This window comes from Dermacentor silvarum, chromosome 6, assembly GCF_013339745.2.
Source record: "Dermacentor silvarum isolate Dsil-2018 chromosome 6, BIME_Dsil_1.4, whole genome shotgun sequence".
NCBI lineage: Eukaryota > Metazoa > Arthropoda > Arachnida > Ixodida > Ixodidae > Dermacentor > Dermacentor silvarum.
In genome coordinates, this window is record NC_051159.1 from 177,563,926 (window position 1) to 177,708,104 (window position 144,179).

Here is a 144,179-nt window from a genome sequence, read left to right on the forward strand (position 1 = left end):
GGATATCTCTTGCTGCGAATCGACGGGCAGCGGGAGAGGCTTTGTGCACTGGTTCCACCGGCTGGCACCAGAAGTGGGCATCATGACGCAGAGTCAGTGAAGGTGCAGCTTAGTCCCGAGCGCTTGCAATCACTTGTAGCTCTCTTATATGAGACGCTTCACTTAAATTATGGCGCAAATGTTTTACCATAGCTGTACCCTACACGTCTACAAAATTTGTCCTAACCATTTCAGGAATCCTTTAATTAGTAAACACTATGCGTAACGCAGATGTGGGTTTGGATCTTATTTGTGGCAAGTTTTTTTTTTTTGTACACTTTCATTTTCCTGTTCATTTCTAAATTTCAATTGAACTTAATTATCTTCTACGATTTCCTTGGCTACAATGGCCATTTTCTTCAAATGGTTGTACAAAATCTTGAGCCCCTCGGATCCCCTTTTATTTAATTGCAGAAGCCCAAGTTCGACTCGGGCTTCTCTTTACCGTCATGTTTACCTCTCTGTGTGTGGTGCCAGAGAGGTAAACATGTATGAGGCACGTATGTTCAAATGGGATGTTTGTGGTAGTGAACAACGCAAACTGGAACAATGTGAATAAAGTGGGCCAAAACATTTGAAGTGCTGTACCCATACTTTAGTGAGACACAGGACAAGGGAGCTCTTCCTTAGTGTATTTATTTACCAAAGCAAATTCATTATATCAACAACCCCAGACACTTTCTCCAATAATGAGTCATCCACACGGTAATGAGAAAGAAAAAAAAAAAAAAAACCACCACAGAAGTGCTTGCTCACTCAAGTCCCAGAATAAGAGTTCAAAAATAGCCAACAAAAAACAGTGGTAAATAAAAACTAAGCTTCCTCTGGGCGATGGAATCTCTCTTCGTCAGCTGCGCAAACAGTAGTGAATGCCACAGGAAAAAAATGGAGAGAGAACAGGTGCTTGCCCCTGTTGCACCCGTAGCGGATGAACGAAAGCTGAACTTGCACTCCGATGCGCACACACACAACACACTGGATGGAGGCACCCACGGTTGTCCGTAGCAAGTAAAAAATAACAAAGAAAAAAAAAAAAGAAATATCTTCGTCTTCACATGATGACTATGCGCAAGTCCACGTGCATTGGGGACAGCATTTACAACTTCTTTTCCTTGCAAAGAAATTTGATTTGATAGTCCTACATGTTTCTCGCTGACCTCTTTCCTTTGACTACATTGGGCCTGTTTTTGATGAATCCCTTCTTCTTGCGGGAGCTCTGGAAAACAAGACAAGAATAAGCATGATACAGCAACACTTATTTACTGCAAGTGCACTGTTCACCTGGAGTTGTTTGGGGCATTTCGGAAAAGGTGTTTTTGTTTTTTAGGACAGGCTCAGCTATTAGACTTCCAGAACATGTGTACAGTATCTGCTGGTACCACAGCACTGTTGCTCCTTATTATACATCTTGCGCTTCTGTACTGATGCTTGAACTGGAGTACTGCATTTTAGCAGTTGCTTTTACTGGTGTTCTTGTGCATGGGCTATCAAACCTTTTGACAAGTTTATTTCTTTTGTAATGGTGGTCAGACAAGCAAAACAAGAAGACATCAGCGACGCCATTGTTCAGCATTCCATCTACAAATGACCAACCAGTGATAGCCAACATGGCACCTTTTCACTTAAGAGATATCTTAACAATGCCTTGAGTGTTTGCAACACAAGGATTTTGATGTCGAGTCCAACAGGCACATGTGCAACTCTTAATTGTGCATAATTTAGAAAGAGAGGGGGTTACTATTTAGTTGCACCCTGCTAAAAGTGCACGCATGAACTCAATTTTTGCAGTAATAAATAATCGATGTTGCTGAAATGATCCAGTGCAGCACCAAATGCCCATCAGCATGCGCACACTCAATCCGTCTGTCTAATAAGGAATTGAACTTTTTGAGCATGGCGTATGTTTATTCTGAGACTCTGGCAGAGGCACAGCATCTTTCACTTTGCTATTTGATTATGCAGATTGTGTACATATTTTCTCTTTCTTGCATTTTTGTTGTTCATAAACCATGTGAACGCTATCATACTAAGAGGACTAACCAAATGAAAGTCAGCAGTGGAAGCACAGCCCCCATACCCATACCAAAGATCCCAGCCGGACTATAGAACAAGCTGTACATGTAAATATAAGATGCTTCACTCAATTTATGCTGCAGGGCAAACTGCTGAATTAAAAAACATAGAAAGTCGCAACTATGCCAGCCTGATCATGCGGTTAGTTGTAACCATGGCGTTCTAACTAGCCTCAACTCACAATTTACTCAGCAAGGCCTAATTCCTCAAGCAACATAACAGATCGCATTCAATCCCATGCCCCTTAGCAGTGTCCAACTCAAGGGCAACAGAAATGACCATTTCATACAATTGCTTCAGTAGATTATTTATGCAAGTGTGTGAAGATTGGTTAGTACTTGGTCAGGCAAGCAGTGTGGCAATGTTAGGTAGTCCATTACAACATGGCTCTCAGCAGAAAGAAGAGTACCTTGCAGTTAGCAGTTTCATCAAAAGATGCTGACGGTAATAGGAAGATGCCTGCACATCGCAACGATCATAACTTGCCCGTAGTTTGCAGCGGAAGAGATAAACGTGAAGCTCGTCAGTCATCATATGACCCGTTATGGCTGAGGCAGATCAAACATTCAGCAACAAACTTGCCTTGCACATGCACCGAGTGTATTCTCAATTTCAATCCTAATGCTGTTTTTTGAAGTTTTCATTCTTGTTGTACATGCATTTTTATCAACACTAAAGGCAAAATGATTAACTCAGTCATAACTGTTATGGCACTTTTGCAAAGAACAAACTTCAGCAAGAGTTAATTTTTCAGATATACATCAGCTATGTTACTTTTTTGTATTGATAAACTGAGATAAACCTCGTTTCTTCAAGTTGTGTTTCAGTTATGAGCATTTATTTGCCTATTGCCAGACATTAGGTACAGTACTTTAATCTCACAAAGTTTAGCAAGATTCACCACAGAAATATGTTAACTAGCTCATTCTTTTTACTTTTCCATTTCCCTCTAAGTTATAGTACTTACACAGATCAACATTTATATAACTGACAATGCGACATGGGAGCATTATAGTAAGCAGTTTATTTTACCATAGAACACATACAAAAGTTGATTGAGCATCGGCTGCTCATTGTTATATCTGATATAGTGTTAAAACTGGTATCATAAGTGGGTTTGACTGTATATTTGTAGCATTTCGAAGTATAGTAGCCTTAGCTATGCTAACATTGCTCCATCAGTTCAACTTGACCTAAAGGATCGCTAAAGTGACAGATTAGTGCTCCAAAGTGTCCAAAAGACTTGGTTTTAGCAAGTTTATTGCACTTCATTTCATCATGAAAGAAACTACAGCTTGGCTAATTTCATAGGGTTTTCCGACAGGGTTAATCGACATTAGCACTGAGCGAGTGCTTGATCAAAAGCAGGCAACAGTGCCCCAAAAAAGCATCGCTGGCAGTCCTATGTATGAGCCCCTGCTTGTAATGGGAAACTTGAATTGATCAAAAACGGTGTTGCCCCTTCAGTCACAAATTTGTGCACAAATAAGCAATCTCCTCGCATAAAACAGATGTTGCGAGGTACCTACAAGGGAAATCCAGCATGATCTAGATAGGTTCAATGTTTACCTTCAGTGTTCCTTCACTGCCCTGCTCTGGCGTCCTTCGGAAGATACAGTCAAACCTTGTTATACCAAAGTCCCATCTGGCACAAAACACTGCTGTTATATCTGATATTTGTTATAAGTGTGTACTATATTCATTACATGCTGACATTGGCAACAAACATTTTCGGTTTTCTTCGTTACAGCCGCGCTTGTCATATCAACGTAATAAGACTGCACCATACTGTTATCTTTCTCCAAAGTGGTTCCCAGTTTCATCCAAACTTGCAGACAGGGTTCAGCACACAAACTGCAGCAGTCTCTACTGAAGCAAGCCACGCCACACACAGTGACACAACTGCAGTGCAACTCTTAGCGCGCACACTGTGGCCAGACACGCAGGCAGTCTGATGGATGCAGCAGGCAGAGACAGGCATGGCACGTGCCGTGTGCGTGTGTGAAAGCTGAGAGCCGTCCTCACCTAAGGCGGCCTGCTCTGCCCGCTGCCGCTGTTGTGGGATGGGGAAGAGGCCCCTGCCTGTGGCTTTACCTTTTTGGAGACAAAGGTGCTCCGAGCCTTGATCTGGCGCTGGACGTAGGGGATGCGTGGACGGTTGGCCTCCTTTTTCACCTTGAAGATGCGCACCAGCCAGTGCTCGGTCGTGTATGCCTCCTCGAGGTGCTCGAGGGTGAAGTGCTTGTTGCCTATCTCCATGTTGCGCGTGCGGTCAAAGCCGGGTGGCGACCGGTAGTCGAGCTGAAGGGCAGAGGGATTCAGTGTTAGAGGGTTGTAAGCATTGCAATTTTACACAATACTATGAGGAATAGAGTTGCTTGCAAAAATTACTAGAGGAATATCTGGCACTAGCATCTACGGGTGCTGCAAGTACGAGAGTCAGCCAGCATCGTAAGTAATGATGGGTGTAGCATATGATTTGCTTCAACTTCACCCTCCCCGCTTCAAACAGCTATGTGAGTGCAAATTGATCATTTTCAACATAATGTTGCATTATAAGCCTAACAATTATGCATGTATGCAGAAACTTACTGGCTTGATGTGTTTAGAAGGCTACAATTGCTTAAAAATTTCGAAAAATAAAGCGCATAATAAATGACTCCGCAAGAACGTCTGAAGCCACAAGCAACGATATTAGACAATTTCATGCACATCCAGAATTCTTGTGGTAACTTAACAGTCACAGAGCCAAAATTCACCAGAAGTTTTGTAGGAAACTGATACTAGATGTGCAATTACGAATAATGAGTCGCAACATGGTCAGTGTGCCATATAATTAACTATTAAGCTGTTTCACCATAAGACTCTAGATTGCAAAACTCAAAGCTAGTTATATCAGCAGTAACCTGACATCACAAGTGCACTGGATGCAAAAATGCATCGCCAATCATCCACAACAGCATGAAAGCTTGCATTGGCCAATGTGCAGCTAATTCTTAAAGGAATTTTTTCGAGTGGGCCTCGTACAATTGAAGTCATCGGTAATCAAATGCTGCTGGCAACCTCGTGGCCTTTCCCTCCTTTATGTTAATGCGACGAAGTGGCACAGTTGTGTGCCACATCCTCAAAGTAGAGTACCCATCATAGTTTGCCCGTCATCACACCAAGCATCAACGTGTTAAATTTACATGACTCTGAATCTTATGATCAAGCCAACATTAGGTGGACAATTTCAGTACAGTAAATATTGCATTACTGTACAGCATATTAATGTTCACACTAATATGCATACATAAGCTGAAAACTATTAAACAGGCCATCTCACCTGGACTTCACCAAAGCGGTAATAGCTCATCTTGTACATCAGGCAGTTGAGCAGTGTTTGGGATCCATACTCGTCTACTCTGAACTCTCCTTTGTCATTGAAGTAATCAGTTTCCTGTCAAGATTAAAAGATACAAATATATTATTTTGCACAGTAGAGTCACCCAGGGACACAAAAGCTCTGGTTGCATCAACATACAGTCATTGTTTACCTTTATATCCTTGGGGTGTTCACCTTCTGCAATTCTGACCATCCAAAGGAATTTGTTAATGTCATCACCAGAGTAGCCAATCACACCACCAAAGATGACAAGGACATAGTCCACATCCAGTGCTTTCATGATCTCATATGCTGCAGTTTCATTTGATGACATGGCCTTTCCTACCTGCAAATCATAAAAACCTTAACACAAAGAGCAAATTCAAGCCGCAGCACTGTTGCACATCTTATGATGCACTGTCAAAATGTACAAAAACTGCAAGGTACTGACCAGTGCGATGTGACTGTTGTTCCATGTATTGTTGTCTACCAGAGTTGTACGGTTGGCCATGCCTGCTATCTGATACCCGTAGTCCCACCATGACATCACACGTGCATTTTCATGGGTGTTCTGAGAAAGCCAGTAGTAAGCCTCCCGGAAGTCGTCCAAAATGGCCCTTGATCTAAATGGAAAATGGTGCCAACATTAATGCAAGTACTATAGTTGTGCCAGCATCAGCATCATGAAAGGGAGCATGCAGCTAATGTCATCCAGTGCCAACATCAAAACTGAGGATGATATTGGAAGCAAACAGGACAGGGGTGTTGCTCCATTGGCTGCTTTCCATAAACATTTTCGGTTAGATTGGCTTCTTTGCTAAATCAATGAAGGCATTGTCATTATTGTTCTGTATGCTGTGCATGTCCTGGCCTACATGAAGGTACATCTGTTTGCTGCAGTTTTTGGGACATGGAAACATCAAAAATCTTATTTTACTAGGAGCCTCAGCATGCAGCCATAAATTGAGAAGCAGATACTGTGCTTATCTTTTTAACTCCAAGTGGCACGTACAGACAGAAATTTTTCTTTTTAGTGTTTTTTGAAAAATCTGTCGCCCTGAGCTTCCCTCCCGACTAGGCTAAGAATAACCTTTAGAAACTAGAGAACTAGGTAGCAGCGTCAGTCCAGTGTTGGTGTTTCAACAATATTATTTGTATCTGTCTAGGCAAACACAAGTCCCTCTGTATGCCGCAATGCTAGTCTGGAACACGTTGTCTGCCTTGACAGGTGATCATGTTTAAGTTGTTCTGGTCTATCTTTGAATAAACCTTCAGTTGTCTCAACATTTTAAGTTGTCAGAGTTGAAGTTTGCCGAAGATTACTCACCCATCCGAGCTGTAGGAAGCAAGCACAATGCTGGGACTAGAATATGCATTGCTGGTAACCCAAGTGCAGTGGACAGCAAACATCATGAGGATCATCATCAGCACAACAACCACTATGCTCCGCACGTTGGTGCCTAGGCCCACATTCTCACGACCTTGGTCAGACTTGATCTTGCGAAGCTTGCCTGCCTGCAGAACAGACGCAAGTGCTGTGAACTTTCTCATTTTGCTTGAATATGAAAGTGTGCTTTACGCAGTAAAACCCCATAGATGCGTTTAAAAGGTCCCTCACCTTGCCCAATCAGAAACTTTGGCTAGACACAGGAAGTTGTAAAGGTCGTCTAAAGAGCGTTCCAACGCAACAATTTTTAGAATTTATTCATTAATATAGAGGAGATAGGATAAACTGAAATGTGTTGCCATGCTGCCAGTAGGCGAGCTTCACTGCCAACATAGACGCACAATCCGTATGCCTCAACTAGTGTGAAGTGAAATTTCCTCTCTGCCTTCTATATCGAAGCAGCAGGACTGAGTCATGTTTACGTCACAAGCCTCGCCTTTTATTTAAACATTTTTTTTCTTGCACTTCCAGTGGTGGCTTTGCGTATTCTGCATTAGATGAGCCATAATGAATGATGTTGCAGGCATGACGTAGACATGCCTTTGGAGTGACGTTTCTCTGCCAGGAAGTGAGGATGCATCAAAAGTAAGGGTGTGCAGGCTTTCACGGCATACATCAGTGTAATACCTTGCAGGCACAATTTTCAGTGCATGATATATGCACCATGCTTGTCTGTTTGCAATGCCCTAAACTGGTGGGGAGCCTTTTAAGAAAAAGAAAGACATAGAATGTAAGAAAAAAAAAAAAAAAAACGCTGCTATATAAAAAAGAACACCGGTGTGCCCTCACCTTGTCGTAGAGCTTCTTCTTCTCGCGGCCATCGTCACTGTCGTCGCTGTCGCCCTGGCTGCTGCTGCTGGCCTGGCCACCCTGGTGGTTGCTGCTGGCCTGCTGTCCAGCCTTGGGCTCCTCCTCTTGCAGGTACAGCTTCAGGGTGCTCGAGAAGGCAATGGCACTCAGCACGCACACCACAGGCGTCAGCGTCAGCATCAGCCGAACCATCACGCCAGCAAAGTACACCGATGTCACAGCATACAGCACAACTGCGTGCAGAGGAACCCAGAAGCAATGCAAAACAGCGTATCGGTACTTGTTTGGCACACTAGTCCTTATGCAAGGAAAATTACATGGACATGCAAGGAATTAACACATGTACTGGCTTAAGGCTGACATCTACAATGCAAAATGCACTGCATTGTACAAAGAACAATTTAGTGAAAGGCTCACACATACTAATTATGGCCACATAAGGTTCCTTAGCCAGAACCATAAACCTCAGTACATGTACACTTTAGACACAAAAAAGCATTCCTTGACTAGTTCTTCCAGTAACTTAGTTAAGATATATCATATTTTTGGGGTACATCTTATTAATCTCAACCACTTAACTCGCTACACTCAATTTACTTCCTGTTATCCTGAAAATGCAAACCAGGCAGATAGCGTCTACACTTTCCTATTCGATTCTGGAATTTTTCAAACACTCGTCTGAATTTCACCACCATTGCAGTGCGGCTGCCACAGTTCGTCCATGACCTTGAGCCCATGACGTTACATCCAATGTCTTAACACCACACCCACCAAGCATGTACTGGCACAGGGTGCCCAAACAAAAGAATGGTGGAGCATGTTATTGGTTAGCATTATTCAGCCCCAGTGGCCAACGTGACAGGGAGGGCTCAAAGAAACACTCACTGAACACCCGCTCATCATTGATGTTCTTGACGCAGTACCAGAGGCCAACTGGAAATGTAGCCACCAGGGCGTGCAGGTCAAAGAAGAAGGAGAACCACGTGGTCGGCTGGTGCTCGGATACTGAGGCAATGATTGGAATGTGGATCTTGGCATAGCCCGTGTCCCAAAGGGAGTAGAAGCGACCACTCCACGGAGCAATGTAGCCTGCAAGTTTGGAAAGCCAGAAAGCAACAGGGTGAGAATGACCCTTAGTGATCTGCAGTTGATAAACCTTTCGGGTACCACAATGACTTTCTAAGGACATAATAAACCTTTAATATTCAAAGCTTCTATGGCTGGGCACTGATACCAGAAGCACATGAATCTATGACTCAAATGCACGAATCAATCTATGCTTTTTGTCTTGTACCTACAATCGAACCCGGATACGTCAAACCCACATATAATGAACAGCAGTAAAATTCCCTTGAAAATTTTTGTATCAAATTCTTATTTTATGTATCGAATTACCTGTATATCGAACTTTTTTGTGATGCCCTTCTGATTTGATATATCCGGGTTCGGCTGTGCTTGTATTTCAACAATTGGTTGAGTGACTGCCCTTTGGAGCGATCTTATAAAAACAATTTCTACACTAAGGCTACCAACTGGGCTGGTCATAACTGGCCAATATTAAGAAAAGTTACAAAACTTGCAATCTGGAATGACATGAGATACTGAAGCTCCACTCTGGTACCTTAAAAATGTTAAAGGGTTAAACCAATGTAGGCCAATGGAGGATTACTGTAAATTTTCCAAATTTGTTTTTAGAGCTCATATTGTGCACTAACACGACAGAACAGCGTAAAAAAAAAAAAAAAAAAAAAAAAAAAAAACATTCTGCTGCTACTTTAATATTCTCCAAGACCCCTTGTACAATACATTGCACATTGCCCTTCTCCATGTTTTATAAATTCATTCGGAAGTGATATACTCATACTCTTGTCATCCGCTTTCGAGGAATTTGACACTCAAGTGATCTAGACCTCTGTGTCATCCGAGATGGCTGAAAACAACCTTGAGGTGTGTTTCAAAATCATTGAGACTGCGTGAAAATACCGAACGCACCAGCAACATGGCAATGTACTACACGTACTTCCACCTTCATCTCTGCGTTTAAGCAATGAAATGCAGGTTTTACCATAGCAAACATGAGGAGATGTTCACATACATGGAGATGCAGTTTTTGGCATCTAACAGCAGTATTAAAAATTTTGAAATTGTTTTTCAAGTTGAAGACATAACAGTAGACAATAAAAACCACCTTGAAGAGCAATTATATCACATAGTTGTGTTCAGGTCTTAGGAGGATATAGCCTGCAAAAAAACTTGAGACAGCATAGCTCACCTGCGTAGGTAAGAATGACCACAGACAGAAACACCAGTCCAGCTACTGCAGCTACAGCGCCAAAGAATAAAGTCTTCATCTCGGACCGGGAGAAAAAGGTTTGCAGGTACTTGAGCAGGGCATAGGCATTCAACAGCACAAATACACCTGGACAGAGAGAGAAGGTAATTATTTAAATAAGTTGTGCAAGACAAGCTTTCATGCAGTTCAGATAGCTGTACATAGACAATACAGCCCCTGTAACAAGCAGTAAGTTCATTATATCTCAAGTTAACCCTCTTTATATACAATTGCTTCAAGGCACATGAAAAGCAATCGAAATAAGATGGTGCGATGATGTTTGTTGGTTTCTTCACAGGGGGACAATTCACTTCACCTTAACCCTTTAACGCTGAAATTTAAAATTAAAGGCACGGCAGAAAAAAATTATTGCAGGAAATCTTAATTTCATTTAGCCCTCGTAATTGAATGCCATCAATATTTTGTGTGAAGACTGAATTTTCTGTGAACGTTAGGGCATATCACGAATTTGTGACATCTGGCATATAGACCAAAATATGTTACACATGTGCAAGAAAAACAAATGAGTGTGAGGCAGTTATTGGTTTAACATGTGCAAAACTTATTTTGCACTGAAGATGACCAGATATTTAACGAACGATTGATACAGCTTTTTCAGGTAACCTATGGCTGGCGAATATATTGAAACCAGTTGACACTTTTGTTCGGACAGAGGTGCACATTGCACTTTGCGCACATAAAAACTGCCTCTTCCTTGCACCCTGGTCACTTGCATGGTTGGCATGTGCGGTTGACAGCTGGCCAGTTTTAGGTGCTGTCATTACTAGCGCAGGCTACGGGCAGGGGGTGTAGCGGAGCATGTGCCCTTCTCCCGAAATTTCTGTGTACGTACTAGCAATATCTGGCATAAAACGATGAGCGATAACACCCTACCCCGGCCAAGTGCGTGCGCCTTAACCTCCAAAACAGGTTCCTGGCTCTGTCACTGGCTACAAGCACTTATTTGGTGCGACTTCTCTTCCTCTTAGGCAGCTGTTGTCGCTTATATCCTCCAGCGGAAGGTGTGCTTTATATAAAGCTCCTTCCTACCGTAAGAGAACCTGATGTCTATTCCCTGTTAAGAAACACTGCACTTTGCAGGTCCTTGGTCAACACGTTGCTACAGCCATTGAGTGCCGTAAATGCCGAACGTCGCAAATTTGCGACAAACTGTAGTCGAAGCGGTATTACAAAAAATTAGCTGCATTCTCAAGCTGACTGCATACCCATCGTAATCTCTGGGATCTAAATAATACAAAAAAAATTTTGGAAGCATGAACCGACTTTCTTTATGTTCAAAAAGCCTGTAGAAAATAGTTTACGTTGCACGTGTGAGCAAGGGGGAGCCTTTTTCATCTATCGCGACTCTAAACAATGGTTACCAGCCCCGCTATGGCTACTAGATAGCACCACATGTCAGTGCTGGAAAACGCTGTCACGAATGAGTAACAACTGGCACTCGAACTAGAAAATATATTTTCAGGACATAGGCTGCATTTATTCGGTATGTCCTGAATTCACGAAAACTGGCGTTTAAGGGTGCTAGAGGTGTAGCTCATACCAATACTAAACATTTGTTAAGGTGGGGGGAAGGGCTGTTCAGAGCTGGAGACACAGCTACTAGACAAGTGTCTATATGATTCTTCTTAAACAAAAAGATAATATGATGCACAGTGTGCATAGACTTGATAATAGCATAAGCATAGTGCCAGCACATTTCAAGGTCCCAATGCACGTGATCCACCAGTGAGTCACGCTTCTTCACATCTTTCTTATGCACCGAAGAGATAGTGCTGATGTGCTTTGCACGAGACAAGGGTTTTTCACCCACACCGATTTTCTGCAAAGATATCGCTTCCACACTACAGGAAAGTCCAGAGTTTTCACAGCCGCAATAACCACCATGACACACACCAATGTGAATGTGTTAAGCAAATGACAGTGAGCACAAAGACATCTGCGTACAACATAAAAGCAAGAGAGCACAACTGTTGTTTTATTCTAGCTCCGGGCATCATGTGCAACGCTGACACTTTGGAAGTTACTCGGGAGATGTGGGCTCACCTGCTGAAGCCATGTGCTCACTAGTGCGCACTGGCTGGAAGCCAACAAATGGGATTTGCATGGACATGAGCAGGCCGAGTATGAAGAAAGTGTTGTAGGCTGGAAAGAAATGTGCCACATATGACCACACGCTCGTCAAATGCACCATATGTTTCGCTGTGAGGAAATGCCCCTACTCATCATCTTCGTCTCAGTGATATGACGCAACATTTATTAAAGCCGCCATGTTTTAAGAGGATGCAAAGGTGAAAAAAGGGACCATAAATCAATATATTAGCGTTCTAACATAACAACCACACCACCACAGCCAAGAACAAGATTTCCATGAGCAAAAATATAACGCAAACATGTTGGTTGCACTTTAGCACTTGCATACAGTACCACCGGCCATGCCACCAATCCATTTGGGGTCACAGAGAAGAATATATTCTCTCAGATGGAGCATTCTCTCACAAGCACTACACTACAGCACAAAATTCAACACAAGCAAATAGTCTTGCAAACATCCCTAGACTTCTTGAGCACTCAAGTGCATTTTTCCTGTAATGTAGCTATGTAATTAGATTAAGTTTTGTGCATTCCATTGGAATAAAATTTTGCGTGACCATGCTCTTCAAGGAGCATACAAGTATTTATGCACATGTGCATGCAAAATATAAACACTCACACAGCACACTGAGGGAATGTCCAAGTACCATGCAGGTCCCCCCTCCAATAGCCTTTTGTAGATAGCTGTACAATACTCACCTATGTAGATTCGGTTTGAAAACCGGTTCATCAGCAGCAGCACAAACACATGCAGTGGAATGAGGTTAATAATGAAGACATAGCCACCCCATGCAGAGACCTGTCAAAGGGAGAAAGAAAAAAAAAATATATAAACCACATACAGTCCAGCCAACTCATAACAGCCAACTGTAATGAACACTTATTTAACGCAAATGAAAATTGTGACAGTCAAAATGTTTACATGGAGAATGTTAAAGCATCTGAAATATACACATCATGACTAACTGAGTTATAGCAAATACACCCGCACTTTGTTGTAAGTAAAGAAACATTCTTTCCTCTTTACATAATTTCCCTCCCACCTCAGAATTAAAAAAATGCAGCAGTCAAAGCCGAGAAACGCTAAAAGTTTGTGAAAAATAGTAAAAAACTGCATTATTGCTTAGATGGTGACTTTATTAATGAATTGCAAACTGTTCTGTAGGAACTTTATGATCAGGCAGTTGCTTCATAGTAGCAGCTAGAATTATCTTTAGAAAGCATTATTCATGAAATTTAGTCATGACATTCATGCAATGGAGACCAATATTTTAATCGCCATTGTACATTGGCTCTATGGTCTGGGTAAAGGTGCTGCGGGTAGGTCTGAATGATCTAGCGGGTCCGTAAAGTCAGGCTCTGCAAATTTGGCCAGCGACTATCTGTATACGTTTTAATCAATTTTGCCCTACCTCTCATATCAAAAATCTTCAAAACATATGTTCTCATTATCACAATCATAAAGAAGCTCTAAAAATTAGGTATTTTACAATAAAATCATTCAAGTTGACAGATATACGATCACACATGAGCTGTTCACCACTCACCATGTAGAAGTAGGAAAGTGCAGTAAGAACTGCCCAGAAGATGGCACCAGTTTTGACTGCCTTGACCCACAGGAAATATGTGAACATGAGTGCGAAGATGGCAATGCCTTCGTTGTCATAGCTTCCGGCCACCGAACGGCTGATGTAGCCAGGCACTGCGCAAATGAAAATGAGATAGTTATTGCAGTCCGACAAGCGTAAATCGGAAGAAAATGTAAATGCCTGCCATTCCTTGTGTTCACCAAAAGCATACTTTTTGCTGTGAGAAAATGACTGCTCATCTTCATCTCAATGACATGAAAATTAACTCTTTAAGTAGCATAGGCAGTAGTTAAATTTGTGTGCAAAAATTGTGAAAAAATCACACCAAAGCATACACAAACGCAAGACAACAGTTGCAACTATCAACTGTTCATTTTTCAGGAAATCTGGGATATATAGGTGGCCACAACACATGCACGGCAACATGTTTCTGAGCCTAGAGAAGCCATTGATTGCCACCGATTAATCTAACGGTTGCACATATGACACACTGTGCATGCAATGTGGTTTCTCGAAAAATAAACAGTTGATAGTTTGCACTGGGTGTGTGTATGCTTTGGTGCCACATTTAATAATTTGTTGTCTAATGTCTAACAAAAAATGTACTTTTATGAGCAACACATCATTTTCACCAGGTAAGAATATTTCAATTTTTTTCTAAATTATGTTAGTAATTGACAAATAAAATATGAACAGAACAATTCAAATCAAATAAAAACAAGAGTATTGCTGATAGATTTCAAATTTGTTACTGGTTTTGCCACACAGAAAACAGTATCACATGATGAAGTTCAAATCAACTACAGTAATGTGCTACATACTTCAATCACATTATTTCTAGTGTGGTGTGCACTCCAAGTTTGAGAGTGGTCCACATGTAAAAAAAAAGCATGAATACTTGCCAATAGCTATGAAACAGGCTGCAAAAAGACCTGCCGCATCACTCCAAAGTTCTTTTGTTAAGAAGTATGTTGCAAGTGCAGTCAGCCCACTGAAATGACAATACACAATCAAGTGACAATTAAGCAAGAGTGCAAAAAAAAAAAAAAAAAAAAAAAAACAGATGAATTGATTTAAAGCTAGTCTAATGTAAAAAGAATACAGGCACTTTCTACCCTGTAAACTTATCAAAATCATGTCACTATCAAAACAGGTTCTCACATAGAGGTGGTAGTTCAACTTAAAAGCAAGCTACGGAAAGGCAGCCACTTTGTTCACTGGATTTAGGTTACCGTACCTAGCTAAACAAGTTTATTTTTCTTCCCGAGGCATTGCTAAGCAGTTCAATGTAGTCTGTTGTAAAAAACACGAGCTTGTGGAAAAAAGAATATTTATTGCCAGTCCAGCCATGTTTATACACGCGTGGCCTCAAGAATGGAAAGCAGGACAGGAGAAGAGGCAAGTAATAACAAAAGTTAAAGCGTGGCGATGCATCACAGAAGCACCTCACAACTAGAAGATTTGATTCAATGTTATACAGTCAATCTGCACTGTGACATAGTTTCACAAATGCAAGCTAAAGTGAATTGCTTTGCTGCTTACGAGCATTCTCACTTTCTTGAAAGTTGCTCTAGTGAGAATGTCGAGTCTTTTATCCATGGTATACAGTGAAGAACTTTGAGGAACACTTGTTTAAGCATTGGTCAGACAGATAGTGCTGCTATCAGTGACAGTGAAAATAAAGTGTAACCCCACGTATGTGGTCGAAGCCACAACTTTAACAGAACAACTTTCCCTTTAGAGAGAGCATGAAGGGCTTTTCAGGCCAACGCAAGTATACTTGACATGCTGTACAATAAAGCAAAAAAAAAGAATAATTTAATTTATAAGTTGTCTGTATGTTGTGTCTCTCATGCACTTATGAAACTCGGCAAATATGCTCAGGAATATTGCCATTAGACACAAGCTGAGACTTACCTAAACACAGGTGCTAAGAAGACGCATACATCTCGTATGTGTACGGTTATGTGGAGAAGGCTTAGGACATAGTGGATAGCCCCAGATGTTATCATAAGCCCGGGGTATACCTGGATAAATTAAGTTTAAAAAAGAAAGCAATATTAGAAGGTCATAATTACACACAACGAACTTACACATAATGAACACACCTGTCCTCATCACATGCCAGAACGCTTCTAGGTGACATTCTGACATTAAAACAAGCCTTCTAATGTGAAGAAGTGAAATAAGAGAGAAAAGGAAATAAGAGAACTTGCTATGCTGACTGGCCCATGCCAGCGTTTGGTTCTCTTGTTGCTTGTTTGTAATATACTGGGTGTTAATTAAGCTTTAGGGAATTTTTAAAGATTGCCTGTGCCAGGTAGCATAATTCATATCATTGAGCTGGGTGATTCGAAGAGGCGGACTTTAGTGGCATGAGAAATCGAAACGCATATTCTACTAATTAACAAAAATTGACTAATGAACTTCTTAGTTAATTTACGACACATATTGCAATTTAAAAATTGTATCCGGTGAGCTTGCAAGACGCATTCACTTGAAATAAATTTACAGGATGACACCAGTTTCGAGATATTATTTCTCAAAGCATGGGACGAAATACAGGAGCGTTCCAGTTACTTTTGTGCTTCAATGTATAAAGCAGTGTTTTGGTAAAAAGTAAGTGGAACAGTGCATTTTTACGGCGAGTTTGATGGCGCCTACCTCCAAACTGGTGTCAATCTGGAAATTCATTCCAAGTGGATACGCCTGACAAGCTCACCGGCTACAATTCTTAAATTGCAATATGTGTCGTAAAGTAATTAACTAAGAAGTTAATTAGTACTTTTTTAATTAGTTTAATGTGTTTTGATTTCTCGTGCTACTAATGTCCGCCTCATCGAAAAACCCAGCTCAATGATAAGAATGATGCTACCTACCACAGGCAATTTCAAAAAATTTCGGAAAACTTAAAAATTAAGACCCTGTATATTGGACACTAAGCCGCACGCAAGATTTACGAGGTGCTATCAATCAGTCACATTCATTTAACATTGCATCGCATTTTGTGTTGGTGCCACGACAAAGGTAATAAATGAAGGTTAACAAACTTCGTACAAGTCACACATCAGTGCAGATGTTGCTGTTTTCGTATGCATCTTGCACAGCTGTTTGTAATACTGGTCCTTGTCTACAAAAATAGTAAGAAACCAAAATTTTAACACAGCAACCTTCAGTTGTACATATATATAGCTGCATTTCTTAAGTTATTGTAGAACACTGGACTAGGTGCATGTCATATAAATTGTGCCACGGCTTTGTGGCATGTTTTTTTTAATGCTTTTTACCTGGTGCAAAGTGTGTAAACATTTTTTTTTTTTTTTTAGGAAGTAAACAGCACTTGCAGCTACAATGCTGTACTAGTCTGTCTTGGGGGTTGAAAATTTTTCAAAAACATCCTTGACACTGAAGTGGAAGTTATGGTGCGAAATGTGATTATTAGTGCTGTGCAAAGAAACACAGTATGTTATAGAGTCTGTAGACAATTAAAAACAAATTTATGGTGTCTAAACTGGGGAATCGAACAGCAGCTTGGTGATGTTGTAGGCACATCCCTACTATTGTGGATCGTACTGTAAGAGTGCATCTGAAGACCAACCGTTCCACCCACTATCCTTCCAAGTGGGTACCAGGCTCTTTCATCGAACCAGTTTAGGAAATTGTAAAACCCATGCTTGACCATGTAGTGCGTCGACCGGTAGTTGAACCTGCGTGAACCCAAACATAAGCCTATTAGCGTAAGGCGACTAGCGCTGTTGTCAGCATTGCAACGCAACTCGTGAGATTCCGATGAGGTCAAAGCTTGCGCGGCGTGGAACTGCGCCCCACTGAGCCTGGCCAGCTGCTTATTCACGCACATATGCCGAATGTTGGCAGAGCGAATCCAAAGGCCCTCTTTAGTTGTTCATATCAAACGTTTAAAAATACAGACAAGCGCAACGTGTTTCCAATGCGCCCTTGCGGTACCTGTTGAAGGGACACTCCTAAGCATGCGTTCGGGCGACACGTATGCATGGAACGAGTACTGAGCGGGTTGACGCATTCCTCAACAAAATGGCAAACGCTTGCAATAGAAAAAGAAAATGAAAGCCTTTGTGATACATAATAGTACTTAGGTTGAATTATTTCGATATATAATGGAAATCTATCCGCTGTTACCATTCACGATCTCGGTCAGGAGCTCTGCTCGTACGCGGGCCTCAATAGAAAGTAACAATGCAAAAGCAACAATCTGCTTAAAATATTGAGGACTTCGGCTATTCAAGAATTTTCACGAGTTTCAGGGTTGATGTTTAAGTTACAGGTTCCGTAAAGCTGCGACCAATGAAGAAGAAACAGCAGTGTTCATTTAATTTGCACCTGCTCCACGGCGCAAAGCACCGTGCGTGCGCTTCCGTGTTTCGCGCGTTCTACCTTCGTGTTGCGCCTGCGCGGAATGGTGGTAAACGGCTGGGACGATTATTCCACGTATCCTCTTTCTGCCCCTCGAGATCGTCGCGGGTACATTTCGCGCTACACGAGCCCTCCAGTCAAAGAGGGGTGAACTTGCGGGCACCGGGTCTTACCATGGGTCGAACTCGTGGATGATGCTCTCGAAGCGTATAACGGCAAACAGCCGCGAGCTGAAACCGACGAGCCATGCTAGGGCCAAGATTGTGAAACGAAGCAGAGTTTGCCAACCAATACTTTGCCGAAACAGGCCGTCGGCCTTCTTGCCGGTCCCCGCCATGTCGGTAAACACCGACACGTTGTTAGGGGAATGCTAACCAACCAGCGTCTGCCACAGGAGAGGAACAGTTGGCTTCAGACGACGACAGCGCCAACTTTGCGCGTCAGCAGAAGCCACGCGGCACGTTTTATTAACAATAAAAGTTCAAAGAAACTCATAAGCTGTCTAAGCTTTGTTGATCTGGAGTAGACGGCACATCAAATGCGGTTTTATGGGTTTTATTCTGAACCGAAATTAAAAACCATAAATCTGTTACTCAAGTTACCCATAGTTTCGAGCAGTTTCACAGATGCGGATAGCAATAAAAAAAATGTTTGGCACAAATGAGTCAGTTTACACATGTATGCAATTTCAAAAATTTTATAATAAATATTTAGTTGTTTCAGAGCCTTTCGCACTTTAAATGTGGCTTAAGTACCGATACCAATGCTGCAATCACCGTAACGACGGTGACGTATCTCAAGGTCATTCCGGAAAACGTAGTTCTCCGTAATCGGCTCATGTTAGTGCTCTAAAGTTGTCGTACAGCGGCGATTTGCGCATATGTAGGGATTATTTAATAATATACGGGATACTGTGCACAAAAACAACTACTATTAAAGCTAGCCAAACCTCTATTACGCCTTTCGCAACATAATACGCGCGTTTGGTCCGTTTGGTCACTAGCGCAGTAACACGTTGCGCAATGACTATGGAATGTAGCTCGGAGGAAACGGAGACAACGTAGGTGTATTTCCGGAAAAATGTCTTACTTCCGGAAATTTGGGCCCTTTCACGGACTTTTTTGACGAAAGTCAGGCTTTGAGGGTCTGTCTTTAAATCGGCGCAGCATCAAAGGCTGAAGGTGAGAGAGTCATCTTTTACATACGACCTCTCGCTCGGTGCTGGTTCAATTGCGACCTAAGCGAGCTCGTTGGGCGCGCATCGGGCGCAGCGCGTCCCCGCCTCTGGAAACGCGTCTTCAGCCGGATCATCTGAGCCTGCTTCCGTTTCGAGATCCCCTTCCGTTTTCCTGTTTTCAATGGCGTCTGCCTCGCGCGAATGGTCAAAAACAGCGCAGAGACGCGCGTGACAGCACGTTCGGATGTGTCCCGTCCTCGATTTGGTGCCGCTTTGCAATGGTCTGGCCTAATGCCGTTCTCCATCTTGATGGCAGCTATAGCCCTGGCCCCCTGCTACCACAGGCGAACGCGAGTGCATGGCCCCAGTGCCTTTCCGAGTCCGACGAATCCCTCGGTGGTAGCCTCTGTAGTACGTAGCTTGTGTGGTGTTAGCATACCTTGGCTGCTGTAGCACTCGCCAATTCGCCAATTTGTTGTAGTGTGATGTGTAGTATGCCGGTGTGTGTTAATAACGTGCGTGAATGCTCCCTGTCGCGTCGCGCTTGTGAGGTGAGACGCCAACGTACGAGCTTCGTGTCTACCGTTCTGACCCGAATCGCTGCAAACTCACGCATCGGTCTTCTTGTGCAGGAGTGCTGGATGTTTTCCAAGAGGAACCCGTTGATGACACAATGGAGGTAAGCCCCTAGCTCATGCACGATTGCACATTATTGATCGTAAATTGTGCGAGCTTGGCTATCTATTGGACACTGTGTGTTTCCAGCTCAAATTTTATACCGTATTGTGTGTAATTAGTACTCTGCACATGCATCTGTTTACACACGCGCACAGATGCACTTGCGGAAAAAATCTGAATGTGGTTGTTGTCAAGGTTCGGAAAAGTGGGCGGGGCGGCCTGTTTTCTTTCATACAGGAGTAGACTATAATGTAATGAGGTGGCGAGTCGGGCTAGTGGATTAAAGTTCATATTGAACAGATTTTGACGCGCATCGGAACATACATAAAATTTTGCAGGACAGCAGACCGGACAGCGCTTCACCCACAACAGTTAGTGAAGCACTGTCCTGTCTGTTTTCCTGTAAAATTTTGTTAGTGTTCCTGGGGGCGCTTCAAGGTCAGTTAAACAGGAGCAGAATGTGTGACCTTTCTGTAACAAAAAATCACTAACACAGCAGCATCTTTGGCCACACAGCACGGAATGTGTTTGGACTTGCACTGAAATCTCACCACACTGATTTGGCCATTCAAATTGATACGCAGGAAAATGGATAGCGGGGCGAGTCAATTGAAATTTATGAAGAAACAGCACGAACAGATAGAATGCAAGGGAAGGTCACACAACCGTGTTCTGGTTGTGTGAGCGCACGCATAGCACATTTGCACAGTGCTTGTGGGTGTGTGGTGTTTCCTCGCCTTCAGTCTGTATGTGTGCACTGTTTCATCACAAATGTGTTGACATGCTTCTTTTTTTTTATGCTTCTTATGTGCAGTGGAATTGTAGCTTGCAAAGAAGTTTCCTTGCTCATGGAATGTCCACACCGTGATACCACATAATATGAAGTTTTAGGTTTTGCCCACCCATAGTTGGAGGACACAAACTGTCGGTCGAACAAAAGAATGCAAGCAGGGCATGGGGCTTTGGGTGCATTATCGTGACAGCATTCGGAATTGAGGCCAGTGTGCATCTTTAAAAGTATGATTATCGCCCATCAAGCTTCATTGACTGTTGTCCTATTCGGTAATCACTTCATGATGTAGAATAAGAGAATTGTCGAGTGAAAGCATGACCTTCCCCTGTATTCTCAAATGATCCTTGACTCCATGCTTTCCCTTCACTTCACCAAGTTGAGTACAGCAACGCCTCTCGTCTGAAGAAATGCTATGCTTCTTAAATACATAATTCAATGAAGCACAGTGACTTTCTGTCAAGAGACGGCGTTGTCATGCACTTTCTTGTTGACATGGAGTGTTGAGTGGAGGAACATTCCAGAATGCGGGGGTTTGTATATTTTCTGATTTTTGATGTGTTGACATAATCTTTTCCAATGTCTAGATTTCGTTGCCACTGCAACTTGTGCCACAGCCTTCCCTGTCCCTCGTGGACCTTGGAAAACAGCTTCTGGAGTCTGCGCGCAATGGCGAGACTGAAGAAGTTCGTCAACTCATGACCAGTGGTGCTCCTTTCACTACTGACTGGGTGAGGTCAAAAAGCACTTCAATTGAAGCACAGGAACATTGTAAAGGAAATAATGAGCATTTTTGGAAGCATTCTTCTGTGCAGATACGCAATGCAACCAGCAGTGATCAAATATTTTAAAGCTATTTATGAGTGGCCTCGTGTACCACCCACTGGCTATGCCACTGAGTTTCACTGAAAGCAGTTTGGCGGAATTTACACTGTATTTTGCCCTTGTAATCAATCTTCAGGGTTCTGTTTGGTGTTGCCTCCTGAGCAGGGAGAACTCTGCACATTTATTACAGTTACAAAACTGATAACATCACGTTGAATTGAACAGCAGAACACTTTTTGTTGTGCATACTTCAGTCCTTTCTGCTTGAACCATCACGTTGATGCTTTAGTTCAGTTTAGGAGTGCCACTTTGCATGCAGGTATCTATTTAGCATTTGCTAGCTCATACAGGCCATATCCTCCTGTCTCTTAAAAGCCAACTGCAATGAAATTTTGGACTGTATATCTAAAAGGCAGAGTTTCAAATAATAACCATATAGAGCTGCCTTCATGCAAAACTTGATGTTTAAAGCACAAGTGGATGTGTCATGAAAAGCTAGCAAAAATGGGTTTTTGATACTGAAACTGAAAAAAAAAACGCCACCATTACTATGTGCCAGAAATGATGCAGAATCTAGGACATTGAGAAGCAGCATGGGTGCTTGGCATGACCTCTTAGGTTGGGCAGTGCCCATGGCGAGCTGAAAATCTTGGAAGCAGTGTTCTGGTATTTGTCTCATGTCCGCTAACCACCAGGTTTACGAGTTTTCCGATTAGGTGTTATTTAGTGGCTGTTAATAAGGAAATTGGACAATAACCCACCCTACAATTTTATCAGTTGCTTCAGTAGTACAGTACTACTCTTTTATAACCAATTTAGCCTAAGGGAATCTCAGTCTAGTTGGACTTTAACATTATGCCCATAATTTTCTGTCTCATTGCTAGTTGTACAATGCTTAGCTTCTAATTTTCAAGTTTCTTGGTCATTTTCCAACTTTAGGCCCCATAGGTCAGTAGTGGCAAAATGCACTTGTTGCATGCTTTTCTTTATAAGGATACCAGTAAGCTGCTGCTTATGACTTGATAATGCCTTGAATTTGTTGTAGTACAGGCACAACGAAACACACATAGGCCTATGGGACAACATGCAGTGCTAACTTCCAACAGCATATTTATTTCCAGTTTTCACAGCCATGCATATGGCACCAAAATGTTGCAGTGAATATGTACAGTGTGGTCCACTGTTAAAGTGATCCTCAAATGTGCGACTCTCAGTTTTTGCTGGTGCCCTAATCGGAAGTGACTGCAGAAGCAATATCAGTGCACTACACAGGTGTGTCGATAGGAGTCAGAGCTACTAACCACAAGTTATTTGCTGTAAATGTTGTTGATTGTATTTTTGGCTAGAGAGGAAAATGCGGACACGTTCTACACACAAGTGTTCCCTTTAACAGTGGACTGCTCTGTACATTGGAAGGAAATCATAAGCAAGGTCACAAAAACAAAAAGCAGACACGTTTGCAAGTACACTAATTACGAGAGGTTTAGTCTAAAGCTTTTGTATATATACAAGCTCTTTATTTGATAAGGATATTGAGGGTTTGCTAACACAGGCATTGGTAAAAGTTGCAATGAGTCTAGTTTTTTTAACCAAGTGGGTCATTTCAAGCTCGTTCTCATTATAGTTGTTTCATTTAATTTAGGTTGCCATTTGCACCTCTGGCAGGGAGGGCAATGAAACTGTCAGATGCTACCTTTTTTACACAAATTGACACGACAGCAGGAGATGCTGGTCACTTTGTGTTACACTGGCTGCCTTTACCACTGTTTCGATCTATGAGCATGTGAATTTTTACCTTTCACGAGTAGAAAAAAAAAACAAGAAAAAAAAACACCACATTTTCTGGACTTGTGGTGCAGCTGGGCACATCTCCCCTGCACATGGCTGCTCAGAACGGGCATGTGGCAACAGCTGAAGTGCTGCTGCGAGCAGGCATCAGCCGAGACGCACGCACCAAGGTGGACCGCACCCCACTGCATGTGGCAGCTCAGGAGGGCCACCTGGATGTGGTGGAGCTCCTGCTCAAGCACTCTGCCGACATTGAGGCCAAGGACATGGTGAGTGCCAAGAAGGGCTCTCACATCTGCATTCTGAAGAAGGGCGTCGAGGTGGCTCAGGTGTACAGAAGTCAATACACTTGTCTAGAACGCGCTAACCACGTTCTTAGGACTGCGCTGGCGATATCTCAAGATGACATGTGGCACAAAATCGGCTGTATAGGAGGTTGTGTGACTACATTTACAGTTCGCATTAATTTCTATCAACCTGGTGGTCGACTTAAGCTTTGGTAGCTGCTCTGGCCCTCAGGAGTGTGTTCTAGACAAGTGTGTTGACCTCTGTACAAGCATTAATCTCTTAATTGTTGAATTGTTTACTCAAGAACCACTGCGCCTTGGGGAGTTTCTTTCAAAATTTTGGTTTAGGCAAGAAAAATTATTTTTTTACAAAACTTTGATATGCAACAAACAAATAGTTACTAAATGTTGTGCTACTGTTCTTTTCACTTCAAAAGCTCATTCTCGTGTGAAAAGTATTGAAGCACGATGCAGCACCTCCCCATGGCAACATCACAGTCCATCCCAGGACTTCCATGAAAAATGCGCCTGAGTTCTTTCGGCTCCACTGCCATGCCATTATTTGTAATTCACAGAAGTTATAACTGTCTCTTTTAAGTCGTTCTTGTCTTCTATGTCAGCTATACCTTTGCGGTTGGAGTCGCTGTCAAGCTCCAAAACGTATTCATTCTCAGAGTCGCCTGTCTGCTCCAGCAATTCTGCAGTTTTGCTGTCCGTCAAAGCATTTGGCCTCTTCACCTCATCAAAGCTTTTTGCTTCTTTGAAGTTTGGCACGATTCGCGCCAAATTCGATAGTTACCGTGCTGAGAAAGTCGAGTGTTTGTAGACTTGCTACCCACGGTTGCTGTCTACAAAAGCAAGGTGGCGCCATCTGGACAACAAACATACCAGCCACTTACTATATTTTTCGAGTCATTGTAGCACATATTCTGCTTGAATAAAAATGTCTCCTTTGAATCACGCTTTTTAACACGGCGACAAAGTTGTCCTGCAGTAGATACACACCGCATGGCATGGTCAACTTGGTGGCGCATCTACAGACATGCTCTCCACTTAAAGGGGTCCTGAACCCCCGCTCAGGCTTGGTGAAAAAACAATGCGGATAGCATGTGCTTGCTGTGAACATCTCAGCCAAATGTTGCAGTCGTTTGCGGCACGTGGAGCTTGCAAGCAGGGTTCAAAGTCACCTTTCTGTCAAATGCTCTTTTTTCAACAGAAGTGTGCTCCTCACTCTTTTCTGGAAGCTTTATTTTGTAATATAGCAGATTTCCATATGCGGCTGCTATTGGTGAATAGCTGACATCAATCGAGAAGGGCGTTTGGATCAGTACGCTTCTTCCTACTTTTACTGTGTATACGAGCTTGTTCAAAGAGAGACCGAACTTTTGCTATAACACCTTTACTGCTTATGGTACAACATTTTAAGTGCTGTCCCCTTGTAGTCCCCTCTACTGGCAATGCACTCTTCCCATCTTTTCTTCCATTTTTGGAACGCCTCCTGGAACTCACTTTCTGGAATGGCGCGCAGGTCTCTTCTCGCATTGTCCTGAATCTCCTCTACGGTTTAGAAACGACGACCTTTCAAGGACGTCATTTGCGTCAAGTTTTCAGCTTGGGGAAGAGAAAAAAGTCAGCTGGGGCTAGGTCCGGAGAATATGGTGGGTGGGTCACAACAGGAGTGTGGTGTTTCGCTAAGTAGCTGCAGACAAGCAGCGATGCGTGAGTTGGGGCATTGTCATGATGCAACATCCAAGCCTGATTTTCCCACAATTCAGGCCTCTTACTACGCACAGAATCTCTCAAACGTGCTAGGATTCCTGGTAAACTTTTGTTTACCGTCTGACCATGTGGCACAAATTCCTGATGGACAATGCCTTTGTAGTCGGAAAACACTACCAACATCGCCTTCATTTTTGACCTGACTCATGCGTGCTTTTTTTGGACGAGGAGAACCTTTGGCCACCCACTGTGATAACTGCACTCCCGTTTCAATATTATAGCCATAAACCCATGTCTCATCGCCTGTTATGTTCTTAATAAAGTTTTCATCATCATTGGCAGCGGTGAGCAGCTCCTGGCTGATTTCAACACGGGTCTGCTTCTATTAGTCAGTCAAGAAACGCGGCACAAATTTTGCACTGACACGACGCATCCCAAGTTTGTCACTAAAAATTTTATGACATGATCCTACGCTGATACCCACTTCGTCAGCGACTTCTCGAACAGTCAAACGAAGATTTCCATGAATCACAGTTCGAACTCTCTCGACGTGGTCATCTGTGGATTTGGAAGGTCATCCAGGCTTTGGATCATCACAGACCGACATTCTTCCGTCTTCAAAACGCTTGAACCAATCATAGCACTGCGTGCGACTTATACAGTCCTCCCCGTATGCTTGGCTAAGCAACTGAAATGTCTCTGTGAAAGTTTTCCCAAGTTTGTAGCAGAACTTCACACACACGCACTGTTCTTCCAATTCCTTCATTGTCACTTTGGCACCAATCCGATGAATAGCTTGTTCATGTGCCCACTTCAGCGGCTGTAGCTCACCAACTAACGGTCGGAGCGAAACGTGGCAAATGGCAGTTTGTTGTCTAAACCTGCCACTACATGCGCTCAGTAGCCGCAGCGCTGCCTCTGCCAGTTGGCGCGCTATTTCAAAAGTTCAGTTTCTTTTTGAACACACGTCGTATTTATTGACGACGTTTAATAAACAGGCTGAAGTAATCGAAAATCTGCTTTCAAATTTTGATAATAATTACGTACTTCCGGAAGAAGCCAATTCTAGTCTACTCATGCTCAGCCTTAGTCGCCTGCGTAAGAATTACTTTGGCAACACTGCCTATCGGTGTCGTAGCCATCAAGTATTACTATTTCGACTAGCTTTTACCACTCAGCTAGCCTCGAACTTCGCGAAACTTAAGGTTAGGCCACATGCACGCTTGCCAGCACACACTCACTCCTGGCCGCTCTTAGTTAGAAGTCTTGGCAGACTTCGCTTTGTACAGCACTTTGAAATGCGTGAGTTCGATGTGGCTACCTATCCGTCGGTCAAGCTAGTGCAGGACAAAACCGGTTTCCAACACATAGCACCGCCAGACTGGAGCATATGAGCTCCAGCATATAAGCCAGTTGATGTAGCATTGTCAAGGATATATGAATGAATGAATGAAAGAGCGCAATGCACAGGACAAAGAGCAAGACAAAACAACAAACTGTTGTTTCTTCATGCTTCTATGTCCTGTGTATTGCATCTTGTGTATCTTTATCGGCGAAATGCAGCTTGTTTCATATGGGTCAAAGGCAGTGTGCCTAAGCCCTGTAATTTTGAGTGCCACACAAATCTATTAGTAGGCCACAGAATATGCCAGTAAAGGCTCACCAGAAGGGGCAACAAGGATCTCAAAGTAACATGTTCACTGGCATGCACAAAAAGAACAATGAAGTAAGCAAAAAAAAAAAATCACTGTCAAGTACAAACCAGCGCAATACAGGCTTGGCTTGTGCACTGCTCTAAACCAGCTAGACTGAAGGCCTTTCTCGTTGGACAATATCTTGGATCCATGGTCTCGCATATAGGCGCTTATGCATTTTCTGAAGCAACTGGACTGATCGACTGTCTGTGATACAGTGCTGAGAATTTTTACTACGTCTGCGACATCAACGCTGGACTTTCTCTCTTTCTCTTGATCTCCTCTCCCCTTCCCCAAGTACAGGGTATCCAACAGAGCTCAGTCCTGGGGCCTTATTCTGAAACGTTCCACTTCGGCGATAGTCATGTTCAGTAAATCAACTGGCCGCTTACTCGTGACTTCAGCATGCACTACCAACACGCGCACTCGAACGCTTTGCAACACACGAGAGAGCGCACCGTGCAAGTGCAGAGTGGCTCGAGTGTTATTTTCGAATGTATCGGCCGCAGTACGACACAGGCATGTTCGTTTATTCAATATATGTCGGGAGCACCCAATGACACCGTGATGTCAAAATGACGTGAACCGGAACTACTAGATGGTGCGATTTCCCAGTTTTTCTCAACCAGCCAATCAGCACACGCCTAAAGGTGAAAGGCGAACTATCGCCGAAGTGGAATGTTTCAGAAAACGGCCCCTGGTTAACCTCCCTGCCTTATCTTTACTTATCCTTCTCTCTCTCTCTCCACGAAGGACATGAATGCCCAAACACTGCTTGCACTTGCAGTTTGTAGACAGTGTCTTTATAAACTGTCTTCACATGATGTGCATGTAGATTCATTCCTGCACTGTATGTAACTGTGGGCCAACAGAAATTTCTGTGCAGTAGCTGAGTGGCTGAACATTTGATGTCTTTGTGTTTCAACAGCTGCGCATGACACCCCTTCACTGGGCAGTGGAGAGGGGCCATCTGGACGTGATCAAATGCCTCCTGCGGTGGGGTGCGGATGTAGGCGCATGTAGCAAGTTTGAAAAGACACCGCTTGACATCGCCCTGGACAACGACTACGTTGAAGTGGTCAGAGTGCTTCAGGTGGGTGCCATCCTCTCGCCAGCTGCATAAACTTCTATAATGCACCAACACATATGTTCCTACCATGATACAAAATTTCTAGTATAAATCGCAACGTAAAAGAATTCTAGTTTTGCCGCAGGTTTGTTCAAGTTGCACATTACTGGTGGAGTCCAAATGTCTTGTCACCCCTTTGAGACTTGCAGCTGTTGTTACGTGATAGCAATAACAAAATGAAAACATGATGTTACAAAATGCTTCCGATTGGGGTAATTTGCGCGTAGTTGTGGCTTTCATAATTGATTAATTTTTCTTGCGAAAAAAATAATTGTTCTAAATAGTAGCATAGGCAGAAAAGAGATTTCATGCCCACTTCCCCTCAGAGCGGTTAAGTAGCCATATAATTACGTGTTGAATGTTGCAGTACTTGGCAGGTCAATTATAAATGGTTCTTCTGGCTAAACTATTTACTTCATCAGGTTTAGATTTTGCATGGAGCTAGCATTCAGCAATGCATACCTGCCAACTTTCCCGAATTAATTGTAATGTTTAAAAATTCGGGCTTGTTCTATGATTTTACGGTTGCGTTAAGTTTTAGGAAATATAAATTTCGTTTGCGAAGCAGTTACGCTCATTGGTTTCCGAACCTTCTGGAAGTCTTCTGATAGTGAAAGGACGACAGGGGGGTATGCTTGCTACGAGTGCAAGTTTATACAGACAAGTTCACGAAGCTGGTGAAATCATTAGCATCTGCACAGTTGTTGAAAAACTTGCCGGTCTTTACTGTTCCTAGTTTACTGCTGCTTGTTTTCTGTGCCAAAAGGTAAGTCATTGTTAATGAAGTCTGCATGTAGTGTGCTCAGGCCAAGCAGTAAAAGACAATGTGCTATTTCCTCTTGCCCCCCCCCCCCCCCCCCCGTACCCTTTCCCCCCCATCATATTGTGGGGATTTTTATAAATCTTAAGGTTCACAGGTTGGCAGGCATGGTGGTGTCTTTTGTTTAAAATTGCATTTTTACCGTAGTAGTTGCCTGTTGAGTCCTGACTGAATTGGAACAGGGCATGGCATTGCCAGACTGAACAAAGTATATTTTTGAAGGAGCCCATGGTGACGTCTGTTGGGAGCAGTGAATCTACGCGTTTTGTCATAGGCAATTTGCCTTTCTTGGACAGATAATTCCATTGTTCCTTACAATTAGAAAAATTTAGTTTTTGACACAGGCAAGGCTACTTCCAATTCATCCTGGAGGAAATATACAAGTGCTCGTACCCAAAAATAGCCTTAGAATGCAGACCGTGAAAGGAATTTTGCCCCAATGCACAATGAAGTGCATATCTGCAAAATTTGAGAGCTTGTAGTTCAGCCAGAAGAGATATTTATATTATGATTACCTGTATTCTTCCATGACACAACATTCAATTTGTGCAAAAAGTTAATAGGCGGTGTGTTGTGGAAGTAAAACCTCACAACTGTTGTGGTCAAACCTCACGAAGACGAACTTGCATGTGACACAAAAGTATCTTCGTTATATCCGATATTCTTGATAAGCTTTTATTCAATACATGCTAATATCAGGGGAAAAGTTTGAGATTTACTTCGGTACAGTCGAATCTCTTTAACTCAAACATGCTTAATTCGAACTGCCGGTTTATTCGAACTGACGCTGTGGTCCCGTCAAAGTTATGTGTATTTCAATGGGCAAAAACGCTCGGTAATTCGAACGCGAAAGCATTTGCTACGGTTAATTCGACCATACCGCGGACCGACAATGCTCTTAGCAGCGTGTCAAATAACGCGACGGCGCCTCCGAATGGCATTGCTCCGACACCGCCATGGAGCAAAAGCTTAGGAGAGGCCCCTTAATGTAGCGGCGGAGGTCATGTAATGCAGAATTTACTCGCAGTTTCCTTCTATTTATACATTGCTCATGAAAATATTCTTGGAATCTCGTAATAAGTGACCATCACATATTACTAAATGCAAAGAAGTGAAGAGTGTGCGGTTGCGTGTCTGATGAGGCTCAATGGTCATATTTCAGGAACATGTCTGCAATCCAACCCGGACCAAAGAGACTGTGGAACAAACTTTCATACTGCCTGTCGCACAAATGACTAAGGTACATCAGTTAATATTTTCATGCCTGTGTTTTTAGTATTCGAATTGTTTTAATGCAATTGGCATTCTTAGGTGACCCCACACACTTTCTGTAGGCCTGTGTTATCATAGATCGGTGTTATCACACACGTGTGCATTGTGTGTGTGTTTGTGTTGTGTGTGTGTGTGGTGTGTGTGTGTGTGTGTCCGTCCATCTGTCCACCTTCCGGTCAACTTGAGTCACTGGAAAGTCCATGGGTCACAGGATATGTGGGTATGTGCAACACAGTATAGTATGTGCCGCTTTTCAGTGAGCCTCTTTCACACCAACAGGTTGTGTGCTACAGGGCATGTGGGCGTGTGTCACTCTTCAGTGAACCTCTTTGACGTTAATCACTGGGTATGTGCCGCTCATCAATGATAGCATAAATCCTTTAAAATTAATCTGTGCTGGAGTCCGTGTCATAGATATTTGTGCACATCTCACACACATGCTTTTGGTGGCGGTGCTAGATGGCACAGCGTGTTCAGTGGAAAGTGTTGATACAGGAGCCCAGTTGCATGCATGCCTCATACATGACACATTTGGGCGGTTGACGGTGGCAAAATGGTGAGCATTGCTTCAATGCTAATTGAATTGATGTCTACATTCACCGCACGATTGGTGCTGCCAGATTTGTTATTTATTGATAGCTACTACCTGACTTTGCACAGCAGCTTGCACATTATTTTCACCTGTTTTAATTTTTTTATTTTATTACTCTAACCATTCCTTTCAGCATAATTGGTATTCAGGCCTGTTGCGCAAATGACCTTGAGCCCCAGTGTGTGTGTGTAAAAACTTTTTATTTACAAAAGTCCTGAGGCTCGACTATTTCAAGTCGAGGCGGGCCGCTCCCACGATGGCACCGTTAGGCCCAGCCCTTCAGCGACATCGTGGGCCCTCTGGACAGCCCGTAGCTGATCTTGAAAAGATGAACTCTCTAGCATCTTCTTCCAATGGAGCCATTCTTCTTCAGGGTTGGTGAGAGTCGCAGGGCATCCCGCGAGCATGTGTCTGATCCCAATGATGCCATTACACGCATGACAATCTTTCTTGACCTCTCTTTCTGGATACATTTTATCAAGGTGGTACGGCGTGGGATAAGTTCCTGTTTGTAATAGTCTCATTGAAACTGCCTGAGCCCTGTTCAGCTTTGAATGTGGCAATGGAAACTGTCTGCGTCCTAGATAGTAGTGTTTAGTAATCTCGTTATATGTTAATAATTTATCTCTAAATTCTCCGGCCTGGTGGTGGACGGCTCGGTTGTGACTGTCACGGCTAGCAAGTCCTCGTGCCAAGTCATGAGTAACCTCATTGAGGTTAGCCCGGGTCTCGTCCACTTCTCCCATATGCGCAGGAAACCATTGGATTTCAGTTCTCATACTCATAGTGTTTTCAATAAGTTTAGCTGCAACCGCGGCCACGTAGCCTTTATCGAAACCCTTTATAGCAGCTTTCGAATCGCTGTAAATAAAAGTCCATTTATTGTTCCTGATGGCTAGAGCAATTGCCACTTGCTCCGCCACCATGGAATCTTTGGTAAATACAGTGATGGCATCTTGCACCTTCCCTTGAATGTTTGCTACTACGGCAGTATATGCTTCTTTCCCTGTCACCCAGGCAGCATCTACGAAAGCCGCCTCTTGATTCTGCTGTTGTATCTCCCGCAAGAGTGCTTTAGCTCTTGCCTTTCTCCTTTTGATATTGTGCTCTGGATGCATGTTTCTAGGGAGAGGGGTGGTTCTAATCAGATCCCTAATCTCAGCTCGCAACTCCACTTCATCCTCCAGTGGGCGCCTTGACCTATTTAGCTCTGCCCCTATTGCCTGTAGTATATTCCTGCCGGCTCGTGTTTTTGCCAATCTTTCCTGTTGCGCAAGCTGCTGAGCCTCCGCAATTTCCTCTATTGTGTTGTGCACCCCTAGACTCATCAATCTCTCGGTTGCAGTGTTAATCGGTATTCCTAGGGTAGCTTTAATGAGCTTCGTAATCATCGTGTTAAGTTTGTTAAGTTCTACCTGCGTCCATTTTAATAATCCAGCAACATAGGTGAAATGACAGAGAGCAAAAGCATGAACTAGCCTCAAAGCACTGTCTTCCCCCAGGCCTCTGTGTCTATTGGTAATTCTCCTTAGTAGCCTAATTACTTCATCGGTTTTATTTGAGATATGCTGTATTGTTCTATAGTTCGCATTATTCGCTTCTATGTAGAATCCAAGAACTTTGATTCCTTCGACTAGCCTGATTTTAGTTCCTTCGTGAGTGTGTAAGTTCACTCTGGGCTCGTCTGTCGGGATGTAACCTCTTGGTTTTCGACCTCTTCTACGATGTTTCAAAACCAAAAGTTCCGATTTGACTGCTGAACATTTCAGCCCCATATCTTTCAGTGTATTCTCTACAATATATACACTTTCCTGTAATCTGGTCTCCGTCTGCCCTACGTTACCTTTGGCACTCCATATGGTTATGTCGTCAGCATATATCACGTAATGTATATCCTCAATTTTCTCCAAATTTCTGGCAACCCTAGACATTGCTAAATTAAATAGCATGGGCGAGAGTACTGCTCCTTGCGGGGTGCCCCTATTTCCCAAGTTTTTTGCCTCAGACTTAAGCTCCCCCAACATGAGGTGTGCAGACCTATTTCCGAGAAAGTCCTTAATCACGTTAAAAAATCTCTTGCCTAGCCCCATCGCAGAGATAACGTCAAGTATGGCCTTATGATATATGCGGTCAAAGGCTTTTTCAACGTCCAAACCCAAGAGCGCTCTCGTGTGCGCTGGGCTGGCCTGTACGAGCTGGTGTTTGATCAGGAGCATAGCGTCCTGAGTCGACAGCCCAGGGCGAAAGCCGATTAAGTTGTACGGTAAAATGTCGTTTTGTTCAACGTATTTCGTGAGTCGATTGAGAATTACGTGTTCCATAGCCTTACCTAGACATGATGTTAGCGAAATAGGACGGAGGTTGTCTAGAGTGAGCTGTTTACCTGGTTTTGGTATGAGGATAGTGTTGGCCACCCTCCATTCATCCGGATATACCCCTTTTTTCCAGAGTTCATTGAAGTGGTCAGTTAGATAAGTGATTGATTCGTCATCCAGATTCCTAAGGATCTTGTTAGTTATTCCGTCGGATCCCGCCGCCGACCTACCGTGAAGACTGTGGAGAGCCATCCTGACTTCGCTCTCCGAAAAGTCGCGGTCCATTTCCTCACATATCCCACCGGAATATTCATAGCACTCATCACCATCGTTCGGTCCCTTAAGCGGGAGATATTTGGCAGCCAATCGATCCATGATTTCCTCCTGAGTTCTATCCCGAATTTCTTGATGAACCAACTTAGCTAGTATTGCTGTTCTTTTCTTCACCCTTGTTTCATTTTCGTTAAGTAAGTGCTTGAGGAGATTCCAGTTACCCCCGTGTTTAATCCTACCATCAGCAGAGTTGCAGATCTCGTCCCATTGCTGCTTTGCGAGTGTCTTCGAGTGCTCCTCAATCTGCTTATTTAGTTGCGCTATCTTCTTCCTAAGCCTTCTGTTGAGTCTTTGCGTTCTCCATCTTTGTACTATAGATTGTTTGGCCTCAATCAAGTGCGCCAGCCTGCTATCCATAATCTCAACGCTTTCCTCTGTCCTAATTTCTTTAGTGGCCTCTTTGACGTCCTCTCTGAGCTGGTTGACCCATATCTGAAAGGGCTCTTTCTCAGCCCCTAATGTTCCGATTTCCCTTCTTTTTGCTCTGACTTTCCTGAAAAGGTCCCAGTCTGTGCACTTGAAGAATCTAGCTTCCTGCCTCGGCATGCCTATGGTTATATGTAAGATATAATGATCGCTGCCGAGACCCATATTCGAATTTTCCCAACTAGCTCCTCTTGAGTTAACGAAAGTGTGTGGAGTCCCTGCATGTGGACGTGCCACAACGGGTGGGATATGCTGGATCAGTGATCAGGCATAGCCCCAGATCTACGGCAAGGCTCCACAGCCCTTCTCCTTTTTTTGTATTCCAGCTATATCCCCATGTGTGATAGGGGGCATTAAAGTCCCCTCCAATAATGAGCGGGGCAGTTTTGGCAATCGAAAGTGCCTTGTTGAAGATTGCTCTAAAGCTCTGTCTCATGTCCTTGGGACTGCTGTAAATGTTCAGACAGAAAATGCTTTGCACCTTGCCTCTATTCCTTTTGAGTACTAATTCTACTAAAATACATTCAATTTTGGAATGTCTAAGGTGAATGTTGTGCTCTATGTATGGTAGCTTTTTATCAATGAGGGTTGCCAATCCCCTCCCTGTTTCTTTGCCCCTACATGTCGTGTTGTACCCAGTAAGCTTGACTTCATCCGCTAAGGTTTCCTGCAACATAATTACCTTTGGCCTAGCCCCAGATGATTTGATTAACTGTCGCAGTGGTGCCTTTTTGTGTTGGAATCCGCGACAGTTCCATTGCCACACAGTGAATCCATGATTACTGTCCATGATTATTGGATGAGTCCGCCTTCCTATTACCTGTTAATGTCCTCTTTGTGATGGCTCCTGACGTTCCAGGGAGCGACTTTACACTCTCCACCTCTGATGGCAAATACTCATCGTCATCGCCATCCCCTCGCGCCTCAATTTTCCTAAGTCGTTTTTCCGCCGTTAGCCTCCATTTCCATAATTTGTCTACTTTAAAGTTAGTCTTTTCCGTTGTCTCTTTTATCGCTTTAATTGCCTCTTTAATTTCATTGAGGGCCGAAAAGACTGAGTCATCCTCGGAGCTCACCGCCCGCTTTTTAGGGGCAGGGGAGCTATCTTCTTCCCCTGGATCGTTGCTTTGGATTACAGGTCTAGCTATTGCTACACTAGCATGGTTCTGCTGTGCTTTCTTTCGAAGTTCTACTACCTGTCTTGTCAATTCTTCATTTGCTTTTCTTAAAGACGTTACTTCCTTAATCAATTGCTCTATTCTGGCATCACTGCTTCCAGCCACCGCCGCCGTGACGTCCCCAGCGACCCTCACCGTACCTTTAACTTTGTCGGCCCAGGCGGTCTCAGGTGTCTTCTTGCCACCCCAGTAGTGTGTTTCCAATTTTTTCCCTTATTTTGTGTACTTATGTTCTTTTCATATTAAAATGTTTAGCAAGTGGGAATGAACAACATATTGTATCATTACGATGCTTAAAAGAAATTCCCGTTATATCTGGACATAATTTTAATGCACCTTGAATCTGAAGTATAATTTAACTGTGCTCATTATAACCAGTACATTGTTGTGTGTGTAATTGTTATGAGTGGCTTCACTGCACGCCTATAACTTTTCTCAAACTATTGTACCTATAAAGAAGCAATGTGTCGTCAGTAGTATTGTGAAAACCCAACTTAGCTGCATATATTTTATTGTGGGCTTTGTGGAGTTAATTATGCAAGTGGGAATTGCTTTCTCTAAGGCTTTGGAAAATGTGGGTAGCACAGAAACTGGTCAGCAATTTAAACTTTCTTATCACCTTTATTGAGTAGCGTAGAAACTTGCATTATCTCCATTTGATGAAGATACCCTGCTGACCTTCAATGTCACCGAAGTATGTGTGTGAGCACTGAAGCAATAGGTGTAGCATGTGCTTCAATGACCTGATCTGCAAATAATTGGTATCCCAGTTTTTTTTTTTTTTTTTTTTTTAATGTAAGCTCCACAAATACTTGAAAATGTGTACTTTGAGTTCATGTTACTAAAGCTGAACTGAAACAAACAGGAAATGTCTTAAGGCAAAGTAACACTCTTAATTTGTAGTCGCAAGGCAGCCCCTGTTGCAATTTTTGGCACTAAAGATAACAGCCCCCCTTGGGACACGGATGGGGCTGTCAGTGTCCATGCTGGACCACTGTCGGGCCAAGTTAATATCGTCTTATCACATCCTCCTCGCTGTAAGAACAAAACTCTAACGCATTGCTTTCACTCTCACTTTTAGAGTCGAGCAGCGGCTTTCTTTTTGGCATGCGACTCATGTGCGAGCTGTCACTGGCAGGCACTATGGTTCCAGATCTGCTCAAGGCGCAGAAAGTGCACAATTTCGAAAACGCAGTCTTTCCGTGCTGACAAAGGGCTGTCATTTATGTGGCAGAGAATAAAGACTGCAATAAATGCAACCCGCCAGCACTGACGAAATGGCAGCCATCTACGTTGTTGAACATGAATACCGAATCAACGCGGCCTTCAAGGGGCTAAATAAAGTGCTGACATCTATGTAGTTAAAGAAAATATAGCCAAATAACTATGGAATTCCGACACTGACACTGCAGCCACGTATGTAGTAGAAGAACTACGCGGACGTGCCGAGTTCGTCCAAATCGCTTTTAAGACGGGATTATCTCCAGTTGAAGAGCAGAGTTCGTCCAAAGCAAAATTAACCAGGATTGTATTGACGAGCTGAGCTCATCTAAAACACTGAAGGGGTTAAAATTTCGTCAATTTTAAATCAACCAAATGTTTGCACATTGTTCTTCATAATTGACAATTTGGCTTAATCGAATTCATCTTAATGGTAGTCTGCTGTAGTGTAGTTCAATAAATAGGGCTGCTTTTTATATTTTTATAGCGAGCTATGTCGATGCGAATGCCTGTGTGTTTTTCTCATTGTTGTTATTACTATTGCTCTGTTATACATCTCAGTGGCATAACAGGTGGTGTCCAAATCTATGCCCCAGTAACGATTCCCTCTGGGTAACAGATGCTAATCCTGAAGGCCATGCTTTTGCTAAGTGCATGCGCTGGAAGTGATTGCAGAGCCGGAAACATGTTATCAACTGCATGTTTTGGACACCACCTATTGCAGCCAAGCTCAGCCTAAGGTGTGCCAAGCCACATGTTCCAGAGTTTGTCCTTGCTGTAGGTCCCAGCTGGTGCCATAGGCACTGCTCACAAGGTTGTCAAGGCCATTCCTGCTGTCACGACTGGACTCGTGACTGCTGCCAGTCCCACCATAATCCAGGCCAAGGCAACTGGGGTGGCGACAACAGCAGCACGTACTGTGTTTGTTGCTGCCAAGGCACCACACACCAACACTGTCAAGAGAGCCACGGTGACCAAAGTAGTGCCTGCCACCTCTGTAGCTGCTGCTGCTGCTGCTGGTGTCACGGTCACTGCAACGACTGCTGCAACCACATCCACCACGAATGTAACTACCGAAGAAGGTGAGCATCAGACACACTGTTGGTGCACTCTACTATTTGCCTTAAAGGCCAACTGAAACAAAATATTGCGCTGCATAAGAAGCCTAGTTTAAGGTAGTGTGGATATACAGCCAACGTCCGAAAAGTCGGTCATTCCAAAAAAATGAATGTATGTGTTTTACTGCCTCCAAGGGCTCAAATAGCCACAGACACGTCTGAAATAGCTCTGAAGGCATGCAAGTACACTTATAGCACCGACATGCAAGGCATATCGGTGCTCGTACTGTGGTAGGAGATGGCGGGTGAACGCGTGTACAATTAAGGAATGCATACTGTGTCCCGTGACAATTGCCGCTTCCCTTTTTGGTATGTTTCACCGCAATACTTCGTGTATGCTTCACCGCATAACATCTTTGTACTGAGGCGAAGCTGACTTTTGGAAAGTGGCATTATGCAACTCGCTGAGCTTCCGAGCTTCGAAGCCATGGGCGAGGATTATGAAGACGGCCATTGCTAACAGTGGCAAATTTTTTCAATGAAAATCACGGCGTCGAACAGCAAGAAGCTTGGTAGCGAACGTCGAAGTAACTAAGCCTAGCGTTGCCACGGTAGTGGCTACGGCTGCCAGCGGATATGCGTGCGAGAGCGCTGGTGCGACGCAGCGAGATAATCAAAATGGCCACGGTAGTGGCATCGATTAATGATGTTTCGTACCTGAGGTCATGGCAAAAAGCCCGGGAAATTGGCCGGCAAAAATTTTTTGTGTCCGAAATTTCAGATGTTCTTATACATTGACTCTATGCGATACGTGGCATTGCCGTGAAGGTGTCCGAATTGTCGGACATGTCTGAAAAATCGGTCGTCCAGGAAATTGATCGTTGACTGTAGAATGGTTTTTATGCAATATTATGAGTGTATTCATCACAAGAAGCTTACAAAAATACACTTTAGATATTGATGCTGGAAAGAATGCCGTTATTGCTTGCGAGTAAAGATGCATAACAGAGAATGTTCATGACCAGTGCAACACCTAGGCATGACCTTTGAGATTAGGTGGCACCCACAGAATGCTGAAGATCTCGGGGGCCTAGTTCTGAAATCTCTCATATCTGTTAACCACTAAATACCTACGTCGTCTGCCTAGGTGCTATGGGCTGTTAATAAGAACGATAACTAACCCTTCAGATATACAGGGTGTTTTTTTTTTAGCCATGCGGATTTTTTATAAAAAGTAATGAGCGCAGGAAATGTGGCGTTTCTGCATGTGAGTTTGTAGACAAGGTGGACATATTTTGCTGCTATTAACGTGCACTTCAGAATACCAATTAAGAATTCCAGTGATGTGATTGCTGCTCCAATTTCTCCAAACTGCTCCACAAGGCCAATCCTGCTACATCCTGCTACGTTTTCAATAATGTGCTCCAAAGCTGCTCCAAAAGGTGTTTTCTGCTACATTAAAAAAACTAATTAATCTAACAAGCGAACTCATTCATCACATGCACTCATCATGTGTGCGCATGGAGGAAGTAAAACGTGGGCGCAAGAGTAGGGCTACTACACGCTTGAAATGTGGTGGCAATTGCTGAAATGGTGCTTTAAAAACTAAGAGGTGAGAGCACACAACTTTCTTAATAACACTTTATGGAAAAGCGTTCTGCTGGTACGGCAAAGTCTTTTCGTGATGCGACTTTCCTGTGGTTTGTTCAAGTAGTAGAGCATGGCTGAAAATTTTAAATGGGGGCAAGTCGTTCGTTGCACATGCTACTAAGCTTGTTTCTCTTCATTGCACTGCTGCCATTTTGCTGTTTTCGGTTGGTGTAGCTTAGCGAGTGATCAATGCGCACTCCTAGCACTCTTCCGTAGTCGAGTTCTCCAAATTTCCGTCTCTGTGAGCACTTCTACAGTTCCTGCCATTTTAGCGGCCAGCCTCCTGCAAACTGGAAAGCTAAAGTAGAGACTAGAGAGGTTTGGGGTCATATTATCATCGTGAGGCTGTAGTAGTCGTACTATCACCACCCCAGCTTCTTCATCTAATTTTCATCACACCATCGTTTTCATACAGTTGTCATCACATTGCCATAATAGCCTATGGTCGTCACACCATCGCCGTCATTATTTCGTCATCATGCATAGGATTCTCATGTTTTAGCACCACAACTGTATATTAAGCTAAATGATTTTTGGTAAAAATGTGCTTGTTTCCTGTTAAATTAGGATTTCTCCTCCTGTAAGCACTCTTGCTTCTCTCGGAGGCAATTTTTCCACTTGGAAATATGCATTTAGATGCTCCAAAAGCTTGTTTTCTGCTCCAAAACTCTTTTGGCTGCTCCAAGAAGCTGCTTCAAAACGGCCACAGGCAATCACATCACTGAATTAACAATGCATTACTCAACATATTTATTAATACTTTTGGGGCAGTTGTCTAAATGAGAAATTTGGAGGCAATCACATTTTAATGCACACCCTTTTTTTAATGTATTGAACATCCCACCTAATTTGAGATATTCATCATCGAATTCTAAATCTCAGTAAGGCAATATCGAGACCAAGTGCATCTGGCTGTGCGTCAGACGGTAACACCCTGTCAAGAAGTGTGGGGGCAAAGTTTGACTGATGGCATGTCGCGGCAAATCCTGGCCCGGGCACACAGCCGCACATGCTCGCCAGGTAAAGCGTGCCGTATCAGTAGCCACCGCGACTGGCCGAGATGTTCAGTTTCAAACTTTCTCGCTCTTGTTGTCCCAAGCCAGTTCCGTTTAACATGATAGCGGGGGGCCGCCTTTTCTGTGCTACCAGTGCGCTTGGTTTTGATGTGGCCTAGATTTACCGTTAGATTTTGATGATAAATATCTCAAATTGGGTGTGACTAGTTTTGACTCGGTACACGCATCTGCCGCCTGCCTTCATAACTGCGTAGTCGCCCTCCATGATCGCATTAATAGCTACCGCGGTTTCATCCGCAGCGGTTGCAGCAAACTAGTTTTGTTGTGACTCAGTGTAAAGCTGTCGAGGATGACGAGCACCGGCTACACCTCAGTGGACAGGTGATCTGTTGGCGACCAGCTCACTGGCAAACAAATAGGACTGTGCGGTCGGTAATGAAAAGCGTGTCTCAGATGAAGATGTGCTTCATGGCAGCTCTGCAAAGAAAGTCGCGAGGCCTTCACCGCTGAGAGTGCTAATCAGTCACGAGGTGAGAATTGCAGCTTCCACACTGCTCTTGCGCAGAATAGAAACATGACTTGCTGATTCAGTCAGTAAATAAAAGCATGTTTACGTAGCAAGCATTTTATTGTTTTATTCATACCCTCGATAATTCGACATTCAACTAACGTGGACATTTTTTTCGGTCCCATGAAATCTTAATGAACAAGGTTGTTACAAACGACAATCCGACAAGTTCATTGCAAACACTCACTCCATTAGCGCGCTCCGCCACTCATCCCCCTCACTGTCCACGTGCTGTCCCTCCGCACACGCCACACCACACGCACTTCGCTCCCCCTGCATCTTCCTTCCCCTATCGCCGCACCACTTACGCCACCTGGTCCTCTCTCTGGCAACTACAGTCAATCGTGCCTTGCCTCGCCTCACTTGGAGCTCTCCAAGTGAGGCGACTCACTTGGAGAGCTCCAAGAGCCTTTTGGAGAGCCTTTCTGTACATAAATTCCTCTCTTTCTCTCTCTCTAACCAATTTAGCCAAAGTGAAATTTTGTTGAAGTTGGCCTTCAAGGCTTTTTTTTTTTTTTAAGTATGGTATGCAAGGCTTGCATACCATACTTTTGCAAGATTTAACCAGCACAAAAAAAAAAAAAAAAATACATGCTGTCGTGAGGCTTCACCTGCAAGCAAAGTACCTGCACTGCACTTCAACAGATAGTAGAGGGGCTGTTTGGACATACAAAGGGCAATTGTCTATGGAGCTTTATTTTGTGCATACATTATGCTGGTTTGCTTTTGTAAAGGTTTGAGTGCTGTTGCATGCTGTTAAGTGGTGTTCACACAGGGGACTTTTCCCGGGAATCAGGGAAGGGACAATTCGTGATGCCATTTCTGGTGAGCCTCCTCTCCCTCCCCTCAAATGCCAAGTGCCATTGCCTAGCAAATTCGCAAGCGAAGGCTGGGTGCTTATCCCTCCCTGGCCATTAAGGAGCATTTGTAGCTCTCTAATAAATGTTCCCCCGTCCCTGCAAGGAGCTCTGTGAATCTGCATCGCCTCATGTGGTGCGCTTCCCCTTGCTGTGGGAAGCACACCACATGAAAACCTCTTTATTTGTGTGACTGTTTAAAATGCCTTTCTGGTAGCAGTTGGTGGCACAGGTGCAAGGACATCTTAACTGCACAAAATATGGTAGTTGCCCTAATTAGCAATGCTCCAAATCTTTCTTGTACTACTTGCTGTTTTGCTTTGTTAGTGTTCAGGTGGACGTTGCATTTGCTGTCTATCTTGTACACGAAAAGTATATGGCAATGGCACGGGCCCACATTCTTTAGCAGGAATGTAAACCTCTGCCACCAGTACGCCTGGCATTTAGGAAAAAATGAAAACAATTTAGTCTTTTTTAAGCAGACCTATGTCACTAGTATCTACGTTAAAGGAAAAGTGTGTTACACTAAAAGCTGTATCATTAACACCATCAGATGTGAAAACCTTCACTCATGCGCTTCCTTAGAAGGATGTCTCGCCTTGTTTTTCTCAACACATGTTCGTGCCAATGGTTATCAGTTGACAGCTCAGGTGCTACTGTCGGCCATGCAATTGCTGTTGACAGATCTGAGCTGTGAGCAATTTGGCTGCAGTAGCATGCATCTGTGCACCTTTGGTAATAGTCCATGCGAAAGAATATTTTTAACCTGTCAGGTAACATGATTGTGTTATCACAGCGCTAACTTTGAAAACATTGCTGTGCCAACGTGCCTGATTATTAGCTGAGGCAGTTTGTGCCCAGTGTGTTGCATGTCTGTCACCTTCCAATTTCACTTTGATGCACTGTGTAGCCTTATTGGCTGCCAAAGTTAGTTTTTCAGTCGCTAGGGGCCTGTATAGTTTCTGTGCATTGGCTGATTCTACACAGCTTAGCGGCTTCATTTTTGTGACTATATTGTATTGCATTGGGGGGCCCATTGCATCACATAAAAGCTTTTAAATCATGGGCAGTCACAGTAAAGCAGTACCTTATAAATGTTCTCAGTAATTGATCAAACAGTGTAGGCAGTTTCTGTGTTAGTGCACCTAATTTTATGTTACGTGGTTGAACCAAATTTGTTGTGTGCAGTGACACTGCTGTCACTGGTTAATACAGGTTTCTTTCAGTAAGCAAACAAGCAGTGACGGGGAACCAGGAATTGTGAAAACGGGCTGTGGAGCAAAGGGGTATCAATTTGATGCTACTGTTGAAGGAACACAAGGTGGTCACTGGTTACTTTATGTGAAGGAATATAGTAAAGAACATAGAGTACCATTTTTCATGTTAATCCATGTTTTTTCACCGGTGCCTTAGCTGTGGTATCAAGAAAAGCTATTTGTATACTTGGTCACTGCTACGAGATGATTGAGCATTTGGATTGGATATGTTCTGAAGACAGGTCCAGGGGCTAGCCTTTTGTCTTTTCTTTTTCTTTTTATTTCTTGTATCTAGCTGGTAGTTATCCTCAGAAAGCCCAAATATCATCCTGCATAGAGGAAAATTAAAACAGCTGTTCACCTTTATTTCTGGTGATACAAAATACGAGGTCTGTTACAAAAGTATCTGACCTTTGGCTGAAGAAAAAAAACTGGTATAACTGGAGCGTTGGAAACCTAATCACCCTCAAAGTAGTCTCCTTGGGATTGCACACACTTCTCCCAGTGGTGCTGCCATTGTTGGAAGCATTCCGAGAAGGCCTCTTTCAGAATGGAGTTTAGCTCAGCTGTCGTTGCAGCCATAATGTCCTCTTTTGTCTGAAATTGCACTCCTTTCAATGGCCTCTTGACTTTGGGAAATAGCCAGAAGTCGCAGCGGGCCATATTAGAAGAGTAAGGAGCCTGTTGAACTGCAGGAGTCTGGTTTTTTTGCCAAAAAGGTCTGAATCAAGTGTGATTCGGAATGTGCAGGAGCATTGTCGTGATGGATACGCCAATTTCCTGTTGACCACAACTCCGGTCTCTTGCACCGCACAGCATCACGTAGGCGACGGAGGACAATTTCTCGAAAGGCTCGAATTTCGCCGCAACTCTCTTCATGGCCAAATCTTTGGTCATAATAGAATGTGCAGAAAAAGTGCCGATGCCCACCTCTTCCGCAATTTCTCGCATAGTCACACGACGGTCCCGCATCACCACAGCATTCACTTCGGCAATGACCTGGTCATTTCGGCGTGTTGATGGCCGACCGGAGCGTGGCTTGCTCTCCACCGATATGCGGCCGTTTTTAAACTGGTTGTGCCACTCCTTAATCTGTGTGCTGCTCATAGCATCGTCACCGAAAGCCGTCTGAATCTTCCGAATGGTTTCCACTTGGCTGTCGCCCAGTTTCTGACAAAATTTGATGCAGTAGCGCTGCTCCAGTCGCTCCGTCATTTTCCTTGCAATAAAAAAACTGACGAGAGCACTGCGCACTACCTCACTCAAATGCTGCGTCCCAGTGGCTGACGCTATTGGCAGACGGGAAAAAATTTGTGCATGCGCGCGAAGGTTCAAGGTCAGCTGATGCAAGCGCGCTTGTTTCATATCCATGCAAAAAAAGATAAGGTCGGATGCTTTTCTAACAGACCTCGTACATTCATACAAAAAACACTGAAATGTTTTTGAGCAGATGATTAGTATAGTAATTAATTAGTCAGAAAACTGGTTTTCTGAACTACCCACAACTGAAAATGCTCCAGCATATACACGTCTATGGGCTTTACGTTACCTTTCCTGTGCTTAAGTTAGTTTCGAAGCATCAAATTGTGAGTGTCAAGAATGATACATTGGGTTATATGGAGTTAATATGGGTTTTATTTAAACCTGAGATGAAGTGCTACATGTTCAAAGAAGGTACTTTCATCTTTGTGAGCTGTCGTACCTCTTTGAAGGTCAAATCAAATACATTTCATTCTCAAGTGTACATGCCGAATCGTCATTCTTGACCATAAGCTACATAAGTAGCTTTTAAGGTATGAACAGCAACAAGAAAATACCTAGGTTCGCATATTTGTGCAATAGCGTACACTGTGACCCAGCTGGTTTTGTAATCTTGGGAGTCCTGCTGGCATTTGAGATTCAAAGCCATTAAGTGCCTTCAGCAAAGTATTACTATTGCTTGTTTCATAAGATCTTCAAGGTCAGGATTACACAACACATGTTAGAACGAACAAACATTTTGTTTCAGTAAAAGCACACCTGCTTGCTCGCACCTGAATGCATCATGACAGTTTGGCATAGACATGGCCACTGAGCTGTCTGTCCCTAGAACCATTGTAGAGTAGTGCGAGAAACGCTGCTCGTGACTAACGGGTGTCCGGTGCTGGGTCTCTCTCTGCCTGTGGCCTCAGTGAGCGGTGACCAGGGAAGCCCTTCTGTCCTGGCCACTCTTGCAGCACTTGCAGAGGCCACTGCCCCCAATGCAAGTGAGCCCGCTTTCTCTCTCTCTCTCCCCTTTTGCTCTTCTGTCTTCTCTCAATCTGATGCTGCTTTGTTTAGAGGATGCATGTTTCGCATGAAGCAAGCATGTCTGCTGTCCCATGACCTAACGCTAAAGCATTAAGCATAAAAACCAGAAAAACAGCTGCATTGAATTAAGCAAACCTGAGTAGATACAAGACAGCATACTAGTAGACATTGATAGGAAGAAAGGAATGATGAAAATGCACCAACTTAAACGCACCATATAAATAACAGAGTAAACGACAGAGATTTGCAGGGCAAAGCTTATAGAAGGGAAGTTGAGAAGGTTGAAAGCTGCACAGTGCAAGCAGTACATAGAGCAGTTAACTGATTATCAATTACAGTAGCAGAATGGTTGCGAAAGGAAGAGAAGCACATTCGAATCAGGGAGATGATTAAATGGTGTGATGAGGTTATTAAATTTGCAGGCATGGTTTGAGGATGATAAGGCTTATGCTCGCTAAGTGTAGCTTAGCTCATCCAGCTCTAACTGGAATGGGGCATTGTTAAAGCTCACTTTCAGTTGCGCCTGTTGTGATGTCTGTGTGGCTTCTGTTTCTTTGAATGAGTTCACTGTTTTGATTTGTGCCCATAGTGGCTGTGTGCTGTAGAGGACAGTGTGAAAATACTAGTTTGCCAATGTTATGGTGCACCTCTAGGAAACACAGCTGTTGAGAATTGATCCAAAGCTCTCAATCATAGCATCTCATAGCTAAGAATCAGCTTAGGGATTCAGGTGCAGAGTAATTAACGAAGAGAGTTTGGCTAGTTGATTTTGATGCAGTCGCTGAGACATAATTACTAGCGCGCGAACTAGGCTAACGGAAAAAAGTTAGCCCTCTGTCCCGTCCCAATTTTTTTCTGTTAGCCTTGTTCACACTAGACTATGTCACAGCAACTGCTTTCAGATGTTAATTATCTTGAACTGCCATTCATAACATCTGCTTATAGAGTTGAACTCACTTAAAATGTATGTAATGTGTCACAAAAAGTAGTTGTTATGCAATCGAATCTGTTTAGAATGAACATGGTGGTTCTGCAAAAAAGGGCGTTGTTATATCAGTGCTTCGTTATATTGCAATGCCATGTTGTTGTTTTTTTGTCATTTAATGATTACTGTTATCAAGTTGTCACTTGGTGCAAGACATAGTAGCTGAAATTTCTTGAATGTCACAAATTCTGTAGCAAAGAAGGCCTGTCTTATAGGATTATGCATGCACAGTGAATAGTGTTGTGCTTTCCCAAATGTATGCTAGCAGCAGTGATTACTCTGGCATGTACGATGAGTCATCTATAAATAGTTGATCCATGTGGTCACACTTGACATCTGACAACCGTGCTCACCGCATGTGATTAGTGTTGCTTGCTTCTGGGCACAAGTTCACCTAGTAAAAAGTTAAATTCTTAGCCTATTCTCTTGGCACTACTTGTATTTGTTCGTCATAACGATGGAACAATATGTGGGCCTCACTCATTAGATTATGTATTACTGCATCCTTCACCAGGCTCCATTGCAAATTTTGGTTACACTGGCTGTTGTAGGGTTGCCATCTAGGGAGTGTCTTATTGCAAGAATTTTTGATTGGTCCTGCACCCCAAGTTACGGATGTTGTTTTTATTCCACTTTTCCTTGCTATAGCCCTGTTGATGCTTCAGCAGCAATGAAAGTTCCGAAATCGAAGTATTTAATTGTTTAATTTTCTGCAGAAATTAGTTTTGGCACTGTTGCACACCGACAATTTTTGGCAGCGGATGTGGGAGGTAGAAGGCATGTGACACTGTTCATTTTGAGTGGTTGGTCATGCAGGTCATACTGTACTTGTTAGTGCCTTACAAGTTGCTACTCTGTGACAAAAAAAAAAAAAAAGAAGCATTTTACACTATTTGAAATGGAGAGCTGTGTGCAATATAAATGACAAAACATTTACAACTGACACTATAGGTGCACTGTCCAACGGTTGACACAAAGCACAGTCAGTAGGTTATAGCTATTCTCTGGCGCACTCTCATGTTGTGTTGCGCTAGGCTCAGTGGTGATTCAGGTTCTTCCAAAGGTGTTTCATCATATAGGACGCCACATGGCGCCTCACTTATTCTCAGGATATTGCGTTTCAATTCCGTCATATGAGAGAAACTCGTTAGTGAGTTTTAACTTGCCTGTATTAAAACTGTTTACCATTACACTGGAGGCAAGCTTACTCAACAGCACAGGTGGCGGCATCTTGCCATATTGACGTCAACTACAACACGTGGAGATAATATTGCAAGGGCCAAGTTCTAACTTTCTACTATGAAATCGTGTTGGCAGGAACAATCATTAGCGTGTACTAGTGTTTATTTCTTTTTTACTCTTCTGTGGAAACAATGACACAACACAAGTATTATCAGTTGCGTGGTGGAAGAAATTGTCAGAAAATGTAGCTACCAGCGTTCTGCTAAGGTAATGAGAGTCCATAGGAAAACGTGGCTAAGGGTTGGTGTTGGAAAGCTACACTGGGAAGACAGCTTCCTCTACCACTGAATGAAAGCCACATTTCATTAGAAGCAGAATAAGTCCTTGATGGGTGAATGAAATGTGAAAGCGTATGCCTTTTTTTTTTCTGCTTTTATTTTGAATTTGTAAGATGAATAATTTTTGTTTGCCTGTGTCAATTTTCGTAATTCTTTTTCCATTCACCTTGAGATAATCAAGGAACGGGTAGTGATGCAGAACTTGGCAGGTAAAATGGGGTCCCAGGGCAGGCAAGGAGATAGGAGAAATTGAAATGCCATGTTGCCATACCGCCAGGAGGCAAGCTGCACTGCCAACTAAGACACTCCCTCCTTCCGCCTCGACTAGCGTTTAAAAGCGAGTTTTCTTCTCTGGTTTCTCTTATACCCAAGCTGAAAAACCATGTCGCATTTTGCCGCGAGCCTCGCCTTTTTTTTTTTTCCTTGTCTATTTGCTGCTCTGTGCACTCTGGTCTACGTGCCACACTTTTCTGTTTGCAATGGCCCCTTAAGCAAAAGAGCCGTGTGAGCTCTTTTAAACGAAAATAGTGATGTTAGTGACTTTATATACACGTTGAAGTGCTTGTTGTGCGTTTTTTGTGTTTCATGTTCAGTATACACTGCCTGCCTCCATCTGCTCCATTTTTTTCTTGCCAGCAACATTGTCTTCAAACGAGGCAGTTCAGTGGCTCGAGACACATGGCATTACCATGCTGCCTGCAGACAACTCCACCATTGTGGCTTCAGCGTTGGAAGGTGGCCAGACTATATCGCTCACAGGTGATCTTTGTTGATGCCACTTGGCAGTGATGCCCAACTTGTATATCTTCCATAGGCTCTTATCATGGTGTTCTTTGCAAAGGCGCATGTTTTCACATTGAAAGGCAGCAGCCATGCTCTGACTTAAACTAAAGGTAACAATTTCACTTTTTACATGCCCTGGCTGTATTTTACAAGTCTTAACATAATAACCTTGACTGATGTCCTGTTTACGGTAACAATTTATTGGTTTCTGTGGTGCCATTGTTTGCGTAGTTCTTGCATTGATCGGTGTTACTTTCGGACATGTTGAATTGTAGGCACAACATCAAAACTAGCAAGACTGTTGCTATTATAACACCCTCAGTGGTGAATTCTGACGGACTATTAATAAATGTGTCAAACTTACACAACTTTATTCCAAGGCACTCAACACTTCACTGCAAGAAAGACAAGGTGGTAGAATAGTGCTTTATGCATGTTTTGATGAGTCATTATAATCAGAAAGTAATTGTCTATTGTGCCATCAGGAATGCTTCATTTGTGCATAAAGTATTGAATCACAGGCTTGAAGCACATGCACAATTTCATTATAGACTGCATGCATTACGAGCAAAGAAAAATTGGTCTTTCTACACTTCATTTTTGCATAGTATATTGAATCACATGCACATGCACAGTTTCATTAGACTGCATCCATTACGAGCAAAGAAAATATCTTTCTACATTGCTTCGGGAACTTGGTATGTTGGATGTCCAGTCAAACGTGGTTTAATACGTTCAGCAAAGTGATCGTCTGTAGTAGTACAGAATATATTGGAAGGGAAATGAATGCGTGTTGAGCATGCAGGGGCTTCAATCAATTCACCTGAATTCACCTCCTGCTTTTTCTTGGCCACCACTCTACAGAACTGACAAAGACAGTCACGTTCACAAACGTGGACGCAGCACTGTGGACACACCACATTAGGCTATATCCCTACACCATGGGCCATAGGTGTGTAATGGTGGCTATTGACACTGTGCAGCTGAGCAACAAAGTACAGTAGAACCTTGTTCATATGTTCTGAACAAAAAAAAGAAGAAAATGTACTAATCGGTAAAAGGTACAATTCGAAGTTACTAAAAAGTTTGACAGACTCAACTGTAGTTGACATCTACATAAAGCGAAGTGTTGTGCGAATTGTCACGGCACGAGGCATGAGACACCGATGCACGTTGAGCTGGTGGGACTTCGGCAGCCTGAGACACATTTTCTTATTTTCCTAATGCATAGTGTTAAGACAGCGACAGGAAACCGAAATGATATCAAGCTGGTGGGCAGTGCTAGATACCGCCGGAGCGAAACGTGATGCTCACATCGCTCCGCCTGCAGCAGGGAATTGCAATAGGGTTGGCAGCAATAGCCGTGAATACGGCGTGCGACAACCTGCGAGGAGATTTGCTGGTACCGGAATAAGAAACTGAGTGTGGGCCAACGTTTTTACATTAGATGGGCTGGCGAATATTGTGGGCAAGCTGATGCGGTGGCCAGCTACTGTTCTCAATCGTGCGCAGCGCGCCTTTTCTTGTTTACATGGGATCTAGTGGCCGAGAAAACGTATCTCGTTTCGCGATATATTGGCTGGTGCAGACAATCTGTCTCATGCGGCACATTGCAAATGGAGTGAAGTGGGGTGCGACAGACGCGCTAATCTAAAGATCGCTAGAGCCAGTGCCGTGGGTGACGCGTGGGCGCTATTTACGGCAGCCACTGCCGACATACCTCCCAGACTATGCATGCTACTCTGGCGCCATCTTGTAGCCATCGTCGCTGCACTACGCTTCCCACCCTTTCGCCATACCCTCCTCCTCCATTTTCCGCCTCATTGTTCCACTGCACCCTCCTCTCCGCTTTCATCCTCGTGCCTTTCATCCCCTGCTGCGCTCCGCGTTTGCTTTCATCTTTCGCTGTGCTCGTTTGCTCTGTTATGCCGACGCTCGCCACAGGAACAGGCGCCTAAGAGCTGCGCTCTAAAATGAGCGTAACTCTGTTGGGTCATTTTTCTTTTTTTGTGTTCTTGATCGCTACACGTTGGCGCCCGAAAATCGTACGTAAAGAGATCTTATCAGTGTCACGAACTTCAGCGTTCCCAAAACAGGCAGAAACACAATGCAAACATATTGACACATTTATCTCAAGCACACACGAAAAAGCTCCCAAAACTACCTATATACTGTTCCTCAGTTCAACTAATCAAGTAAAAAGTACTTGTCCTATATACAAGGGAGTATATTTTTAATTTGGCTCTGAAAGTGAGGTAAAGAGGACTTAAGGCGTCGCTCAACAGTGAAACAGTTGAACCAATCTGTGTACCTTCACGTAGCCAAAAACCCATGCAGGGGGAGTTATTTTGTTTGGATTCATTATATTGCCTGAAATGGTATTTTATATTCTTCTGCTAAGTTTTCTTCGCTCATGAGAGAGTAATTTCTTCATTATTTCCATTAAGCATATGTTGAAAAGTGGCTATGCCTTTGTGCAGACAAACAGTATAGTGCCTTGATAGGTTCTCAATTATGCCCTCTTGACATGCCGACGCTCACTAGTGTGAGTAGCATTGTGGGAGTGATGGGAAGGTTGCTGTCTTTTTCAAGGTGTCAAAAATGCATTGCGCATGTAAGGCATGCCAGCGTCGTCACAACACCAGTATAGTCATTCCTCACCGCAATGTACCTTTTTGATCATTGCACTATCACCCACCTTGTGAACGAGGTGCCAACGCCGGGCCAAAATTCGAAGCCGACTTATCAGCTTTCGAAAATAAACCCACAAAAGCAAGGGCAATTAATAAGGGGCCCTCTGGTGCACCAGCAAATGCCGGTTGTAGTCCAAAGATTGAGTCAGAGCCCAGAGTTGTCATACACAACAAAATATATTCTTCAAACAAGGCAGTTACATACACACGTTCAAACTTCGGCTAGACACATCACAATACAATTCAGATGAGTATTAACAAAACACTGGTAAATAATTAACGACAAGCACTATGAGTCCAACGCATAAAGTATACAATGAATAGGAACACAGTGTCCAATTGTATTCATCCGTACTGGTCTTGAGCCGGACGATGTCGCCATAACTCGAGGCAAATCTCGAAGAAGGAACTTCTTCCGAAAGTGCAGACGCTCAAAGAACACGTTGGCTAGCTTGCCGGGAAATCGCCTTCTTCCGTAGACGCTTGGTCTTCACCGTCACATCTCTTCGATTATGCGCTTTTGTGACATGCTCAAAAGGCTTAAATTGACTACTCAGGCTGCGCCTGCAGGAAACATGTGAACTTATTACTTATGGAGTTGATTACGTGCTGAGGGCGGGTATTAGTCATAATTTCAGTATTTTACACAAAGTAACAATTTCTACAGATGCACTTCCAGTTTCTCACATTTACTGGCATGGTATTGCCATCACATCCAGTTATCAGCGTTGTAGACATCCGTACACACTTGTAAGAGGAAACTGTACAGGTAGAAAAATTCTGCTTTTAAATATTTCTACTTGCTTTCCAGAGAAATCACTGCACGTTTAGACATTTCGAATGGTAGGCTTTCTATTGCGAGACAAATTGGGAAGAACTTGAAAAATTCTAGACACTCCCTTTAAGTACCTGGACCAGATTTCATACTGATGCTGAAAGACCTACTAATTGCACCGCTCCCGCACTGAATACTTGCACTGAAATCGCAGGTAATATGCATGCCATGTTTTTTCTGCTTTTACTCAATAATATTTTATTGCAAAAGTATCTGTAATCAAGTGGCAAGTTTCGTTTTTTAGGTACTGAAGCACCTCTCACTACAATCAAAGTCAAGTCTTTCCTTCTCACTTTTGTGGTTTCCAAATACAGCAGAACCTTGCTGTTACGTTCCCGGGTGCTGCGTTTTCCCGGCCGTTACGTCGTTTTCGGCCGTTCCCGGCACAGCTCCCATAGAACCCAATGCATTGGTAACCTCGCTGTTTTGTCGCAACTGTGGGTGGGGGACCGTTCCCGCATCATACGTTGCGAACTGCCACACCGCGCTGGCCCGAGCGGCCATTTTGACTTTTCATGTAGCTTGGCTTGGTGGCTTGACGATGGAATTGGCCGCCCAAAGTGCCAGGGCGACAACTATGACATATTTTCGGTTTCCACCAGCAAAAGCATGGCCTTTGAGATCCGTATTTGCTATCTAAAGATGGTGTCTATGACGCGTTATGGCCCTAATATTGGTTTTGGCGCATAGATGTTCCGTGTAAAGTCCAAGGGCGATAACACCATCACCGCGCGCTGTATGCTGTATGTGCGAGTGAAGGCATGCGAGGGGAGCCGACGACTGCGTCTAAATCTCGCGCGCGCAAGAAAGAAATGCAGGAAAGAAGCGCGCCTTCTTCCGTTGCGCTCGAGACATCGGCGAGGGAGGGGGGGATAGCGGGCGGCGTTGTACTCTGGCTTCAACTGCATACTGTGCGGCGGCATGCAGTCGCGCGGGCCGTATCTTGAAAGTGATCTGCGTTGGGGGCAGAATCTAGACAGTGTAGGTGCGTCGGCGGCTTGTAGCTTTGTGCGTGCTGTGTGTTCTCGGCACTCAGTTTACGTTGAAGCGATAGACAACAGCACGAAGGTCACTTAGCTCGCTGCTGCAGCGGTGCTTCCTCACGCCAGTGTTTGACAGCGCGTGTCCGCGCTCATCGAGTGTTTGCCTGTGGGTGCTGTTTGCCTGTGGGCGCTGACACCAGGCTTGTTAATATAGTTAATAAGCGAATGTTTACAAGTTTATACGGACGATAAAACTACTATCCTTGCTTTGTATTGCTCTCGGCTAATTTGCTATCGCAATCGGCTTTTGGGTGAAACTTCAACTTTTTTCACACGTAAGAATTAAAATAATATTGTATGCAGTTCAACATTACTCTCATTTCTCAATTTTTCCTGTTTCTTGGCTCTCGCGTTTCCCGGCTCTTATGTTTTTTTTTTGTTTTTTTTTACGGTCCTGTGAAAAACGTATCAGCAGAGTTATACTGTTTCTTTCCATCTTCAAATCCCCAGATGCTGGTAAACTGGCTCTGAACTGGGTGAAGGATCAGCACACTGTTGCTGCCGATGGAACTACCAGTGAAGTCTCTCTTTCCAATGTTGCCAGTGCTGGAAACCAGGTGAGTTCCTAGCTAGGTGTTTTATTTGCTAAGAAATTGTTCAGGAAGTCTTGTCTGAAGGCTATGAGATGTGTCACTGCTTTGCAGAATAATTTTGACAAAGGTCTTACTGCGTAGCTTATGTAGGTGTTGCTTTATGGCCAAGTAGCAAGCCAGGCTCAGGGAAGCGAGTAGAGGGGCACAATGATATGCTGTCTGAATTAGAATGTTTCCATGCAATTTTCTTGGGCTGATTATGGGGGTAAATGTATTTAGCAATGAGCCTACTAGATATAGCTTTATTGTTGAGCCCTCATAGCATTATTGTTGCCGCAGCAAGCAGGTTCTTTTAGAATTACGCTGCTAGTCTATGAATTCAGGTGTTTAAAGTAAAGTGTACCTAGAATATAACATAGTTAACTTTTTAGTGGTATGTTATGAAACATCAAGAGTCCAGCTGACTACCTAAATTCAACCTGCAATTTTTGATAGCATGGACCCATAAACTGTTTGTGGGGCAATGTTTCATCTGTGAGTGGCCAGCTGACATATTTTGGGTTTGGAAACCGTTTCAAAATTTTAACATGTGATATAGGTGCGTGAAAAATATAAGCTCATTGAAAAGCTTGCTTACAGTATGTTGTCCAAACCAGAAGTGCGAAAAGCACAGCCACAGAGACAGGGATTAACACCGCAGTGCTCTGTCTGAGTGTCCATCTCTGTCTCAGTGTTTTTCGCGCTTTCGGTTTGAGCAATGCATACCACCAAGTCTAAGCATCCACTCTTGTGAACTTCAGTATGTTGTTCCTTGCCATCTTGTTGCAGCCAAAACTCAAGTTTCTAGGCCCACAAACATTGCCAATGTTAGCAAGGTTATTGATAAAAAATGTATTTTCTTGTTTGTGGCACGGGTCATTTCATTTCATCATGTTGTACTTCTGACATGCACGGTATTTGCAAGATTCTAGCGTGTCCCTGATTGTAATGCACAGTTATGTTACTGCCGAAATATCCAAAAAATAACCTGTGCCGGTTCTACCACAGACGTCAAGTAATGAAACCTGAGCCGACACTTACCGTATTCAAACAACTATGGAAAATGCAAAGGCACACAGACATGCACCCAGCTGTATCTTAGTGGCTAATCGCTATTGGTGTCCGACGAGCCTCCTTTTCACTGTCTACCTACCAACCACAGAAAGTCATCTTCATTTCCATCTAATGCATTAGAAATTCCACACGTACAGCAAATTAGAAAATGGCAACCACAAACTAAGGCATAAAATAACTTCCGTTCGATGGCTGTGTGGCTAGCTACCTTGCATTGAGTTTTCTTTCTTCAGTGAGAATCTGTTTTGTTTTTGATTTTGAGTAGAATTGGTTACGATTGTAGCACGCATGCAAATTTAAATGTACTTTTTATTCAAGAAAGGTGTGCGTTAGAACTGTGCAAATACGGTATTACCTTTGAAGGCAATAGCTTATCTGGTCCCTTGAGCTATTTATTTGAAGTGCTCTTCCCTGAAGGCACCAGGAATAAGTGAGGTCATTGTCATTGAAAAGAGGATGTTCATTTTGACCTAATTGATTACCTGATGACCTTGCATGGAATGCTCCCAGGCAGTATTGATTACCTGGCAGAATTACTTATGAGTAGCATCAATCAGCGAAATGAGCCAGTTGTTTTATACAACAGAGTAATGTCAAATTCAGAATTACAAACAAGCAACAATAAAAGTAATATTCTTGAGGTTGCTAAGGTTTGCAAACAAGTACATCATCACTAAACTGGAGATTAATAAACATACAATCGCTTCGAATGGAACTTGTAACAATAATTATTTTTTACAGAAAGTGATTGCCATAGTGACCGACCAGTCACAAATCTCGTCCCTAGTCAGTGCGGGTGCTGGCCAGTCACCATTTGTCGTCGTTTCTGGGGCCAATTTTAAGGCAGCAGGTAAGAGTGGAACAGTGTTTTAATATTTATCTCTTGTGTTTTGTCACTGATTGGCCTTTCCTCCCTGTATGCCTCCGAGTTGTCAGCCAGAAAAGTTCAGTTTTGTATACCGTTGAGCTGCGTAATTTTGATCAGGATCCACCATTTGAAAGTGGAGGAATTTGCTTGGAACAATTTTCTTTGTGTTGATGTAGTCATGGTTGAATTTTGTACTGCAACTGGGCTAATAAGTTACTTTTACGGAACCTTTTTGTGGCAGATTGTCCTTAAGATGATGCTTGAGAGATGCTAGTGTAGGAATAATAAATTTCTCCTAAGATTCTCTAGGAGCCCTGTAAAGGGAAATGCAGACTGCTTAAATGTTTTGCATCTGTTTATTGGAATGGGTCACATTGCAGTCTTTCTCAAATCTGCCACTTAGTCAATTGATTAGTCAATCAGCCATGTACAGCCTCCCGCATTTTTAGCTATATCGCGCGAGAACACTATAATAATATGGTCGTACGTCGTCCTGAAGGGAACACCGCATTAGACGACTCTTGCACAGAAGAGTGCCTTGTGCACTTGAGAGTACTTCTGCTGGTCTCGCTGATTATTGCCGCCTAAAGGCGCTAAAATGATTCGTGATAGATGCTCGCGCGATATAGTTAAAAATGCGGGAGGCTGTACTGGGTCTCTTGCAGACAAAAAGAACAGCAGTTCACGGAACTTTGTAGAATAACAAGACTGGTAGCCTGCATGAATCGTAATTCACAGTGTATCGTCACCGACAAATTAAGCACAAACAAATTGGGCCAGCTAGAATGTGTTCTTTCGTATCTGCAGTTGCTGCTCTTTGTGATGTCAGCATGATTTCAGCTTGTACAGCAAGTTTGGATCCTTTGTCACTGTTGGTAATTGGAGGTGTAATAGGGGTGTGAGAATAGTGAAATTTTCTAATCAAATACGAATATTAAAAAATACAAGTTTCGTATATCGGATATTTTCACTTCTAAACAAAGTAAAATATAAAAACACCCTTGCAATCTGCTTGGCACCACAAGGTTTAGTTACATCATTTGATACATTTAACGCCGCTATCAACTAGACTCTAGCTCATTTGAACAGCTTTTAATTGCTACTAAAGGAAATGCAACTGTATCTGGTGCACTATGGCAATGACAGTAATTCAGTAAACAAAAAGCACTTCAGTAGATGCACGTAGAACTGTAGTGCTCGTTGAAGGAGCCAAGCATACATTGCCCAAAAAATAAGTAGAATTGCCGAAATTTGGAGAGAAAATTCGTAGGCTGCCTAAGGCGAGAGATGCATGTTTAGCAACTGCAAACTATTGTGCATAAATGATTTCCTCCATGCATTCGCTCACGAACTTGTGCGTCTGCGCAAATACCATGGTTCTCCTGCAGCAGAATAATTCTGAAGACTCTACACATGCATCAGTGCTTCTGGTAGACTTCAAAAACTACTTCTGGGTCCCTCAGTATTCAAACGAAACGAGTATTCAACAACTTCGAATAGTGAGCTCTCGAATCGAATATGAATTGAATAACCAAAGCTTTTTGATTCGCATTCGAAATTTTGAATGTTCGCATGTCCCTAGTAATAATGCGAACTTGTGCTCTCCAGTTACTACTTATACAAGGTGGTCTGTTTTACACTTTCCCACATTTGTTTCATTTGTTTGCAACTGTACATTACCGAAATGTTTGGATGACTTAATTTACTGTTGCCTTCTTCTCTGGCATATTGTATCAGGAAGTTAGTAGTAGGAGAGTGAATAATTTACTACACAAGTGAGTGTTAGTCACGGTGTAATATAAATCTCTTTAGGTGAGGACACTCGCCAGACGCGATCGACCAGATGAAGTAGCAAAGGCGCGCGCCGATCGGCCCGATGACGGCAGTGGATACCTATCGGCAGTATGACGCAACTTCAACACAGAAAACTTTTTATTGGTTTAATCTCCCATTGGTATAGCAACCAGCGCTTTGCGGGAAATCCGAAATTATTTAGTGACGCGTGAAAGTAGGTCACCGGGGAGAGGGGAGAACTTGGGGGAGAGGGCACGCGCACGTTCCTTGTCCGCGCAAGCTCTCGCCTGCGTTCTAACTGAAGTTGCATCATTCCGCTGATACGGATCCGCTGCCGTCACCGGCCCGATAGACGCGTGCCGTTGCTACTTTATCTGGCCGATCGCATCTAGCAAGCAAGCCGAGAAGTGTCTCCCCACCTAAAGAGTATATATCTTACACCGTGGTGTTAGTACAGCTAAACCTCTATATAACGAAGTCTGTAAAATTAGCCATTTGCTTGTTATATTGAAATTCAACCATATACAGTCAAACCCACTTATAATGATACCGATTTTAACAATATATCGGTTGTAACGATGAGAAGATGCTGCACAGTCAACTTTTGTATGTTTTCTATGTTGAAATAACCTGCTTACTACAATGCCACCATGCCGCATTATCAGTTATAATGATGAAGTCCGGCTACTGGGTGTCTGCGCCGAAAGGGCATGGAATGGAAACTCTTTGAAAAGAAAAAAGAAATTTGAGCCGTCGTGCGCCGCCGCGCGCTGTTTTCCATCCTTCTCCACATTGCCAGCCTTGCACGCCTCTATACTGTTGCCTTCAAACACGAATGGGCTGTGCCCATAGCTCTTCGCTGCGCCACACTCCGGAACACGAATGGATCGCGCCAACTGCGCTGATAACGCTGGGCTGGCGGAGTGCCGCAAATGTGCGACGGAATAGAGCCAAAACGGCGTTAGCGTCCACCAAAACGAAGCAACGGAGTTAGCATTGCCATAGTCATCAGTGAAAATCGTACTGGAATGACAGTAACGCCAGAATGCTTCATGCCTATTTGTGCCTTTAAAGAATTTATTCTTGCATTTACTGCCGCGCATAGCACCGCGTTGACTGTGTGCCTTCATGACTGTGTAGTCACCATCCATGACTGTGTCGATAACGGCCGCGATTTCGTCCGCAGTTGCTGCAAACGGTAGTTTCGTTTTGACTCGGTACCCGTGTCGGCAGTGTGCCTTCATAAGTGAGTAGTCGGCAACCATGATCGCGTCGGTAGCGACCGCGGTTTCGTCCTCAGTTGCAGCAAGTGGTAGTTTCGTTTTGACTAAGTGCGCGGACTCAGTGCGTGCATCGGCCGCGCGCCTTCAGAACCGCAAGGTCCATGATCGCGTCGACAGCAGCTACGGTTGCGGCAAACAATAGTTTCGTTTTTACTCAGTGCAAAGCTGTCGAGGGTGAATAGCACTGTCTAGATCACGATGGGCGGCGACCTGCCGACACTGGCAGAAAAATAATCGGGATGTGCGCGCGGCAGTGAAAAGCGTCACGGATGAAGACGCGCGCCGCGCTGTGACAAAAGTCGCGAGGCCTTTGCAGCTTTCGCGTTGCTTTTGTGCAAAATAGAAACAGGATTCTGATGATTCGTTCAGTAAATAAAAGCGTGTTGACGTAAAAAGTATGTTAATTGTTTTCTTGGTACCCTCGATAATTCGGTTATTTCGGACATTTTTTCGGTCCCGTGAAATCCGAATTAACGAGGTTTTCTATAGCAGTGCCATTCTTGAACGCCAACAGCCGCGACTTGTTACACGCGATCAGCATGTGCAGGAAGCAGAGTTAAACAGTTAAACGTGTCAGCACAATCAGGAGCCAGATGGAGGAAGGTGGTGGCTAGGGGCACAGGCCTCTCCGTCATTGTAGTTTTTTCGCAACAGCTGTGCCACCCCCTATATATTTTATTTTTTAATGCAACCCGGTTATAGCAATGGAATTTTCGTGGCACTTGAATATTGTTATAAGTGGGTTCGACTGTATGCAGATAAGTACACTCGCCTATAGATTTTTTTCTACACGGAAGGGGCCGCAACATTTTCCTAGTTAGCGGGCAATTGGAAGTAGCAAATTTGAATGAGAAAAAAAATTCATTTTTTTGAATTTGAGAGCGGGTAACAAAAGATAAGATTCATACCAGGTTGACACTATCTTCACATCGGTGGCACGAAGCGAAGCCAGCCGCACGTTTGCATCCAGCTTGTCCCTGTGACTAATAGCGGGCTCACAGAGAAACAAATTCAAAAGAGCTGACACTCCCACAGAGTCCAGTGGCTGAATTGACTGTAGTCCACCAAGCGGCTGATCTGAACAACTGAACCACACTTCCGGTCTTGCTTTTAGGCGCGCATAGCTTGAATGCTAGCTAGTATGTGTTACGCCGGCTGCGCTGATTGGCGCGGCATTTGTTTTTGCTTCTACTGCCCAACCGCACGCTGTCTTCGTGCAGAATAGTTTTTTTATTTAGTAAAATACCATTGCAAATTATCTTTACAAGCCTTCATCAAAGCTGTTCTCTGTACAACATGCAGTTTCATTACTTAGACTCATTGCCTTGTGAAATGAGGAAATGTTTATTTTGCTCTATAAAAATGCTCCATCCGGGCTTTCTGTGTGTTCTTCCATTGTTGTGGCGCTACATAAGCAGCAGTAGTTCCTGTCTGAAACTCCACCAAACGGCATCAGCTGAAAAAAAAAATTACAAGCATATATCATTTTGGTATTTAGACCCAATACGAAAACTGCATGCCGAGCAAAACATGTGAAAGTGGTGAATGGGCGACATCACGAACAAAGGCAATTCGCTTTTACAAACATGGCGTAGTAAACACCATACTTATCCCAACCAATACCATACATAATATATGGCGAAGACATAAGTACCCCAAAAAGTACCGAAATTAGTCACAGTAATTCTTGCGGGCCATAGAAAGAGTCGCAAACATGTCCCAGTAAGATTCAGTACACACCAAACTAACTGCGCCATGCCACAACGCCCAGTACGGCCAGCACGCCCTAAGCCTGAATTGCTTGAAATGCAGCGTAGACTGTCAAATAAAATTTCTCACCTCGCCATGGCCCAATAGCGCAGGATTGCCGTGTAAAAGGAATGCAAAAATGCGCCAAGAGCCCAACAGACCAGAGCTACACACACACACACACAAAAAAAAGGACAAACGGGACGCTGAACAGGCCAACACTCACATGCGCAGCCAGCCTCGCTTGCTTCGGTGACATGTCTGGCGCATAACTCAAGCATCCTGGCGTAAGGTATATGTTCACATGGTAGTGAAGCTCCCATAGAAGCCCACATGTCCTGCAATGGCAGCTTGTGCAGGCACGGCAGCGCCATCTACATTTCGCATGGCCAACTTCTCAGTGGGAAGAAAGGAACTTTTGCTGTTCGAGGCTTGCTGTGTTAAATCACATGACAATAATTGATGTTGCTGCTGATTGGTTTGGAACCGCATTATAGCTTCGCCTTCTCAACCATGTGAATTGACCTTGCATCTGGCGTGTCATTGGCTTGTTGCTAGGTGACATAAGAAAAATAAGTCTCAAAGTATAACTTTATTTATACGCAAAACATTTTAGTTTTAGCTGGAAATAATAAAAAAAATTCACCAACGATTACGATACTCCCTAATGCGAAATTTGAGCGCAGCTCTATATGTGCTTTCATTTCAGTATATACTTTGTTACATATAGAGAATTTTGTTATATTGAAGTTCATTATATGCAGGTTTAACTTTATTCACTGTTTAATGAGGTGGTGACTGAACAGTCCAGTAAAGCTATGAATGAAAGCATGGACCTGACGGTGGCTTAGTGGCTATGCCGTTGTGCTGCTAAGCACGAGATCGCGGGATCGAATCTCGGCCGCGGCAGCCGCATTTCGATGGGAGCGAAATGCAAAAACGCCCGTGTGCCATGCATTGGGTGCACGTTAACAATCCCAGGTGGTCAAAATTAATGCGGAGACCCCCACTACGGCTTGCCTCATAATCATATTGGGATTTTGGCATATAAAACCCCAGAATTTAATTTTTAATGAAAGCATGCAACGTCCTCTAAGCAAAGGCTGATCAACAGGGGCAGTTATGTGTTGTCACTTGCTTTCCTTAGAATTGTTTCTACATTTGTGCAGATGGCAGTGCCTCGCACATGATCATCAAGAGCCCCATGGAGCCGCCCCTGAAGCGCATCAGGAAGGTGTCTGTCCCCGACAAGGTCAATGGGAAGTCGGCAGCTACACCGATTGTTGTGACAGAATCTCAGGCAAGTTTGAGCACATGCACAAATTGAAAGCAACACATCAAGGCCAGCTAAATACAGTAAAATCTCGGTGATAAGAATCTCGCGGGGTCGTGTGAAATATTCGTATCACCCAAAATTCATATCATCAAAACCCACAAAATCAAGAAAAAATAAATTAATTTTTTGCTGAAAAAATTCCTAATAGTGGCACCCTATTAATAAGTTCCTAGCTGCTGCGTTTTCCCGGCTGCTACGTGGCATTTTCTTGGTCCTGACCTAAATTCCATTGACTTCCATGTACAGTGTAGACCGCTTATAACGTAAGTCACCGGAGTCGCGAATATCCGCACTATAAGCGGTACCGCACTATAACCAAAACAAGTTTTCAAGGCCCGCACATATGCAAAACATGTGCACCGAGCCGCCACGCGTATGCGACAGCCGAGGAATGCGGCTAGAACGTTTGCATTCAACTTACAGTCGAATCTCGTTAATTCGAACCAAATCACACGGCGGCGCCTCCGACCGGCATTGCTCCGGCACCGCCATAGAGTAAAAGCTTAGGGGAGATCCCTCAATGTTGCGTGCGAACAAACCAAAAAAAAGAAAAGAAAAAAAATGCGGCGGACATTTCACCCTCTCTCAAATGGCAAGGTCGCCGATTCTGCGTTGCGCCGGAACATGCGTGTACGTGCCGACGTCTCAGCCACGCTATCGTAGCCACGCGTAGAAAACGGCAGTGAACCCTTCTTTCTCCTTTATGCTTCCTTTACATTCTTGTCAGGTGTTGACCTTGCACGCTGCAGCTACGGCGCAGAGGGAAGCAGCGGTGCTGTCCCAGGCCGGCCAACGAAACTACCCACGCCGGCAAACGCCTGCTTCCCGATAACGGCAGAAAACGAAACTTCGGGGAGCTGGCACCGGGCCGGCTGTAGCGGCGGCGGGCGCGCACGGTGACAGTCGAAAGTGAGGGAGCTACGAGGGAGGGCGAGGGGAGCCACCGAACCGGCGGAGTTTCCGAGGCAAAATCCGCTTCCCTGCCACCCTCCTTACTCACATTCCATGGTCTCCGCGTGCACCCTTCGCCGTGCCGTGCCGGCGCCGCCCGCTCGCTCGCTCGCTGAAGTTTCGTTTACTGCCGTTATCGTGAAGCGAGCGTTGGCCGTTTCGTGGCCCTCGCTCGCTATGCACGCCGTGATATTTACGACTCGCACTCAAGATTCTGGTTACAGCCTCACTGGCTGTTCGTTCGCACCACGTGCCCTTCTCCTCCACTTCGTCTTTTTCCCTCGAGCACTCCTTGGGGCGCCCGTTTGAGGGGAGCGTTCGCCGTCTCCGCTAACTTCCAAAGTCCCAGGCAGCCGCACTGTAACCAGTATTTCGTTACCTGCAACTGCACTATAAGCGATACGTGTATACATGGAGTGCTATGGGAAAATTAACGGGAGTCTGAAAAGACTGCACTATATCCGGTCCTGCACTATAAGTGGTTACGTTATAAGTGGTCTATACTGTATTAAGTTCCCCTTGATACGTCACCAGTCTAATTTTTTCCTGCATCTTAAGTTGCGTTTGAATGTGGTGGTCACGTAAATTTACAGTGCAGCCAGCTTGTACGTTGCAACAAGTGACCTGTGCATTGCGACAAGCGACCGGTAGTTGCCGATACGGCGCGGCCGTGGGCGCCGGGTCTTCAAAGCGATCTGCAACGTGCACAAAGTGCACGCCCGCACGGGCCTCATCTTCAAAGCAATCTGCGATGTTGACAGAGTGCACCTAGTGCCAGATAGCTTCGTATGCACTGTGCTTTCGACGTTAGTTCGCGTTGAAGCGAGAGAGAGCGCAAAGGTCAATTCGCTCGCTGCTGCCGCCGCGCTTCCTTACTCTAGCGTTTTGAGAGCGAGTTTGTGATCGCTCACATTATCGTGTGAAATGCGCACACGTGATCGTGTGAATGTTTTCGCACACCACTGAATGCCTCAGTACGTCGAGTGCAGGAAGCGTTTTGGCCGTTGTGGCTGCTGCTGCGGTCGTCATTGCTGCAGTGGTCCTCGCCTTCTTTCTCGCTGGTCAAAGCATCAGCTAGGCTGTGATGTGGTCCAGTCCGCTCAACAGGGGAATCAATGAGAGATTGCACACCCACATGACGTAGCCAGTTGCTTGGTGACTATGGATCCCGCCCAGATCCCGCTATTGCTCACCCGTTCGTATGATCCGCAGCGGCGTGGCAATGCGTTCGTAACAGCCAATATTTTTTGTATTCTGAGCAATGTATTTTGGCCGGGAAATGTTAAAAGTTCATATCACGCCGAAATTCATACCAGCCGTTATGGTATCATTGGGGTTTTACTGTAGTCATCCCTTGTCGTTGGCAGCAAACATTCTCATTCAACATGCTTAACACCACTGGTGAAGGGACAAGTGACACATCTATGTCTAACTCGTGTAGGTATAGCCCACTAGGCCTCTGTGCTGCTTCACCCGCTTTTTGCTGTCGGGGCTGGCCGTGGTCGACCCGCACAGCACCAACAATGGCTATGCATGGAGCAGTGATTGAGGCACAGTCCTGCTTTTGTCTGTCACGCAGATTCGCCTTACGATAGCCCACCTGCCGTAAAGATGGAAAAGCCCTCCTGTATTTTGGAGGACAACTGGAAAACAAAACTTTCTACGCAATAAACGATTGCTACAAACATAGGTCCACTAATAAACTGAGAACCTCAATGGTATCCAGTACCACATAATGTCACTAATTCTTTAACTTCAGAGAGAAAAAAGCACTTGATTTTATTCAACAGACATTCTGTTAGTAAATATTTTCCAGACCTTTATTACCAGTAATACTTAATTTGGGCCTAGTTGTTACATAATTTTGAACTTAAACTTACAGCACAAACACCTAAGACGGACCACAACAGGAAGAGACGACACACACAGCACCAGTGTATGTTGTATCTTCCTGTTGTGGTCAGTCTTATGTTTGCGCTGTACGTTTAAGTTCAGCTTCATTACCAGAACCGGTAATCAGTACTGGCATACTCATTTTTAGGTCATGTGTCACTTCCAGCGATCGGTAATTTTCGCCAACTTTTCCGGATGCTTATACTCATATATCAAATGTCAAATTTTGCACAGAGGTTCTTTTATAGTATCTACATTACCTGAAACTAGGCTTTTTACCTGGTCCGAAATTTCATTGTAGTTGGCCTTTAAGGACGACTAAAGAAAGGTGAACTTGGCACAGATAGAAAAAAGGCACATACACAGAAGTACAAATTGGCTTACTAGAGAGATTATTAAAGCAGAAGTGATAAAAATGCTTGGTGAAGTGTGTGTAAGCATGCCTTCTATATAGCATTACCAGCTTTAATAGCATTAACAGCCCCTTGATATTCTTGGAGTGCCATCATGGGTTACGTATAATTGATAGGTTGTCAATTCCTTGTGGTTTTCTGGTACTGTGCACTGACATTCTCTGATTACGTTGATGAATCTGTGGTATAAAGCAGCAACAGGGTCATAATATTAAGTTGTTAGAAGTAGTGCTTTGTGTGTGCGTACATGCCTTTTTTATGTCAGTGTCTTTAGTCATCCTTATGGAATACCAATGTGCCTAAACTGCCACCCTAATGAACTTGTGTGCTGGTCTGTGGTGTGATGTTGTGCTCTGTCCTTGCACAGGCCAAATCCCCAGTGGATCAGGAGAAGGACAAGCTCCAGCGGGAACTGGAAGCCCTTCGTAAACAGGCAGAGCAGTACAAGGCCCAGCTTCAACTGAAGTCGCACGAAGCTGAGCAGTACAAGAAGCAGTTGGAGCAGATGAAGTCCAGCAGCTGAGAGATGAGAGGAGGGGGAGGAGGACAGAGCATCGTGTGGCCATCGTCATCTCACCAGGGCTTCTTGGGGACGAGGGAACACTTTTTCTTTTTCCTGATTGCCTGTACATACTGCACATTACAATGAACTCATTGTTTTTATAACAAACATGTGGTTTCATTGTGTTTAATTTATTCACTTTTTGGTGATACCTCAAACATTCCAGTGATGATATTTTAACACCTTTGATCAAAATACAGTTCAAATAAAGAAAGCACATCCAACACAAGGGTATTTCCGTTATATCAGATATTTGTAACATGCTGACATTAGCAAGAAAGATTTCAGATTAATTTCTTAATCCAATAATCGGTTATATCTGTTTTTGTTGTATCCATATTCAACAATAGTTATATATACAGTCGCCGACCGATTTTTCGGACTCCGAAAATTCGGACTTGTTGGATATTCCGGACTCCATAAATGCACCGTCAAGGATCCCATAGAGATAATGCATTTTTTTGACCGATTTTTCGGACGAATTTGCCCCTGAAAGTTGGATTTTTCGGACTAAATCGCTCGTTTAAAGCTACGCTCCCAACCATTGTGGAAGCCGCCATATTGGATTTTCCGCCAGCTTGGCTAAATTTGGTCTTCGAATGGCTTTGCTGCCTCCGAGATTAGAAAGCGCACTTGGAAAACGCGGCACGGGACGTTACTTTTTCGTCTTCGGTCAGCACTACTATCGTCATCACACCGTTGGGGACGGGAAAGGAGGAGGCGAAGGAAGGATTCTTTTTATTGTTGTAGCTTCTTCAGCTTGTTTCAGTCGCCATTCCGCACGTGTTGTGTCGCGCTGCATCGAGACGTTGTGTGGTTCCTTGTGGCTACTACAACATCGAATTTTGCGTGCTTGACGCCATGGCTCCGCCATCTGTGCCATCGCGAGAGCCAGGCGGTGCGAAGAAGCGTGGGAAGTACACGACCCTGACGTTGGAGAAGAAAGCTGCAATTATCAAGCTGATACAGAGTGGACGTTCGCAGCTTGATGTCGCCAAAGAATACCACCTCTCCAAGCAAACGGTATCTGACTATGTCAAAAACAGCGCGAAGATACTGTCAGCGTTTGAGAATTCCCACAACAAGAGCCAAAAAAACGACAGTAAGGGCGTTCATCCAGCCCTTGAAGAGGCTCTGCAGTTGTGGCTCAAAGGAGTTTTGGCCAAGAACCTGCCCGTGTCGGGAGACTTGTTAAAAGAAAAGGCGGAGTCGTTCGCTCTCAAAATGGGCATTGAAGAGTTCAAATTTACTGACGGATGGCTTCGCGGCTTCAAGTAGAGGCACGGAATTTCATTCAAAAAAGTGAGTGGTGAAAGCGGAGCGGTGGATCAGACTATTGTGTCTGATTACCGTGTCACGAAGTTGCAAGCATTGCTTAAAGAATATGCTCCTTCGGACATATTCAACTGTGACGAGACAGGACTTTTCTTTAATATGCTGCCGGATCGTACGCTAGCATTTTCGGGGGAATCGTGCGCCAGTGGGAAGCTCAGCAAGGAGCGTATAACAGTGATGGTTGGTGCCAACGCCACCGGAACGGAAAAACTGCCTCTTCTCGTTATTGGGAAGGCCAGAAATCCGAGGTGTTTTAAGGCTGTGAGAACCCTCCCTGTGGAATACGACAGCAACTCCAAGGCGTGGATCACGCAATCATTGTTTGAAAGATACATACGCAAACTTGACCGCAAGTTTGCGCGGCAGAACAGAAAGGTCATCTTTTTTGTGGACAACTGTGGCGCGCACGGTAGCGTGCCGAACCTTGAGGCCATTCGGCTGGAATTTTTACCGCCTAACACCACAAGCGTGCTCCAGCCAATGGATCAAGGCGTGATCAGAAACATCAAGGCACACTACCGTGCCCGCCTGCTCAGCCGCACCGTCTTGTGCCTCGACAGCGGGAAGGTGTACAAGGTCGACCTTCTGGCCGCCATCCACATGTTAGCCGATGCATGGAAAGCGGTGAAGCCAGAAACCATCGCGCATTGCTTTAGGCATGCAGGGTTCGCTGCTGCCGAAGAGTCCGAGGCGGATGACCTGGACGTAGGCGACCCGGACGGCACCGATGGCGGGGATGACTTAATGAACGACCTTCGCAGTGGTGGAGTGGACGTTCCTGCCACGATGACATTTAAAGATTTCGCTCGTACGGACGACAACGTTGTTTCGTGCGCGGAGCCCACAGACGACGAAATTCTTCGCCAGGTTGTCCAGCAGCCGGAGAGCGGCTCGGATGATGACGACGATGACCGCCCGCAGCCGTCGGCGGCGGAGATCGCCAACGCGGTGACGCTATTGTCGAGCGTTTACGGTGAAGATGTCACCTTGGCGCAAATACAGACAAACCTAATTGCCTCCAAGCGTACTATGAGGCAAGGCAGCATCAAGGACTTTTTTAAGCCTGCCTGAATGAAATAAAGTTAACATTTTTGGCGAAAACTAATTTTTCGGACTGTTCGATTTTTCGGACTTTTTTTCGGACCCCGCCAGGTCCGAAAAATCGGTCGGCGACTGTATATACTATTAGCTTTTAGTGCCGTGTCACCCTCACTCTTAAAAATGCACAGGCCAGGCATGTGAATGCAGAGTCTGAATGACTTCTACATGCAGCTTATCGTGCTGCTGCTCCAGGTTATCAAAAAGTTGGTTGATTTCTAGTTTGGTCTTCGCCATAAAAAGCAATAACGCTTAGTAAGCTAAGCTGTTTAAGCACTTTGTTTGGTGCAAAATGTATCTTTCTGCACAGATTCAATAATAGCTTAAGCCAACAATGCCAGCTGCTTCAGTTCAAAATGGTGTGAGAAGTGGCACAATGGGCACATTTATGTGGAACGTTGCTGCTGTCTCGTTGGCTGCCTGTGCCCTTAGCTTCAGCTTGCCAAGTTGCAGCAAGGCTGGGTAGCAGTGTAGTTTTTTGTCTGCGTTGTTCGATAAAACACATGGCACAGGGATGGAAGTGGAGCACCAATTGCGGCATCTTGCGCCAAACCACCGAGCTGCACCAACTTGCGGCAAAACACTGACTTCAAATGAAGTTGCTAAATTTTGCGTGATGTTCGTGTTCAGTGTTAACCACACAGCCATGTGTTGGCTAGCATTTAGCCCTAGAAGACAAGCTAAAGCAATCCGTTTGTGTTGGCATCTTTGGAGTGTGGGTGTGGAAGAGCCGCCGCTCCAATAAATGGTTGGAGGTGTGCGAACAACCACCTCAACGTACCACGCTCAAGGAAGGAGTGCTTTCGGTTATTCGAACTCGGCCAGACAAAGCAGAGGGCAACATGTGAAAGGGTGAGTTCAGATGAGGACAGACGGAGGGGGGTCCCAACTATTTTAAGTTTTCAGATTTTTTTTTTTATAAGGTGGGAAAATGTATCTGTGGAAGGAATCGACCTTTGTTTCGCGAGAGTTAGCACGAATTTCTTTAAATATATTCGTATTGTGGAGAAGAGCGTTTAACGACTTGCAGATTTGACAAATTCGAAGGCCTATCAACTAGTTACTAGAATTAACACATTGTACCCCGGAAAATTTTTTAGGTTCATCTACGCCGCTAGTACTATTGACCAACGGGAAGTTAAATTTATGTCGCCCACAGTATGTTATTAAAAAATTGACAATTGGTTTTTAGCAACTGCCTCTGACTGACCCAGAAATAGGGATTTTTGGGGGGGTCACATACTTAGCTAAGGCGATGATGCTGAAAAATGTTACTGAGAAATCTTAAAAGGTTTCTCGCAAGCTAAAAAGTTGTATTTATTTCGTTATAACGTCTCAAAAATGCCAAAATTGCAAGAATAGCGAAAATGCTACATTTTAGAGACGTTTTTAAAAATATAATAGCTGACTTTTATGAAAATTTTCTAGAATACCCACCCAGGACAGTTAAATCTATTACTTCTAAAACATGTTGCATTATTTTATTTTAAGTGAGAAAATTGAGCCGATTTTAAGACATGTATGGTCATCCCAACGTCTTGTTCTAATGATAAAATAAACATCACACTCGTATTGAATTCTGAACTCGATCTTTTTGTTGTAGTAAAAAAGAGGGACTCAGATTGTGTCTTCGTGGCTTCTTTTCAGCCATGAAATGAGCTTGAGTTTTCAGGGCTCCCGCATCTGTATTTGTACTACGGTACGTTGAGGTAGCGAGCACGCGAGAGTGCGTACAGCAAGTTTTTTAAGACTAGTCGGGGGAACGTATTTCTGGCATCGATCTTAATTACATCTGATATCTGAAATGCTCCCCGTGTACATGAACGATACACAAGCCTAGTGGGAAAGCGTGATGACGTCACTGCAACGGATGAGCCAGCTCGGTATATGTTCAGTCAGTTAAGGGCATTCGCAAAACAGGTCTCGAATATTTTAACAGTGAAGCTGTTTAAGCCAGCCGTAATTTGTGTTTCGTATCAAACTACCGCGCCGTAGCCATGGCAACCAGGAGGGCGGCACATGCGCAGGCGGTCTCCTCCTCGCCAGTTCCCTCCCTTCCCAACCCCCGCCTCTCTTCTCTCCGCGGCGTGCTGAGCCAGGAGAAAAAAAAAAATGATAGCTTGCACTAGACCGCGCAAAGCTCAAGACAGCGAAGCTGGCCGAGTTAGTTGCCTTGCTTCTTTGACAACCTCAGGCATTAAAACAATATATTTTATGGTTTCACACCTACTTACCTACAAAAGTGGACAAAATGCACGCATCTTTGGTATAACACAGCACTCATAAAGCGCAACTAAATGAATGGAAATTTACTGGTAACCTGAAGAAACCAAGGTGAACCTTCACTAATGCACGAGCAGGTAGCTTCACGCTCAGGTGGCTCATGGAACAGTATGCTGTGCCAAGAATCTTAGTCGAACAAGGGTGGTGACCGTCATGAGCAGTGCCTCGGGGAAATGCATGCAGCAGTATGGCGATACCTGTTTTCCTGTCTTTGCTCATGCCACATCAACGGATTAATCTCAATCAAATCATTAATCGAAAAATTGGAGAGTAAGAATTGCCCCGCAGATAGCACTACCGGTAATAAAATCATCTCCAGTGCTTGTCGAATGGATGACGCAATGCTATAGTTGACCTGCCGAGGGGGGGGGGGGTCGAGCCCCTCCTTAAAAAATGGAGGGGTGGGCGGGCCCCCCTGAGTCCCCCCCCCTCTGACTTTAAGCACTGGCCTCACTGTCTCATACTGCCCTTCTCCCATGATCTGGCGCAGAGTGACGCTGTAGAGTTAATAATCAGTCGGGCAAATCTTGCTTGCCCGACGGATTATTACTGGCTGTGGATAACGCAAATGAACTCTTTCAGAAATCCTAAACCTGGAGCTGTGATTCCTGCACTTTCATACGACTTCCTAACACCCTCTGTTTTAACCCACTTCGCAAATGATAAATTAGTCAACCCTCGTGATAGCTTCTAAATAACCACGTATTACGATAATGCTCGGGCTGCCTGTGCATTATTGCAGTCAAGTCCATCCACCGTGAAGTTCGTTGCTTTATAAACAAAACCACTGTCGACCGTGATAATTACCTATACCGCTGAACAGTGAAGCGGATCGAAATTCCTAGTCTACATCGAATAATTTTATTATTATTAGAGTATAGCAGCACCTTTTTGCAGGAAGATCATGAAAAGATGGCCCTCAAGTGATTTCACAGAAGTTGAAATTTTTTTATTAAAAAAATGAATATGCGCAGACCTTACTTTTCATGCCCTCTTTTTCTAATTTGCCCACCACCACCAGTTTCAAGCAAAAGCAAGAAACTGGTGAACAAATGATTTTGTAATTCGTGTAGCACTTAACAAACAACAGAGCGAAAACCATTTTTTGAACTTGAACCATTATTTCAAGGTGCCTTAAGAACGTCGAAATAAGCCTCCTACTTTTTCGCGTTTTATTGGGCGAAGATTATGTTAAATTCAGTTTACATTAATTCCATTTAAAAGGTGGCATAGATCTGGAGTAAAATGGTTAACGTGTAGAAAACTGTGTTCTCTATACCACACGTTTTTACAGTTTGCAGCGTTTTGTGACTCGATAACGAGATTTTTGCACTTTGTCTCAGTTAAGATTTCTTGTGTGCGAAAAAAAAGTATGTTGAAAATGTAGTCGCAGTTCTGCGTTGTGGAAGGATTGTTATGCCTAATATATAGATATAAGTTTAAATTAAAATAGTCACAGTTTCGCAGGAAAGGCGAAGCATCGATTGCGATAGCAAACTAGTGGACAGCTATAAAAAGTAGGGATAGTAATTTTATCGACCGTGTAAACTTGTAAACCTAGGCATACTAACTAAATTAACAAGCATGGTGTCACGCGCGCACGAGCAAACATGAACGCATCTCACTCGATGACCGCGGAAACTCGCTGTCAAAACGCTGTAGTGAGTAAGCGCGGCAGCAGCAGCGAGAGAATTGACCTTCGTCTCGCCGCTCGCATCAATGCGAACTTAGCCGCGAAAACACAGCGCAGGGAGGAAGGACTCTGCCCCCGCCGCAGATGGCTTTCACGTACTTTCAAGATACAGCCGCCCGGGCGGCAGAGCGCGGTGTAGTACGCGGCCTCCTCCAGACCCTTGCTGCCCGGCGGTCGCGCGCGGTCGCTCGGACATCGATCGCGGAGTAAAACGAGCCCCCTCTCTCTACCCTCCCTTCGGAGCGTTGCGCGTGACCGGAAGACGGCGCGCTTCCTTCCCGCTTCGTTTGCTTGCGTGCAGGAGACTGAGCCGTGATCACCGGCTCACCCTCGCACGCTTTCACTCGCACATAGAGCATACGGCGCGCGGCGACGACTTTATCGCCCGTGGACCTCATACGGAACCTCACGGCGACGGCAGAAATGCGCCTGGTGTCCATATAATTGCGATAGCAACAAAAAAAAAAGTGGTCGCAGTTTCACCTGAAAGGCGAAGCATCAATTGCGATAGCAAATTTGTAGAGAGCTATACGGAGTAATGATAGTAGCTTTATCAGCTGTGTAAACTTGGACATGCAGCAGCACCGGCAACACGCAGAACTAATGTCGACGCCGTCGGCGTTTTGCCCGCGTTCGCACAAAATGCGTGCGGCGTTGCTGACTGTTCCCGGAGCCTCTGATATAAATAGGCACTTGGTGCCGCAGCTAAAAGTCACCTCCCTCCCCTCCCCCCCCTCCCCCCCCCCCCCCCCCCACCGCCTTTCGCGCGTCGGAAGAAGGCGCGTTTGCTCTACATATATGGTGATTGTAAAGGAGGAAAGAGACGCCTACTTCTGCAGCCCTTAAGGAAGCACGGCGCAGAACGCGCGTTTGTTCTCCGCCCTGGGTTCACTCCCCGTGAAAGAGCGCGTCCCTCGCGCCCTTTCACTCGCACATACAGCATTCGATGTCCCACTTACCCCTCCCCGTTGGCGCTGAGCCGTGCTCCCTCAAGGGCTGCAGAAGATAGCGCCAACCTTTCCCTTTCCCTCAAGAACCACTTATCATCATCATCATCATCATCATCATCGCGCGGTGACGATTTCATCTCCATTGACGTCATACGGAACCTCACGGCAATGACGACGGCGACGCCGACGGCATAAATCTGCTTTGGAGTGTCCATATAATTGCTATCGCAATAAAATATTCGGGATTCGTTCAGCGACTGTCCTCATCTGAACATGCTCATCCGCTGCAGTGGTGCCATATCGCTATCCCACTAGGCCGGTGCATCGTTCATACACCCGGGGAGTACCGTTTGCCGACCACGCCCACGTGGGCCTTGTTCCGCAGCCGCTAACAAAATCCCAGACTGCGCAAACCCAGAGAGAGGAGAAAATATGTTTCTAGAAATATAAAACAGATGGCGGAACCCCATCAGAGCTCGCCACCTTTGTGTTACTCTGAACATCTGAGTGGAGAACGTACAGATGCGTCAGTGACATGGCAGGACAGAAACGCGGAAACGTACCTCGGCGTCATTTTGCTCGGCGTACCTTTTACTCGGCGTGCGCTCTTTGTGTTCAAACTGTACCTCAAAGAAAAATAAACTTGTATTGTACCTGTACATTAGTGACCCTGAAAGGGTTAAATCTGGCTGCGGGGTGTGTGCGCCTAAAGGAAAAAAATTCGTCGGGCCTTCCACTCTGTGAAGATGGTCAGCCAGCAAAGCTGAAACGTGCCGCCCCGGCGTTTATCAATAGGTTAATCCAGAGGGTTCATTAAAGTATTTCTCAATTATGAGGTTACACATAGGTTCGGCTGTGACAGAGAGAACGACGTCACTGTATACCCGCAGTCCGCCGTTGTCGCTTCCGTTCGATGTCTCGAGTTTGCTCGGCGGCGTGGTTAGCAGCATCCGCCCGCTATTGCCGCTTGCGATTATTCGAAATTAAATTGCTTCAAAATTAAATCTGTCCTTACGTAAGACAATGAATGGCTCATGCGCACTAAGCACTGGATCATACCCCCGTAAACGCGGCCTCCCCATTACGACGACAGAAGAGAAGTGAAATTCTACGCTGGAATGATATGAGCGGTAACGCAGCCAGTTGCGGAAGAAGGCGACGACGAACGCGGGAGCAGTGGCACGAGCGCGTGCCGAGCACGAGCGCAACCCGAGGGGTGCCAACGAGTCAGCTGCGGAAGAAGCCAATGCTGACGATGATAGTTTTCTGTACACAGGCGATATCTCCTAGTCATATACGATTTCACCTAGACATGGAAACATCGGCTCTCGCTTTCTGACATGTTTTCGGCCGCAAAATCACCTACAATCTTCCCAAAACGTGTGCCAATCGACGTGTAAAAAGTGCTGTGGATTACTCCGATACCAAGATTTTCACGGTGGGTGGACAATTTACCCTTTTATGAGACTTTTTATGATCGGACCAAGCCGCCGCTTGGCTTATATACAGCGAGGCTTCCCGCCAAACGGCGCTGCCGCGGGAAGGGCCGGTGACTACTCCCGACAAGTCAGCGATAGCGCTGTTGTTGTGGAAGGGGAGGATTTACACCTCGAAGAGTTTACTGAGGAATATAGCTGGAAAACAGCATCTTCGAAGAGATTGAGTGCCTTAACTGGTCGAGTCGATCACAACGTAGGCACTTAGCGCCAGGCTGGGCATTGCATCAGCGGGTCGCCTAGGATGAAGACGGGCGGCGATAATTTGAAGAAGCGGATAGTGAGAGCATCCCGCATGCCACCGATGCCGAAGGAACACATCAAAATCGTTACCCGACCAAGGGGAGGACTTAATATAACCAAGGCTGGGGCCACCGTCATCGGGAGCGCCATCGTCGAACCGGCTGGGCTTAACCCGTCGCATACCAACGAGGACGTAATTTGTCCCAACTATCAGCAGAATATCATGATTGCTAGCACTCCTGAGAGGCAAAACGCGGACAAGTACTCAAGAATCAGGCTGATCTAAATTGGAGGCAAGGACTTCGAAGTCAGCGCCTAAGAAACAGCTCCGCACACCACGTGCAAGGGCGTCATACGACGCAACATTGACGTCAACGATAGTCCTGTGGTCCTGGAAAGAAACATTGTCAATGACAGAAATCCGTTTGCCCTAGCAGCGAAGAGAATTAAGAACACGGGTACAGTCATCATCGTTTTTGACGGCCTTAAAGTACCACACTTCGTAAGGTACGGCCCGACCCTGGTCAGATGTTTTCTCTACCGCAAGCAAGTGGACGTTTGCTACGCATGTGGCAAGCTAGGCCATCGAGCGGATGTGTGTCCGACCCCCGAAGAATCAACGTGCAGAGCATGTGGCACACCCAACCCAGAAGAGTCACACCAATGCTCACCGAAATGTGGCCTATGCGGAGGACCACACCTGACGGCCGATAAAGCCTGCAAGCAACGTTTTCAGATACCATACGTGGTCAGAAGACGAAGAAGAGAACGAGCCAATGAGGAAGTAAGACTGCAACCCTAGTTAGTAACAGGGCTACGCACATCAGGCACAATCTAAAGATGACTGGTAACAAGATTGAATAAATTGAACTCTTCACTTGGCAATCAGAAGAACATCTTTATTCTCAATGTCTACAGCAGCCCTGAAGATTCAATTAAGTCCCCACTTACCAAAGCAGTCGAACTAGCTCGAGACTCGCCGTTAATGGTAGCGGGAGACTTTAACGCCCACTACCACGCATGGGGTTACCTCTATAATACGAACAAAGGGGAAAGTCTATGGCGCGAAGCGACAGACCTAGAATTTACGCTCATCACGGACCCAGCATTCCCAACTAGGTGCAGCACATCGACATGTAGAGACACGACTCACGACCTTACTTTTGTTCGCAACACTATACGAAACACCTGGGCTAAATTGAACGAGGACTTGGGTAGTGATCATAATATATTAACGATCAACTTACGGATTAGGCAGAAGAGACTACGCATATTTCCGGTCGTAAACTGAGACGAATTTCGTAAAATTAGAAAGAAAAGGGTGATTGGAGAAGTCAACCTAAGCTTGGAACAATGAACTGCACAACTAAGGGAGGACGTTGGCGCCGCAACTAAAGAGGTGCTAATGAATCTCCCGTTAGACAAGATAGACAGCCGATTGGCGCATCTCATAGAAGCTAAACAATCCCTACTCAACCGATGGAAAGGTCAAAAGCTCAACCGTAGGCTGAGAAAGAAAATTGCCGAAACCAATCGAGCGTTAGAGGAGCACTGCAAAATGCTCTCTAAGCAACAGTGGGATGAGGTTTGCAACTCTATCGATGGCCGAATGAGAAAAGGAGGAACCTGAAATCTACTGAAGCACCTACTAGACGAAACCAACACGAAATCGAGTCAACGCAACACGTTAGGCAAAATCTTGCACGTGGCACAGAATGACTCATCCAAGTCAGAAGTTATTAAACAGCTAATGAATAGGTACCTATCCGTCGATGACACGCAGCAGCAACCTCCTCGATTGGGATATACGGGAACACGCTCTCAACTTTAGATGCTGAGTTCACAGTAGGAGTAGGAGAGGCCAGGGCGGTTTTACACGACTTTAATGGAAAATCTGCCCCGGTCCCGACAGGATAACAAACAAGTTGCTCCACAATTTGGATGACGACTCCATAAAGTACTTGACAAAACTAACTAATGAGATGTGGAATAGCGGTGACGTTCCTGGCGAATGGAAGATCGCCAATACCATTTTAATCCCAAAACCGGGGAAGCCCCCTGGCCTCGAGAATCTACGACCGATCTCACTTACATCGTGCGTGGGAAAGGTTGCTGAACATGCAATACTGAATAGATTATCTCGGTACCTGGAAGAGCACGAAGTTTACCCTCACACGAGAGCAATACTGGGACTAGACATGGAGAAAGCCTTTGATAATATCCTCCATACGTTTATACTCAAAACCATTTCGAACCTCGGTCTGGGTAATCACTTTCATCAATACGTCGAAGCCTTTCTCAGTGGAAGGATGGCCACGCTCAAGGCTGGGGACGTAACATCAGATACAATGAAGCTAGGCAACCAAGGCACACCCCAAGGAGCGGTCATTTCGCCCGCACTCTTTAAACAACCTCCATGGTAGGTCTCGCTAGAAGACTCGAAAGCATCGAAAGCATAGAATACACCATTTGCGCGGATGACATCACGATATGGTGTACTGGAGGCAGAGACGGAGAAATAGAACAAATATTACAAGAAGCCGTAAACGTCACTGAAGAGTACCGCATCCCAACGGGATTCCGATGCTCACCCAACAAGTCGGAACTACTACTATACAGACCTTAGAGCCCGCAAGCCCAGGGTATAGATTCCCCCTGGGGAGAATGATACAATGCTCTACACCAGGAGCGGAAGCGTCATCCAAAGGGTGGACTCCATCCGGGTCCTGGGCTTGGTGATAGAAGCCAACGGATCCAATAATCAAACGATGCTACGTATCGCTAAGAAAGTGGACAACGCAATCAGGCTCATCAAAAGAGTAACTAACCGCCGACATGGGCTTGGAGAAGACAACGTCGTCAGACTGGTTCACGCCTTTGTACTATGTCACTTCGCCTACGTAGCATCCATGCACGAGTGGCAGAGATCCGAAAGAGACAAACTCAATGCATTGTTAAGCAAGGTAATCAAGGTAGCTATTGGGCTACATATATGTACACGGAAATTGAAAGACTCATGTAACTAGGGGTGCACAATACACTGAAGGAAATAGCCGAGGCACAAGAAAGAGCCCAGTTCATTAGACTCTCTACCACGCCATCAGGAAGACACATCCTCAAACGGATCGGTATACCAATTACAGCAATAGATAATAACCATAGATAAATTCCCAAAGATCTGCGCAAGAATATCACAGTCATGCCTGTTTCAAGGAATGTTCACCCCATTCATAATGTGGGCAGAAGGCAAGCCAGAGCCAGAGCCCTACTAGAGAAAGGTAAAAAATCAGGCTGAAGAATGCTCGTTCGTCGACGCGGCTTTCATGTCCAAAAGACGAGCCTTCACAGCAGTCCTTCTGAACGGCAAATGTGAAGTCGTCAACTAGGCTTCCATGTACAACACGCAACCAGAAATTGCAGAACAAGTAGCCATCGCATTGGCACTTTTAGACCCAAAGAGATCCAGGATCCACAGCGATTCTAGGGCAGCCGTCCGAGCATTTAGACATCAGACATCAGACGGAATTGTCGGCTAGAGTTCACGCTTCACGTCTTCCTTCGCTTTCGTGCTAAATACGAGGAAACGGAACTACACGAGCGCAGCGAGCTGCCCCGTGTTTGCTCTGTCTTGAAACAGTTTGCAATGTGTTTCTCCAGACCGTACAGACTTTGCCCCTCCGGCATCCACACACACACACACACACACACACACACACACACACACACACACACACACACACACACACACACACACACACACACACACACACGCACACGCACGCACACACACACACACACACACACACACACACACACACGCACGCACGCACACACACACACACACACACACACACACACGCACGCACGCACGCACACGCACGCACGCACGCACGCACATCGCTGAAGACACGAACACAAGGTGCAAGTAGATGGAAAACGACACGTTGCGCTGACTGTCATATCATTTGTGCTGACATATCTACGTATTTTTTGCGACAGACAAACATTTACTAAATACGCTAGAACGCATCGCCAAAGGCATAAAAAAGAAAACATGAAAAACATAAGAAGATGCAGGGCTTTCAGAACCTTTACACAATGCTTCATGTGCGCGGTAAATACGTCTGGTCATATATACGTTAGCAGATTAGACATTGATAAGATAACGAGATAGCAAAACAGATGGCGCACTGACACATTTCTCCTTTGATATTAATATTCCATGGGTTTTGATTATTTCACGGGTCACTTGGGTACTGTTTTTTTTTTTTTTTTTGCTAGAACTTGACACCTTTCGAAATAAAGCCGGCAAGCGAAGATTCATGTCGTAGGAACATGACAATCCTCTTTTCCTTGTGTCGGGCAAGCTCGAGGAGCTCTTTATACGAAGAGCTGCATGCTCTTCGTAGACGGCCGCCATAGATGCCTGCTCGTACAGTTTCATTTTGGAGACTTTCTTGCTATATATAGGCTAGCTGGTGAAACATCGCTCAAATGACAACAGGCGCGAAGATATGCTTATTTTTTTTTTTGTCGGTGTCTGTCCTTTTGCATATCCTCTTGGGCAGGAGGAAGGAGGAGAGGAGGTGTATGGCTCCTCCCGAGTAAAGAGAGGGGCTTTACTCCTGAAAGGAGGGGAGGTGGTGGTGTTTAAGAGGGGGTCGGGGGGGGGGGGGGTAAACCACTGTGTTGACGTTCCGCGATGAACACGCCCCGTAACTCAGTTGTGTGAGTAAAGAAAGTCCGCCCACCAGGACAACGGGCGAAAAAAAATTCACCGACGATTACGATATTACCTAATGCGAAATTTGAGCGAGCTCTGTACCTCTTTTCATTTCGTGATATATTGGCTGGGCGGACAATCTGTCTCGTGCGGCACGTTGCAAATGGGGCGAAGTGTGGCGCGGCTGCCTCGCTAATCTGAAGATCGCGATAGGCAGCGCGTGGGTGACGCGTGGGCGCAATTCACAGCAGCCGACGCAGACAGATTTCCGCTCACGCAGCTCTTCGATTCCATACAGGCGAGGCGCGCTACTCTGGCGCCATCTCGTAGTCATCGTCGCCATCGTCTTGCGCGGCACTATGCTTTTCTTCTCACGCTGTCACCATACCCACCTCCTCCGCTTTCCGCCTCATGGTTACGCTGCACTCTCCTCCTCCGCTTTCCACTTCGCGCTTCTCTTCGCTATCGCGGTCTTTTATCCCCCGCTGTGCTCCGCGTTCACTCTTTCATCCTTCGCTGTGCTCGTTCGCTCGGTTACACCGACGCTCGTCGCAGGAACGGGCGCCTAAGAGCTGCGCTCTAAAAAACAAAAACAGTTATTTGCTTTAATAATCATCTTCGATTCGGTATATGGTTCCGAGTATAACGCGATATGCGTTCTTAGGCTGGTAACTCTAGATAAAATCTAGAGTTATGCTTATCCCAATATACTTTACATGTAAAGCAATCGCGCATGATCAATACCTCCTAGCGTGATCATTTGGCCCCAAGACACTACCTGCTATAGGCCTTTCCAAACGAGAGTTCCCTGTTCGTCGCCCTATAATGCCCTCGGTCGGCGTGAACACGCGTTCAAGAATCACTGCAGAAGCGGTATGGTGGCTAGAAGCGGCAGCTCGTGCGCAACGTACTTGCGCGCAGCAGTCCAGAGAAGAGGTGCTCTCACCCCCCGATGCGAAGGGGTGTGACATTGATGGCCAATGACACTATTGGTGCTGTGGCTTTCAATGCATTGCCCATGTGATTGGTTTCTATCGCTGCTGTGGATGGCGAAGGAAATTAATGTTATTGTGGAGCGTAAGGATGACACTGTGGATGAGAAGAGCAGCAGTGTCAGACTATGAGACCGTTGCCTTTTAATGCGGCTGCTGCATGGGGATGCCACGGGCCGCTCGAGGCATGCATTAGCCGCGCCGGCCGAGGCCCATCTGGCTGTCGCTAGATTATAATTCTCTGTAGGTGGTTGCAGGTAGCCACGCTGGTCGCGTCGCTCTGTGATGCAGTCGACCTTTCACTTCGACTGGTATCTTATCGCAAGCTATATTTAGTCTACTTGTTCTATATGGGGAAGGAGTAGCCGGTGCCGCCTAAAGGCACCATCTCCTAAATATAAGGTATTAAAATAAAAAAAATGTGGTTGATCCCTCTTATATAGGAATCGGTATAGAACACGAAAGTGAAACGTGTCTTCACAGAAGTAGTGTAATGTTTATTGCACATTGATATATAATGTCTATTGGTGTTTTGTGGCTAAAGCGCCCTTAGGCGTTGATGCACCCACGCTGACGCCTGGTGGCACGTCTCCTCCATCACGACTACCAACGTCGATGACCATGAGCAACCGTCGTGCATATGGAAGCTGCACTACGCTGCACACGCTAGCACAACGCGAAAGACGAAGCACGTAACTGACACACTAATACAACGCGCAAGACAAAGCACGTAACTGAATCGTCACCGAGTCAAATCAGCGCGTACAGCGCATCGTAATTGCAGCCTCCGCGATCAACTTCAGAAACATTTTCAGAGCTAATTGCGGAGGCCACGCTCCGCTGTGCTGAGTACGGTGAACGCCACCTTGGTAGTGCTTCTTGATGCCAGCGTCCCTTCGAATGCTGGCATCGAGGCGTCGTAGTGCTGAGACCACCGAAGCGTTCACTGTCGGTGCGCGTTAGTGTCATAATGCAGTACTTCTCTTTTCTGCTCGTAGGCGGCGGCACCGCCCCGAGCAAGAGCGCGGGTACACGGAGGAGTGTTAGATATATAAGGCGCGTCTGTGTAGCTCTCTGCAAATGCGTTTGTGGCGCAATGGGTTAAACGCTCGGCGATCTATCGTCGCGGACCGAGAGGTCGTGGGTTCGATTTCCAAATTTTGCATGCTTGTGGAACTTTTTCTTCTGGTTTCTTTCTTTGTATTATGTTCGTGTATGTTCGTGTGACGTATTTCCGTGACGGAAATACGTCAGTGAAGTCTTGGTGGACCCCGGCATAAAACACTTTCGTGTTAAAAATCAGAAACACCTTTCCAGTTTTTGCATTTTGATTGTCAATTGCCAGCCTGCTTGCTTTTAGTAAATTTTTTCTTACCTTATTTTCACACTTATGGGAGGGAGAGAGAGAGAAGCTCTTTAATGAATCCTGGAGAGGTTTGCCTGCCGGTACATCCAGCATGAAATCGAGGGTCTAAACGAAATCTCGTCTGGTCGGGAATAATCATGGCGAAAACAGGAAACAGACGCCGACCAAGGGAAAAAAAATTTTCCGAACTGACGTTTTGTCCCCCACACGGGAGCCTTGTTCACGAAGAAGAGCGAATATAGACGCTCTATAGAATACATCTAACATGCTGCTCCAGATGGGTATAGGGTGTATGCACGAACGGCGGCGACCGCGCAGCGCGACATGTTGGCGCACTCCGTAGCGGGGAGAAGGACGCGCGTACTGCCACAAGCGCGCGTGTGATGTGCTGTCGTGTGTTGCAGCAATCGCTACAGTGTGAAGGATGATAAGCTAAAGACGAAGTAATGGAAATGTGCGCTTTTTTTAGCACCTTCCAAGGTGTGCACACGCGTGTGCGATAAAAGTAGGGAGCTTTCCTAACAGCGACGACACGATGGATCTCCCGTATCAACACGCGCGAATCGACTCGCTGTGAAGCCTTACAAATACAGGATTTGTTCTCGGCACTTCTTAGCAGTTACGGGAGCGATCGGTTATTAGACTATGCGTATTTGTCCCGTGCAAGCTGGTCGGATCTCGGTCATGCACATTTGTCACTGGTTGTCCAATGCGCAGCTGCAGCACCTTGTTTACATCAAATCGGCGCTAATATCACTTCTAGCTTGCACGTTTCGCTGCATAGTCTCTAATATGGAAACTCGGCGCATGTAAATGAGGCTCCACTTTACTACTTTATCGTATTGTTCACTTCAGCGGCAGTCGAAATGGACAGTCCATTAGGCGGACACTACAGAATGTCTCGTGTCCCGGTTCATGACAACGCGTTGTTCCGCTTCATGTGATGACCACGGACTTCCCATCCGCGACACTACAGCTGAGGACTGCGACCAATTAAGGGATTTGGATCATTTGCTGGAAGCATAAAAGGACCGTCACGTTGGTGGTCGGCCTGGGCCTTGATGTGCGACACAGCCATAATCAGGCGTCACGGTGCCATGTGCGCTTCACTTTTATTCGCCGCGCGTCCCGTTGCGTGACATGGGAGACCAGCGCGAGAGCAGTGAGCAGGCCCTGTTTACGAATGGTGCGCTGGCGAAACCGTGTTTACGTCCCGACCAACGTACATAACGCGAGCCTTTCACATCCTGGCGGATACAATTGCCTCTCTGCTGTGGTGGCCGCCACAGCATGCATCACCCTGGTTTCGTTCTGCAAGCACATCCTGTAATGGAATGCACGAGCTCGTCGGTGCGACCAAGGTGACACGTCAGAGCACGTTTCATCTCGCCAGCTGTGAACGGTGGAAAAGAAAAACGGCACAGGCACATCAGTAAATTGCCTTCACGTGGAATCGCAGCAACAGGGGGCGGTGGCAGATTAACACCTATAGGCTATATAGTCGGATAGTTTCTCGAATAACGCAATGCCCCTCTGCGGGACCAAGGCACATGGCCTGAATTTCTTGTTTCGCAGGTGCGAAAGTCAACTTTCGCAGCCTCAAAATACACGCTAACGGCAACACCTTTGTGTTGAACTGCGCGGCATCTACGTGCCACGCTGTCTTTATACCGCATATATAATTATCCCGCCTGGCTCCCGCATCGATTAAGACGGACACGCGTCAAGATGGAGTCGACGTTCGTGTTATTGGCGACAGAGCCACCCACCGCCTCACTTGTGGCATCGAAATGTCAGGTGAGCGTTCGTTACTCTGTTCCTTCGTTGCAGGTGCCTCGCATAATTGTCATTATGCTTGCGTTTTGAAGCGGCAGCGAGCAATATCGCGTCTCAGTTTTGGAAGGTTTTGCTTACTTCTTGCATGTATGCTGGCTTTGAAGATATATTTGGCTGCAATTACCGCATGCACAGAATACCTAAATGTGTAGGTGAACATAGGAATGCACGAGAGCTACTTGCGTGCTTGATAGCAAAGGAGCACTAAGTGCTGCCGGGGACGCGCTGCCCGAGACTACCAACGTGTATTCTCATGAGGGCGCCTTCGATACGACTTAGCCGAATCCCTGGCTGCACGTACAAAACTTATTTCATTGGCATGAAATAGCCACGAACTGACAGTGAACCATCGGAAAATCGCGCATGGTTGAAACGCAATAATAAAGTGTCTAACGCCTGCAAATGCAATAGTGATGCACGCCTCTGATCGGACAGCGATTCGAGCCTTGAAACTAGAACGATGACTGTTGGCAAACTATATATATATATATATATATATATATATATATATATATGCAACGATAACCGTATCCGAAAACTCTAGCAGCCAGCCTTTAGACTCGTACCGTATCCATGAACTGCATATATTCGGCAATTCTATTGCAGTCGTGCAAGACAGAGACGAAGCGCCCGGCCAGCCAAAAGATGACGACGATAATTTGCACAAATAACGCTCTCAATACTATATATATATATATATATATATATATATATATATATATATATATAAGTTCGCAATAAAAATATTCAAACGGCCGACATGCGGAAGAAAATTAAGAAAGATGCGTGAGCAATAAATTTTGGCAAATATTTTATCTAATTACTTTGCATAGGGTACGGCGTGGAATACATTAATTAGAGCCAGTGAGTTCTCATGGCATATGCTCAATTGGAACGAATTCTGAAACTAGCACAAGTTTTGAGATGAGCGCCTTCATATACTTGTAGCAAAATGCACTGTTTCACATAGTACTTATTGAGCAAAACGCCTTCTTCACCATCATCAGCCTATATTTATGTCCACTGCAGGACGACGGCCTCTCCCTCTCCCTGTGATCTCCAATTACCCCTGTTTTGCGTCAGTTGATTCCAATTTGCGCCTGCAAATTTGCTAACTTCATCACCCCACCTAGTTTTCTGCCGTCCTCGACTGCGCTTCCCTTCCTTCTGTTGGTACCCATTCTGTAACTCTAACGGTCCACCGGTTATCCATCCTACGCATTACGTGGCCTGCCCAGTACCACTTTTTGTCTTAATGTCGATACGAATATCGGCTATCCCCGTCTGCTCTCCTATCCACACTGCTCTCGTCCTGTCTCCTTATTAAAGGGCTTCTTAAAGGCTGGGAAAAAGTTTAGCTGGAACAGTTTGTCGCACGATTTGGGCACGCACATCTCGAAACATCGTGTCACATTCAGAATTCTTTAATTGTAACATACGTCCTTAAAATATTAGTTATAAACGTCAATTAGACAACAATGAATAAATCAATTACGCCTTCGAATTTATCGTATAATACCTGCCATTTCGAGTAAAACAGCTCAATGAGTGAAATTCTACTCCTGTCACAGGTGAAGTTTGGAAATGTTTATAGGGCCCACGCTGGGGGGGGGGGGGGTGGCAGCAGTGCATCCATGAACCCAGAAAACTTCCCGTCATGCCTTTTTGACAGTCACGTTTGTCAAGGAAAAAGAAGTATTTTGTCTCATAATATACTATAGGCATATGTTCTTGATGATTTCAAATATAAGGAAAGTGTCCCATGCGTCGAGCTCATGTATGTATCTTTTACAGCGAAAGCTGTATATGGCTTGGCGAAGCGAAAAACCATTCGTCCCAAGCTTCTCTAAACGGCTCCATTGGCTGCGCCGTCGGTTACGTCGTTCTCTACGTCGCACCCAAGCGCGCGCGCCATTGGCGGCGCCGTTAGTGACGTCGTTAGCGAACGCGTTCCCGCCATTGCCACGTTGACGCTCCTCTGCCCACAACGCCGTGTCCTCGGCTCGCCGTTGTCGCATGCGTTCGATATCTCGAGTTAGCTCGGCGTCGTGGTACAGTGTACTAGAAGAGTGTAGTCGTGGTTAGCAGCATCCGCCCGCCATTGGCGCTTGCGTTCCACTAGAAACACAAACATGTTACCAATAATTGAGAAACGCTTCAATACAGCGTCGAGATTAACCAACTGCTAAACACCGGGGCCGCACGTTTCAGCTTCGCTGCATGGTTAACCATCTGTACGCAGTGCTTGGGCGGTGTTTTTCTTTTTTTTTATTGCGATAGCAATTATATGGACACTCAAAAGCAGATTTCTGCCGTCGCCGTCGCCGTCGCCGTCGCCGTGAGGTTCCGTATGACGTCATTTGGAGAAGAAATCGTCGCGCCGAACGCTGTATGTGCGAGTGAAAGGGCGCGAGGGGGCGCGTCTTTCACGGGGAGTGAACGCACGGCGGAGAACAAACGCGCGTTCTGCGCCGTGCTCGCTTAAGGGCTGCAGAAGTAGGCGTCTCTGTTCTCCTTCACAATCACCATGTATGTAGAGCAAACGCGCCTTCTTCCGACGAGCGAGAGGCCGTGGGGGAGGGGCAGGGAAGGGAGGCGACGTTTAGCTGCGGCACGCAGTGCCTATTTATATCAGAGGCTCCGGCAACAGTCAGCAACGCCGCACGCATTTTCAGCGAACGCGGGCAAAACGCCGATGGCGTCGACAACAGTTCTGCGTGTTGCCGATGCTGCTGCATGTCCAAGTTTATACAGCTGATAAAGCTAATATCATTACTCCGTATAGCTCTCTACAAGTTTGCTATCGCAATTGATGCTTCGCCTTTCAGGTGAAACTGCGACAACTTTTTTTAGTTGTACTTCGCCGTAAAACTCACTTAAAGAATTCTTACTCTGTAGCAAAACAAGCGCCAGCAGGAGAGTTCTATAGTGTTGTAGGCTATTGTAAGTTATGTTGTTGCAGAGCACTTGACTGGGAATCTTTGGGGAGCTCTGTTTGTAAACGCGGAAAGGGTCTATACCCCGCTTTGGTGCAATCCACCGTGCGCAGAAGCTGACGTAATATGCCTTGCACTTGGCGCAGCTATGGTACCCTCATAATAATAAAAATTGATCTCGCAGACCATGCTTTTGCTTATTGTGGAGGTAATATATAGACATTTTCATCGGGCGAGAAGGAAAGGGTGAGCCGCCAGCCTTTCCTCCGATCTGGCTCGCACTCCTCCGATCTGGCTCGTGCGAGCCAGAGCGGCGCTGCTTGAATGTGTTGCCGTCGCCTGCTGTGGAACGATTCGGAGATGTTTCAGCTCATTCGGAGTGAAATTTATGTGATGGCATTTCATACGAGGTCGTCGTGTAAGCACTATGTAGCCTACCGGTGCAGCAGTAGCAACAGTATGCGGAAGTTTCTTTTGGCAGCCCAAACATGCGACGTGCATCATCAGCCACGGTGTGTACGTGTTGTGAACTATATTTACTGTATTGGTATCCACTCGACGAGGAGCAGAGATGTCTGCGAATTGCCAGCTTGAATTAGAAAACATTCTTACCGTCTGATCGCTTGGCGTGGAAACTAAACTTAATCGTGCTCGTGTACGGCCAACCCAATGCAACTCCGAAACACCTTAGCACCAGTTACAAAATATTCGCGTAAATAACCGGTATCTTTCTCACGCACTGTCAAGTCTAGTTGACTTGAAATCACTATGCTGTGTCTCCGTTAGCCTACTGTATGAGGCCGATGGCCTCGCTCAACACAGCGATCACTGCGGTTGGCAAACCAGCGTGATACACACAAGCTTATATAGTGTTTCGGATTGCGTTTTGTTCTGTAAATCTTGGGTGTCCAAAGGAGATCGCATCAAAAGAATGCCATGGTTATTCGTGAGGACGAAATTTCCGTAAAACGGGCGAGTGCGTCGTAGAGAACGGGACGAACAAAACCGAAAAAAAAAAAACCCGTTTTCATTCACTTGCGGCTTGTATAAAGCCTGAATCACGTACGCTTGTCTAGAGTAGCCAATCGCTCAATTTTGTCACCATCTCTCGCGAAAAAAAAAAGAAAAAAAAATTAGGGGCAGCTTCGCACTAAGTGGTGCGAAGACTGGGCAAACAGCGACGTTGGTGGCCCTTCCCTAGCTTTAGCCGCTATTCTGGACATTCCGCTATTTTCTTCGAGGCGTTACGTTGGCGCGACGCTTACAAAATGGCGCTGATGGCCCCGTTTTGCTTTCGTAACGTGACGCAAATTTGACGTTTCGCCTAAGAAACTGTAATATAGGCATTGAACCTAACGTACGTGATAAAGCAAAACTGTTTTCCTCCCCAGTAAAAATAAAGCAGCTGGCTCAAAGCGTACTATTATTTCATCAAAATCGTTTCTCGCTTCCGTCGTCTGCATGCGCACAAGCTGTCGTCTGCTTCGTTAGCTAGGATGCGCGATCTCGGGAAACGGAATGAGTCATCGTATATTGGCGCCCACGCGCTTGCTTTCTAGCTTGAAACAACATACGCGACCTACCAGTGAAGATGAGCGGACGCCCTAGGCCGCGTTATCGCTATCTCGTGAAACGCAAGTGACTCAGCCCGACTCGTCTGGCTGAGCAGCGGCCGAATATAGGCCGTTTCACATGGCGCGATTGGAGCGAAAAAAAATCGTTCTGTCGCGCACGTCGCAGAGCGATTTTCGCTGGAAGCTTTCACACATCGATAGCGCGGCGCGCGCTACAGGTATCCGCTTGCGCGACGCAAGCGCCGGCGCTGCCATCTCTTGTTCACTTCGCTGCTTACTCGCACCGTGAGAAGATAAAATCCCTGTATAAGAAAAGTACCGCCATCTACTCTTTCCTCCGTCGTCTCTTCTCCTAAAGCGCGTGCTTTTTCTTTATTTTTTGCTTGCGAAAGCAAGTCGACGGTGGCGGCCCTGGAAAGTCCACGTTGAAACTTTCAGGCCGGGCGCGCGCCGCCGCCGCCGCCGGCAACTGCGGCTGCGCAGAGGACTTTCAACTTGGCTCTGAGGAGGAAAAAAATCAAAATAGAAAGAAGTCAAAGCGCCCGCTATCATCGTCCAATCGGAGATACAGGAGAGAGCGAAGCGGCGTTGATCAAAGAATGGCGGTACTTTTCTTATATAGGGACTTTACGATAAGAAACTTCAAGGCGCCGCCTTGCGTACACTTCTTTTCATAAATTAGGAATTCACCGTTGTAATAGCCTTTGATGACGCGATAAATCATTAATATTAATTAGAACACGAACGCAATAGTGAAAAGTGGAAAATGTCGCCGAAAGTTTGCTAGTTTCAACCAATATTGTTTCAAATAAACGTGTTTTTAATAAAAATGATGGTTCAAAACACAAATGCTAACACCACCCGAGAGCGATGCAAATGCTATGAGCACGCGTTGTGAACAAAAGATTTTCATGACCCCAAATGACAGGGAAAGTGCGGCGATACGCATGCCTCTCGACCGCCGTTGCATATGGCCGCTCATTACCATAATTCGCGCGGCTCGTCGCACCACAAATTATGGAGGAAAATCTCTGCAATGGCGGCCCAGCGCAACGTCACGCAACGTCAAATTGACGTTTACGAAACAGCCCTTCCTGTGATGCTCCTCACGGGATATTCCTCCAGCCAATTAACAAGCTGACATGCCGGCTATCTTGGAACGCCACCACATATTCGCGAAATTGCAGATGCATTGCACGGGCTTCTGCACGCTACCGCCCACTTTATTTTTAAAGCGCTAAAGTCGCAATATAGGTGCCTAGGACCACAAAAAACTATTAGTCGATAAAACTTGCAGCTCCACGTCACGTTTCGTCATTCTGACGAAAACGCAAAATTGCATTTTGCAAAACTTCCGTTTCCCGGCACAAATTTCAAAACACGTGACCTCTGGACAGCCAATGAGACAGTCAAAATGGCGGATAATGGCGGCCGTGCAGCCGCCATGCGTGTCCAGAATAGAGCCCTTTGTCTTTGTTTTCCTTTGCTTAACTTGGTTTGGCTTGGTTGGTTCTTACCCAAACTTAGCCGACCTCGAATATCGGAACGGTACTCGGTGTAGTCTTCTAAAGGCCACTTTATAGTCCGACGTAGCGCTGACACGCGAGCGCGCTCAGCACGGGGACGCCACGTCAGCGAAAGCGCAGCACTCTATTGTCCGGCGCGAGGCGTGGCCGACGTATTCGAAATTCGTCGGCGTGCCCCGGATGCAGCCGGCGTCGAGATGCGACATGCTGCACTTCGCGCCGGCCTCGTCACCCAGAATGGACCGCGTCTCGTCGAGCAAGATGGGCTGATGGATACTGGTGGCGGCACGTGCAGTGAGTTCGCAGTTTTGTATCATCCTGAAACTCCTAGTTTCGTATAAAATGCGCATGCGTCTAGGCGGCGCACACGTTGGACTATAGAGGGGTCAATTTTCACCCCTTCCCACGATGCCCCTTCCATAATCACAGCTATCCTCCAGTCTATCTTGCTCGACGAGACGCGGTCCATTCTGGGTGACGAGGCCGGCGCGAAGTGCAGCATGTCGCAGATTCCAGCTGCAGATTCCGGATACGTCGGCTATAGTGCCTAGAATACACGTCGGCCGCGCCTCACGCTGTGGCGAGGGTAACATGTGTGAGGGTGTTAACCTCGCCGAGCGATGACGTCACGTGCGTCACCTAGCAACAACTCGCATCAGCTGTGCGAGGCGTTGCTGCGACCCTAATCCTTGACTTAGGTGTCTGCTAGTGACACTCTCACCTCGGCGTTGTGTACCCTGGTGTAAAGCGGGAAACCGAACTCAGAGGAGCGAGCGAACGGAACTGGCGGGGAACCGGAACGGTTAATGGAGCGGGCGAGGGAGCGAAGGAGGGCGCGATGCGAAGCCCCCTAGCGGACGGCGCACGAAGCGCGCCTTACGCGCCCCTCCGCCGCTGACGTGAGAGCATGTAACGAGCGCCGGCGCGCAGCTGGCGCGCGCAAGCGAGCGACGGAGCAGATGCGGGCCGGGAGAGGAGAAGCGAGGAAGAAGGGAGTGACGTCGCCCCTCCGCTGTGTTAGGCAGGCGTTTACGCTGTGCCAGGTGGTGTGTAGCTCTAATTAGTTTGTTTTTATTTTAATTAGTAATGAGCGGGTACCTCTAGTTTAAGTGTGACGTCACTGATGACGTCACTTCTGGTCTTGGCGTGCCACGGGAACCTGTACTGATGCGGTGAGTATCTCAAGTGTACTATTGTATGCTTTGGTGTACGGAAATTAACTTTCCTTAATTGTTTCTAATTATTCCTGACACTTAATTAGCTCTTTACTGTACTAAACCTGTGCTCTGATGTCATATATATCATCAACCATAAGTAGAACCATTGATATCTACCTGTTTTTATTTCTTATGATTTATTTTCAATTTCGTCCCACCTCTGTTACAAACCGGAAGTCGGTCCCTAACCGGAAGTTGCTGCACAAGAAACAAGAGTGTTACAGTAGGACCGCGCATGGTATTGCCGCATGCGCAGACCACGGCCGCTGGATAAAAAAAAAAAAGTGCGGCCTGCCGCGTCGGGCGCACTGCTATGGGAGCGAACGTGACGGCCGTAGTTGCATTGTTGGCCGCTTGGCTGGGCCGAACGGCGCTAGCTGACGGGGTTGGAACGCGTCAGCTTGCACGCGCGACGGCGTTCCAAGCGCGTTCCTGACGCATTTGCTATGCGGATGCCAGACAACAGCCCCCGTCGTGTGGCGCCGCGGCGGATCACACCGTTTTCGATGCACGCGGCAGGCCGCATCTTTCTTTTTTTTTTTTTTTTATCCAGCGGCCGTGCCCAGACCATGCGCTAAAAAAGAAAGGCAGATCTATAACCCAGCATCTACCACTGTTTCGGATTTACCTGCAGTCCGCTGCCGACCGCGCGACCACTTCACCAGTTGGTTTACACTGCAACTTGTGTAACAGCGCGAAAAATAACAAGGAGGGACGATGATAGAGATATTGTCGTCCCTTCCTTGTTATTTTTCGCGCTGTTACACAAGTTGCAATGAACCAACTAGCCCAGCAAGCCACCATTCTGGTTTACACTGTACGGCATGCTTTTATTACGAACTAAAACTATTGCATTCGTGTGATCGTGAACGAAGTGGTCGCGAGTGTATCTACAGATAACTTGTCAAAGTAAACAGCAGAAGGCATTCCGGAGCAGAGCGGTACTCACGCTGTTTTTTTTTTTTTTATTTCGAAAGCTTGCCCTACTCACGCTGTTACGATTGTCGCGTCTTAGCTACTCATTGCTGCTGAACCACAGCTTAGAATTAGTGAGAATGTGGCAGTAATCTCACATTCGCGAAACAAATTTTAAGAAATGCAGAACAAAAAAAATTAATAATTTTAACTGATCTCCGAGGCTGATTGTAGGCTCAACACAGACGCTGCTCGGCGCGGGAGCGAACGAATTGACCTTCATGCTGCGTCTCGCTTCAACGCGAACTAAGCGTCGAAAGCACAGCGCATACGAAGCTACCAGCACTCGGCGCACTTTGTCCACATCGCAGATCGCGTACGCAGCAGCCACCGGTAGTGGCAGGCTAGTCCCAGTTTCATCTTAGGTGAGCTTGAAGCTCAAGTTTACGGAACCAGGCGTTTTTTGGGTTTGTACCTGGAGTATAGTAGAGCTATCGCTCTAAAAAATGTAATGCGGCGCGAGCGCCCGGACGCCCCTGGGTGGCGCTGTTAGCCGAGGGCTCCGGCGCACGCGGAGGCGGCCGTAGAAGGCAGACCGCGCGGGATCCCAACGTGTGCATTGACTCTCTTATCAAGTGTTTCGGAAGATTTTCACAGGATATATCACAAGCGATTTTTCAGCTCTGCCTCGAGCATTCTAACGTCTCAACCGTCTAGTTCTCTAGTGCCTTTATTTTTTCCAGTGCTTTTATATGTATATTCTTATATTCTTGGATGTAACATGTGGGATAATTTGGATATAACATGTTGGATAACATGGATATATCCTTGGATAACAACAAATCATGTTGGTCGCACACACGATTAATTGTCTGTGAGCTTGTAACTAGCTTATTGTGGATAGCAGAGCTTAATTGTTGGTGCCTGGCCTTACTTTGCTTCTTTTCTTTCTTTCTTAACTTCGCATTGCGGTGATTCATCAACTGATACGGCAATCACCGCGTTGTACGACTATGCTGTGTGCGATGACCTTCGTGCAGAATTTACTAGTATCTTACCTAGCGTACTTTTTCCTGTTTCTAGTTTTAACTTCAACTGCACTTTTTGTATTGACTGTATTGCACGCTATTACATTGTGCGAGTAAACCTTTTGTTACATTGATGCTTTTCCTTTTTTTCCTTTTTGCATAACGTTTGTTTTACGTTGATGTACCGCAGTTTTCCGCATAACCAATTCATTCCTGAAGGCATGTAACGTATTGATAAATAGCCATATTTTCTTAAAATAAATAGAATAAACATCTTGTAAGCAGACACACAGATGAGATGAGACACGCGGATTTTCGTGTTCTGTGTAAGTAACATTTCAATCACACTGTTCATAATTATGACAATACCCGCTTGGGCGGCAACGATAATATACTAATAAAAGAGCAAATAATTGCGTAATTTATCATTTCAAGATTCACGCACAATTACTCGCTCCATAAAGCCTTGAAACTAAGGCACTTAGCAGGCAATGGCACGAAAACGGACGCATCAGAACACACGTATTTTCTTTAATACACCGCGAATACACGCAAAGTGCCTCGAGCGGCCAGTCGCGCGGCATTTTTGCATGTATTCACGGGCTTCTTTCGCGGCTCGGAAATACACTTTCATGTAGCAAGTATTGTGCAACAGAAAGCTCTATCAGGAGTTTTTCATGTTGCCCTACAATTTTATCATTGGCGCTTTTCATCTAAGTTTAATATTTGAGAAGAATTAAGACTAATTTTGTAATTAGGTGGAATGCAACAAATAATCTGAGTATCTCCAAGCGACGGCAAACAACATTACCTTGGTTCGGTCCAGCTATGTGGCATTTGCATATGTTTACAGTTTGGCTCAAGTTACGTGAAACACCCTGTATTGGGAGACGGCGCAGCCAGCTTGTTACAGAATGAGCCACCAAACAACGCCCGACGCAGCATACTGTATGCAACACATCACGGATTACCGGCATTTGTTTGCCTTCTCGACGCACGCGTGCAAGTGCGCGCGGATGAACTTGGGACGAAAGGAGCTTCATTAGGATCTCCCGGAGACTGACTACAAATGAGCCCTCGCATCCCTACGAGCTTTTTGTTCTGTCACTTTTTCTTTGTCCTGCACAAACTATGGCACGGTGTTGCCAAGGGGTTAAGAGCGAGTAAAAACGTCGTTATTTCTCGCAATCTAGAGTACCTCGAAAAACGAAGCGTGGGTTTTCTGTGTGCGCTTTGTTGCCGTCGGCAAACATCAACAGCGTAATTACGAGGTGCTGGATAAACACGAATAACTCAAGTTTTCTGATACAATTTTACCACTGTTCCGTATATAAGTTCGGCCGCAGGCGTGTTGTATGAGATTGAAGAAGTTCGGCGTCCTGTTTGCTTGAGATTGAACTAACGAGTTCGTGATGCTTATAGACAGTATTTTCAACGGAAAGAACTCCAATGCAGCGCTGTGCCTGAGTGGTCGAAGCGGGTGAAGCGGCAGAGCCTATTCACGCGCCGCAAGTGTGAGCATGTAGAAAGACGGAAATCTGGGCGAGTTGCACGAGCCCGAAGTTTGGGATCTTTGCGATAGCTTTCAGAAACGGTTAACACAGGCAACGATCTTCTATTGGACACAAGCGTATATGCTAGCAGCCAACCGGACACTTAACGTGGTTAACCTCTCTGCCTTTCACCTGTTATTTTTATTTATTTCTTTCTTTCTACAAGCGAAATCCTTCACAGGAACGTGTAATGAAAAAGAGAGCTGCTCGCCAATCATGTGACAAACTGATCTATACAAATCCTCGTTAGCATGCAGCCATTATTAATACTTTCAAAAGAAACATCTGTCTAGGAACTACTACTACTGTGCTGTGCCACCTGTGACCAATTCTGATTGTGTCTGTGCTTCTTAATTTCTTTATCTCTACTTTGCTGTCACTTTACCTCTCCCTTCCCTCTCTCCTCAGCGTAGGGTAGCAAACCGGATCTTCCCATCTGATTAACCTCCCTGCATTTCCCCTTTCTTCTGTCTGTCTCTCTCTCTCTCTCTCTCAAAATAAACCACATGAACAAATAGTAGTGCACCCGAGCATGCTTCGCTATTAAGTGTGGTGCTTTTTCTTATATTATACAAGCCTTTGTTGACGTACATTACCATATGCTTTTTTAGCAACTCCGTGTCCATTTTAGACCTTTCGAGCCTTTCGTCCTTGTTTGCTGTCGTCCTGTCTTGCTGGTCCCCACCATATGCTCTCCTAACGAAAATAATGAAATACTAACTATAGCCAGGTCAGCCACTTTTTTTGAAGCGTAACACAGTTGGGTAAACGACCTCTCAACGTCACAGCTACCGTTAGCAATGCAAAGTAACGTCAGCGCTGCTTTCGCTTCCTCGAGCATTACCACCGTGTAGATTTATGCGACATGCGGGAAATACGATGCAGTGCACCATTGTCGTATTCATGTAAACGTGGCTAATAAAAATGTAACCAGCATTCGCTCGCTTCATGCAGGCCGGTAGGTGCTGAATAAGTTACATACAAAATTTCGCTGAGATGTTCACAGCTCATCCGCGGAATGTGTTCTTTCACCATGCCCGAAGGGGTGCTTCGGGGATCCTTTAGAATTTACATATATTCATAATGCCAATAATAAAATATGATATATCTTGACCACTTGGTCAGACAAGGTGGGCGGCGTTGATTAGCTTTATTTCACCTGCATTTATTATCTTTTACGAAAGAGCGAACATTGGTAATCATCGGGTTATACCTGAAAATGAAGAACCCGATGTATAAACAGGTAAAAAAAGTCGCAATTTCGCCCGAAAGGCGAAGCATCAATTCTGATAGCAAATTATTAGACAGCTATACGAAGGAACGATAGTAGTTTTATAGGCTGTATAAACTTGTAAACATTCGTTTACCAACCAAATTAACAAGAATTTGTTGATTTTCACGCACGCACAGGCAAACATGAACGCATCTCACTCGATGGCCGCGGACGCTCGCTGTCAAAACGCTGGTGCTAGGAAGAGCGGCAGCAGCAGCGAGCAAATTGACCTTCGTGTTGCCTCTCGCTTCAACGCGAACCAAGCGGCGAGGACACAGCGTACAGGAAGCGATCAACCCTCGGTGCGCCTAGGCTCTGTACTCATCACAGATCACTTTCGAGATAGGGCCCGCGAGGCCGCGCTTAGCCGCGTACAGCCGCGCCGTAACATGATGGCGACGCCGACGGCGTGAATGCGTCTGGAGTGTCCGTACATTTGCTATCGCAATAAAACTTCACTTATGGCAGAAAATGAGACAGCACACCGAGAGTGCGTTGTTTCACCCATTGGCGCCTGTCGTTCCCTCCGCTAACGTAAGTGGCTATCGTGCGCACGAAACGCTTGGTAACCGTATAAAGCACGTGAATGGCAGTGTTATGAACAACTATTGACTGCAAAATAGCAAAATAAATAATTTATTTTTATGACCGTAGTGCTGGATGCAGCTTCGCTTTGCGCTGCGGTATTTTGTTTAGAAAAACACGCAGAGGTTGGCGACGTATGACAGAAATTTGGCGTTCGAGACGGCATTCAGATGACCGGCCTCTGAAGCGCGAATCACTGCGATGCTGCCGTCGTCGGCGAATGCATCGAAGCTTCCCATAGCACATGAACAAGCTCTTGCTACCGCTTCACCACCAGCCGTTAAGAAGATGCGATAAAAATAGAAGGACGAAGTGGTTATCGGAAGAGGTAAACCGCAGTAAATATATCACTCGATGATGGGCACTTCAACCTCGGTTCCGGTAGATGAGAGAGTGGAAAGAATGAAGAAAGAGAACAGGATAGCGAATGGAGTGCATGTGTGCCGGAAGATGATGATAGTAGAAGAAATGAAAGAATTGCGATGCTATGCCAAGAGTAGGAGGATGAGGAGTGAATGCAACGCAAGCCGGACGCCGATGACATTGCCAGGATCCGGTCCAATAAAACGACAAAGACGATTCTGAAAAACGTCATGTACGGTACATCCTTTAACAAAGATGGAACTGGGGAACAACTCATATCGCTGAATTCCACCTGCGATAAGTTTGTGCAAATGACAATGGATGACGCTGACTTATACGAATCCTCCACAAATCGATTCGAGCCTCCCCTTCGTCGCAGGACATGGCGGTATTGCTAGGAAACGCAACAAGAACGATTCCGACATTTGCTACAATCCAAATAGAAACCGCACGTCGGACGCGGAGCGCGTTCAGCCCAACCTTCAGGCTCTCAATGCTTGCACGCAATTCTAGCGAAATCGTCAAGCCGCGACCACGACAACAACGCCTCTCGCATCGAATGATCGCTGCGATACGGCCTATCTCGAGAAGGCACGCGTCTCTAGTCGCGTGTACCCGGAAGTTATTACGCATACATACCTTGTACATATTTTCGTGCTCAGTATGAGCTACAACGCGAAAACGCGTGGTAAAGCGGTCGAACGCTGCAGCTCATACTGAGCGCGATAGACACACGCGCGCACACACCAGCATAATATGTGGAGTCACGCGAAACTAACCTAAACGGTTAAACGTGAGCTCAGTTCATGATGATTTCGTTCATGCGAACTGTTTGTTACATGCCGGATAACATACCACTGTTGCGCACAAACGGTACTGTTCTTTCGTTATTTCGGGCCCTATTGCATCATATGAAAGTGGGACATGACTGAATACTGCTACTGGCCTGGCCGTATTACCTGACGATGCTATCGTTACATTGCAGTTACCCGGCTCGTTGACGCTAAAATGAACTCTTGACAACTCATAAAAATTTGTCAATAGAGCGAAACATGAATGATCATTTTTTTCTTCTTTTGTAAGTTTAGATTTTTTTTTTCAATGCGCGACTTGGTACATTCCACATATCAGAACTAGATACATGCAGCGTCTATGTGCGTGCGCGTGTTGTGTACGCGACTTGTTTTCCCCAGTTCTGTGCAATGGTGGCAAGGGAAAAACATCTGAGCCCTCTGCATACGCGATATGTGGCTACATATCAGTTCAACCCGCGGTGTGTTTCCGCACACGACCACTTTGGTGAATGCACTACCACGCAGCACCGTCCTCGATGCGGTTCTCGATGTGCTGCGCTCCGTTAACGAAGTCGAAAGAATAGTTTTTCCTTTGTTGTAATGCTTGCAGTCAGGGATAAACTCGTCGATATACGGAGTTACAAGTAACTTTTGTGTCGGTGCATTTTGCGCACGTGTTGGTGTTATTGTGGGCTTCGTTCTTGTTTTTCTCTCGCCCCCTTTCATCCCTCGCGATCTCGACTAGAGTAGCATGCCAAGCATGTTGCTGGGCTAACCTCTCCAGATGTAATTTGAAACATTATCTCTCTCTCTCTCTCTAACTTGTCCATGTGCTTTGAACCAGTCAGATAAAAAAAAAAAACGCAACATGAACGTTTGTGCACTAAATCAGTATTTAATTGGTCTGTAACTGTCAGTACGGACTATGAAATGCAGAAAGCATTATCCTACTGCCTTGACTTTTTTCAGTGAAGTCTGCAGTGCCATTGGAATGAAATTATGAATGTTTGGTGCATTTATCAGCAGTTCATCATAATTCGTGACAGATGGGATTATTCTAGGTTTTTTGAAGCATCGACAATGTGTATTTTAGGTAAAACTCTAGAACTTTCTTACATGCCCAGGAATTTTGGACATTGCCCCTGTGGCAATATATTGAACGTCACCGCAATGCACCAGCATAACTCACTGGGCAGCATTTAAAAAATAAGGATACTTCAAAAGACCACCCGACTTTCGATAATCTTCAGTTAGCAACGTTGAGAAGGCACGCCCTTCTAATAAAAGGCCTATTTACGGCACTTATTCATAACCTTTCTGCTGCGTTATAGTAGTGGTTCAATCATGACCAAAACACTGTTATGACGCAGCAAAGACGTTATGATTAAGTGCCGTTCATACGCATGTTAATATAAGGTCGTAACCTCTCGACGTTGATAACTGAAAAATGTTGAAATTCCGGCGGCTTTCAGAATTTTTCATTTTTTTCTAAATGCTGTCCCTTGAGTTATGCTGGTGCACTGTGGTGAAGTTCGACAGGGAGCCGGAGGGGCAATGTGCAAACTTTCTGCACATGTCAGCCCATTTCGCTCACGTAAAACATTATTAAGAAGTTTGATAATTTATACAAACACAGTTAAATTTTGTTCGCCCGGTAATTTATTCACATCTGGCTACAAATGTGAACAATGCCGTTCAAGACACGCTCCTTTTCGCATGCATTGTTTGTCGCTCGCCAATCGCCCTTCGGTGAGAGATTCCTCTCCATTTTTTCACGCTTGCCTCCCTTTGTCCCACGGCAACAAGACGACTCGGGAGTATGCCTTCCCCGCACCTGAATGTCGTCGACAACAGTAATTAATCTCTACAATATAACGATATGGTTACCTATAAGCTACATCGTCTACAGCAGCACATAGTTGGTGTCATCCTCGCAGAACACAAGTTTTCCCAAGGCCCTTTCTCTCCCCCTTTTTATTGCGATAGCAATTATATGGACACTTCAACCGGATTTCTGCCGTCGCCGTGAGGTTCCCTATAGATAAAATCTTCGCCGCACGCCGTATGCCCGAGCGGAAGCGTGCGGGGACGCGCGCTGTCACGGAGAGCGAACGCACTCAATCTCCCACGCGCAAGCAAGGAAGCGGGAAGCCAGCGCCGGAGGGAGCGGGGGGGGGGGGGGGGGGGGGCGCACTTCTACTCTGCCAACAACCGCGCTCGTCGCTCTGCCCGCACCGTCTCTTATCTTCCCACGGCTCTGACCTTTATGCGCCGTGCATTCGCCGCTCAGTTTCCGTTGAAGCGATAGACCGCACGTACCTTCGCCGCTGCGGCGTTTGCGCTTGCTGACAGCGTTTTGACAGTCGTTGTCTGCAGTCATTCAGTGTGATCTATTCATGTTTGTTTGTGCGCACTCACACCACGCTTGTTCATTCAGTTAGTAATAGTCGGGCCACATTTTCCAACGCACGCTACACATGCAATGCTGCCCGGATCGGCAGTGCAGCGCTACAGGTGTGTCCCTTCGCACGCGCTGCCCACGGGAAGCGCTTCTCATCAACACCACCGTTTCACATGCGCCTTCTCGTGGTCATCGAGTCTCTCTTCATGTCGGTCTACTTACGCCGCAGCACACCTGCTTACTTAATCAGCTCATGTTTACTACAATTCATATTGCTACCAAAGCCGCTCACCTTACTTCGTATGACATTGCTGTGTTGCTATCGCATTCATTGCTTCGCCCTTAGGGCGAAACTGTGACATTTTTTAGTCCCTTTCTCTCCTTCCCCCAGTTCAAGGTAGCAAATCTGCCTTTCCTCTCCTCGCTCTCTCATTTGTCGTACTCGCCATCCCCTAAGAGGTAGCTCTGAGGCCATGCTTAGAGATCAGCTTGAATCACGCTTTGAGACCATGTTTCGCTACTGAAATTGATGAGGCTTTCATTGAATATCCAACTACGCGGCGCGTCGAAGTGGTTTATTTCGACATCCGCTAGGCGGCCGCATCGACGCGCTTGTCCCGAAATCCCAGTGCTCATGTGCCCATTATGTGGACACTGTGTCGGGAAAGGCAGAACAAGACCACGGAGTTCGCTCGAAATTGAAACCAGTCAGAGCTCGCTAATGAGCTTCTCTCGGGGCCGCATTTATCCGCGGGCACTCTGCATGCATGCGTGCATGCATACGTACATATACACATGCATACATGCGTGCATACATGCATGCGAGCACGAGCTGAACAACAAGGCAAAGCCGGTCGGTTCACCGCGCCCATTCGTTGCACGCGCTCTATGCGCCCGAGTCGTACGTCGCGTTTTATAATACAAGGGCTCTCTCTCGATCAAGGATGCGCCACTGCGACCGAATGCGACTTGCGAGCTGCGTGCGTATGCGAATTCGGATGAGATTGCAGTCGCTGCGATAGGGCTCGGGAGCTAGAACGTCGCACGCAATCACAGAAGCCAGCGGTCTGGAGGGCGCGCATTTTTTAACCAAGGCCCTCGCCCTGAGTCGGTTCCCGCCTTTCCCTAAACATTCTCGAGTTCTTCTCAATGGAGAAAGCGCTACATCGTTTTCTGGGTCCTTGTAACCGCCTAGAGCGCGCTGCACCTCGATGTTGTTGAAAAAATAGCAGGGACAGTGAGAAAGTAGGGATGGGAGAAAGTAAGCATGCTTGGTTGCGCTAAGAATGGCGAATGCAGAGGACTGGGCATGCGCTTTCGTTGGAGGGAAATGCGGGGAGGGGGTGCGCAGTTTTCTCGCAACAAGGCCTCGTGCCACTGATCTCGAGCAACTACGCCCCCCGAGAACGTCGTGTCTGGCGTTTGGAACGGCCCGGACTCGATTTGCCTTGGAAATCAGCTCTTCGCTGGCTTTCTGCCCTCGGGCATTTTTTTCAAGGCCGAGTCTCCGGCGTCTTTCTTGCTTCATTGGACTTCTCCGTTCAAATAGAGCGCAGTGCAACTTTCGAACTTTCTTTATTTCTATTTTGCATTCTCGTGCGCGTTTCGTTGCTGGGAACGTCCTTCGTCATGCCTGTCATATCGCGGGTTTTGTGCGGTCGTTTCGAAAACTGAGAGCGTCGGCTGAAGGATTTTCTTATAGTATAGCCAACGCATCAGAGTGTCGCCTATGCGAGCGCGTTGTCTTTCCTCATTAAGAGTGAACTTATTCAGAAACTCAGGCGCTTGCTACAGTGAAGGGCACTCCCGCGAGAAATTCGCAAATGCAGCAACGAAGCTAGCGCTTTATTACTCTCATTCATGCATGCACTAAGCATGTTATATGCCTAGCACCTAACGTTTTTTTTTTTTTTGTGTGTAAAGAAACTATATCGGAGTCTGCTTCTCAGGGATATTGAAATGACCTTGATTTCGCACTCAAGAGATCCGAGAGAAAGGGAAAAGGACAGCTAGACAAAAAAAAAAAATGTGAGGAAGTTGCAGAGTTGCTGGTTTATCAGGAGTCATTATTTGACGTGCTGTCATCGCAAAGCAAGCAGCTTGATTGCTCAGCTTGACTGATCAAGTTCGCTGCTTGATTGGTATTGCAGCAGCTGTGGTCGCACCACCAAAACTGAGCAGAGGCTAAGCAAGCCGGTTTATTAAGCGGAACTACGACTAATGACCATCCTCACGTAGCACAAGTTTGATATATAAAAAAAGTCTAAATGCAACACGAGAATGCAACTACGTCAGTGAGAAGGGGTGAACGAGCCAGTCGACGTGTTGCCAACGCATCTTTTACAGCCAGGCCCCTTGCCGAAACTACACGGGGGCTTTGAGGGACATCATAGTTGAAGACTCCGAAATAATTTTGGTTATCTAGTGCGGTTTTCTGTTTTTTCATTTTAGACGTACAGGACATGCTTCTCCTCATGCATCAGAAAAGAAATGTTTCGGGCTGACCATGGTGTGGGGAAAGAAACAGGCATAGAAAGGAGATGCGCTTTTGGCTATTAAAATGTTTACGGATCCCCCGCAATGTAGGAGTCCATGTTAAAGCGAAGCATTTGCCCGCACAACAGATGTGAATAAATGTTTATTACACGTTTATTATGTAGATAGGAAATAGTGTGGTATCTGCGTAAGATTCGGGAGAATGGCAGGTATGCATGTAGTGGACCCGCATTTGTTTAATTAGATGACAACACTTGATGTACCCCACACTTGCTGCATTGAAACGTCCTTTATTAACGTGTTGACATGTTTATGCTGTGAGTATAGCGCGTTTATGCTAAGATACGCCGTTCGATGGTGCCATATGCTGGATGGCGCTTTGAGTGTTAAGGGTGCCTAGGACAACTGAAGCAGCAGAACTTAGCTCTTGCGAATAGATGACAAGTGACACCCCCCCGTGCGGCACTGTGTGCGAATTTACGAGGCCGAGTCCCAATGCCTTAACGCAGGAACCCGTTTGTTTGATCTGTTCGAAAGGTTGATGTTCTGAAAGCTGAAAGCTATAGAGTATACACGCTATTAGTTAAGTCTCGTTCGCTTCTCGTAGCGATGTGACGGCGTTTTGCATCACATTTGCGCAATATGTTTACGCAATTATATATCGTCCGCTGTCGGTGCCTCTTCAGGCCTCATGAAAGCCACTATTTTGGCGTCCACCTGAGGTGCCTAATGCGCTGTTAGAAGTTATATACCTCGATTTTGCCATCTGCAGTGGATCCTGTAGAAAGGAAAACGAAGTGACGCGCACGACAGCGCGTGGCACGCGTGTTGTGGAATAAATCGCAAAAAAAAAAAAAAAAAACGCAAATGAAGACGCGCTGCCCTTGGCTCCGTTCCTGCCTATTGTCCTTCACTTCCCACTCCTTTCACCCATTCTATTAAGAAATAGGTCTGTGCTTTAAAGATAGCTGTGAGACGACATTGTGTTTACTGGCTTTATGCCGTGATTTATTGTTTTATTGCGGAGAAATGAGGTGCGCTCGCTCACCCTTGTACGTCACAATTCAGCCATACCAATAATACTTTGTATTAAGAGGCGCGCAGAATTATCCTTACATAAGAGAAATGATTCAAAGCTTGATTCAAAGTATGCAGATTGCAAAGGAGGCGCGCAGCTCGTCCCGACGCCTTCATTTCGTGCCATTTCTCAGTTGTTTCACTAATTGTCCCAAAATTTCAGTTTACATGGGATGCTGGGGGAAGCGAATATTCAGCGAAAATAACTTCGCGCGTTCGCGCACAGGGAAGGATAAAATGACCCTACAGTGGCTCTGCGTACGTCCGCGTGAGATGAAATCTCTTACCCCGTTCATATCTTGCGCACGGTGCGGCCGCGGATCGACCCTCCGCGCAGACGCGCCGTGATCAACCAAGGACGTATTTTTAAAACTCGACCTTACGATTTCTTTTTAACGAAGTGCTTTTGGTTCCCCGACACATATTATGTATACAGGGTGTTCATGTTTAAGTTTTTTTAGAAATCGCCTGTGGCAGGTAGCATAATTCTTATAATTGAGTTGGGTTATTCGATGAGGCGGAAATTAGTAGCACGAGAAATCGAAACACATATTCAACTATTCAACACTATGCAAAACTCTTGTGCGCTCGAAGTTAGAATACGCCGCTGCAATCTGGAACCCTCTTCACGCAAACTTAATTAGGTCTCTAGAATTAATTAAGAATAACGCCGCACGTTTCATTCTTTCTAATTAACATCGTACAACAAGTATAACAGCAATGAAACAAGCTCTATCACTGCCATTTCTGTCAATGCGTCGTAAGTATTTCCGCCTTTGCCTCTTTCATAAGGTCTTCCATTATTCATCACTACGTACCTATCTTATCACGCCACCCACTTATCGCTCATCACGGAGTGACCATAAACACAAAGTAAAAAGCATTTTTTGCAATACAAACACATTTTATTTTTCCTTCATACCGCACACATCAAACGATTGGAAGCACCTACCTGATGACATTGTTTCCATTTCTGATCATTCTCTTTTTTTCCCGTTCTTTATCCGAGCACCTGCATTGTGATACCCCTGATTAATCATCTCCTGTATCTCTCCTCCCCACTCCTTTCTTTTTCTTTTTACATGTGTCGCGATGCCTTAAATTTCTTTTGCCTTTTTCACGTTTTTTTTCTCCTGTTTTTTTTTCTCCCTTTCCCAAATTCCTCTTACGTTCATATTTCCCCACTAGTATTGTATAGCATGCCGTGTTTATTTCTGCTCAGTTCAGTTATATTTGTTTTAGTACCATTCTGTTATATTTCATTTCACTTTTACAATTTGTAGCTAATACTGTATAACGCTGCACGTTTCATTCTGTTCTTTTCCTAGTTTATATGTTGTCACCCACTCCCCTCTGCAATGCCTCTGCGATTGAGGATATCAAAAATAAATAAAATAAACAAAAACTAATTAACAGAAATTCACTACTTAACTTCGTCGTTAATTACTTTACGACACATATTGCAATTTACGAATTGTAGCCGGTGAGTTTGTCAGGCGTATCCACTTTGAATTAATTTCCAGAACGACACCAGTTTGGAGACATGCGCCATCAAACTCGCTGTAAAAATGCACTGTTGTTCCAATTGCTTTTTTACCAAAATGCAGTTTTGTACATTGAAGCACAAAAGTAACTGGAACGCCCATGTATTTCGTCCCACACTTTGGGAAATATCTTGAAACTGGTGCCATGCTTGAAATTAATTTCAAGTGGATGCGTCTTGCAAACTCACCGGCTACAATTCGTGAATCGCAATATGTGTCGTAAAGTAATTAACTAAGAAGTTCATTAGTCATTTTTTGTTAATTATATATTTGTTTCGATTTCTCGTGCTACTAATGTCCGCCTCTTCGAATAACTCAGAATTTCGCTACCTGCCACAGGCGATCTTTAAAAATTCCGTAAAACTTAAAAATGAGCACCCGGTACATTCCACTTATTAAAACCTACACTCTAATCTTGGTAACCTATAAGTATACCGATAAACACGAGTAACGAATAAAATAACGGTTACATCGTCTGTCCTTTTGATGTTTTCATTATATTGCTCACGTTAAGGGTTACAATGACAAAACTGAGTGCGACGGGAGCTGTTTATTAGTTACTTTGATCTGCTGCCAGCATGTAACCTCTATATTGTAACCTATAGAATTTGAAGTAACCTTTAACCGAGACCTGACATAAGTAACCTTTAACCAATAGACACGCCGGCGCCCATGTCGGCGCTCGGGCGCCGGCATGTCTCGGTTACAAGGACCGACCGCCATATAGGCGCCCGCCACCGTACCGGAGGGAGAGAGAAAAATGCGACGGTAGGGAAGCGAGTTCGCGGCTCACGCTCCAGGCAGTTTTTTTAGGAGGCGTTTGCTGTGCATGTGTGTTTTGTTGCTGGTTTCGCGCCAGTTTTGTCAGTGGCAATGGCAGTGACGAACCGGGACTTGTTTGAGAAAGCGTGTGGCCGCTGCAAGGATTCATTTTGCGACTGTGAGAGCTACAGTGTCCTCAGTTCGACAAACATTCGCTGCGAATATTGTGACCACAGCCCCGGACCGCATGAAAGAACAGACGAACTTGGTAAGTGTTCTTGTATTGTGCTGGTTTGTCTGTGTTCAGTATATAATTAGGCTGCAGCTTTTCTTTCATCAGAGGAGAGGGAATTAAGTGAAAAAAAAGTAAGCAAAGGGGTAAGCAGCGATTCTCGCGGAAACGCATCGGTGTTTCTGCCACGCTCAAAAGGAAGCTTTAAGGCCCGTCCACGTTACCGGCACGGCAACTCGCCGCGCGAGTTGTCGGCACATTTGCTTCTGTATATTTTGCGATTCTTTGAGGGATCGGCCATTTGTACTTGCTGAATGTTGTCTTGTGTAGAGCGCGTTCATGAGGAGGCTGTTATTTGCAAGGAAGGTCCGGAAGCTCCGGGCAAGAAAAAGTGCAGATTTAGTTGTGTCGCCGGCACCCCGCGCAACTATTACAAATGAGGACGCTGCTTTTGAACTACAGGTTTGTTCCTTAACGTCTTTAATCAGCCTTAGAAGCAACATCATGCCAAGTCTATTTATCTGAGCATTAAACCGTGCGAAACAACGGGACAACAAGAGAACTCGGGCACTTCTGGCTCGGGTTCTCTTCTGGCTGTCCCGTTTTGCGCTGTTTCACGCTCAGATACGTACCAAGTGGCCCGCCTACAATCCGTGTTGCAGTCTATTTCTTTGTATACATTCTGGCCAGGGAGGGGCGCTGCCATTTATGCAAATAATTAAATTCTTTCCAGGCCCTAAGCTCCTCAAGTATGACTGGTGCATCACTTGACACGGACAGAATAAGAACCCTGCTCACGGTAATCCTCCCAGACCGCCGCAATCGACACATTTTTGCTGGCAGCAAGCCGAAGTGATCACTGTCTCCACATCTGGATTCCAATGGTCACTTATTTTTTGCCTTTTGACATATTATTTTAAGAACATAGAATATCCATTTGCGTTTTACCGAATGCTTGCTCTCGTGCATAAAGTTGTGCTACCAGGAGACAAGCTAGTGAAAGGACTGCCCGTCTGAAGCGTCTCTTTGCGCTCCTAAGCAAGAAAAGTGTCATCTAGGGAGAAGCTCTGTTCTCGCTGCTTTCCATGTTTTTCAGCAACTGTGAAGTGAACGATAAAACAACATATGTGATTTACTTCAATGCTGCTAGCTCGAAAGGTGGGAGAGACTTATCCCATAAGCAGCTATTTTTTTTTCACGTCATACATTGTTTACTTTTAGTCACAAGCAGTGCATTTACTTGCTCTAGTCATTTGTTCCCCTCACTTGTGGTGAAAACTGGTTAATTTTGTTTTACTTGTGTATTTAGAGGCCTCAGAATTTCTTATAGACATAGGTTAAGCATTTATTCACCCACTTAGATGGTTCTGTTTTGCAAAAACGAATGCACTCTATTTCCCTTCATTGCTCAGTGCTAGCAGATCGGTACACAGGGTGTCCCAGCTATCAACGCAGCGCGATTAAAAAAAAAAAAAAAGGAACGCCGTTACGCGAAGCAAACCTAGTGCGTATTGTTTCCAGTACAGTGGAGTAGCCGCCAGTATTTCTTTTCCTTATTGAGATCTAATTAGGTAATTGTAATTAATTACCTAACCCGAGAAGTACTGTCCTAATTATCAAAGTGTCAATGAGAAATGTGTAGAGTACCCTGAAAAACTACCGATACAACTTTCTGTTGCTCAATACGTGCTACATAAATGTGTTTTTCCGAGTGTGAAAGAAGGCCCCGAATACACGCAGAATTACCGCGTGACTGGCCGCTAGAGGCGCTTTGCGTGTATTCGCGGGCTTCTTTCACGCTCGGAAAAAGACTTTTATAGCACGTATTGAGCAACAGAAAGCTCTATCGGTAGTTTTTCATGGTGCTCTACAATTTTCTCATTGCTACTTTGATAATTAGGAGAGTACTTCAGGAGTTAGACAAATAATTTTATTACCTAGATAAATCTCAGTAACAAAAAAATTACTGGCGGCTACTCCACTGCACCAGAAACAATACCCACTAGGTTTGCTTCGCGTAACACCGTTCCTCTTTTTTAAAATCGTGCTGCGTGATAGCTGGGGCCGGACACCCTGTATGTCTCTGCGCTTGTGCAGAAATCTAGTATTGCAGTTATCAAATAGCATAAATTGTGATATGTTTGTCATTTCACACAGTTGTGGTTCGATGACTGTATATGGGAGGTCTCGTGGATCGTATTTTTTGTATTATATCTTGTTGAACCAAATACTTGTAATAAAGAATTTTGTACTTGAGAGTACTCCAACTTATTTCTCGAGAACATTCACAGAATATTAAACGGAACAGCTTATTACAAAGGCTCGGGCGCACAGTTAGGAAATGAAATACTGACATTGCCTTCAAGTACATTTAAACAACTCATTGTAACCATATTATTGCCAGCAGCGCTTTGTAGTATGCTTTTGCTCGCCTGAACTTAATTACGTATTATATCCAACCTACATTACTCACGAAGATGTTGCTTCCCCATGTGTTTTTCTTCATTGAGTGTGTACTTCAAGTAATTTTGTGCCTTTGGAAGATGGATTTTTAATGAATAGTGGCTTTTGTGCACAAGTAATATTCTAGGAACTGGAGACATTTTTGGCTTCCACATATTTTGGAGGGACACTAACTCAGAGGCACTATATTTTTGAAACCTACAGCTGAGTTATAAGGGCTGTCAAGCAGGGACTGTACCCCAAAGACTATGTTAAATTTAGGGTTTACTTCAGCAATTTATTCAGACGTCTTTATTGTGATTGCGCTATATTTTTATAGCTAACCTATAAATATATCACCACGTCATGATTCAAAACGTTCTGCATCTCGAATGGGGCCAACATTGTGCTGCCTGTCAGTTTCCTCTGATTTCTTTTCACCACAGATTGTCATGCAGAAGTTTGAATTATGGGACTGAAAGAAAAATGTTTGCGTCAATACCAATTCGAGCTAGTTATGTGCTCTCTTCAAAGCTTTAATGAAATGCATTGACAGTGGAAGTCTCTTCTTTAGTCCCACAATTTAAACATAACATCTGAGGTGATTTATAAGCATAACAATCTGAGGTGAAACATATCAGTCAACCGGCAGGCATGACAATATCGGCCCAGTTCGAGATGCAAATACTTTGCAGTGGAACATTGGAAGTTTTCTAGGTTGGCTATAAAAATAGAATGCAATCAAAAAGAAAAATATCCCTATAAGTTGCTGAAGTAACCCCTAAATTTAACACGTCCTTTAGAGGTTACATTTGCTTTAGGAAATAGAAGACTACAGCGTAACCTCTAAAGCTACATCTTTTTAAGGGTAGCAATGTACCTTATAATATATTGGTTACAATGTACCTTATATTTTGTATTAGTTACAATGTACCTTATAATATATTAGTTCAAATGTACCTTATAAATGTGAATTTGTGCACCTATACTAAGGGTTACCCAGCTAAAGGTGTACAGGTGGAGCCAGATTACGAGGTTGGCCGGCTCCCTTTAGGAATAGAAAACACGCTTAACGGACAAACCTACTGCCGTCAAAATCAACAACAACAAAAAATGTCACAGTTTCGCCCTAAGGGCGAAGCAATGAATGCGATAGCAACACAGCAATGTCATACGAAGTAAGGTGAGCGGCTTTGGTAGCAATATGAATTGTAGTAAACATGAGCGGATTAAGTAAGCAGGTGTGCTGCGGCGTAAGTAGACCGACATGAAGAGAGACTCGATGACCACGAGAAGGCACGTGTGAAACGGTGATATTGATGAGAAGCGCTTCCCGTGGGCAGCGCGTGCGAAGGGACACACCTGTAGCGCTGCATTGCCGATCCGGGCAGCATTGCATGTGTAGCGTGCGTTGGAAAATGTGGCCCGACTATTACTAACTGAATGAACAAGCGTGGTGTGAGCGCGCACAAACAAACAAACACGAATAGATCACACTGAATGACTGCAGACAACGACTGTCAAAACGCTGGCAGCAAGCATACGCCGCAGCGGGCGAAGGTACGTGCGGTCTATCGCTTCAACGGAAATTGAGCGGTGAATGCACGGCGCATAAAGGTCAGAGCCGTGTGGAGATAAGAGACGGTGCGGACGAGCGACGAGCGCGGTTGTTGGCAGAGTAGAAGTGCGCCCCCCCCCCCCCCCCCCCCGCTCCCTCCGGCGCTGGCTTCCTGCTTCCTTGCTTGCGCGTGGGAGATGAGTGCGTTCGCTCTCCGTGATAGCGCGCGTCCCCGCACGCTTCCGCTCGGGCATATGGCGCGCGGCGAAGATTTTATCTATAGGGAACCTCACGGCGACGGCGACGCCGACGGCAGAAATCCGGTTGAAGTGTCCATATAATTGCTATCGCAATAAAAGAAAGTACATCTTTTTTAGCTCTTAAAAATATGGCTAGTCGCATGTGTGTTTTAAGTATTTGCGATTCAATGAAGTTCTCGATTTAAGAAAACGAATCTCGGGTCCCACCGTCTTCATGAAATCGAATGTGTAGCTCCAACCTCCACTGTCGCTCAAACTACTTCCACAGTTTTTACCTCACATTTCTTTAGGTAATACTATTTGGTGTCGTGGTGCGCTTTCACGGCGTCAATGTATTAATTGTGTTTCCTGGTCGGCGTGTGCCTCGTAACCCGCTTTTAATTGCCAGCCCCAAAAAAGTAACAACCGTAAAATTTACTTTGTTGTGAAGATTATTGGTGCAGATACGTTTACGTCAGCGAGACCACGCTTTCAAAATAGTGTGGCGTTGGAGCGTTATCATGCAAATATCTGCGTCGCGTGCCCTTCCACGTCAGGGCGTCACCTACTCGGTAGCGAGCGCCAGCATGTCTCCCGTGCCGCGCATTATTTTTGAAGAAAGTGAAGGAAGCCAACTACGCAGAGAAAAGCTTCGCATCATAGAAAAAGAATACTCGTCACTTCTTGATAGAGTTGCTTGTGCAAACTTCTACAGAACGCATTTTCATCTCTGCAGCATGCGCAGCTCACCTACATACAGCGACGGAATCACGTTATATTGCGGGAGTCAGCAACGACGCGCGTAGAATGTTTGACATCGCATCGCGAATGCGGGAACGAAACCCGCTGCACGCAGCGGACTGAGAACAGAAAACAGCTTGGATAGGCGACGAGTGCGTGATGCGGAGAAGGCAACTTACAGGCGGGCATTCTGCAGTTGCGGGCAGGAAAGCCGCCAGCCGAGCGCAGCCGAGCGAGTGTGACTGCTGCTGCTTGCGCCCGAAAGAACAGCAGCGCGAGAGGGAAGGAAAAGAAGTAAGCGCAGCGCACACAAGGCCGCTTTCCTCCGTGCCTTAGCTTCTCCCACCCCTCCTTTCATTTTTCCCACCCATATTTTCCGGCGCTAACGCGATTGTTACCCCACTCTTCTTTCTCCACAGCCTCCGCGGCTTCGCGCCGCACTGGACGGAAAGACAAAGCCAATTATTTCCGCAGGCGGAACGCGAACATCCGAGCGTTCCAGACGCAGCGGACGCGCCCCAGCAGTCAGCATGTCAGAAAAGTTTTCTGGCGTGTTGTGCTCGCGGCGAGGAGAGAGCACGTCACGTGGGTGCGCATATACAAAAGCAGGAGCGCGACGAGCGCGCCTCCGGCAGCCCGACTCCAGATGCGCGCGCGGTTGTCGTGCGACCGTGTCTTTGTTTTGTCTTTCGGGAAAACGCACGCAATTACCGAGGAGAATCTTAGTTCCTGTGCGACGTCCTCAGATGTAGCCCAGAGAAAAACAAAGAAGAAACGAAAAGAAGTAATTATGCAGAAGTCATCGGCGATGGTTGTCAATGCAGATGAATAGCGCACGCACACGCACACGCACGCACGCACGCACGCACGCACGCACGCACGCACGCACGCACACACACGCACGCGCACACGCACACGCACACGCACGCGCACACGCACGCACAGCACTCGCACGCGACGCGCACACGCACACGCACACGACACACCACGCACACACACACACACCTCAACACATGCCTCACACACAAAACACACACGCACACATGCACGCACCACACACCACACACATCACACACACACACACACACACACAACACACACCACACACACAAACAGCACACACACAACACACACACACACACACACACCACACACCCACCACACCCACACACACGCAAACCACACGGCACACACGCAACCACGCGCGCGCGCGCACACGCACACTCTCTTACCGCCCCTTCCCCCACACCGCCCGCCCCTCTTCGCCACTCGGTTGCCCAAGAGCCCGCGCCCGTTCTGTCGGCGTATTTCACCGCTTTCCTTACCTCGAAGACAACCGAAAGAGCCGAAGAAAGCTATTCGCTTTAAAACCTTCGCAACTGTATATATGCCATGCAATCCGATCAACTCATGCATCAAGGTAACGAAGCTGTATTCATAAGGAACTTACTAACACCCTTCGGAAATCCTATACGCCTGTTTTATCACTTCCCGAAATCTACCGTAGACTTTACAAGCGCGTCACTATATCCGGTGCCATTTCTTCGCTGTACCCGAGCCTTCCTAAATAGCCGTCGTGGCTGTTCTTTGAGATTTGATACCGGCTTACACCACCCACCGCACGCGAACCCCTGCGGAACTCTCCTTGATAGCTTCGCTGCGTAAAACAAAAGTGAATAGATTACTTCTATGGCCAGAACAGGGAAGAAGTGTTGGGTGAAAGTGTCCTTTCGCCAACGACGGACTAGCTCAGTTAAATTCGTTTGTAGCGACAGCTGCGCCCTCATATATCAGACTATGCGGTCTCGCGCCTATGTTGCCTCCGCACAGTCGACAATTACGTCGTGCGTCTATGTTGCACGACACTTCCTCTCGGCCCACTCTCGCACACTCCCTCTGTATGAGTACCAATAAAGGGACGGTATTACGCCTCGTGCTGCTGTTCTGGCAGACCTACAGCATCTCTCGTGGAATTGTCTGGACCTGCTCTCACCAAGGCGCTACAACCTGTCAATGATCAGTCTGCACCCAAGCCACCCATTCGACTGCCATTCGTGGATCTCTGTTCCACGACATAGACCCTAGGTGGGCTTTGTTGAAGAAAAGGAACTCTATGCGTACATATAAGACGCTATATAAGGAAGCGAATTGAGAGTGGAAGACGACGAGGACGTGCTGTCAACAAAATCGCGTCAGAAAAGGAAAACTAAACGAAAAGCATCGACTTGAAACTCCGGCACTCCATTGCGAACCTTGGGCAATCCCTCATCGTGGGTACGTGCCATACTTTTGAGACGACGACGACAACAACAACAATTCCTCTAGATTTATTTCATGTTGTGCTAACCTTATTTTACGGTAAATTTCTGGTGAGAGCGGCTATCAATCCCAGTATCTCCTTACGTACGTGACAATATTGGAATGTCTTCAGTAGGTCAATGTAGCAATTAAAAATAAAAGTTTTCCTTTTTTTTGCAGTTAACTTGCAACGGAAGGGAGTATGTAGTATCCGAAGGAAAAACGATTTTTCACGGGAATTACTGGTTCCGTATGTGCCGTTTAGCCAAACCTCATTTGCAGCTATTCTGCGCGATAGACTCAACCCCGATTCGCATTAATCAATGTCATTGAGTGGCAGCGTCTTTCTAGCGCACGTGATTTAGCCAACGGGAGCAGTGACCACGTTTCCTTTCATTATTTCTCAAAAAACAAGAAAACGAATGAAGTGGCGGGGGGTAAACCGGCGACGACCAGGAGGGCACTTTGCGCTTTACAACCATGCGTGCACAATAAAATTTGCAGAGCGCACTTGAACCCAAGCGGCCGCAAAGTGTATGCATGGATCGCCCGCCAACTATCTTTCCTCATCAGATGTTCGAGCAACAAGCCCTTCTCGAGACGTGGGTATTCTCAATCCCTCCTGGAAATGTGCGTTCATATCTGTATATTTGTTTCTATAGGCGCCGAAAAGCAGCAACAGGCAAGTCAGGTGCGACGACATCGTGCCGAGGACGCGGTCATACATTATGAATTCGGAATATGTCGCGCGGACAATATTTTCGAGTCAGGGCAGCTTTTGACGTCCAAGTTTCACTACACATTTGTTTTGTGTTTGTAAGCACGCACAGAGGAATAGCATTCAGGCGCATTAGGTTCCATGCAGATATTGCTGCTGACCACGAGCCATCGACGAACGTTCGTCAAGACCAGCACCGCAAAAGCTAGGCGGATATCGGCCCAGCTGTTCCAAGCTTGCTTACTTACTGTTTGTCGTCGCAGATAACGTCGCTTTGCTGCTTATCAATACGCTATATAGTTTGTTTCGAGATCAGTTTGCCTGTGTCACAGTGGCCAGGTTTTTCAAATGCGATGTCACTTATATGGCGATTCCTCTCACGCTTTTGTGTTGTCATCGTAGTTAGAGGCAGTTGGTTGCGCGAATCGGCAGTAGGTGCAGGCTGCTCAGCGATTCGACTTCGACATGGTGAGTGCGCGACCTTTTCTCCTTGAGAGTTGCCAGGCTTAATGTATGGAGATTCTTCCAGGTAACAAGGGTTCCTTGAGAAACTTGTCAGCAAAGGAGAGTTAGCCGTGGACTGGAGGAAGTTGCGCAGAACGGACCTAAACGCGATATGCGGGGAATTCGGGATAGATTGTGGAAAGCACCTCAAGAAGGCAGAGATCATCGATGCGATAGAGGCAAACGGTAGATATGTCGAAGAGATCGTGGAGGCTTAGGAGGATATTCAGCACTAGAGGCTAGAGAAAAAGGAAAGAGCACAAAGAACGAATGGAAAGAACTCGTAGAGAAATCCCACATCTTGGAGGAGAACGAGCATGGTCGTGGTATACGAGCATGGTCGTGGCTCATGGTATAACTATAGATGCACGGGAGCAAATCGCGGTGGAAGCGCCCAAGGCTTAGCGCGCAAAGTTTGGACGGTGGTTGTAAGGGCGACCCTTTGTGGCGTCCCCTGGGGCATTCTTGTGTGTTACTCGTCGGTCAGGGCTTGGTATTTCGCTTGGTATTTCGCTGGCGCTCCCTCGTGGCCCCCATAGAAGAAAGCGCTGTCCGAAAAATGTGGCCACGATTGCTGCACTGAGAGGTTCGTGAGCGATGCTTTGGTCTAAGTGCGTCCGTCTTGAGCTGAGCTTGTTGTAAGACATTTATGTATGCAAGTTATCCGGACTAAACATCGCCAAGAAAAAAAAAAAAGATAGGGGAAGGCTGAATGAATACAGATGCATTTTGGAGTCTATTCAGTGAATCTAATTACTCGCATACAATTGAAACTATGTACTGACTTTTGATCGGCAGTAATTGTCCGACATGCCGGAATTCCATTTTGGACCAGTTAGGACGCACCAAGATCGTCGTGTTTTTCCGACTGCGCGCAGATCGCAGCTGACGAGCTACGTTCCTTCTATTATTATTATTATTATTATTATTATTATTATTATTATTATTATTATTATTATTATTATTATTATTATTATTATTATTATTTGGTTGGTACACATATAACACAAGGACACGAATAAAATAGGGAGGGAGCAAGCTGACAATTGCCACCGAGAGGGGCACAACGCCTGCCTACTCTTTCAGGAGGAGGGAATAGAGGAAATCAAAGTATGAGGAAAGAAAACAGGAAATAAAAAATGATGGAGACACAGACAGAATAAAACAAAATACAAATAATGTCTATAAACGGGAGGCCAAGTCAGTGTCCTTCAGGAAAGTTAGCAGGGCTCGATGGGCCTAGTCACGTCGGAAGGCGCACCCCCCTTGGAAATAGGCAATCGTCAAGGGTCGCACATTGCAGCCCAATAAGTATATATTCCTTAATTAGCAATGCGCGCTGCGCACCGAATGTGGGACACTCTGAAACGAGATGTTCAAGTGCCTCACAGGAGCCACAAAACGTATACGACGGGCTGTCCACACGTCCTTGTCGGTATAACCGTTCGCGCACTAACACAGACCCAACCCTTAACCTATACAGGGTGTCCCAGCTATCACGCAGCACGATTAAAAAAAAAAGTAAAGACGTTACGCGCAGCAAACCTAGTGCGGAATGTTTCCAGTACAGTGGAGTAGCCGTCAGTAGTTTTTTAGTTATTGAGATTTAGTTAGCTAATTGTAATTAATTATCTAACTCGAGAAGTACTGTCCTAATTATCAAAGTGTCAATGCGGAAACTGTAGAGCAACATGAAAAACTCCCGATACAGCTTTCTGTTGCTCAATACGTGCTACACAAATGTGTTTTTCCGAGTGTGAAAGGAGCCAGCCGCGCGACTGGTGGCTCGAGGCACTTTGCGTGTATTCGCGGGCTTCTTGCACGCTCGGAAAAACACTTTAATGTAGCACGTACTCAGCAACAGAAAACTGTATCGGGAGTTTTTAATGCTGCTCTGCAATTTTCTCATTGACACTTTGACACCTTTACAATAAACAATTGCTTAGGCCCAAGTGGACACCGTTAAAATTCATGACGTCACAGCATAACGTCATGACGTCCGCCGTCTTTCGTGTTTGCCTCTTTTCTGGCTTCCCAAACCACCACTCGCGGTAAAGCTAATATATTTTTTTTTCAGCTATAGAAGCATAGAGAGGTAAGCTGCGCCAGAGCCGACTATCTCAAAATCCCAGATTTGTTACGCAAGAGAATTAAAAAAAAAGAAAACGAAAGAAGAGGTAATCATTTTGATACGTCAGTATAACCGTAATTTACATAACGCGGCTTAATTTTATTACGTATCTCTAGTGTCCTTTTAAGCTCATAATGTTGTGGCCTGCGCAAACATTTTTATCGGACACTGTCATGCACTACCATCGTCACCGAGGTAAACATCGGCAGCGAACTCGAGTGCCTCTTTATTGCGAGGTTATATGCAGCGAGGATTATCCGCTCGCTCGAGCTCTGCCTTCTGTACATTTTGCTCTTTCGCTCCAAGAGTGACCTAATCGCACGGTTCTTTCTCATACGCGCACAAAGAGTTCCGGAAAGGGAGGTGTAGTTGCCGGGACAAAGAGAAGAGTCCTCGCAAAGTTGGGGCGAGGGCTGTCGGTGCCGGCTGTCAGGGCCAGCGGCACGCCGCAAAGCCGCGTGTGTCCCGGTCGTCGTGTTCTGCCTTTTCTTCGCGCACGCACCGAGAAATGGAATGCGCCATGCAGCCTCCTGAATAGGCGGCCCGTTCCTAGGGCGCGGACGCGGGGCGCAGCGGGTTTTTAACTATGGCACGACGGGGAACGACGCCCGTCCGATGATTGGAGGGAGCGACGAGCTACCGTATAGTTGGTCGATATTTCGCAGACGCTCGGGCGGACTTGGCCGCCTGTCTGTCCTGCCGTTCTGGCTTCGGAAAGGGCGCTCTCCTTGATGTGCATACATGCCGCGCTTCTGGGGAGCGTTTTCCCGAGCATGCTGAGCCGCGATGAATACCGTTGCTGAATGAAGTGACAACTGCCCAACAAGAGCTTCGCTCCTATGCGCTATATACTGTTGATAGCATAAGTGAATTTAGAGCCGCCAATCCCAAAGACCGTACACTCTTAAAAAAAAAAAAAAAAGTCGTCATATTCACTAAGTAAATACTAACACGTTACTATCCCAAAAAGCACTACCTTCTTAGTAAGTGCAGGTAGTAGAATGATGGTTACTACTTTTCACTACCTGCTGAAGCTAGAAAAAAGCACTAACTCACTACTAACTAAATACTACCTCGGTAGTGCAGTTTCTAACTCAACTGGAATATAATTACCAACAATACAATGGGGCCTATTCGATTTATAAGTGCCGCTTGCATTGTCACATGAAGTCGATGGTATTGTAAAAGTATAATAAAGTAAAATAATAAGTATGCACGAAAAGAAAAAGAACCGCGTCCTATGCTATATATTAAGGCAATAATTGATGGTATATACATATACGTAAGTTAAATTTACAAAGGACATGAAGGGCGCACTGACTCCGGGTAAGAATGTACTACATATCATCTCCAACAAGCAACGACAAGCAAGGACACACATATAGAACAACCAAGGTGCTACGCAACTTTTTTTTTTCTTTATTGCCACATTAAACAGCACGATTACACAAAAACATACATTCGAGGGAACAGACTCCCGGAACTGGCTTTGCGCTATCCCGTTAATATTCGGGCATGTTTAACAATGCTGAACTCTTGGGAGCTATTCAGGCTCTGGCGTTTGAAACTGGTAACACAGTAATAATTCTATTAATGCTTTCCTTGAAATATAGTCGTATCGGTTTCGCGTCTATGTCAGCGTTCCGCACTGCCATCCTAGATCGCCAAATGCTGAGGAGGCCCAAGAGCATAATGAGGTCAAATGGAATACCATCCTCATGTTCTCAAGGTGCTACGCAACGCTTACTGGAAGAGGAACTTCACAGGTATTTATAGGCGTGGTTAGAGGGAGTTCATGCGGCACCGGCGAGCACCTATGTATTTGGTTAAATAATCAAAGCTTTGTGCACAAATGTCTAAAGCCTACTGTCTGTACATGTGTGTGATACGACGTCGCATATAACTGTTAATCCTAACATAATGAACAACACTACAGTTTATCTCAATTTCGCATAAGACTGTTACAATCACAGCATAATAGGCCAAGGCCAGACGAGTTAATAGTTGCTTAGTAGTTACTTAGTAAAAACTACTAAGAAGCACTTCTGGCTAGTAAAGGCAGCACTTACTAGCTTTACTAGCCGCTGGCTAGTACAGAACTAGTCAGAATGTAGTAAAATACACAGTAACCTAGTGAAAACGTGCATTTACTAGCTATTTACTAAGTTTATTTTTAAGAGTGTACCGCCTTCGTACTGTCATAATGGGGTAACAGAGCCCACAGACGGTCGACAGAGTGAAGAAACAACAGGACATAGAGGGCTAGTGGTACTTCACCCTGTTCCCGTCTGTGTGCACTGTTACCCCATTAAGATGCTTTACCAACCAGCACACCGAGCCTCGTGAACCTCGTACCGTCGGACTGCGCGACGGGATGATGCGACGCGCTGATCGTATACCCAATGGCAGCAGCGTTGTGCATTGCGTGAGACCCTTGCTTTCTCCCCGTAACAGCATTTTCGTTAAATATTGTTAATAAACAGAAAATTATTTAAGCAACGAAATGAAAATAACGACCGCTTTACTATACTCAACTGACAGCGACGCACAGTCCGTTCGATTCGCATAATGCCCTCCGCCTTGCTGCCGACGGGGTAGAATACAACACTCGTGCTTGAGCTCACGTTAAAGAACGTTGGTGTGCCAAAATGAGCCAGGAGCACTGCGCTGCAACGCCTTTGCAGCGTGTAACTTTGGGGCATATATAAAGCATGACCAAATATTAGGGGAGTTTTAGGTTTGTGCACTTAAGTTAGAAGGGGGGGGGGGGGGGAGGCGCAAATTACCGGGCGCCCAAGAGAACACAAGGGAGGCGCAAAAAAGAACGCGAGCAGGGCGTGGGGAACACAATGCGCCATCTCTGAAGCTCCCTATAGCGACGTCAATTTTCTTTAGACTTACGCAAAAAGAAGAAAAGGTAAGTGAAATCTCATTCTGTGCAAGCCCTCGAAGCCTTTAACACTTTATCAGACGACATACAAGTACCGGCCTGCTTAACGTAAGGGAAGGCGCAAAGTGCGCGAAGTATATATAAATATGCGAAAAAAAAAAAAGCGAATAAGAGTTGAACGTCGCAGAGCAACACTTGGGCAACATGAGGATCGTCGTATAACCCTGGGGTCTACGGTGCTTGATTTCAACCATCTGGGGTTCTCTGGCGTGTACGCCTAAATCTAAGTACACGAGCGTTTTTTGCATTCCGTCACTATCGGAACGCGGTCGACGGGGCCGGAATTCGGACCGGCGGTCCCTCACCAACAAGAACGCCGAGCCACTGCGGCGGGTAAAGCGATCGCTTACAGGCCAGAAAGACGAGCAATAATGACGCGCGCCAACGGCGATGATCCGCGGGGCTGTAGCGACAAATTCCGGGCCGACCGAGCGCGAACGATACACGTCACACCGCGTGCTGCCGGGTAGTTTTTATCGTCGCCTATTGCGTGATGAAAATATGGGATAAGTTTATGGAGTTGCGCCGCCCCTTCGCAGTCGCAGCGGCGCCGGCTCCTGTGGGTGCGGTTTTTTCGATGCCGGCGCCTGCGGTTTTCTGATGTGCGTGTTTCGGGGGTATACCGGGCTCCGACGTCGCTGTCCCGACGGGACGAAGTAGCGGCGACGCGCTCTCGGAATGTTCGCTCCCTTCTTTCCCGCTCTCGCGGCGCTGAATGGTTCGTGCGTGCCTCTGATCGTCGGCCGCGAGTAGATTGCCTTCGACGGTGTTGTTTATCGCATGGCGACAACGTGGGAACATTGGCTACTGAACAGCTGCCCATTCCCAACGGTCGTATGGCTAAAGAGAGAGAGAAAGAAAGGAAAAGAAAGACAAGGAGGTTAGCCAGTGTAAATACCGGCTTGCTGCCCTGTACTGGGGAAAGGGGTAAAGGGAATAAAAGGTGATAGAAGAAACAAATTAAAAAATCGAAGTAAGAAAATTCGCGCAATAGCGCGACCCTACGAGCTACAACGTTCAAAGCCGGTCGCACAATTCACAAGCCCTTAAGAACTTCAGCAGAGCCCTTAAGGCCTTGAGTGCGGAAGCCCGCCTAGACCAGTGTCCTAAACCTTTTTCCTCTGTGAGGGGGCGATTGTCCAGTTTTTCAAGCGCAGTCGCGAGCACCTTTCTTGCCACATTGTAGCGGGGACAGTCACAGAGGAGGTGCTTGATTGTCTCCTCGCAGCCACAGTTGTCGCAAGCAGGGCTGTCAGCCATTCATAATACGGAAGGAATTAATAGGCGTTCGTGAATGCCACGCCGAGCCAGAGGCGGCACAGAAGTGTTGCTTCCGCTCGTGGTAACCCTGGGAGAAGACGGAGTTGCAGACGTGGATCCAATCTGTGGAGGCGCACGTTGCTGAAATCACTGGTGTTCCACAGAGTCTGCGTAAGCTCGCGTGCGAGGGAATGAAGTTTTGTGGCTGCGTCTGTTCTCGACAGTGGTATTGATACAATAGGGGCACCATCGTGGGCCCATCGGGCAGCGTCATCCGCACTGTGATTTCCCGAAATTCCGCAGTGACCCGGTATCTACTGGTAGATGATGTTGTGCCCCTTGTCGGTTGCGTGATGGTGAAGTAGTCGGATGTCTGCGACTAATTGTGCGTTAGGTCCGTGGTTGAAAGGGGACAGCAGGCACTGGAGAGCTGCCTTCGAGTCACAAAAGATGGACCATGACTGTGATGATTTGGGACCAATAAATTTCAGAGCAGCACGGATAGCTGCGAGTTCTGCAGCCGTAGATGATGTAATGTGAGACGTCTTGACTTGGATGGTGACAGATTTCACGGGAATTACCACTGCTCCAGCTGAACTTTTGGAGGAGACAGAACCGTCCATGTAAACGTGGGTGCGTTCTCTGTGCTTTTCATGCATGAATGAAAGCACGGTTTGTTTAAGGGCGAATGACGAGATCTCCGTTTTCTTTTTGATACCGGGAATTACAAGAAGGGCTTGGATTGGATGCAGGCACCACAGTGGTAGAGATGGTCGTGCTTCAGGCGTGAAGTTCGATGGTAAAGATCCATGGTTTGCGGCAATAATTCTGCTAAACGCTGAACGAGGTCGAGCGGCAGGAAGGGAGGCGAGATAATGCGATGGAAGTCGGGCGAGGTGCCTGATGCGCATCCTTAAAGCGTCGACAAAAAATCAACTTTAACCAATAGATGATATTTGATAATGGTTCCTAAATACAAAACAATTAGTAGAAATAATTTGTGGAGGACTATAGCCATTTACTTTGGCCGTGTCCTAGTGCAAAGGCAGCCGTGAAAGTCTACTTAGGGGTGTGACAGAGAGAGAGAGAGAGAGAGAGAGAGAAAGAGAGAGAAAGCATGGCTTTATTAAATATCTACTGATGGGATACAATGCCTTCCTCTTGCTTCATGCATCTGGAGGCTGAGGTTATTGAAAAAGGAGGATTGGTGTGCGGTGGGTGTGAATAAAGAGAAAGTTAAAATGGGAAGCGAACGATGTCATTACAATGGAGGTCAACGCAAACGAAAGACCAGAATCCTCCCTAGCACCACGTGTCGCACTGCATGAAGGTGGGAATCCGATATGGCGTTAATGTTGTCTTTTCAGCAAGAAATGTGGGCCGAAACTGCGTAACAGTTTGCAAACCGCAATCTATCGGACCCTCTCTCTCTCTCTCTCTCTCTCTCTATATATATATATATATATATATATATATATATATATATATATATATATATATTGTGGGCATTTCTCAGTCACTTCTTCGTTGGCTGCACATGTTCATCCCCATATCGGCTTCTTCGTCTTCATCGCTTGTGGGGACTCATCTTGAGGCTGATCTGTGCCTTGAGTGTGATTCCTCGAGCGGCCAGTCGCGGTGGCAATTCTGCGTGTATTCGCGGGCTTTCACACTCGGAAAAACGCATTCATGTAGCACGTATTGAGCAACAGAAAGCTGTATCGGGAGTTTTTCATGTTGCTCTACGACTTTTTCATTGACACTTCGATAATTAGGATAGTACTTCTCGAGTTAGATAATTAATTACAATTACCAAATTAAATCTCACTAACGAAAAATTACTGGCGGCTACTCCACTGTATACCGGAAACAATACGCACTAGGTTTACTTGACGTAATGCCATTCCTCTTTTTTTAAATCGTGCTGCATGATAGCTGGGACACCCTGTATACATGTGCACTTAAGGACGTACGAAATTATTTCGACGTGTACCAGCCAGAACACGGAAGGGGGAAGGAAGGAAGGAAAGTAAGAGGTGAAAGGCAGAGAAGTTAACCAGGTAACGTGTCCGGTTGGCTACTCTGCACAGGGGGATGAGGTAAGGGCAGCAAAGATTAGGAAACAAGAGAAGATTAAAAAAAAGGAAAGAAAAAGGAACGCATCAGTTCGCACATTCTATCGTTTTTCAAGATGTCCTGTTTCTTTTAAAAAGCATACTAGCGCTTTTAAAGCAGTTCGTGCCGACGTTGGCTGGGACCAGGATCCAAGAATTCTGGCTTCCGTAAGGGGACGGCTGTCAATCTTGTCGAGCGTGTATCACTAGCCATTTGGCAGCAGAGGGTGTGGCTACGTCAACGTGCCTAACGTCTTCACCGTACTTTGTACAGATTGCAGCCAATCTGCACAAGTCAGGATTTACCATTGCTGACTGGCGCACGTGGCAGATACAACGCTGATTGTTGTATCTGACGTCATCGACTAGGAACAACTCAAGTGACACCTGCCTGAGCGACAGTTCTACTTAAGGAGCAGCCAGACTAAGTGCCTTCCATTGGGCAGCAGAGGGTGCGGCTACGTCAACGTGCCTAACGTCTTCACACCATACTTTGTACAGGTTGGTCGCTCGACACTCCTGCAATTATTTGTAATCTTGTTGCCACTACCACTGCTGCCATTAGTCAACTACTGCCTTCTTGTTCCCAATGCCGTCATGTGCTGATCTATCTAAAGATATTGCAGCCCTCCGTACAGAGCTTTCTTCTGTGAAGGAGGGTATGGGCATGATTAATGCGCTGTACAAGTCCATGAAAACCCAAAATGAATCTCTCACTAAGGAGAACAAATCACTGAAGGATGAAAATGAACTGTTGTCGAAGCGTCTGTCAGCTCTGGAACAGTACTCTCGTCTATACAACGTCGAGATTAAGGGCGTTCCTGTAACGCAGGGCGAAAAATGCCTGGCGGTGGTGCAGGCCATTGGTGATATATGATTGGCTGTCCTAACGCGAAATCCGACATTGACGCCGTGCATCGTGTTCCTGCTAAGAAGGACACGAACATTATTGCATGTTTTTGTTCAAGGGCTAAGCGTTCCGAGTTTGCAGCCAAGGCAAGAAAGGCCAGGCTGACAACATCAGCCATCGGTTCTTCTCAGAGCAGCAACAAGCCAATTTTCATCAATGATCACCTGACACCTGATAACAAACGACTGTTTGCGCAGGCTCTTGAGCTCAAAAGAGGTAAAGGTTGGAAATACCTTAGGACTGAAGACTGTGTGATTAAAGCTAGGAAATCAGACAGCAGCCACGTCTATCGCATCACTGGTTTGATGGATCTGGTGATTATTCAGTGATCGTGCAAGCCATTTTTTTTCCGTTAACGACAGTTGCTGTTCGGTCTTTATTGCGTTATGTTTTCTTGTGGCCAAGTGAAATCTTTGTTGCTAGATAAATCACCTGCGTTCTCTTTCCTTCATTGCAACATTCGTAGTTTACGCGAGCATCATGACGATCTATTGAACTTTCCTTCCATGCTTGACCACACTTTTTCCTTGATATGCTTATCCGAGACCTGGCTAACATCAGCTGATGGAAATTTATATGGTCTGTCTGGCTACAAATCTGAAATCAATAATCGAACTTCCCACCGTAGCGGTGGGTCGGCTATTTTCATCAGATCATCATTGCCCTACGTTCGACGTTACGATCTTGCTTTTCGGGACTTGTATGTGAATCCATCTGGTTAGATTTTGACCGCAATTCTCTACCAATAGTTACAATAGTAGGTGCTATATATCGCTCACAGTAAACTTAGTATGCGGAATTCTGCTCTCAGCTTGAAGATATGTGCGTTAACAAATGAAAATAAAGATATACTAATGTGCGGAGACATAAACATTAATATTCTCGATATCAACTGTCAGTCTTGCTCTGACTATGTAACTTGTCTACTCAGCTATGGCTTTTCTTCCCTAATACACACTCCAACTAGGCGCGATCTTTCAGGCTCTTCAATGCTGATTGATCACATCTTTTCTCCATTCGATTCTGATTATCATTGCTCTTCTGGAGTTATCGATAATTCAATCACCCCTTGTTTTCTTGCCTAGGTACAGAAGCAGTTAACAATTCTAAAAGATATGTTAAATCTTCGTTCAATAAAACACAGTTTATTCATCAGGTTCAAACCACAAACTGGCATGACGTATATATGGAGGGTTGTCCTGAGAAGGCATTTTCCATGTTCCACTCCAGAATCACTAAATACATTGATCAGTGTACAACTTATTCACAAGTCACATATTGGTATTCTACTCCAAGAAATCCTTGGATATCAGATGCCATGTTGCGTTTTATAACAAGAAAAAATCATGTTCACAAAAAAGTAAAATCGCAGCCCTTTAACATAAATTTGAAAAATCGCTTCCGTGCATATTCAAACATTTCTGCCGTTCTCAGGCGCGCAAAACGAGACTACTATGAAAACAAAATACTTGAAAACGGAAACGATACCAGGCGTAACTGGAAACTAATTAGACAGTTTCTTAAAAAGTTGTCGCGTTTCACCTTAAAGGTGAAGCATCTATTGCGATAGCAAATTTGTAGAGGGCTATACGGAGTAATGATAGTAGCTTTATCAGCTGTATAAACTTGGACATGCAGCAGCACCGGCAACACGCAGAACTATTGTCGACGCCGTCGGCGTTTTGCCCGCGTTCGCACAAAATGCGTGCGGCGTTGGTGACTGTTGCCGGAGCCTCTGATATAGGTAAGTGGTTCTTGAGGGAAAGGGAAAGGTTGGCGCTATCTTCTGCAGCCCTTGAGGGAGCACGGCTCAGCGCCAAATAATATAAATAGGCACTTGGTGCCGCAGCTCAACGTCGCCTCCCTTCCCTCCCCCTCCCCTCCCCCAACGGCCTTTCGCGCGTCGGAAGAAGGCGCGTTTGTTCTACATATATGGTGATTGTAGAGGAGGAAAGAGACGCCTACTTCTGCAGCCCTTAAGGGAGCACGGCGCAGAACGCGCGTTTGTTCTCCGCCGTGCGTTCACTCCCCGTGAAAGGGCGCGTCCCTCGCGCCCTTTCACTCGCACATACAGCGTTCGGCGCGCGGCGACGATTTCATCTCCATTGACGTCATACGGAACCTCACGGCGACGGCGACGGCAGAAATCTGCTTTGGAGTGTCCATATAATTGCTATCGCAATAATAAGAAAGAGTCTGATCCGGGCATCAAAAGAATTGTCCTCAATGATCATGAACAAACCAAAGACACTGATATTGCTCATGCGTTTAGTGAACATTTTGTTGCTTCGGATAACAGTCCTCCAGCTAATGCATTGCCGAGTATTTTGCGTAGCTTATACTCAATTTATCTTCGTCCTGTTTCACCGCATGAAGTCTACAATGTTATTTGTTCCTTAAAATCAACTGGGCCTGGCCTTGATTCTATCAGACCAGCTCATATGAAGCTTGTTTCTGCTGATATCTCATTTGTCCTTGCTGATATTATTAACAAAATGTTCCGTGCTGGGGTATTTCCTTACCCAGGTAACTCACTTACCCCAGCACCGTGCTGGGTGCTGGGGTAAGTGAGTTACTTAAAATTGGTAAAATAATTCCTGTCTTCAAAAAAGGCAATCGTGAAAATATTAACAATTACCGTCCCATCTGTATATTGCCATTTTTTAGCAACTTATTGAAAAACTTATCTATACCCGCCTCATGAACTATCTAAATAAGTTTAGGCTAATCAGCCCCCTCCAGTTTGGGTTCAGACATGGCTTCTCAACCGAGTTAGCGCTAGTTCACTTAACTGACAAAATCAAGCAAGCCATTGACCGGGGACTAATTGTAGGGGCTATATTTATTGATCTTACTAAGGCGTTTGACACACTAAATCATTGCATCTTGTTAAATAAACTAGAGCAATTCGGCATTACTGGTCCACCTCTTGAACTGCTCCGCTGCTACTTGTCTAATCGTTCCATAGTTTTCTGTATAAATGATCATTACTCTACCAATAAATTAATTACCAGTGGTGTTCCTCAGGGTTCCATTTTAGGTCCGTTGCTTTTGTTATTATTTATAAATGACTTACCTAATGTACTGACCGATTCAGACTGCCTATTATATGCCGACGACACCACATTATACTCATCTCAGCACACACTAAGCGCTCTGCAAGCTACACTCAATGCTGACCTCTCTAACGTCCACACATGGTGTACCTTAAACCAACTGCGTATAAATCCAGTTAAGACAACGTTTGTACTCTTCCGTAGTCCACCAAAAGTATTAGTAAATCCCATAACAATTTCTTTGAATAACTATGTACTACCGATATCTGAAAAAATGAGATTTCTTGGTGTTACCCTTGACAAACACCTAAAATACCACTGCCATGTCAGTTCATTACTGCACGAAGTGTCATTTGGTATTCATGTTCTCATCAAAGCACGTGCATACTTTGAACCACATATTCTTACTTCGTTATATCATGCATATATAGGTAGCCATTTACCATACTGTTTATCTACATGGGGAAACACCTATCTTACTCACGTCAAGCCTTTAGAACGCCTCCAAAACCAAGCATTGAAGCTCATGACTGCGATGCCATTCCCTGCCTTTTACCAACTTCTTCGTATTCTACCCCTTCGGTATTTATTTCAATATAAGTTATCGCTTCTCATGTTTAGCCTCATTCATCTTGACATACCTACGGACGTCCTTTCTTTGTGTCACATCGTTGATTCATACAACACAAGATTTCCTAAACAGAATAACCTCTTTTTACCGAAAATCACATCAAATTATGGAAAGTTTACCCTCAGATTCGCTTGTATAAGTGTTTGGAATGCAATTACTGCAGACATTAAGATTACCTCTTCTTTCTACTCCTTTAAACGAAAATTAAAAATAATATTGTCAGAAGAGCTGCTTTCTCTGTGATTTATTTTCTTGCCGATTTTTCTGCTGATTTTCCTTTTCGTCTTTGTCTTTTCTGCGGCCGTGTGTTTTCTAGTATTTTTGTGGGAATTTATACTACGTATAAATTTCTTCACCCTTATTGTTCATATAGATTTTAAATGAATACGTTCGTGTTGTATTGTGTTAAATTCACAAGTTAAACTACCTTCACGATCTGTTTTTATGCCTTTGTTAGCTTATCATAGCCGAGAAACAAGCAATAGTGTAGCTTTTATTTAGGAACAGCCTGAAAATGAAATTGACGAAGTCAGAAGTGACACATGCTTTCAGAAAAAATTCAGGACAGTGTTTTATTGGCATTTAAATGTTTAACATGGCACGTTTAACAAATGTAATTTTCATGAATATATCTACGATAAGTCGTGATTACACAATGAAATTCGACACTTAAACCTGGAAGAGGTTTGATAAAGATTTTTGATGGTGATAATACACTAAGACTGCAATGCTATGTAGGCTATCTCCTGACGGAGATTCAATAGTTCCAGCATTTGATAATCCTACGATTTCATGCCGTAATTAAGGCACACCAATCGTTAGGCGTGGTTGATTATAATACTTTATCCGAACTTCCCCCTCGCCTGCAGAGTAAATATAGCAAGTGATCGTGATGGACATAAAGTCATATTTTTTTTTGTTCGCCGCTGCTATGAAGCTTAGTCAGTAAAAAATTCACGCAGAAGCTCCTCTGGGAGTTGTCTATAAGTATGCGTAAGCATTTTACCACTTGCTCATCTCGACGCAGCCCTGTGTCATTATTAATGTTATGAAACTTGATTCGACCAGCACAAACCCTTATCAACCCTCATCAGTCGTTATCAACCTTATCGAACAAGATCCGACCCTTATCAACTCTTATCGGTCCTTATCAATCTGGATGTTCAGCGAAGCTGTTGCAAAACCACCTCTACCTATTGCTGAGGTGGGTATGCAATGCTTTGTTGATGGTTCGGATGCTTGTTTTGAGCTTGTTCTTTATTGAAACTTACTTTGTTCTGTGTGTCGTATGGGTGATTTCCATGAATGCATGCAGTGTTCCCTTCACTTTGCTGAGCGCTTGCAGCATCTGCCTTGCGTGGGTATGAGCCATTGCATTTTTTGCTTGCTTACGGGACTATGAGCCCTCGCTTACGGTAGTATGCGCCATTGTTAAGGGAGGTACGAACCATTGCGTTTGTCTTACGTCACGGGCGGACAGATTTCTCGTTGTGTAGGCATAGAAATGCTTACGCATTTAAAAGTACAGTTTGTCTCGAATCCCCTGGTGAGACAGATAATCTGAGACAGTCGTCACTAAAGCGCGGTAGATGACCTAATAGAAGCATTTCCAGAATTGTGAAATTGTACTGTACTACTGACTTACTGAAGTTGTAAACTTCATCCCTGATTTATTATATAATTTTTCCATTTTCGGCAATTTCTGTAAAGAAACTCATGCTTTATTGATGATTTTAATGATGAATATGCCCACAACAATCGACAGAAAGCTATTTTTTCTGTTAAATCAAATGGCCCTCATCAATATCGATTTAGTGGATATCGAGAAAAACGATTTCTCCGTTCTCATGTACACGAAAGCTCCCGAAACAATGTTTCCTCTTAATATGGCGCCTAGCTATTCAAGCCGATGCTTGGAACATAACACACGCCTACGCGCACAAATGCCCAACCTGCAATGCTCTGCATCCAAACGTGGTAAACGGTCAACTTCGTTAAGCAGATTCCGCCCGCTATAATTAACTTCTGGAAAGAAGGCACCACTGCTTTCTAGCAAATACCTATTTATTTATTTGTGTACCCGAGTCTCGGTTACGGCGACGCAAGCGTTAAGACGCACGTGCGTATCGAATATGCTGAAATTGAGTCTCCCGAGCTCACTTATTTCTTTCGTTTCTCGTTCACATCCGGGAAGCCTGTTTTCGTGGCGGCGCGGCGCGGTAGTTTCGGGTTTCCGGTCTCTGTCATACAAGCCCATTCCCGGCCCGTCGCGAGGCGTCCAAGGTCGACTGCCTGCCTTCCTGGCGCTGCATCGGGACACGGTCGACCGCGCTGAGCAGCGCACAGATTGCGTGTGCGTGTGAATATAACTCGATATTCAAAGCCGGCGTCAGCGGGAGACTGCATGCTGCAGAAAAGCTTTGGTGTGCCGTTGCGATCAGTAGAAGGCGAATTTTGTTCATGCATTTAGAGTACATCTTAAGTACAATGCTGGGAACAGTATGAATTTGACTGTAAACTTCCAAACACGCGCTGTTTGTGCTCAGCCTGTAACTGCATCGGATGAGCATCGCATACTTTGCCGATGCTGCACGTGCCCCTCCTGCTTGTGCGCTGCTCAGTCTTGAGTAGTCAGACAGCTCAGCGAAAAGCCGCACTGAAACACTTTTCAAGAATTTTGCCTTTCCAGTGAAGCAGAACTTTTGCGCTGAGGGACACCGCGTGCCTTTTGCTGTGTTTTTATGCGTATGCATAAATGTTATTGAAGCGTTATTGGGTGCCGAGCGCACAACGAGGCAACTTTCCCTTCCACGTGCAATCGTTGTTTATGGGGAGCGATTGCTTTGACGCCCTTGACTCTTGCGCGCCTTATCGCCTCATTCACTCTGTCCTCCACTTCCTATATACTACGGCGCTGGCTCAACGGTTATAGCGTTCCGCTGTTGAGCACAAGGGCGCACGCTCGTTTCCTGGTCGCGCCGGCCGTATACATTACTAAGAGCACGAAATCCCTGAGCGGCACGTACCGACTTGTCGGCTCACGTTAAAGCAACCAGGATAGAATTAAATCAGAGTCCTCGACTATATGGTGCATTTCTTGGCCTGACAGTAAAGTTAAAAGGACCAATCAATCAATCAATCAATCAATCAATCAATCAATCAATCAATCAATCAATCAATCAATCAATCAATCAATCAATAGAATATCCACTTCCTGCATTTTGAATCTGCGTGAACTCATATCATTTAACCAATCGATTCTCCATTTCTTGATTTTTAGAGCACTCGCGTTTCCTGCCGCATATTCTTGGTAGAAAATGAACTCTTACATTGCGTCTTCTCTGCCTATTTCTTTAACCGAAGCTCAAATCTTGTGGCGTCGTCGATCAGGCTGTGTGGATCACAAACGCCGAACAGATGCGGCTGTGAATCTTCAGTCTCACGGGCGTTAACCGCTGCACGGTGGCTTTCGCGCAACAATATTTCGAGAAACGGGTGGTATTAAGGTTGTTTTTCAATCTGTATATCATCGTGTATATTCTTTATGCAGTTCCTGTATGGATTTATTTAATACATATGCCGCAGTTGTGCGGTTCCGAGTAGGAGCCCTGTAACGTAAAACTAGTTTAATCTGTTTTTATTCCTATCTCGTGACGTCAAATTTACGTAACCGACGACGCAAGCGTCGGGCGGTGACCCGCTGCGTTGTTTTACCAGCCCAATCAAACGCTCTCCTCGTTTATAGAAGGTCACCTTTGTTTGCTTTAAAAGCGAATAGCATTGCCAACCTTGAAATACTTTTATTATCTAATTGACTGACAGGAGGCGAGTAGCACACAGAAGTGGAGAAGGTTTCGTTGGGGTCCAGTTGGCTTAGTGAAAGTAGATAACCGGATGATGAGGGTTGTGCCGGTGTCTGCGATTGGCCATGTTCCGCTTGCTTAGCTTGAGGTGGCTGGTAGCAAATCGCAACGGAATGTTAAATTCAACGGAAGGTTAAAAATGCCAGTAAAACGGATCCTCAACGGAGAATAGTTGGCAGAGCGATGTCGTATGCGTGTCGAAAGGCCTCGACAATGTTATACTGCCACGGAAATTTGTTTATTATACGCAAATAAATTCGTTCTCCCCGACAGCTCCGAGTAGCCAGTGCCGGAGTGATTGGCAGGCAGACATCTTTTATTCCTTTCGGAACGGGGTTCGCGCGGTTGCGTCGAGGGGCGCCGACGTGCCAGCTGTGCAAGAAGACGATGACGCTCGAGCCATTACTGATGATGAAAGTTTCTTCGAACAAACATGGACGTTCAGGCTAGACGTAGACAAGCTTCGCTTGTAATAATTATTCAAGCGAAGCTTGTTATAAGGCACAGATTTTGGTGGCGTCCGTGTGCATCATCAGTATTGCCTCGAGCGTCGTCGTCTTCCGTAGCTGGCTTGTTGGCGCCCCTCGGTTGGCGCTCGTGCTCGTGCTCGGCACGCGCTCGTGCCACTGCTCCCGCGTTCGTCGTCGTCGTCTTCTTCCACAGCTGGCTGGCTGTGTTGCCGCTCATCATTCCAGCGTAGAATTTCACTTCTCTTCTGTCGTCGTAATGGGGAGGCCAAGTTTACGGGGCTATGAGCCATTGGTTAAGGGGGTATGAGCCATTCATTGTCTTATGTAACGGACAGATTTAATTTTGAAGCAATTTAATTTCGAAGAATCGCAAGCGGCAGTGGCGGGCGAATGCTACTAACCACGCCTCCGAGCAAACTCGAGACATCGAATGCAAGCGACAACGGCGGACTGCGGGCATACCGTCAGCGATTTCGTTCTCTACATCGCAGCCGTCGCATCATGGTTAGTTTAGGTGCACCCCGGACAAGCTTCCCTTACCCCCATTTTCCGGTAGGGAAGGTTTTTTTATCTTTTGTTCTCTGTAATGATGCATAATCAGAGTGTACATGCCATATCAGATGATGAGCTTTTGCGGTTTTCATGATGTCGCGTGACAGATAGGCGAAGTGAGGGTAACCCGAAATATGTTTGTCCAATCGTGTAGGGCTGATTGCAGAAGTTGAATAGAAATAGCTTGGAACAGCTTTGCTTCAAAGCGCCCAAGGAAGGACAATGATAAGCAAATTACAGCAGAATTCATCTCACCATAACTGTCGACGGTAATTTCATTAGCATTCAATTAATGTATAGCGAAACAGCATATTGCTGAAGTCACGTTCATTTAAAACTGGCTCTGTGCGATCCCGGGCACACCCACATCTTCACGGACTCCAGGTCGGCGGCGATGGCCTCTCTCACCGGCTCGGTCTCGGCCGAGGCTGCGGCGGTGCTTAGGACCCGCAAGCTAGGCACGGTCCGTCACGTCATCACTTGGTTCCCGGCTCACATGGGCCGGAACGTCTCTCCCGGCTCGATCAACCCCAATGAGCTGGCCCACGACCAGGCGCGAAGTCTCGTCAACCGCGCCGGTCCGAGGGGCCCGGCTTCGCAGGGGATCGACCGGACCACAGACCTGCTGCTTACTTTCCACGACATCACTGCTCACTACCAGCTGGGACGCAGGCAGTTCCCGGCTCCTCACCCGAAGCTCGGCAGACCCCATGCCTCGGTGCTGAGAGTGCTGCAGACGAGCTCATTTCCGTCTCGATCCAGGCTGAGCCACTACGCTCCGGGTGTGGATCCCCTCTGCCCCGACTGCGGCGAAGAACGGTACACCTTGAACCACATGCTGTGGCAATGTTCTGCATTGCACCACTCGCCTTTCAACAGGCAAGAAGACTGGGAAGAAGCCGTCAAAAGCGACGACCTTCAAGACCAGCTTCGGGCTGTCCAAAGGGCCTGCGACAGGGCTGTAGATCACGGTCTTCCGCCTCCGGTGCAGGTGCGGCCCGCGACTGCGACAAAGTACTCCCTTAGGACAAAATAAAGTTTCTTGTCTGTCAAGCAGTGAAGCAAGTTGGTAATGATTCACCACGGGTGGCTATTGTTTGGCAGAAAGAGGTACGTGGTCTGTCCGCTGGCAGAGATGCCAGCTGGTGGTGGGGAGTCCGGGCAAGATGTCATATATGTGTCCTCAATGCTCAATGTGAGTCTTGGCGAGGTGGTCTCCAGCAATTGTTATAGTCGCCACTGTTGATGCACTCCGAGGCAGGCCTAGGCAAATGAGGAGCGCTTGGGCACCATACACTTTGTATGGTGCGCAGACTCGTTTTGTTTACGTTATTTAAGGCTGGCAAGCTGTACCGCAGGAAGCCGAGAAACAGCACATTGTATAGTTGCAGCATAACACTTGTGGACATTCCCGATGTCTTTCCAGTGAAGAACAGGTGACAGATGCCTGTTAACCACTTCTTCATGTATGAAACATGAGGGCTCCATGACATGTCTCTGTCAATTATAACGCCTAGAAACTTGTAAGACGTCATTTATCAATACGCTGTAGTTCGCCATGGGCTTGCGTGTAAATGCCACAAGTGCGCATTTCTCAGACGATATTTCCAGACCTCGATTCCGGAGGTAAATAGCAGTCTGAGATGCGGCTTTCTGGATCCTCGCTCGCAGTTGTAGGCGTGTTACTGCAGACGTCCAAACGCAGATGTCATCCTCATACATTGATAGCTGAACTGTGCTTGGCAGGTGCTCAAGGAGAGAAAGGATAGTCAGATTGAACAGCACAGGGCTGAGTACACCGCCCTGGGTGACGCTGCGGTAGCTGTAATGCTGCAAGACCTTCGATTCCCTCCGTGTTGCCTTATTCAGCCAAATATCAACCTGACAATACCTGGCACCCAGAAAAAAGCAGAGCTGTAATCAATCAATCAATCAATCAATCAATCAATCAATCAATCAATCAATCAATCAATCAATCAATCATGTTTATTTAACGCGCCCAGGAACAACCCAAAGGTCTGAGTGCTGGCGCACGCATACATTACAAACCAAAAACAAAACACTCAGGGAAAAATCATTAAAAAATAAATGAATAAAAATAAAAATTCTGAAAAGAAGAGAGTACCGACAACAAAGCGCAAAGTGAATACAAAAGAAAAAGGAGAAGGGCACTTGAACAATACATGAAGTTATAACACAAGGCAAAGCTCGGAAAAGAACGATGACAAGGAGTTATGAAAGATGTCAAGTTCACGAAAGTAAGCGTTATAAAGATTCTGTATTCTGTGGACCAGGGGCGTAGCCAGGGGGGGGGTTGAACCCCCCCCCCCCCGAATTTTTTTCCGCAACCCCCCCCCCCCCCCCCCCCCCCGACTTACCCACCGTTTGTTCTCGTCGCTTCGCGCTGACATAATTCATGGAACCGGTGCTACTATCACAATTTCATTCCTGGGCGCTTGGGTTGGTAATTTATAGCGAATCATGTCTGCATATGGAAAAAACTGTCACGGTGTTTGTCAAGGCTATGACACTCTGTGAAGTTTTGGGCGAGAATGTTAAAAAAAATTAAATTATGGGGTTTTACGTGCCAAAACCAGTTCTGATTATGAGGCACGCCGCAGTGGGGGACTCCGGAAATTTTGACCACCTGGGGTTCTTTAACGTGCACCTAAATCTAAGAACCCCAGGTGGTCAAAATTTCCGGAGTCCCCCACTGCGGCGTGCCTCATAATCAGAACTGGTTTTGGCACGTAAAACCCCATAATTTAATTTTTTTTAACATTCTCGCCCAAAACTTCACAGGGCGAGAATGTGGCGGCCGCATTCTGAAGCAACAAATGCGCAACAAATGAAGAAACAAATGCGGCAGCCGCATTTTAGATGATGGCGAAAACGCTCGAGGCCCGTTTACTTAGATTTAGAGAGAGAGAGAGAGAAAATGATTTAATGAAAGGCAGGGAGGTTAACCAGGACTGAGCCCGGTTGGCTACCCTACACTGGGGGAAGGAAAAAGGGGAGAGAGAGATTAAGAGAAGAATAGAAAGTCCACTGTTGATATCGCCGACGTAGCAACAGATCTCTGTTCTATCACTTAGATTTAGGTGCACGTTAAAGACCCCAGGTGGTCGAAATCTCCGGTATACATTTCCGCCGCTTCCCTTCAGGTGCCGGTTAGGCCGCGTTCGCGCAGGATCTAGTCTGCGCGAGAAACGTCTCTTGTTTGCGATTGCGCCCCTACGGAAGGCTGGTAATTACTGTTGTGTTGTTGAATCCCAAACCAGCAATGTACACACGAAGGGGTTGATGCCAGCAGTGAAATTCCACCGACTCGCAACAGAATGCACGAAACAGACAGCCGACAAGCATGGATTACTGCTGTGCGCAGTACAGCGTAAGTAAACTCTTGTTGCAGGCGCTGAGAGTTCTCGTCGGAGTTCACGCGTCCTGAGAAATTGATTATGTGCACTATGCACTGTACAAGACCGGAGTTCATTCCTGCATCACTAGTACACCAATCAGTCGAGATTCTGTGAGGTACAAGGCCGCTTCCTGTTTGCACCGGCGTAAGTGAAGCAGAAATGAGTTGCATGCACTACTTAAAATGCGTACACATGCCATATCTATGCTGTGCTGTGAAATATTCTGTACAATTCTGAATCTGTTGACGTAAAGGCAAATGACGGCTGCGCGCTCGCACACAGCGGAAGACACAGCGGCCCATGCACTTGCCGCGGGAAATGCAACCCTCTCGTATGAGGGAGCAGGGCGACGAAAGCTTCAAAAAAAAAAAAAGTCTTACGCGTTTTTGCGCGTATTTAAGTTTTCTAGCGCAAAGACGCAGCGAACAAGCTATTGCTATGGGAGTAGGTATTGACCCTTTTCGCGGCGATCCCGTGGGCGCTGTCATGTTTGATCACGTGGTGACGCGTCCATTGCTTGCTTCAAATGCCTTCGTTGCCTCCTTGTTTACAATGGAAGTGTATGACGCCGGCGCGGCTTAGAAAACCTCTGTTTTCGGAGATATCGTAGACGATGACTAGGTGGACGACACGAAGCTTTGATCACAGCTTCAGAGAACACGCAAAAGCGCTTTCGGAGCTGATTAAGCTATGTCCAAACGGCGCAAGCAGCGTATATGGTGCTTGCTCTAAAAATGGGGCTAAATATGTATTCCAAGCTATCCAAGTTTTCCGATTATGAATTCAGTCAGGATTAGTGTGTTTTGCTCTTTGTTCTTTATTCTTTATTCGGCAAATATTTTGAAGCAGTGGCTTGTCAGTTTCTGACTCAGTGAAGTTCCTCGGTGCGGCCACTATCTGATTATTTTCTGCCTAATCGCTCGTGGGTGTGCTCAGTTCCGATTGATTTGTTCTTGCTGCGTACAAGGCTTGAAACGTAGCTGTTTTGTACATTGTAATACCTTGTAGCAAATATATATTACAGCTAGTAACTCGCTTACGCTTGTGGACCATCACGAAACATTCAGCTTCGACCCTTCGTGCGCCATAAGTATAGTCCGTCATTTATTGTGCGTATACAGTGCGCATATATTCAAGTGTGCTCCCATTAAATTATTCTTGATACGTCGGTGATAGAGTGGGCGTAAGTTTTCCTCCAATTTGGGACAGATGTGTATAGATAACGAGCGCGAAACCTACTATGACAGGAAGCGGCGCTACCCCCTTTGTCATTGTTTAATGAGTGGTACTCACTCTTGCCGACGTTCTGGGGATGAAACCGTTTCTTTGAAAGTTAGCGATACAAGGCTTGCGGATGAGCAAATGTCTGCATCCTCGAGGAAAGCCGTACATCACGAAGTGCCGGTAACACGTTCGGACAGTTGCAGCAGCGGTCCGCGAACTTGGCCTCACAGATTCATTCTATTCCTTAACATGCCAGTCACTATTTTTGCAGCCAACTACTGCACACGTCTTCAATCCACATGATGCAATCTAGCATGATTGGAGCACAGTGTGTTAGCGAAAACTCAGTTGCATTTCCGACAGCTGATCGCACAGAAGCAAGGTAGAAGCGGTAATGGTTTCGTATTCGTGCGCGGTCGCTGAGGAGAGGTATGGCGCGCCGCCGTGAGCGCCATCTCGTTTCTCTAAAACAAACTGCTCCGCGAAAAGGGTCAATAGCCTGGTCACACGTGAATTGTCACGCGTATAGCCGTGCTTGACTTGTGAAACGCACTTCGCCCCGACGAGGACGACGCCATCTACGCTTCGATCGCACGGGTCGTCTCAATGATGCGTTTTCGAAGACTGGTCCATTCAGTGGCGCGATGAGAGACCGTTGCTCCAAATGCCCACTGTACCTGTCGTACTTACTGTATTTACTGAGCTTACTTTACTTTTTACTTAATTTCTTCACAAGCACACGCACACGCGAGGGGGGGGGGGGGGGCGGTCCCATGTCGGTGATATACATGTATAGAGTCTGCTTAAACTGCCGATATTGATTATCGATCACGTGACGTAGAGGAAAGCAGAAGCTTGCCCCCCCCCCCCCCCCCCCCCCCCCCAGAAAAAAATTTCGGGCTACGCCCCTGCTGTGGACAGTTGTGTGTTCGTGATGACAGGCAGGAACATGGAAAGGTCTATGTTCTCTGGTGATCTTGCGTGGGATACGGAACATGACACAGCTGAGAAGTTCGGGACACGTGAGGTTACCGTGAAGGAGTTTAAAGAGAAACAGGAGGTCAGCGCGATTACGTCGGTCGCGAAGTGAGGGCAATGACAACAATCCAACAGTGCTAGTACAGGGTGCAATGTACAGGTGATTATATATGCTTAGAAACTTTTTCTGGACACGATCTATAATGTCACTGTTGGATCTAGAAGAGCCATTCCAGACGACCGACGCATATTCGAGTTGAGGAAGACAGATGGTTGTGTATAATTTGCGGAACAGTGTAGGAGACTTGAATTCCCTCGATAGTCTGCATACAGAACCAAGAGAGCGCATACCCCGCATTGCAACACGTTTAGTGAGAGCCGAAAAGTGTAAGGTTGCATCAAAAAGTACACCAAGATTATTGATCTCGCAGACCTTACCCAACGGCACAGAATCTACAGAATAAGAAAAAGAAATACTTGCTGTTTTGCGTGTGAACGTCATGACTTTGGTCTTAGCAGCATTCAAGGTAAGGTTATTATCCTTGCACCATTTAGAAAAGGAAAACAGGTCAGACTTCAGGGCGCGACAGTCATCAACAGTGTGAATTTTCTTTAAAATCTTGATGTTATCGGCATATAGAAGGAAAGAAGAGTTCCGAATAACAGAAAGAACGTCATTAATAAAAATAAAAAAAAGGAGTGGTCCTAAAACTGATCCTTGAGGGACGCCGCTAGTTGCCATGTAAGAAGAAGACGTTTGGCCATTGACGTTAACATAACAGGGTCTACCAAGAAGATAACTGCGCAAGAGATTCACAACTGACGAGTCAACATCAAAGTGCGTAAGCTTGATCTGAAGCAGCGAGTGGCTGACTACATCAAAAGTATTGCTGAGATCACAGTAAATGGTGTCAACTTGCACCCTTTGAATAATAATAATAATAATAATAATAATAATAATACACAGATGGAGGACACGCTTTTGTTCATCATACGCGTATAATGCTTATAAGCGGCTTTTCCTGGCGTTTCTCGACCGCTGTCTTGTATAGCACAGCTTTTACATTCCGATGATATGCATTATGTGCGACATTTCGGCTAAGCATGTTTGTAGCAATGGTATGCCACTATGTAGAATGCAGTCAAAGAGCTCTTACATTGTGGGCTCATCTCTTTATGATACACCAGCGATTCGACAAATCATTTCTTCGGAATCTCGCTAGGGGGACGAAGTGTAACACCGTTGAGGCTTTGGCTAGTCGGCACATACTCGATAGGGGAACAGCGCCAAAAAACATGACAGACAATAAGGGAGACACACAGCAGCACTGACCGACGACTGAATTCTTTACTCAGAAAGAAACACAATTATATACCTGAAGAAAAAAAAAGGTATATATATTTGTGTTTCTTTCTGAATAAAGAATTCAGTCGTCGGTCAGCACTGCTGTGTCTCTCCCTTCTTGTCTGTCGTGTTTTTTTTTCTATTTATTTTATCTCAACAAAACTAGCCCGGAACAAAGCCATATGGCGTCGAAATGTATGTCGCGTCTGTGCCACACCTGTATTGACTTGTCTGACCATCGGCATTCGTGCCGCGGACAATTTTGCTCCGATAACAGCCGTAACCGTGCCGAAATCCCTGGTTCGTATGATTAATCCGCGAGCACTTAATCCTCTACTGATCATAATTTGTTCGTGCCGCGCAAGGCTTACGCTGCGCTCGCGGTTTAATCGCTTCCGCCTGTAACGGTAATTACGTATCTACCCAGAGGCACCGCAAATCACTCGTGAAAGCTGAAACGCTAGGTGTGGTTGCCGAAAACGTACACAGAAGCGTAGAGTATTGGCGCGTAGGCCGAAGCTTCGACGGTAGCTGTATGGTCTATCGGGCTATAGCAGACCAGACGTCCTGCGTTTATATTTTTTCAGCAGTTTCACTCTAGAAGGTGCAATCAAGGATGGCATTACGTGCCAACACTGGCAGATGCTCGTCCCCCCGCCTCCCCCCCCCCCCCCCCTCCCTCCTCACTCCTCCCTTCATCGTGGAGGCTACCCTGGATCTGCCTCTATGCCTCGGCGTATAAAATCCACATTTTGATTAAAAAAATGTCATAAAGAGGTTACAGACATTTAGCGAATGAACATCATCACACAGTTATTGTTCACATGCGCCTTCACACAGTTTTCAAGCACAAGCTACATCCTTTATGGTTCAGCTTTTAGACCGGCTGCGCATTTGGACGTTGCGAAGATCTTGTGGTCGTACCAAAACAAGTAGCCTATAGGTTTTGTACTGAATTGCTGCATTTACCAACGCCTATTCATTCCTCATAGGTATGGCCAATAGTGCGGCGTGCAATTTGTGCGGGTGCGACGAGACTCTCGAGCACCTTCTGTGTCACTGTCCATCTTTTGACACTCAACGAGGTATTGTCCAAGCTAAACTCAACCTGTTAGACAACAGAACGTTCTCGGAAGAAAAGATCCTTGGGCCATGGCCTATGCATTGTTGCATGCAAAAGGCCACAAAAGCCCTTCTGCAGTTCGTGAAGAATACTGGATTGTACGAACGCTTGTGACAGCGGAGATTCTTCTGTGACTGTCTCTGCGAATGACTAACTCTATTATGTTTCTTTTCTCTCCTTATCTATTCTTCCCCTTTCCCCCTCCCCAAGTGTAGGGTAGCCAGCCGGGCACGTCTTTGGTTAACCTCCCCATCTTTCCCTCTTAGTTTCTCTCTCTCTGCATTATTTGCAACTCTTAATTGTGGCCTCGAGCTTCATTCATTGTACTAAAATTATATTGCTTTGTCAGATTTGAGCGCACTTAAGCTATTGCTTTGTGGTGGCGTGGAGCAGAGGTAGAATACCCGGCTTCAAATCTGAAGGTCGTAAGTTCAAATCCTACTCCAGTCCACCACATTTTCAGGCATGGAGTGGTGCCTGACACCGGCAAGAAAAAAAAATATATCGCCGAGAGCTAGTGGGGCTATACTAGTTCAGGTGCAACCACACTAGGAAGGCCCATAAAGCTTCATCAAAGTCACTCCCTCACCAGAACAGGAATTGGCCTCCCTGGTGCAGTATTCGGCCACTACCTCCCTCATGACTCCGACAATTAACCCATGACCCTCAGTTCTCAGTGGCTGCGGAGCACCTGACCAAGGCGGCGGTCAGACCTGCTACGCGGCAGAGGGTGCTAAGAATCTCTGGGTCAAGACAGGCCGCCAATGGAAACTGAACCTGGCAACGTTCAACACGCGCACCCTCTCGAGTGAGGCTAGCTTAGCAGGACTATTTGAAGAATTATCAGGCATTTCCTGGGATATTATTGGCCTTAGTGAGGTTAGAAGAACTGGTGAGGCTTACACAGTGCTGACTAACGGCCACGTCCTCTGCTACAGAGGTCTTCCAGATAAGAAAGAATCCGGGGTAGGATTTCTAGTGCATAACAACATAGCGGGCAACATTGATGAATTCTACAGCATAAATGAGAGGGTAGCAGTTGTAGTAATAAAGCTGAATAGGAGGTACAAAATGAAGGTAGTACAAGCCTATGCGCCAACCTCTAGTCACGATGATGAAGAAATAGAACAGTTTTATGAAGATGTTGAACTAGCAATGAGAAAGGCGCAAACTCAGTATACTTTAGTGCATGGGCGACTTCAATGCAAAAGTGGGGAAAAAGCAGGTTGGTGAGCAAGCAATTGGCAACTACGGCATCGATTCTAGGAATGCAAAAGGAGAGATGTTAGTAGAATTCGTGGAAAGGAATAGGCTCCGAATAATGAATACCTTCTTCAGGAAGCGCAGCAACAGGAAGTGGACCTGGAAAAGCCCTAATGGAGAAACAAGGAATGAAATAGATTTCATACTCTCTGCCGATCCAAGCATAGTGCAGGATGTAGAAGTGTTAGGTAAGGTTAAGTGCAGTGTCCATAGGTTAGTGAGGTCTCGGATTTCTCTCAATTTGAAGAGAGAGAGAGAGTGAAATTAGTCAAGAGGAAACAGGCCAACCTAGAGGCAGTAAGGGTAAAAGCAGACCAATTTAGGCTGGTGCTTGCAAACAAATATGCAGCTTTAGAACAGGAAGATGAAGACAACATAGAGACAATGAATGGAACCGTAACTAGGCTGATCTCAGAAGCAGCAAATGAAGGGGGAGGTAAGGCACCAAGGCAACCAGTAGGTAAGCTCTCCCAAGAAACAAAGGACCTAATAAAGAAACGACAGAAGATGAAAATGTCCAACTCAAGAGATCAGATAGAATTCGCTGAACTGTCAAAACTAATCAACAAGAAAAAAGTAAGGGATATTCGAAATTATAACGTGGGAAAGATTGAGGAAGCCGTAAAATATGGACGCAGCATTAAATCAGTAAGAAGAAAGCTTGGCATAGGACAAGGCAAGATGTATGCACTGAAAGATAAGCATGGTAATATCATCAGCAATTTCGATGACATAGTAAAAGCAGCGGAAGAATTCTATACTGACCTGTATAGTGCCCAAAACAGCCAAGCTACTTTCATTCAAAATAGTGATGAACCGGACAAAGAGGCTCCTTCTATAACTAGCGCTGAAGTTAGAAGGGCCTTGAAAGACATGACCAGGGGAATAGCTGCTGGAGAAGATGGAATAACAGTAGATTTAATCAAAGATGGAGGAGATATCATGCTTGAAAAGCTTGCGGCCCTTTATACGCAATGCCTCACAACTTCATGTGTACCAGAGAGCTGGAAGAACGCCAACATTATACTAATCCATAAGAAGGGAGACGTTAAAGAACTGAAGAATTATAGACCCATTAGCTTGCTTTCAGTATTGTATAAAATATTCACCAAGATAATTTCCAATAGAATCAGGGCAACACTTGACTTCAGCCAACCAAGAGAACAGGCTGGCTTCAGGAAGGGATATTCTACGATGGATCATATCCATGTCATAAATCAGGTAATCGAGAAATCTGCGGAGTACAATCAACCTCTCTACATGGCTTTCATAGATTATGAAAAGGCATTTGATTCAGTAGAGAAACCAGCAGTCATAGAGGCATTGCGTAATCAAGGAGTACAGGAGGCATACGTGAATATCTTAGCAAACATCTACAAGGATTCCACAGCTACCTCGGTTCTCCACAAGAAAAGTAGAAAGATACCTATCAAGAAAGGGGTCAGGCAAGGAGACACAATCTCTCCAATGCTATTCACTGCATGCTTAGAAGAAGTATTCAAGCTGTTAGACTGGGAAGGCTCAGGAGTGAGGATCAACGGCGAATATCTCAGCAACCTTCGGTTTGCAGATGACATTGTCCTATTCAGCAACAATGGAGACGAATTACAACAAATGATTTAGGACCTTAATCGAGAAAGTGTAAGAATTGGGTTGAAGATGAATATGCAGAAGACAAAGATAATGTTCAATAGCCTGGCAAGAGAACAAGAATTCAGGATCGCCAGTCAGCCTCTAGAGTCTTTAAAGGAGTACGTTTATCTAGGTCAATTACTCACAGGGGACCCTGATCACGAGAAAGAAATTTACAGAAGAATAAAATTGGGTTGGAGTGCATACGGCAGGCATTACCAAATCCTGACTGGGAGCTTACCACTGTCCTTGAAAAGAAAAGTGTACAATCATTGCATTCTACCGGTGCTAACATATGGGGCAGAAACTTGGAGGTTAACAAAGAAGCTCGAGAACACGTTAAGGACTGCACAAAGAGCGATGGAACGAAAAATCTTAGGACTAACGTTAAGAGACAGGAAGAGAGCGGTGTGGATCAGAGAACAAACGGGGATAGCCGATATTCTAGTTGACATTAAGCGGAAGAAATGGAGCTGGGCAGGCCATGTAATGCGTAGGATGGATAACCGGTGGACCATTAGGGTTACAGAATGGATACCAAGAGAAGGGAAGCGCAGTCGCGGTCGGCGGAAAACCAGATGGGATGATGAAGTTAGGAAATTTGCAGGCGCAAGTTGGAATACGCTAGCGCAAGACAGGGGTAATTGGAGATCGCAGGGAGAGGCCTTCGTCCTGCAGTGGACATAAAATATAGGCTGATGATGATGATGATGATGATGATGATGATGATGATGAAGCTATTGCTTCAAATATTATACGATGGTTGGAGCAGAAAGTGGCACCGGCCATTGTGTCTTGGAGTGTACCACATGCAGGCTCACAGAGAACGCTTCGGAAGTCGGTACCGTAACTGTTACTGTACATAGAATTTGTCATGCTCTGGCTAGTGTCTTCTGCTGGGGAGAAGTTGCTTTGGAGAAGCGCCCATCTGTGCCGATAGGAAGCAAAACAGACTCTCAATGTCGCACGTGCGTTGGTCCAGATAACCGCCAGTGTTGCGATCGGCTGTGCTCGTGT

At 45.5% G+C, this 144,179-nt stretch overlaps 3 protein-coding genes across 8 annotated transcripts; 2 read left to right on the plus strand and 1 right to left on the minus strand.

The window, feature by feature from the left end:
• Nucleotides 1-659: 659 nt before the first annotated feature.
• Nucleotides 660-18,569, minus strand: LOC119456453 (dolichyl-diphosphooligosaccharide--protein glycosyltransferase subunit STT3B). The gene is made up of 16 exons (XM_037718244.2): nucleotides 18,332-18,569; nucleotides 17,365-17,473; nucleotides 15,684-15,793; nucleotides 14,669-14,757; nucleotides 13,725-13,879; nucleotides 12,877-12,976; nucleotides 12,130-12,228; nucleotides 10,006-10,152; nucleotides 8,619-8,822; nucleotides 7,713-7,966; nucleotides 6,804-6,991; nucleotides 5,928-6,099; nucleotides 5,649-5,822; nucleotides 5,438-5,551; nucleotides 4,207-4,413; nucleotides 660-1,255 (listed from the first exon to the last, which is right to left on the minus strand). The coding sequence occupies exons 1-16, from the start codon at nucleotides 18,493-18,495 to the stop codon at nucleotides 1,178-1,180; spliced, it is 2,364 nt and encodes a 787-aa protein (XP_037574172.1). The 5' UTR covers nucleotides 18,496-18,569; the 3' UTR covers nucleotides 660-1,177.
• Nucleotides 8,731-65,558, plus strand: LOC119456454 (GA-binding protein subunit beta-1-like). Of its 6 annotated transcripts, none has more exons than XM_037718255.2 (13): nucleotides 8,731-8,853; nucleotides 19,968-20,014; nucleotides 21,391-21,534; nucleotides 23,488-23,685; nucleotides 28,045-28,209; nucleotides 30,228-30,305; nucleotides 37,184-37,484; nucleotides 44,979-45,053; nucleotides 48,238-48,360; nucleotides 53,406-53,512; nucleotides 55,343-55,451; nucleotides 61,465-61,595; nucleotides 65,256-65,558. In XM_037718255.2, the coding sequence occupies exons 2-13, from the start codon at nucleotides 20,009-20,011 to the stop codon at nucleotides 65,409-65,411; spliced, it is 1,593 nt and encodes a 530-aa protein (XP_037574183.1). In that variant the 5' UTR covers nucleotides 8,731-8,853; nucleotides 19,968-20,008; the 3' UTR covers nucleotides 65,412-65,558. The 6 variants fall into 6 exon arrangements, with proteins under 6 accessions (XP_037574183.1, XP_037574179.1, XP_037574177.1 ...); XM_037718251.2 differs by lacking the exon at nucleotides 8,731-8,853 and adding an exon at nucleotides 19,207-19,339; XM_037718249.2 differs by lacking the exon at nucleotides 8,731-8,853 and adding an exon at nucleotides 19,427-19,616.
• Nucleotides 65,559-66,884: 1,326 nt separating this feature from the next.
• On the plus strand, nucleotides 66,885-67,856 carry LOC119457072 (tigger transposable element-derived protein 4-like). The gene has a single exon (XM_037718899.1). It carries the CDS (start codon nucleotides 66,885-66,887, stop codon nucleotides 67,854-67,856), a length of 972 nt encoding a protein of 323 aa, XP_037574827.1.
• The last annotated feature ends 76,323 nt before the right edge of the window (nucleotides 67,857-144,179 follow it).

Bases quoted from the DNA above. Each gene is read 5' to 3' on its own strand.
- LOC119457072 (XM_037718899.1), top strand. From the start codon at position 66,885: ATGCTGCCGGATCGTACGCTAGCATTTTCGGGGGAATCGTGCGCCAGT.
- LOC119456454 (XM_037718246.2), top strand. From the start codon at position 19,614: ATGGTCTGGCCTAATGCCGTTCTCCATCTTGATGGCAGCTATAGCCCT. The intron at 37,485-44,978 runs GTGAGCATCAGA...CTGTGGCCTCAG, and splicing joins GAATGTAACTACCGAAGAAG to TGAGCGGTGACCAGGGAAGC. The intron at 55,452-61,464 runs GTAAGAGTGGAA...ACATTTGTGCAG, and splicing joins GGCCAATTTTAAGGCAGCAG to ATGGCAGTGCCTCGCACATG.
- LOC119456453 (XM_037718244.2), bottom strand. From the start codon at position 18,495: ATGGCGGGGACCGGCAAGAAGGCCGACGGCCTGTTTCGGCAAAGTATT. The intron at 17,474-18,331 runs GTAAGACCCGGT...GGGTTCACGCAG, and splicing joins ATCCACGAGTTCGACCCATG to GTTCAACTACCGGTCGACGC. The intron at 6,100-6,803 runs GTGAGTAATCTT...TTTTCCATTTAG, and splicing joins GCTTCCTACAGCTCGGATGG to ATCAAGGGCCATTTTGGACG.